The 144,179-nt window shown below is 43.3% G+C and overlaps 1 long non-coding RNA gene across 1 annotated transcript; it reads left to right on the top strand.

The window, feature by feature from the left end:
* The first annotated feature begins 45,666 nt into the window (after positions 1 to 45,666).
* Positions 45,667 to 103,738, top strand: LOC126161398 (uncharacterized). Its single transcript, XR_007534909.1, has 3 exons — positions 45,667 to 45,757; positions 62,042 to 62,133; positions 103,376 to 103,738. It is a non-coding gene; the product is annotated as an uncharacterized LOC126161398 (long non-coding RNA).
* The last annotated feature ends 40,441 nt before the right edge of the window (positions 103,739 to 144,179 follow it).

Below are 144,179 nucleotides of genomic sequence, written 5' to 3'. Positions count from 1 at the left end.
TTGTAGAATAATGCTGCGCGGTGTGGGATGGTTACCAAGTAGGATTGACAGAGTAAATCGAGAAAGTTCAAAGAAGGGAAGCACGTTTCGTATTATCCCGAAACAGGGGAGAGAGTGTCACTGGGATGATACAGGATTTGGCGTAGGCAGCATTAAAACAAAGGCGTTTTTCGTTGCGGCACAATCTTTTCACGAAATTGTAATCACCAGTTTTGTGCTACAAATGCGACAATATTTTGGTGACGCCGACCTACATAGGGAGAAACGATAGCGGTAATAAAATAAGGGAAATCAGAGAGAGTACTGAAAGATATAGGTGTTCATTTACTCGCGCGCTATACGAAATTGGAATAATAGAGAATTGTCAAGGTGGGTCGATGAAACCTATACCAGGAGATTAAATGTGATACCCAGAGTATCCGTGTAGATGTAGATGTTCCCCATGATTCTAACGTCCTGTTCTTGTGTGTTTCTCTTGATTAATGAGATAGAGAAAATGAGCTGGAACATATAATTCCAGATCCATGTTCAGATACATAATTTCTTCGTCTACGTGTGAGCAGTGTGTCTTGCAATTTGTGCCGTACATATTGTTACACCCTATATAATACACTGAAGAAACAATACACGATGACATGTAGTGTGTTTACAGGGATAAGTATCACATTTTTACGTCACATAAAAATAATTTTGCACTTGGGCGCTCTGGCACACCCCTTAGCTTTGCGCCCCAACTGTCTGCCTTTGTCGTTTGCTGCTTAAATCGGGCCTGGGAACAAGGTACCCTCCACCACGGACTATACGATGGCTTGCAGTGTATTTATGTAGATGTAGGTGCCTACGTAATGAGTTGATCGTCGATTCGGCGCTAAGCGTAGTTTTTCTTCCTTCGAGCCATCATGGATGAAATTGAACGATTTTAGATCAGAACTATTATGCAAATTTCATTTTATTTTGCAAGTGAATTGCGCTTGTAAAATTTAATAACGAAGAGCGTTAGTTGCTGAAAGGCCGGCCGCAGTGGTCGAGCGGTTCTAGGCGCTTCAGTCTGGAACCGCGCTACCGCTACGGTCGCAGATTCGAATCCTGTCTCGAGCGTGGATGTGTGTGATGTCCTTATGTTGGTTAGGTTTAAGTAGTTCTAGGGGACTGATGACCTCAGAAGTTAAGTCCCCTAGTGCTCAGAGCCATTTGAACCACTTTTTTTTTAGTTGCTGAAAGGGATGTGTACGAATCACTTGAGTTAAATATGTATACGTGTAGAACGATGACCCAATCAGCGACTATTGCACAGACTTGCACAAGGGAAATATTTTCCATCATTTGGTGTCATTGCCAAACTGAGACCGCCGATAACGCCAGCGCAGAGCAGTGTCCGGTGCACACCAGCGGAGACATGCCCGTCGTCGTCCTTGTAGAGAGAGAGAGAGAGAGAGAGAGAGAGACCCTCCTGAACTTGACCTCGGCTCGCGGTGTCGGCCAGCGCCCCCGCGTCTGCCCAGCCGCGAAAGATAAGCGCCGCCCACCACGGCACACCACGGTCACGGCCGCCCAGCGTCTGGCAGAGGTCCTCGACATTCCGCCTCCATTCAGTCGTCCTCACTAACGGAAGGCCGCTGGGCTGCAGCTGCACTTGGATCATCTTATTTCATTTTACTTCCATATCGAAGATGAAAGGCAGCTGGCAGATCCCACATTTATAGATTTCCCGAAAGCGTTTGACATAGGCCCCACTGCAGACTATGAAGAAGGGTCCGATGATGTGGAATAGGTTTTCAGATACGCGAGTGGCTCGAAGTAATGGAGCTAGGTACGTTGTCATGGACGGCGAGTCTCCACCAGTGACAAATGTATCTTCAGGAAAGTGTGATAGGATCTCAGTTTTTTTCCTTTATACACAAACGCATTAACTGATAGGCAGCGAACACTCTTCGAGTGGTTCAAAATGGTTCAAATTGATCTGAGCACTATGGGACTTAACATCTGAGGTCATCAGTTCCCTAGAACTTAGAACTACTTAAACCTAACTACCCTACGTACATCACACACATCCATGCCCGAGGCAGGATTCGAACCTGCGATCGTAGTTTTCGCGCGGTTCCTGACTGAAGTGCCTAGAACCGCTCGGTCACACTGGCTGTCAGTCTTCGAGTGTCTACCGATGATGCTGTGGTGTACCGGAAATTGTCGTTGAGAGGCTGTCGGAGGATACAGGGCGACTTAGACAGAATTCCCTTTGGGGTGGTGAATCGCAGCGTCCTGTTAATGTAGAAAAATGTAAACTAAGGCAGATGAGTAGCAGAAACAATCTTGTAATGTTCGAATACAGTATTAGCGGCGTGCGGATGCAGACAGTCACAGCAATTACATACACTGCGAGACAAAAGAAGTGAAGTACTTAGGACAGGAGGAAAAGAAACTTCGCAGCTTAAGAATGTATGTGATACTATTTCGCCGAGCACAAAATCGACGCAAATTTACAAAGAAGTTCGTAGTATAAGCTGTCTTATCCGTGTAACCTTATACCCCTCCGACCTCGATACACTCACTGATTCCTTGTTCAATATCTTGAGCAATATTGACCGTCAACAGTTGTAACTCGATACACTGGATGCTGGCACTGGTTCCTAGATAACAGGACGCAGCATGTCATTCTCAATGGAGAGAAGTCTTCCGAAGTAAGGGTGATTTCAGGTATGCCGCAGGGGAGTGTCATAGGACCGTTGCTATTCACAATATACATAAATGACCTGGTGGATGACATCGGAAGTTCACTGAGGCTTTTTGCAGATGATGCTGTGGTGTATCGAAAGGTTGTAACAATGGAAAATTGTACTGAAATGCAGGAGGATCTGCAGCGAACTGACGCATGGTGCAGGGAATGGCAATTGAATCTCAATGTAGACAAGTGTAATGTGCTGCGAATACACAGAAAGATAGATCCTTTATCATTTAGCTACAAAATAGCAGGTCAGCAACTGGAAGCAATTAATACCATAAATTATCTGGGAGTACGCATTAAGAGTGATTTGAAGTGGAATGATCATATAATGTTGATCGTCGGTAAAGCAGATGCCAGACTGAGATTCATTGGAAGAATCCTAAGGAAATGCAATCCGAAAACAAAGGAAGTAGGTACGCTTGTTCGCCCACTGCTTGAATACTGCTCAGCAGTGTGGGATCAGTACCAGATAGGGTTGATAGAGGGTTTTAGAGAAGATCCAACGATAGAGGGTTTTAGAGAAGATCCAACGGAGAGCAGCGCGCTTCGTTACAGGATCATTTAGTAATCGCGAAAGCGTTACGGAGATGATAGATAAACTCCAGTGGAAGACTCTGCAGGAGAGACGCTCAGTAGCTCGGTACGGGCTTTTGTCAAAGTTTCGATAACATAAGAGTCAAGCAGTATATTGCTCCCTCCTACGTATATCTCGCGAAGAGACCATGAGGATAAAATCAGAGAGATTAGAGCCCACACAGAGGCATACCGACAATCCTTCTTTCCACGAACAATACGAGACTGGAATAGATGGGAGAACCGATAGAGGTACTCAAGGTACCCTCCGCCACACACCGTCAGGTGGCTTGCGGAGTATGGATGTAGATGTAGATGTAGATACGGAATTGACGTCCCAAGTGGTCAGACACGTGCTCTACCTCCAACAGATTTCCTGTCTTACTGGTCACGGGAATAGCTCGACAACACTCAAGACATTTGAGATGTGTGCATGACCACTGTCTTGTTGAAAAATAGCACCATGATACAATTGCAAGTGAGACGACACAAGAGGACGTACGAGATTTGTGACATAGCTTTGTGCCATCAGAGTTGCCTCACTCACTATCATCCGTCGACGTGAGGTCATACCCTAAGTCTCCCCACTTCATGACGCCAGGAGTAGCTCTTCTGTGCCTCTACAAAGCACTCGGAGAATGAGACTTCCTCTCGGGTCACCGTCAGACTCGTCGACGATTGCCATCCCGGATAGCCGGCGCTGCGGTCCATCGCTGAAAACAGTGTCACACCATTCATTAGCAGTCCGCGTTTCCTTGTGTCGGCGTCGCTCCAAACACAGTCCTTAGTGCTGTGGTGTTGACGGCAACGCACGCACGGAACAGCAAGTCAACAATCCAACTGCTGCTCTTCTACGATCAGTGTTGCAGGATGACACATGAAGTCGCAAAGTATTCTAGAATGGTCGGCGGATTGCGACGTGCTTTGTGCATAACACGGTGATGCTCCCTTGTGGAGGTCTGATGTGGTCGGCCGTAACCTTGACAAAGAGCATGCGTGCCCTCACATTCACGTGCAGTCCACCATTGGACATTCGAATGCCCCACAAATCTGGATAACCCACAATTCGACCACACAGCCAAATGGAGATTCACAATGAGGTTGCTTTGAAACTCGGGTCAGTGCTGATAACACTGTCCCAAATGGATACGCGGCATCTGCTTGTCCTTCACAGCGATCGCTTAACATTTGACATTCTTGACGCCCCTTATATACGCTACCAGGTCTGTTAACAACACAAAAAACGAACAACACTAAAACAATGCTGCAGCTGTTCCATGTGTCACAAATACAACGCTTATCATTTACATAAACTCACGGGTCGTGTGAACTTGTACACTCTACACTGACATCCGACAATCTATTTTTGGAGCTTCATATTTTTGTAAGGCAGTGTGTCTAGTGTCTTGTTGTAATGTTGGAAAGTCACAAGAAATGTAACCAGCACAGAAGGTGAATGGTGGAATTCTGTTCACTTTAGAGTATTCTGGGAAACTGTGGCTCACCTATAAATGAGACCACACTTACGCGATCCATTCAAGAACACAGCTCGAGTGTTTGTGATCACCACGAAGTCGGATTAAGGGAAGACACCGAAGCAATTCAGAGGCCTTCTGATAAACTTTTTACTGGTAGGTTTCATCAACACACGAGAACCGCGATAATGCTCCTAAAATCCAAATGGGATTTCCTGCAGCCGAGACGACGTTCGTTCCGTGAAATGTTATGGCGAATTTTAGACTGACTGCAGAGCGGTTCTCCTGCCAACAATTTACGTCTCGCGTATGAAGCAAGAAGAGAAAAGAAATTAAAAGGCGTGCAGAGGCATATAGGCAGTCGTTTGCTCCATGCTCCATTTATGACTTGAGCATTTCTTGCTGCACCATACATCTTATGGTGACTGGAGGAGTATGGATGTAAATATGGATGAAGATCTAACACTCTCTCGCTTTTCCCACCGTACAGATATCTTTTCTACATCGTTTTGCAATTTGCTTTGATCCATATTAAGGGATGGATTTTGATTTGGGGGAGTAACAGGGTTGCAGGGAGAGAGCTAGAGGTTAAAAGTGTGAGGGAAGGTTGGTCACAGGATAGTGATCATCCTTCCCTTCTTGACAGGCCTGTAAAGCGGAAAACGAGCATGGGAGTCTCTAGCACTACACTACAAGCACAAACTACAAGGTGTTTCATGAAGTTACAACGAACTACCTGCTGCTCACCTTATCACTCACTGGCGACACAGTGCATAGGCACGTCCTGGGAGGGGTTATAATTTTTCAGTAAGTGCGTTAACTTTGCACTTATGAGATACCAATAATAAATACGCAAGAATCGCCTAACAAAAGATTCTACATACATCTCTGCACACTGTTGTACACTACACCGCTACAGTGGTAATTAACTGTCAGTAACGCAGTACAACAGTTGTGGCGTATTTACAGGAAAGGTAACTTGCCCCCCACCACATGTGCTGCGCGCTTTTCAGCAAAACGGAGATGCATTGTGTTGTAACGATAAAGGTGTGTGTGGTAGTGGATCCCTGCAGCATTTTACCAACTACTCACTCCGTCTTCAGGCCGCAAGCGGTCCATCGGGACCATCCAACCACCGTATCATCCTCAGGTGAGGATGCGGATGGGAGGGGCGTGTGGTCAGCACACCGCACTCCCGGTCGTTTGATGGTTTTCTTTGACCGGAGTCGCTACTATTCGGTCGAGTAGCTCCTCAATTGGCATCACGGCCAACTACTCAGAGAGGACAAAATTACGTTTTGGTAGTTTCGGACGTTTTATCGAAGTAGATGAAGCGGTACGTGCGAAGATGTAATAACACAGGGACACCAGTTTCAGATAAAATTAAGAGAGACTACGTAATGAAAATCAGCAAACCACAGAAGGTTATTAGCGTCCATGGTACACAACTTACATCAGAACAATGGAAAAACTTGTTGCAGGAAATGTACACTCTTTGACATAAAACTCGACCGGCGGCCGGCCGCTTCAGAGGCTAAGTCCGCGCCGATCGCGACATGGGACAAAAAAACTGGCCAACTCGCTAATTCTCTAAGTCCGGTTATCTGCACAATCTGGCAACACTGTAGACTGCGGCACTTCCTGGAGGAAAACTTGTCCCAAGATAGAGAGTCTCTAGGCTGATTACGCCTGTGGTCTAGCGGTAGCGTGCGTTGTTTCTGTTTATAATGTCAGTGGATCAAGAGCAGCTGGCATAAAATATTTTTATAACCTCTTCTGTCTGAATGCTGAAGACGTGAATGTAATGGTAGCGCAGATTCAATCTATTTCGCTTTGTGACACACCGATATCAAAATTTTATCTAGTAACGATTTTGCGGCAGATTTCCTGCAGACTGTCCTCCTCTGGACGCCGTATGCGGCAAAGCTCCGGGATCCATTTGCTGGCTACTGGCAGCGGCTGTGGCGACAGCAGCGGCGCTGCACTCCCCCGTTCTTTATCGAAAGCGCCTGCTACCGCTCATCGCTTTTGATGATTTAAAACGCTTTATTATTAAATGTTGCTCCACAGAAAATTTCTACAATTTCCATTCACGCTCAAAAGCAACGGAGACAGACGCCCTGATTAGTAGGCGGGTAATCGGCAAGAGCTAAGTATGGCCCGAAATTAATTTTATAGACTGGGACGAAATTAAACCACCTCACTACATTCGATGAATTTATAAATGCTTCATACCTCGTTTCTTTTCCTTTCAAACTTAATTATTTGTGCAACTTTTGGTCAATGTTTGGATGTTTTCGTCAAGCCAGAGTGAGCGTCTGTGGTGTAAAGTGTATTACAGTTCTTGTTTCATTCCTTATGGTAAGTCTATGCGATAAACTGTGTGAATACCTTGCAATGCATGCTCTGTAGCAGTGCAGGCATACTGCACATTTGGAGTTCCATGTATGGGTTCATGAAGTATTTATTGTTGATCGGAAGTGATAGTTAAGGTCATCAGATTTAACCCAGAAAAATTTGTCGTTTTGAAGGTTTCAGAGAACGGAAAGGAATTGCTAACGCCGGTGTTAGAAAACGTCTACAGTTAAATGCTATTGCAAAAATTTAGAAGATGGGAACTATATTAATGAACATGTGCACTTCATAAACAACCTTCCGACATGTTAGACCTATATGACGAACAAAGCTCAAATTTATATCGTTGACAGTCGGTTTGAATCTTTTCAGGACCTATTTTACAGTGAAGCACCTTGGAATTTGCAAAGCAGAAAACCATGATATTAACTTAATTTACTAAGTCGAAATCGGACGAAGATTGATGTTTAAAGGCATTCTTCAGATTTCGCATAAGAAATTTTTACTAGCAGTTTGCAACTCCATTAATTAAAATGGAAAATAAAAGGTTGTAGTCAGCGGCTTCTACCGTGATTCGAACTTATAGTACAAGCACTGCAACGCACAAGGGAACCTCTGAGCTAACGACACACTGGCGGCCAGAGGCAGACTATAGTCACTGCGATGTTGCCTGAGCCTCAAAACGCAACCTTAAACACACAAACAGAGGAGGTGGAGATTACTGTTTTAACGTCCCGTCGACAACGATGTCATTAGAGACGGAGCACAAGCTCGGATTAGGGAAGGATGGGGAAGGAAACCGGCCGTGCCCTTCCTAAGGAACCATCCCGGCATTTGCCTGAAGCGATTTAGGGAAATCATTGAAAACCTAAATCAGGATGGCCGGGCGCGGGGTTGCACCGTCGTCCTCCCGAATGCACACACAAACAGGTGTTACTTATGTGAAGAACGCCGTTCTTGGAGTCCAGAAATTAAATATACTTTCTAATTGTGTCATCTTGCAGTGGATTATATCGTACGAGTCTTCGATGTGGAAAACGAATGTCAAGTGAATTTAGCGAGGTAACGCCGACCTACACCCGGAAGTAAATGCACTATCAGAGTGTTGACAAATACTTGCTACGACGCTGCCATTTCTCGGCTCTCTGACGAGGCAGCTCTTCAGCGAAATGCTTGCCGTGATTCTCCGATACGGTTCTTCAGAGTAGAGACGCGCGCGCACGTTTGGTTTTTATGCGGCGTTCTCCCCTGATGGTTTCTGACGTCGCCTTGTGGGCTATGTATACATATGAGACATTCAATTATCATTAATCCAGAATGATACAAGTTGCAGCTTTCGGCGTGGAAGAAGGCTGTTGACGCCGACATTATATCATTTCAACGTAGGGAAAGCAAAACGGATCATTCAATGTTTCTCATTCAACATAAAGCATGTGAGATAAATTTCCGTAACGTTCATAATCATCTAAAATACAAACGAAGTAAAAATACACCGGAAGCTTATTCGAATTGAATATAATGTAAGATACCAAACGCTTTGCACCTCGATGTCGAATTTGTCCACTTGCAATCGTTTGCAGCATGCACATAGAATGTCATGATTACCACGAGAATGAAGAAATATGTTAGTAAGGATGGAAGCAAGAAGAGACGCAGTCAACAAATATTCTATTCCTCATGGCATTCATTTCATTTGACACGTAAGAAGAGGTAAAGCGGGAATTTACTTTCGTTAACACGAAAGATATGCCGCACATATTGATAACGAGGAAGTCTGCGTCTTCATACGTTTCCTCCTTGAAATCTGTATGCTGTATTATATACTAAGTAGCCCGATCATTGTTTCAGTAATGTTACCCTCTTGTTTGACCCCGTAACGATGAACAGATTCCAAATGCATGTCTCTGCGTGAAAGTAGCTGTTCGAACCCTTCCTGGGTTGTTTTTTGTGTTTTATTGCTTGGAATTCCTGAAGCAGACCACTGTGCCTTCCCCCCTCGTGGGTTAGGTCTCAAAACTAAACCGCTTTGTATCCAATGGCATAATTTATTCATACAGCATCAGCATAAGACTCTTGCGAGAGAGAGAATGACAATAACAATCGTAACAAGAACAAGCAAATAATGAATGATGTTTATTCCAACGCAGAACGAGAATGGCTTTAAATATAAAAATCTATATCTATATCCATATCTATTGATCTTTGAGTTGGCACAATGCAAATATATTCTTAGCATTTAGTTACTGAATTTAGTTCTGGATGTTTGCAGAGAAAAGGAAAAGTCGGTACTTCTCGCTAGTGTAATATAATGTGAACCAGCAACTACCCTTTCCTTAGAACACGACTCAAGCAGGTCCTCAAGTAGGCACTGCTGCATTCTGTTCCCTGACATTGCTCTGATGACGGTTAATGCAGATAGTTCCGATTATGAAATACAAAACGTATTGCAGGTTAGTTCCTAGGATAGTAACATTAAATTTGCGTTGTAGACGGCACATGAACGTGACGACTATCCATATTACTCATCAATATAAAAAGACAATATTTTGGGAATTTAGCAGGATTACTCAAAATGAATTCTGAAATTGGGTGACTGACCGCACAGGTGCTAAACGTCGTCAAGAGTATACGATGTCCTAATCGCATTAGGAATATGAAGATCGTCTTCGACAGCTCGCAACTTTCACATTGCTATCTCCACCCTACTCCACACAGCTCTCGGTGGAGTTGCACTACGTTGCCGATGTTATGGAAGGCCTTCAAACCGACAACAGACCACATATTGAAAAATACAAGCGAATTCTCTTGCAGCGTAAGCTTATTGTAACTAATCTAAAAATTATTGGAGAGGAACATTGTCCTATTCAAAAAAAGTAAAATGTTACACACTGTTGACGTCAAACGGACATTATCTATGTCCTGTCTTGTGTCCTACTCATCTATAATATCAAGTGTACTATGAAAATGATTATATATAATGGATTATAAGGTAATGCATTGATACCAGATGGTGGGGGCCGGCCGATGTGGCCGTGCGGTTCTAGGCGCTTCAGTCTGGAACCGCGTGACCGCTACGGTCACAGGTTCGAATCCTGCCTCGGGCATGGATGTGTGTGATGTCCTTAGGTTAGTTAGGTTTAAGTAGTTCTAAGTTCTAGGGGACTGATGACCTTAGAAGTTAAGTCCCATAGTGCTCAGAGCCATTTGAACCATTTGAACTATTTAACACAAAATGACATTAAAAATTTAAGTTATTCACGAGCAGCTAGTTGAGAATACGTTTGAACATTAAATGACACGACGAACCGTCTTGTTCTGCATATGGATTCAAACCCAGCTCATGCAGACTAAGCAAAGATTTCGTGACTGACGGAAACTAACAGTCATTCCTGATTAGGCATACAGAGAGTGATATACCTCGATTTTAGACAGTATCAGTTAGCAAATATCAACTTTAAATTGCATAACGCAAACATTTTTAACAGACGCGAATTCCTACCCAGCATCTATTGTCCCTGTTAACGAACTACGAGAGATGTTAAATATTGCTTCTTCACAAGTAACTTACTTGAAATGCCGTGAGGTAAAGCTGTGTGTTGGACACGGATTCGAACCCGGAACCTAATCGGATTGCTATCGAAGCACAGTCAAATGTGACATATCGGAATTTCGCGGCAGTAACTAGATGTTTTAACTGAAATGACGAGACGAAACATTAATTTTTTCCTTCCCAGGACTCCAACCCGGCACCTATCGCTGTTATATTCTAGAGAAAACTAACGTTAAATATGGGTTTGTTGCACCAGCAGTGACATGTGAGCATGTTTGAACTGAAATAATATGACGAAGAGTTCAGCGCTCACTGGGAATAGAGCCCCACACATATCGTTGTGGACTACACACAAAGAGACGTCAGCTACCGAATTTTTCTCCACCAGCTGCTCAGAATAGCATCTTGAACTTACAGTCATCTCGCAAATAGTTCTGTGTCTCACTGGGAGTTAAAAACGTCGGATATCGTTAGTGTTGACAGCGAATGAAAATACATTAAAAATCAAAATTAGTATCCACCAGCAGATAGGTGTTCTCATGCTAGAGCTTGATAATACATAATTAAATCTTTAGTGCCGGGCCAGGATTCGATCCCATCCACGCATAATATGTGAAGGTGTTGAGGAATCTGCAGTTTTGAACAAACAACAAATTGTAGCCGAGCTGTATTGCCACGAAGGGATCAAATTCCGCGTTAAGGGCGGTCTGAGTTGCATTCCCAGTTCAGAACCAATTTTATCGACATACAGAAGCTCAAATAAAAGATGGAATAAGTGTCCTGTGACCATACATAGCGTTTGTGTCGTCACTTGAAATAAATAACTAGTATAAGAAAGGTTACTGGTGATAGAGTTTCTACATGTCGCCACTCCAGACTTTATTGTGGTTCAACCTACCGTCTACTTGGTAAAGAAGGAATATCATCTTTAATGTGAATTTTCAGACCACGCAGCCATTATATCTCCTTCACTTGGTGTAGCCAGGAGAGAATGGAATCTGTCTCTCCCTATCTAAAATCATTGACAGAAGTGGGAATCGAACCCAGACCATAGGTATAACAACCTACCATCCGTCCAACAGACCACGAAATCCTCTTCTCTGCGAGTCATTTTTCTACCGTAACGCAGTTGCGCCACACTGGATGAGAATTCTGACACACAGGCTCCCTGTAGTAATTTGCAGCATGTTCAGTAAATTCATTTACTTGGTTGACCGAATCACCATGAACTAGCTGCCTCGGCTACCCAGTGCATACATTCGACTATTTTGTAATCACAGAAATAAAATCACGTTACTGCCACCTACACACAACTGCCAACATTGTAGGATGCAGAAGTTTAAATAGGAAGTGTTCCTTTCCACTTGAGCTATTCTATTGCGCTATCTGTTACTAGAAAACGTCGTTCAGTCCAAAAGAAAATCCGTAACTGTTTGTCTCTCAGAAGTCAAGACCTGGCCATATGCATAATCTCACAGTGCTGTGGAATCCAAAAGTTCTGGAGGAATAGTTGCCGAGCTCTGGAGCTGTTGTAGCTACGTGTCAGCTTGTAGCATAGATAAGATGTCGCGAGTTCGAATACATTCAGTGCTACATTTTTTAAAACGCAATTCTGCTCTCTGCTGAAGTTATCAATCTAATGGAACTTTGAACATAATTCCCTTCACTTCTCAACCCAAAGTAGTCGCATGTGGAAAAAGGACTAACTACTGTGACATTTTGTTCTATTCAGGTTTAATAGACAGCAGGCAGCAGATGCATCTCGAAGATGTGCAGGGAGAGCGCATCGTGCCATAATATGTCAGAAAAGTATTTTCTACATTAGCGTCGTGTGGTAGTGATATTTTATTCTTCTTCAAACTTTGATTGACAGCTTTAACTCAGAACAAATTTTCTACATGCATGTAATCAATAAACTGCATGTGCATTGTCAGACTGTCATAGTTAACATCAGAGAATTCGCATATATCGTTGATGATTAATTTCTCTCTCATGTTTACTATTGTTTTAACAACACTAAAGGAAACCTTACGAAAATTGTGCACTGTATTATAAGAAATGAAATAAAACTAACCATGATAACCTTACGACGAAAGTATCTGTACACAAGCATGCCTCTATCGACACGAATTAGTAAAATACTACTCACTTAGATTTTGATTGGGTCTGTGTTTAATTGGTATGCTGTGTCATACTCAAGAGGTATGCAAATGTGGCATTTCATAAATATAGTTACGTATTCCTAGAAACCCAAAATTCGCTTGTCAGCAGCGGAAAGAGGCGTTACCTGTTGTGCAGCATTGTAAGTTTTTCAACATTGCACTATGAGCTGAAAGCATTTTCTTGCGATTTCCTTATTGATGTTTGATCTGACTGCTTGTAGCTCTTTCACAGAAGGGATAAAAACGTTTCAGTCAGTGAGACTGGAACTGCGAACCGTAACAGACGCTGTTTCACAGGTCAGCACGTTACCACAGAGCTGGCGAGGAGGTATAGGTCTCAGCTTCCTATTACGACGGCAATAGTAACTAGAACTCGTAAACCGCTATTTAAAGGTCGAGATTAGTTGCGATTTCCACCTGCAACGACTTTCCTGGGCTGAAAACCGTAAATTTTCAATCTTTTGTTACCCTTCAAGCTATAATAACTCAGATTATTCAATGGAAATGACAGGTAAAATCAAGTGAACTTTGAGGCTTAATTCCGTGCACACCAGGAAGTAACTCGTCGATCACAGAGTTGCCAAACATACGTTGCCTTGTTGCCAAATCTCAGTTACAGTACCAGCAGGAAGAAGACGAACCGATGTGATCCTACAGCGGTCTGGGAAGTGACCATAGCTGGTGTCTCCAAGTCGCGGCTGCTACGGCCTGGAATACGTAATGCGTCTGATTCGCTTTCTGTAACTAGGTTTAGGGACTGGAGCGTAGTTACTAATAATACTCAGAACTGACTGCAAACTGAGCATCATAAATCAGTAACTCTCATTGTTGTTTTTATATTTCTTTCGTAAGTGCACTCAAAACTAAGAAAGTCATTCACAGGCGTTTTCGTGCCTCGCCGATAGTCGAGCACAACATACAAATAAAAATAAAAAAGAAAGTATGTGTGTGTGTGTGTGTGTGTGTGTGTGTGTGTGTGTGTGTGTGTGTGAGAGAGAGAGAGAGAGAGAGAGAGAGAAAAATAAAAAGCAATGAGAGAGAGTGTGAAAAATTGTTGTAAAGAAATTGAATCATGGTATTTAAAGAAATCTTTCATTAAAATGACACATTCCACATCATTATGAAATGTCGTATTCATGATCTATGGAACAAGAGTTAATCTAATGTAATCTAATCTAATCTAATTACATCATATTGATGATTAGCCATGAAGAGTCATCAATTACCGAAAGTTTTGCCAATACCAGTAACCAAATCTAAACTTGAAAATAAAAGACGACAATTTTTGTAATAAACCGTGACTCCTATCAAGACCCTTTCATCCCTGTTATCTAACCACGAAAGATGTCTGATATACCTACATTCTGAAGTAACAAAGTGTGCATGCATTTAAAGATGAAGTGAATGATGTGAAGTTCTGTGACGGAGATACGAACCCAACACGTAATCCGATTGTTAACTAAGAAAAATCAAATGTTACGTATCGGTTTTTCTTACGAGCCGCTAGGTGTCTGAATCTAAAATAAGGATACAAACTTTTGTGCCTAAGCGACAATCGAACTGCACATCTACCGTGCATCCACGAATATCGCTTAAGTATCAGTTGCTTACTCATGAACAGTAAGATGTGTGCGTGTTTGACCAGAAATAACGACACCTGTTGCGATTGTTGGCAACACATGAACAGACATTGAAATTGCGCGTTAATTTTCACTAGCAGGTGGGTGTGCACTTGATAAAGCTAGAAATGAAATTATGAATATTTTTGTACTGGATCAGGTTTCAGACCCATATACTTACCTTTGGAGGAGACCTAGAGAAGATTGTAGTCTTGGGAAAAGGAACGAAATGACTGAACTATACTGTTCCGAGAGATTCAGATCCTCGAGGAGATACGAATTCGAATCACAGTCCAGCACCAAATTTTTAAACGTCTCTAGTTCAATCAAGTACAAGTAAAATAAGAGCCCTGTCCCTTTAAATGGCTATCGGTTCATCAAATAAACTAAAATTTTCTAATGTAAGTAAGCTTACTGGCGACTGTATTTCTTTTTACCATGACTTCCGCTGTGTCATTTCCCAACGTAAACCGGCTCTGCCCAGTTGGTAATGAAGGAACGTGATGTTTAATGCGGATTCTGGATTATAACGTCTTTCTCTTGAGGTTACCAGAGGTAAAATTAATCTGTTTGTGCCTCTTAAAAGTAAATGCCTGAACCCACGCATTGCACCTGTGATAGCTCGTTCCACCAGACCATTGTGGCCACATTACCCAGCCCCAGGAGTGTGCTGTAACGGATGATGTGCTTAGCTTACAAAATTAGTCACGGTGGAAAAAATGCGAGTCTATTAAATGGTCACGTAGAAGCAAGCTTCTGACGCAGAGATTATGCTATTCTCATGTCAGCAGGATGTAAAGACTCTTCTAGGCATCATAGGCTGGATGTGAAGCCATTATGATTTTTCACAAATTCAGCAAATTTCTTAGTTCGAGAAAATCCACTGTGAAGTGTGAAGTTGCCGGATAATTCGATTATTACTGTTATTATTAATATCATTTTATTCATACTGCTGCTGTAACACAAGTGCTTGAACATCATTTAGTGCCTTTTGGTCCCTATAGAAGTAGTTTCCCAAGAACAGGTTCTTTCCCTGTCTACGGAATCCTTTTCATGTTAATATCAAACACCAGCAATTACTCGTAGATTACATTAAAACTAAAGTAATTGACGAAGACGTTACTTGGTAACAAAAACGCACTGCCTTTCTTCATTTACTTTCGCCTGGAAATGGCTATCGAGTACTGACAAACCAAAAGGCAAGAGATTTTACTGCCTTCCGATATACGTTGCTGTTAGTTCTTCCACATGATTTGGTCGACATGACCTGTTTCAAGTAGTGTATGACAGACAGTGTTTTAGAAAATCTATTGTTTCCCTTTGCAATAAACAGAAGTATTTTCATTCTAAGCTGTCCAAGTACAAAATTTTCGCAATATTAGTGCAAATTTAATATTCGCTTCTATAATGTATAAAAGTATTTCACAGTCGCAAAACTCGCATCCGAAACGTTGACCTTACACTTAGTCGCTGACCATAAATTCTAGCTCAGAGTGACACTAGTTTAAATAACCTAATGTAGCGAAGACTGTTTGCCAGTGCTCTTTCTCACCGGAAAATACGCAATTGACTCATTTGGCTCCATAAGTACACTGTAACAGTAATTTCTGTGTGAGATTTGTCAGTAAGCTTTCGCCTTCCAACCGGCAAAATACGGAAGAGTACGGCAGGTAAACAATTCACAAACAACGATTTAGTGCCGATAAGACGATTTCTTTAAACATTGTCGAAGCTGAGGGAATTTAGTTTCTGCTTAAATCGTCTTAAGCAGCAACGTTCACAGATATCTCAAATAGGAAAAAGCTGAATATCCAGGTACGAAGGTTGTAAAACAAACTTCCCACAGTTTGTGTCAGGTTGATCTTTTCGTCTGATAACAATGCTTAAGTATTTTGTCTAAGAGGTATCACAAGTAGTATCCCTGTAGCTGTGGGAATCATTGGTTGAAAACGAGTTTAACACCAATGGGTACAGAGCTGCTATATTTTCAAAATTATTATCAACCTAAGTCTGAGTTCATCCACAAACTGAGGCGTATTTATAATATTGAAGCTAGACTGTGTATCCTTGTCTTTCTTGAGTGGTCATTGGAGGGCGTTTACACACACGTATACAATACTATGAATACTTCGAACGCTATGGTTAACGTTGCTCTCATAAACTACTTTTTTTTTTAATTCTTCTGGGTATTAAGCGTGCAATATGTGTTGTAGATACAGTCTCAGACCAAAAAATTGACCGCCGAGTCGTTCACGTAAGGTGGACAATACAGTCATGCTCCTCTCAGAATTCTATGTCTGGCAATATGCTCGATCTAGCAACATGTAGACTGCGGCACTTCCCAGAGGAAGTCTTGACTCCAGTCTTAGTACATTACTCTTGACTACGACCGTAGTCTTGAGGTTAAACGCGAGACCAGCTAATATGATATTGTAGATTCGCTTGAATTACACTCATAGCTTCAGCACCGAGAGGAAAGGGGCGATAAAAATGTTGTCGATATGTGCTTTCGGTCGCCAGACGTCATATTAGCTGGTCTCGCGTTTTACCTCAAGACTACGGTCGTCTTCCATCAGCGGTATGAATAAAATGATATTAATAATAACAGTAATAATCGAATTATCCGGCAACTTCACACTTCACAGTGGATTTTCTCGAACTAAGAAATTTGCTGAATTTGTGAAAAATCAAAATGGCTTCACATCCAGCCTATGATGCCTAGAAGAGTCTTTACATCCTGCTGACATGAGAATAGCATAATCTCTGCGTCAGAAGCTTGCTTCTACGTGACCATTTAATAGACTCGCATTTTTTCCACCGTGACTAATTTTGTAAGCTAAGCACATCATCCGTTACAGCACACTCCTGGGGCTGGGTAATGTGGCCACAATGGTCTGGTGGAACGAGCTATCACAGGTGCAATGCGTGGGTTCAGGCATTTACTTTTAAGAGGCACAAACAGATTAATTTTACCTCTGGTAACCTCAAGAGAAAGACGTTATAATCCAGAATCCGCATTAAACATCACGTTCCTTCATTACCAACTGGGCAGAGCCGGTTTACGTTGGGAAATGACACAGCGGAAGTCATGGTAAAAAGAAATACAGTCGCCAGTAAGCTTACTTACATTAGAAAATTTTAGTTTATTTGATGAACCGATAGCCATTTAAAGGGACAGGGCTCTTATTTTACTTGTACTTGATTGAACTAGAGACGTTTAAAAATTTGGTGCTGGACTGTGATTCGAATTCGTATCTCCTCGAGGATCTGAATCTCTCGGAACAGTATAGTTCAGTCATTTCGTTCCTTTTCCCAAGACTGCAATCTTCTCTAGGTCTCCTCCAAAGGTAAGTATGTGGGTCTGAAACCTGATCCAGTACAAAAATATTCATAATTTCATTTCTAGCTTTATCAAGTGCACACCCACCTGCTAGTGAAAATTAACGCGCAATTTCAATGTCTGTTCATGTGTTGCCAACAATCGCAACAGGTGTCGTTATTTCTGGTCAAACACGCACACATCTTACTGTTCATGAGTAAGCAACTGATACTTAAGCTATATTCGTGGATGCACGGAAGGTGTGCAGTTCGATTGTCGCTTAGGCACATAAGTTTGTATCCTTATTTTAGATCCAGACACCTAGCGGCTCGTAAGAAAAACCGATACGTAACATTTGATTTTTCTTAGTTAACAATCGGATTACGTGTGGGGTTCGTATCTCCGTCACAGAACTTCACATCATTCACTTCATCTTTAAATGCATGCACACTTTGTTACTTCAGAATGTAGGTATATCAGACATCTTTCGTGGTTAGATAACAGGGATGAAAGGGTCTTGATAGGAGTCACGGTTTATTACAAAAATTGTCGTCTTTTATTTTCAAGTTTAGATTTGGTTACTGGTATTGGCAAAACTTTCGGTAATTGATGACTCTTCATGGCTAATCATCAATATGATGTAATTAGATTAGATTAGATTACATTAGATTAACTCTTGTTCCATAGATCATGAAGACGACATTTCATAATGATGTGGAATGTGTCATTTTAATGAAAGATTTCTTTAAATACCATGATTCAATTTCTTTACAACAATTTTTTACACTCTCTCTCATTGCTTTTTATTTCTCTCTCTCTCTCTCTCTCTCTCTCTCTCACACACACACACACACACACACACACACACACACACATACTTTCTTTTTTATTTTTATTTGTATGTTGTGCTCGACTATCGGCGAGGCACGAAAACGCCTGTGAATGACTTTCTTAGTTTTGAGTGCACTTACGAAAGAAATATAAAAACAACAATGAGAGTTACTGATTTATGATGCTCAGTTTGCAGTCAGTTCTGAGTATTATTAGTAACTACGCTCCAGTCCCTAAACCTAGTTACAGAAAGCGAATCAGACGCATTACGTATTCCAGGCCGTAGCAGCCGCGACTTGGAGACACCAGCTATGGTCACTTCCCAGACCGCTGTAGGATCACATCGGTTCGTCTTCTTCCTGCTGGTACTGTAACTGAGATTTGGCAACAAGGCAACGTATGTTTGGCAACTCTGTGATCGACGAGTTACTTCCTGGTGTGCACGGAATTAAGCCTCAAAGTTCACTTGATTTTACCTGTCATTTCCATTGAATAATCTGAGTTATTATAGCTTGAAGGGTAACAAAAGATTGAAAATTTACGGTTTTCAGCCCAGGAAAGTCGTTGCAGGTGGAAATCGCAACTAATCTCGACCTTTAAATAGCGGTTTACGAGTTCTAGTTACTATTGCCGTCGTAATAGGAAGCTGAGACCTATACCTCCTCGCCAGCTCTGTGGTAACGTGCTGACCTGTGAAACAGCGTCTGTTACGGTTCGCAGTTCCAGTCTCACTGACTGAAACGTTTTTATCCCTTCTGTGAAAGAGCTACAAGCAGTCAGATCAAACATCAATAAGGAAATCGCAAGAAAATGCTTTCAGCTCATAGTGCAATGTTGAAAAACTTACAATGCTGCACAACAGGTAACGCCTCTTTCCGCTGCTGACAAGCGAATTTTGGGTTTCTAGGAATACGTAACTATATTTATGAAATGCCACATTTGCATACCTCTTGAGTATGACACAGCATACCAATTAAACACAGACCCAATCAAAATCTAAGTGAGTAGTATTTTACTAATTCGTGTCGATAGAGGCATGCTTGTGTACAGATACTTTCGTCGTAAGGTTATCATGGTTAGTTTTATTTCATTTCTTATAATACAGTGCACAATTTTCGTAAGGTTTCCTTTAGTGTTGTTAAAACAATAGTAAACATGAGAGAGAAATTAATCATCAACGATATATGCGAATTCTCTGATGTTAACTATGACAGTCTGACAATGCACATGCAGTTTATTGATTACATGCATGTAGAAAATTTGTTCTGAGTTAAAGCTGTCAATCAAAGTTTGAAGAAGAATAAAATATCACTACCACACGACGCTAATGTAGAAAATACTTTTCTGACATATTATGGCACGATGCGCTCTCCCTGCACATCTTCGAGATGCATCTGCTGCCTGCTGTCTATTAAACCTGAATAGAACAAAATGTCACAGTAGTTAGTCCTTTTTCCACATGCGACTACTTTGGGTTGAGAAGTGAAGGGAATTATGTTCAAAGTTCCATTAGATTGATAACTTCAGCAGAGAGCAGAATTGCGTTTTAAAAAATGTAGCACTGAATGTATTCGAACTCGCGACATCTTATCTATGCTACAAGCTGACACGTAGCTACAACAGCTCCAGAGCTCGGCAACTATTCCTCCAGAACTTTTGGATTCCACAGCACTGTGAGATTATGCATATGGCCAGGTCTTGACTTCTGAGAGACAAACAGTTACGGATTTTCTTTTGGACTGAACGACGTTTTCTAGTAACAGATAGCGCAATAGAATAGCTCAAGTGGAAAGGAACACTTCCTATTTAAACTTCTGCATCCTACAATGTTGGCAGTTGTGTGTAGGTGGCAGTAACGTGATTTTATTTCTGTGATTACAAAATAGTCGAATGTATGCACTGGGTAGCCGAGGCAGCTAGTTCATGGTGATTCGGTCAACCAAGTAAATGAATTTACTGAACATGCTGCAAATTACTACAGGGAGCCTGTGTGTCAGAATTCTCATCCAGTGTGGCGCAACTGCGTTACGGTAGAAAAATGACTCGCAGAGAAGAGGATTTCGTGGTCTGTTGGACGGATGGTAGGTTGTTATACCTATGGTCTGGGTTCGATTCCCACTTCTGTCAATGATTTTAGATAGGGAGAGACAGATTCCATTCTCTCCTGGCTACACCAAGTGAAGGAGATATAATGGCTGCGTGGTCTGAAAATTCACATTAAAGATGATATTCCTTCTTTACCAAGTAGACGGTAGGTTGAACCACAATAAAGTCTGGAGTGGCGACATGTAGAAACTCTATCACCAGTAACCTTTCTTATACTAGTTATTTATTTCAAGTGACGACACAAACGCTATGTATGGTCACAGGACACTTATTCCATCTTTTATTTGAGCTTCTGTATGTCGATAAAATTGGTTCTGAACTGGGAATGCAACTCAGACCGCCCTTAACGCGGAATTTGATCCCTTCGTGGCAATACAGCTCGGCTACAATTTGTTGTTTGTTCAAAACTGCAGATTCCTCAACACCTTCACATATTATGCGTGGATGGGATCGAATCCTGGCCCGGCACTAAAGATTTAATTATGTATTATCAAGCTCTAGCATGAGAACACCTATCTGCTGGTGGATACTAATTTTGATTTTTAATGTATTTTCATTCGCTGTCAACACTAACGATATCCGACGTTTTTAACTCCCAGTGAGACACAGAACTATTTGCGAGATGACTGTAAGTTCAAGATGCTATTCTGAGCAGCTGGTGGAGAAAAATTCGGTAGCTGACGTCTCTTTGTGTGTAGTCCACAACGATATGTGTGGGGCTCTATTCCCAGTGAGCGCTGAACTCTTCGTCATATTATTTCAGTTCAAACATGCTCACATGTCACTGCTGGTGCAACAAACCCATATTTAACGTTAGTTTTCTCTAGAATATAACAGCGATAGGTGCCGGGTTGGAGTCCTGGGAAGGAAAAAATTAATGTTTCGTCTCGTCATTTCAGTTAAAACATCTAGTTACTGCCGCGAAATTCCGATATGTCACATTTGACTGTGCTTCGATAGCAATCCGATTAGGTTCCGGGTTCGAATCCGTGTCCAACACACAGCTTTACCTCACGGCATTTCAAGTAAGTTACTTGTGAAGAAGCAATATTTAACATCTCTCGTAGTTCGTTAACAGGGACAATAGATGCTGGGTAGGAATTCGCGTCTGTTAAAAATGTTTGCGTTATGCAATTTAAAGTTGATATTTGCTAACTGATACTGTCTAAAATCGAGGTATATCACTCTCTGTATGCCTAATCAGGAATGACTGTTAGTTTCCGTCAGTCACGAAATCTTTGCTTAGTCTGCATGAGCTGGGTTTGAATCCATATGCAGAACAAGACGGTTCGTCGTGTCATTTAATGTTCAAACGTATTCTCAACTAGCTGCTCGTGAATAACTTAAATTTTTAATGTCATTTTGTGTTAAATAGTTCAAATGGTTCAAATGGCTCTGAGCACTATGGGACTTAACTTCTAAGGTCATCAGTCCCCTAGAACTTAGAACTACTTAAACCTAACTAACCTAAGGACATCACACACATCCATGCCCGAGGCAGGATTCGAACCTGTGACCGTAGCGGTCACGCGGTTCCAGACTGAAGCGCCTAGAACCGCACGGCCACATCGGCCGGCCCCCACCATCTGGTATCAATGCATTACCTTATAATCCATTATATATAATCATTTTCATAGTACACTTGATATTATAGATGAGTAGGACACAAGACAGGACATAGATAATGTCCGTTTGACGTCAACAGTGTGTAACATTTTACTTTTTTTGAATAGGACAATGTTCCTCTCCAATAATTTTTAGATTAGTTACAATAAGCTTACGCTGCAAGAGAATTCGCTTGTATTTTTCAATATGTGGTCTGTTGTCGGTTTGAAGGCCTTCCATAACATCGGCAACGTAGTGCAACTCCACCGAGAGCTGTGTGGAGTAGGGTGGAGATAGCAATGTGAAAGTTGCGAGCTGTCGAAGACGATCTTCATATTCCTAATGCGATTAGGACATCGTATACTCTTGACGACGTTTAGCACCTGTGCGGTCAGTCACCCAATTTCAGAATTCATTTTGAGTAATCCTGCTAAATTCCCAAAATATTGTCTTTTTATATTGATGAGTAATATGGATAGTCGTCACGTTCATGTGCCGTCTACAACGCAAATTTAATGTTACTATCCTAGGAACTAACCTGCAATACGTTTTGTATTTCATAATCGGAACTATCTGCATTAACCGTCATCAGAGCAATGTCAGGGAACAGAATGCAGCAGTGCCTACTTGAGGACCTGCTTGAGTCGTGTTCTAAGGAAAGGGTAGTTGCTGGTTCACATTATATTACACTAGCGAGAAGTACCGACTTTTCCTTTTCTCTGCAAACATCCAGAACTAAATTCAGTAACTAAATGCTAAGAATATATTTGCATTGTGCCAACTCAAAGATCAATAGATATGGATATAGATATAGATTTTTATATTTAAAGCCATTCTCGTTCTGCGTTGGAATAAACATCATTCATTATTTGCTTGTTCTTGTTACGATTGTTATTGTCATTCTCTCTCTCGCAAGAGTCTTATGCTGATGCTGTATGAATAAATTATGCCATTGGATACAAAGCGGTTTAGTTTTGAGACCTAACCCACGAGGGGGGAAGGCACAGTGGTCTGCTTCAGGAATTCCAAGCAATAAAACACAAAAAACAACCCAGGAAGGGTTCGAACAGCTACTTTCACGCAGAGACATGCATTTGGAATCTGTTCATCGTTACGGGGTCAAACAAGAGGGTAACATTACTGAAACAATGATCGGGCTACTTAGTATATAATACAGCATACAGATTTCAAGGAGGAAACGTATGAAGACGCAGACTTCCTCGTTATCAATATGTGCGGCATATCTTTCGTGTTAACGAAAGTAAATTCCCGCTTTACCTCTTCTTACGTGTCAAATGAAATGAATGCCATGAGGAATAGAATATTTGTTGACTGCGTCTCTTCTTGCTTCCATCCTTACTAACATATTTCTTCATTCTCGTGGTAATCATGACATTCTATGTGCATGCTGCAAACGATTGCAAGTGGACAAATTCGACATCGAGGTGCAAAGCGTTTGGTATCTTACATTATATTCAATTCGAATAAGCTTCCGGTGTATTTTTACTTCGTTTGTATTTTAGATGATTATGAACGTTACGGAAATTTATCTCACATGCTTTATGTTGAATGAGAAACATTGAATGATCCGTTTTGCTTTCCCTACGTTGAAATGATATAATGTCGGCGTCAACAGCCTTCTTCCACGCCGAAAGCTGCAACTTGTATCATTCTGGATTAATGATAATTGAATGTCTCATATGTATACATAGCCCACAAGGCGACGTCAGAAACCATCAGGGGAGAACGCCGCATAAAAACCAAACGTGCGCGCGCGTCTCTACTCTGAAGAACCGTATCGGAGAATCACGGCAAGCATTTAGCTGAAGAGCTGCCTCGTCAGAGAGCCGAGAAATGGCAGCGTCGTAGCAAGTATTTGTCAACACTCTGATAGTGCATTTACTTCCGGGTGTAGGTCGGCGTTACCTCGCTAAATTCACTTGACATTCGTTTTCCACATCGAAGACTCGTACGATATAATCCACTGCAAGATGACACAATTAGAAAGTATATTTAATTTCTGGACTCCAAGAACGGCGTTCTTCACATAAGTAACACCTGTTTGTGTGTGCATTCGGGAGGACGACGGTGCAACCCTGCGCCCGGCCATCCTGATTTAGGTTTTCAATGATATCCCTAAATCGCTTCAGGCAAATGCCGGGATGGTTCCTTAGGAAGGGCACGGCCGGTTTCCTTCCCCATCCTTCCCTAATCCGAGCTTGTGCTCCGTCTCTAATGACATCGTTGTCGACGGGACGTTAAAACAGTAATCTCCACCTCCTCTGTTTGTGTGTTTAAGGTTGCGTTTTGAGGCTCAGGCAACATCGCAGTGACTATAGTCTGCCTCTGGCCGCCAGTGTGTCGTTAGCTCAGAGGTTCCCTTGTGCGTTGCAGTGCTTGTACTATAAGTTCGAATCACGGTAGAAGCCGCTGACTACAACCTTTTATTTTCCATTTTAATTAATGGAGTTGCAAACTGCTAGTAAAAATTTCTTATGCGAAATCTGAAGAATGCCTTTAAACATCAATCTTCGTCCGATTTCGACTTAGTAAATTAAGTTAATATCATGGTTTTCTGCTTTGCAAATTCCAAGGTGCTTCACTGTAAAATAGGTCCTGAAAAGATTCAAACCGACTGTCAACGATATAAATTTGAGCTTTGTTCGTCATATAGGTCTAACATGTCGGAAGGTTGTTTATGAAGTGCACATGTTCATTAATATAGTTCCCATCTTCTAAATTTTTGCAATAGCATTTAACTGTAGACGTTTTCTAACACCGGCGTTAGCAATTCCTTTCCGTTCTCTGAAACCTTCAAAACGACAAATTTTTCTGGGTTAAATCTGATGACCTTAACTATCACTTCCGATCAACAATAAATACTTCATGAACCCATACATGGAACTCCAAATGTGCAGTATGCCTGCACTGCTACAGAGCATGCATTGCAAGGTATTCACACAGTTTATCGCATAGACTTACCATAAGGAATGAAACAAGAACTGTAATACACTTTACACCACTGACGCTCACACTGGCTTGACGAAAACATCCAAACATTGACCAAAAGTTGCACAAATAATTAAGTTTGAAAGGAAAAGAAACGAGGTATGAAGCATTTATAAATTCATCGAATGTAGTGAGGTGGTTCAATTTCGTCCCAGTCTATAAAATTAATTTCGGGCCATACTCAGCTCTTGCCGATTACCCGCCTACTAATCAGGGCGTCTGTCTCCGTTGCTTTTGAGCGTGAATGGAAATTGTAGAAATTTTCTGTGGAGCAACATTTAATAATAAAGCGTTTTAAATCATCAAAAGCGATGAGCGGTAGCAGGCGCTTTCGATAAAGAACGGGGGAGTGCAGCGCCGCTGCTGTCGCCACAGCCGCTGCCAGTAGCCAGCAAATGGATCCCGGAGCTTTGCCGCATACGGCGTCCAGAGGAGGACAGTCTGCAGGAAATCTGCCGCAAAATCGTTACTAGATAAAATTTTGATATCGGTGTGTCACAAAGCGAAATAGATTGAATCTGCGCTACCATTACATTCACGTCTTCAGCATTCAGACAGAAGAGGTTATAAAAATATTTTATGCCAGCTGCTCTCGATCCACCGACATTATGAACAGAAACAACGCACGCTACCGCTAGACCACAGGCGTAATCAGCCTGGAGACTCTCTATCTTGGGACAAGTTTTCCTCCAGGAAGTGCCGCAGTCTACAGTGTTGCCAGATTGTGCAGATAACCGGACTTAGAGAATTAGCGAGTTGGCCAGTTTTTTGTCCCATGCCGCGATCGGCGCGAACTTAGCCTCTGAAGCTGCCGGCCGCCGGTCGAGTTTTATGTCAAAGAGTGTACATACAACCAATCGGCATAGCCTAACCCGTCTGAATAAATCATAAGAGAGCTCAATACGTTGTTCAAAATTTATTACTCGAAGAGACATTATATATGCGGAGAATAAGTGGAATTATGAATGAACTGCCTTACTCTGTAGGCGAAATATCGCTAGTTGAATTGCTGATTGGAGAAACAGCACATAGGTGAATGAAGGAACTGATAAATTTTCCAAGTACAAAAGAGAATTGGCATTGAAAACAATAAATGAGAAAGTTGCAAAAAGAAAGGATCAACAAATCAAGAAAACCTATTACCAGGTCAAGAGCTAGTTGTTATGTAATTAAGATCAAAGCTCCATTCAGACATAAATAAAAATTATACATTGTATAATGAGCCTTACAAGATAACTATGGTTGTCCATCCCTTGTCTTAAATTTCATCAATGTTTGTTTCGATTTCTCTGTACGCTGAATCAGTTGTTCCGCGGACGGTTTTCTTTTCTATTTCTCCACCTTTTTCCAGCAGCCATTTCGGGTTGACTTTCTTGCCCTTCCTGTTTTTTTTCAGTCCTCAGTGGCTCATATTGTTGTATTACAATTTCACCCTGAACTCACAGAAGCACGATTCCCCTTTTCATTGGTGAAGAGTTATCTATCTCAGATGCGTGTTGGCGTGCATCACAAAATTCTCCACAGAATTAGTTCGTGTGCTAAAGTATGTAAAGTAAACTGTAATAACACAAATAGACTTAAAAGATGAAAATATGCTAGTGTATATAAGTTATTTGCCAGTGTTTTATGGAAGAGACTGGACTTCTACGAACTCCGCGTTCTGCGCGCTTGAGAATTAACGTGTTTGCGACAGCGAAAGTTAAGTGTGATAATAAATTCTGTGTGCACGGAGCTACTCTTTGCTGATACAGCATCCTTGAAACTGGACTAATAATACTCTTTGAAAGGTTTGAAAAATGGCTCTGAGCACTATGCGACTTAACTTCTGAGGTCATCAGTCGCCTAGAACGTAGAACTAATTAAACCTAACTAACCTAAGGACATCACAAACATCCATGCCCGAGGCAGGATTCGAACCTGCGACTGGAGCGGTCGCTCGGCTCCAGACTGTAGCGCCTAGAACCGCACGGCCACTCCGGCCGACCAAAGGTTTGAGAGCCTGGAATAAAAAGATGTATGGTCGGAGCAGACCTAATCATATTATTGCACTGCAGCCATTACGGAGTTCGTTAGAATTAAATTTATTTAAACGCTGAGGCGTAGTATCTAGTGAAGAGAAATACGAAAGTGGTTGTTCTGTTAAACAGAAACGTAGATAAATAAATATTTATTCAAAGGTGAGCAATTTCATCTTTTTAACAACATTGGAAATTTGTGCTTCAAGTTTACGTATACGCACGATTTGACATTTTTCCCTGCAGCTTAATGACTAACAGTTGAGCCTGCACGCGGTCCGTTTCCTTCGCAATAGGCCATCTTTGCGTTGGGACTGTAATTTACTAACATTTTCTCCCCCTAAAAACTGAGACGACTACGAGTGTGCTAAGTACAAGTGTAGATGGCCACGCATGTCTAACGTGAGAAATAAATTAGCTTCTCAAAAGAGCGGCGTACAACAGCAATGGTGCGCATTGCCGAGGCTACAGCTTCGTACCGCTTCTGCCATTTGATCATTAAGGCTAATTTACGAACATGCATCATACAAGTAAACTTATTAAACACAGGCATAGCTAGACAGTCCTGAAATCTTTTATCCATTTAAAGGCACTCTTAATTAAAGGGAAAAATTTCTTTGTGAAATACATAAACATTCAACATGTAACTCAATATTCGTGTAACATTTATTCCAACTTTAACATTTCAAGTTTAATATTTATTGAAGTGAATCGCCATTTAAATTTCTCTCCCTTCATTTTTTGTCGCCATAAAAACTAAGAGGCAAAATGTTGATAATTTTATATTCATTTCGTATGTGAAGTGACAGTGTCTTATAACCACTCCTTTTTCTGCTAATATTGAGAAGGTTAGTCCACTTCTTTTATTGTTAATGCACATTGATGACATTTGCTGCTGATACGAAATGACCGACACCGATGTCGAAAGACAATCACTGTCATAGGCGGTACTTTGAACTGGAAACTGACAATAGAGTGCCGTCTATTTGCTGCGTCCGCAGCTCGTGGTTTTGCGGTAACGTTCTCGCTTCCTGCGCACGGGATCCCGGGTTCGATTCCCCTGTGGGTTCAGGGATTTCCCCTGCTTTGAGATGACTGGGTGTTGTTGTGTTGCCTTCATCCTCATCATTCATCCACATTACGGTCGGAGGAAGGCAATGGCAAATCACCTCCGCAACGTCCTTGCCTAGTCGGCGGTGCGGGCTTCCCGCATTGTTACCTACGTTCCTCGGAGTATGGGAATTCATCGGCATCTGTTTGCTACCTCGTGACAACAGAGCTATCACAGCGCAATATAGTCAACAGCCTACTAATACGTGCGGACGTCAGCTTTATAATTGTGCTTAACTCTCTTTTTTGTACTTCAGAATTCAGCGTCAAAGTTTCCACTTGTTAGCTAATTTCTTTTACGGTTGTGTTAAGATGTTCGTTCTGTTCTGTTATTGGTGTAACTATCGCACCCGGAACTACAATGTTGATTTTAGCTAATAATTCGTCCTTTTCATTGCGCTGACTTCTCTGCAAGTTTTCGTGCTCTGTTTCAAGATCACGTCTTCTTGTAGCAAAACTGTTAATTATTGGTTGACGATCAGGTTTAATTTCTTCCTTAATATCAACCGATGAATTCGGTACTTTTAATTTCCTCTTTCCTGTGATTTTATGTTCTCTTCATGTTATTTTATTTTTATTTTTCCCCTAAGTGATTACAATTTTCTACCTGCAATTTCCTATCCTCTCCCTGTGACTTCCTGTTTTCATCTTGTGTTTCTTCAACCATCTGACGAAGTCATTCTAGAAAATTTGTTGGATTCAAAAATGGATCAAATGGCTCTGAGCACCATGGGACTTAACATCGGAGGTCATTAGTCCCCCAGAACTCAGAACAGCTTAAATCTAACGAACCTAAGGTCATTACACATATCCATGCCCAAGACAGGATTGGAACCTGCGGCCGTAGCAGTCGCGCGGTTCCGGACTGAAGCGCCTAGAACCGCTCGTCCACCGCGGCCGGCTTAGTCGGATTCGCGAAATGTCTTTCTGTATAATTGTTCACTGAAGATGATTTGTTCGTTCGAAAGATACTGACGCAAAATCTGATTCTGATGTGTCTATTACCTGTTGTTGTAAAGTTTTGCTCGACTGTGGTGACTTTTGTAAGCTTTCGGTAGACGGACGTGAATTATCACCGAGCGACTCAACTTCAGAATTTGCGTGTTCATTACCCATCGTTTGTTCTGTTTCATTATTGTTCTCTAAACTGGTTAATAATTGTCGATCTGCGCTATTTATAGCAGTCTCGTGTAAAATATTTGCTAATTGTTCAAGGTGGTTCATCTCATCCTGTACCATCTAGTTATCTTGCAACGTCCGCTGCTGTCTTCTACTACGCGCCGGCCGGGGTGGGCGAGCGTTTCTAGGCGCTACAGTCTGGACCCGCGCGACCGCAACGGTCGCAGTTTCGAATCCGGCCTCGGGCATGGATGTGTGTGATGTCCTTAGGTTAGTTAGGTTTAAGTAGTTCTAAGTTCTAGGCCTGATGACCTCAGACGTTAAGTCCCATAGTGTTCAGAGTCATTTGAACCATTTTTTGTTCACTATTGCCCTTTAGCAATTCTGCGGATTAGAAACAGCAGCTAACTAGTTGTAAAATACAGGTTTATTAAGCCTTGTCCATAGTTTCGACGATTTTAAATCCGTCTTCTTCAGGAGATATTGTACATAAAATCACATTACCTATAGTCAATGAGCGAGTCGTTGAGTATGTCTGGTACATTTATCCACTTATCCGCGCCCGTTACATGAGTGGTCAGCGCGCCGGAATGCCACGCGAAGAGACCGAGTTCGATTCCCGGTTGGGGCCGGAGATTTTCTCCGCTCAGGGACTGGGTATTGTGTTGTCCTCATCATCATTTCATCCCCATCTCCGACACGCAAGTCGCCCAATGTGGCGTCGAATGCAGTAACTACTTGCCCTCGGCGGCCGAACGTCCCCGGATGGAGGACTCACTGCCCACAATGCCTTACGTTCATTTCCATCCACTTAATCACAATTTGTTTTAAATGGTGGATGACATGTACTAGACAGTCAACGATTCCCATATTAACTATAGATAATGTGATTTTACGTACAATAACTTCTAAAAAAGGCGATTTAATAGGCCTGCATTTTATAACGGGTTGGCTGTCATTTCTAACCAATTGATAGTTGAAAATGTCTGTACTATCAGAGATGTCAAGGGAAATATTTCAGCGCTGCTCCTGTCATCGGCGGACAGTACGTATAACCGAAAAAAGAAACTGCACACGATACTATAAGTTTTTATTTAGGAAAACCCACTCAAATTCATACTTTCTAGCCTGGTAATACAAGCTAGTACCTGATTTAATAAACAGATAGTAGAGACTTACCTGCATTCCTCGTTTTTTTAAAGAGCATGATATTTTTACCTATTTGATAACATACTATAGGCTGATTTTAATAATAAAGAATTGCGGAAATGAAATTCAATTGTCGTATGAAGTTCATTAATTTTTTGTTTTCTTCTAACCCTCATCGCCAAGAGGTCAGCTGTTGAAGAGTTTGCAGTATTCATATTTGGAGAGGTAACATCTTCGCATGTTTTTTCTTTGCTTGTAGAAGGCGACGTAAAAAAAAATTATAGCTTTTACAAATTTTTCGTTTATCTTCGTTTCTTGTGCTTTTCTTTTTCGATAATACGTGTCACATAGTTTCATTTTTCCATGTATTTTCTCCATTTGGTTCTTTGGTATGAACACAGTAATAAATGCAGAGTAATTTTACGAAAATACTGGGCTATCAGACACAGCGCAACGTGTTACCACGGAACGGCAGCACTTTATGGCACCAACTGCACACTGCGATCTGGAATCCAATGTTGCATCTTCATTGTCTGCATGTTATTGTTGGCCACGCGGTGAGGGGCAGAGGGAGGGAGGCGGAGCTGCCTACGGCGCGTGAATCTGTGTCTGCGGAGAGTCTATGCCTCGTGACTGAGCACTTCCAAATCGCTCTGTATTTTCAGGTGAAGGGCAGTTACAGTTTATTAATCATAATGCGCTGAGATCAGTAAATCATTTCACTTTTGCCACCAATATAATACAACGAAGATACAATACATGATGAGACGTAGGATGTTTACAAAGATAAGTGTCACTGTTTTATGTCACGCAAGAATAATTTTACAGAATGAGATTTTCACTCTGCAGCGGAGTGTGCGCTGATATGAAACTTCCTGGCAGATTAAAACTTTGTGCCGGATCGAGACTCGAACTCGGGACCTTTGCCCTTCGCGGGCAAGTGCTCTACCAATCATTTTTTTTTTTTGAACGCGTTAACGCTCTTTTTTTCATTCATTTAATTTTAATGTGCCAAAAGAAAAGTCATATATAAAAAAGAAGGGAAAAAATAGGACTGAAGTGACATCCTCGTCACTTCACTGGGAGTACATCCTATCCCTCGAAACAATGTAAACCTGGGACACCCCACCGCTTCGGGGGGTTATGAAACATGCTGCCTAGAAAGTTCGCAAAATGCGTTTTATATTTAGAATGGCGTCGGATGATTTCGTGTTGTTCTAGTAGATAATGCAAATAGTCCATGCCCGATATCATGGTCCGCGAGAGCACGTAGTGCGATGCGTGTCCTCCAATCTATCGGATTGCCGAAGTTTTTTGTGAGGGGAAAAATACAGCGTCAGGGAAAAATAAAGCGTCCGTCGTGATCGTTGATTCGTTGGTGCGTCGGAGGAGGGCCATGATGCGTTGCGTCAGCCGGCAAACATCTTTTGCCTCACCGCACTGCAGAGAATGTTCGTCGGTGTCCTGCATGCCACATATAAGGCAGAGCGGGGAATCTACCATGCGAATGTCGTACAATCGTTGGCGGTTGACTGTCTTGCGGTTGATTAGTGTATACCATGACGATCGCGCTGCTGTGGTGAGGAGAGGTGTATGGACAGCTCGCCAAATCTGTCGCCAGTTTCGTGTTGGGTATTTAAGTTCGACAACATTGCTGCCATGATGACGCCGCAAGTATCGATATATCTCACGGGTAGTGGGGATTCTTGTAGAAGGTAGCTGTAACTGAACATAACTAAAATCAACAAAAAGCGAGATTGTGCCTACCGCCACCGGTGGTTCAGAGGACGTGGGAAGAAGCACATCCAGGATGGCCGACGTGATGGCGTGTTGCCGTTGGTTCCAAGTGCGTAGCGTCGCTCGCAGGTATAGAGCTAGGGCCTTGTTCCGTACATCCGTGAGGTTAAGTCCTCCAGAATGGTGTGGGAGTTAAAGTCTTGTATTTGATCTTAAACAACATTCCTTGGCTGACATAGTGTCCAGAGGCCGCCATTAATCTGTCAGCAATACCATGTGGCATTGCCAGGTGCGGCAGTCGCGAGGCCAGGTGAACATTAGTGTAGTCCACCCTTTAGAGCAGGTCGTGCGTTCGGAGTGAATTGTTGCGTATGTGCAGTCGGACGTGCTGGAGGAGACGTCGATAGCTCGCCGCCGCTGATTGCCATAGCGATCGGGTGAACAATACACCTAAGCTTCGCAAGATGTTGTAACCTCCCCACAAAAATTTTTAAAAGAAAATGACAATATTTAATACAAATGGGAGCCAAGTGTAACCTCCCGTAATGAAATTTACTGACAATGACAATTAAACAAAAATTCGCAATCTGACTCTGGCGTAAGCTCCCACAAAAATAATGAAAAACAATTCAGTACTAATGAAACTTCAGTGATAATGATAATTCAATTAAACCGAAATATCGGTCTTTGGCCCTGTGCATAAATCAGAATTAAATTCTTACCTCATTGTAACTGCTAATCAAATTTCTGCTCTTATTGTTGCGCACAGCTTGGAGGAAATGCATCGCAAATATAATTGTTATATATATATTTTTTTTTTACTTTAAGGGAAATTTTTTCTTTAAGGAAATGCAACGGAAATATTATTAAAAAAAAGAATTGTTTATAAAAAAATGCTTAGCTTGAAATCAAATTATTATTGGGGCACTTGTTGGAAATTAATTACAATAAATGAACTTTACATTATCTGATGATTACCTTAATTAACAATATACCTCATTCAGCATCTTGACCAGTGTTGCCCACAGACTGCTCTGCATGACGACTACTAGCGTACTCCACGACGACTACCACTGAACTGCTCTCAACGACTACTGACTGAGTACTGCCCTCAACTAGACAGAGCTACAGACTCGCAACGACTGACCGACAGACTGAGAACCGCTCGCAACACTCGCGCGGTCAAGCACATACTCTCTGGTCACAGATCCTACAATGCCTCGCCATCGCTGCTATGTTACATACGTGTTTCATAACCCTCCACTGGGGGGGCAAAAATTTGGCAGCGATGGTGAGTCATTTGGACTTGCCAAGCGCGGCAAAATTTTTCTTTAACTAACAAACTTCTACAACTTACAGAATATTTAGATGTAGTACATGAATTAAATGTTGTGCACACGCACAAAGTACAAAATATATCAGACAAAGACAAAATGTGAGTACAAAATATAGTAGTAAATCAGAAAACTGTATATACAAATTATTTGACAGATAACAAAGTGCACAGGCACTGAAAAAATTCTTTAGCATATTCAGAACAAATAAACAGACTGGCAAAAAATATTATGTTGACAAGTGACATGAGTGCACATGCACTGCAGTTGAGAACATATCAGTAAATGATGAAATGTATATACAATTCGTAACAAATGACATAAGTGCATACGCATTGAAGTATTGAATATACAGAATAGTACAAATCATATTGAAAAATGAGAAAAGTGCACAGGCACTGAAGTTCAGTAGAAAACATATTAACACACAACATAAGTGCACATGCACTGTAATTCAGAACATATCATTAAAATAAAATACTAAAAAAAATGTATATACAATATAAAAGACAAGAGTGCACATACTGTACTTGAGAATAAATCGAAAAAATGTCTTAGGTATTTTTGCAATAAATAAACATAATGGCAAAAATCATATCGACAAGTGACATAACTGTACTCGCACTGGAGTTCAGCAAATCAAAAATATGTATAGTCATGAACATAAATAGTGTTAGCAAAAAATTATTTTCACTATGTGACAAGAATTAGGATAGGAAAGGGAAGGATTGCATCATGGTTGTAGCACTTTAGATTGCACACAGCTGTTCTGAAAGTCCATATCTTTCCACAGAAGTACAACACCAAGTGACACGATTTGCAGTTCTTTTCCCATCAGAATTCATCAGTGTAGCCAAGACACTGAACTCTCGTAGTGATATTTCATGTTCTCATTTTGGCAGTACATTAGGTACACCAAACAGTGGGACCATAATAACGTCTTCATCGCTCATGGTGGTGGACAGCATGTCGTGTCAACACCACACTTTACAAGGCACACCAACGTAGAAGTAGTGCAAACCCAAAGGTAGTGCTCCATGATCACTAGGATGGATAGGACAAATGGACATTGCAGTAATTCAGGGTAGTTAGCTCATGAGGTGAAGGACATTCAGTCACATAATATTGATAATTACAGTTTGCATTTGGGGCATTCATGGCCCCGTGTTGAACATTTCTGTACCATGAACGTAGTATTACAGAAACTGTTCACAAAATTAAATTATTGGCATCATGGGTAATCGTATTACAATATTTAGTATGACAGAATTGAATATTACAGAACATTACACTCATTCTTGGCACTCAGTGGCCAGCAAGTACTGAATAGTAAAAATATTACACTAATTGTTGGCACTTGGCATAATATATTGAGTTATACAAATTATTGGCACTCATTGGCCAGTGACCAAAACATGAAAAGTCATAATTGAAAACAGAAGCTAATTAATGGCATAATTAATAACCTAATTCATTGATTGACATAAATTATTGGCACTCAGTGGCCATCAAGTATCGAATAGTATAAAACATTGTTAATCATTCAGTATTATTCAGATCATTAAGAAGTAATAACAATTCATTGAATGACATTCAGATCATTACGAAGTCATTATTAAAAATCAGCTAATTATAGTCATAGCATTAATAACCCTGGGCATTATAAGTAGTCTCATTACAATAAACAGTGGCAGTTATTAGCCAGTTACAAGGTATTATTTTATATATATATTTTTTGTATCATTACTGAAGTGACATACTATTCAGAGTTGATCAGTATTATTCAGAACTTTCTCAAACTGGTATCACTATTTTGGACTGGTAATACATTTTTTTTTGGTTGGCAATGCATTGCGTTTGGTAATTATAAGAGAAAGCAAGAAGAGAAAAAAAAGAAAAGAAAATTGGTAGTGGGTTGTTCCTGTAAATCAAAAATGTGTAACGTCATTCGTCATGAGTCAGCTGTAGCAAGGTTATGTAACAAGGCAGTATATGTGATCACATTTATAAATGATAAACACAAATGGGTTAAAAAAAAATGCAAGTACTAGAACAGGTATAATAAGTAACAGGTTTAGTAAGTATCATGAAAAACTTCTCCTGGAAAAATACAAAATGGATTATTGACCTGAAAGAAGAAACGCACACTATGCTGAAAAGTAGTGAACTTCGAATTAACAAGTAGTGAAATGTGTATAAAATGTGTTCCATAGCTGTCCTTTCCAAAACTTTCCGTCATCCTACTATGCAATATAACACCTGCTGTCAAAACAAACTGCAACAAATACTTAAATAACTACGTAGCATAAATACATAACTTCAACATTATCCTCATCTGCAAAGAAAAAAACTTCATTATTCATCACTTCATTATTCATAACTCCATCATTATCATCACCTGTAAAGAAAAACTTCATTATCCATAGTAGCACACTCTTCATCATTATTCATCATCACTCATTATCATCTGCAAAAAAAAACACTTCATTACTCATTACACAACTATTCCTTATCTCTAACATATTTCATCACTAAAACTAAGATGTGTAGTTCTGTCTGACAGCCTGCATCAATCACCTTGTATTCTGAAAGAAAAAATTAGTTAAGACTGCTATTCTACGATGAGTATAGTATATTCTTGTTAATGCTTGTTAATCCTGATCCATTTACTCTTCTTCATAAAGTTATTGCATCTTCTTTCGTCTATTCCGTAGTTGAAATTCCCATTTCTGTTGAATTTATTTCTTACACACATCATTTCTTTCTGAAAATGATGAACAGAAATTAACGTCTTGCATTTAAATCATATACCCACTAAGTAATTACTGATTAACGGTAATATAATTAAGCATACAGCATAACATGACAGAAAACGTAATATGTCAAAAGCATAGACAGTGTTCAAAGGCAAAAAAAAAAATGTACACGGAATATCACAATGCAGCAGCAAAAAAAAAAAAAAAAAAAGAAAAACGTAAAATAGTCACGATGTTGAGACATCATAGGGCAAAAATGTCAAAGTCAACTGGTGTTTGCAATATCTTAACTAATTCACAGTGCATACAAACAAAACAGGAAAACAATCATACACACAAAAAATGGAAAATGTGCACGGTCTGACGTGTAACGACAAGAAAAGCGACCTGCTAACCTTACCTTGCCGGGCACTTGCCAAGAAAAAATACGACACTCATCAGTAGGTAATCATATAATTGCATAAGTGGTTATAAAATGTGTAAGTTCGTCTGGAAAAAATATGCACGGTTTGATGTGTAACGACAAGAAAAGCGACCTGCTAACCTTATCTTGCCGAGCACTTGCCAAGAAAAATACGACAGTCATCCGTAGGTAATCAGGTGAAATAATTGCATTAGTAAATGGCATCATAGCATGTTACATTATAAAGTGATTTCATTCAATAAACGGTTTAATGTTTGAGATATGGTGATTGCCTTTCGATTTTCTGGTTCTCAAAGTTTCGACGTGTACAACATTGTGGTGAGGGATGCTGCGAATCCGATATGGACCTGCGTATAGAAGTTCAAATTTACTGCACTTACCTTTTAATTTACTGGATAAGTAGTGTGTACGTACTAATATTTTCTGTCCAACGTGAAAGTCGCGGCGTGTACAAACCTGTTTTTGCTGTCTTCTCCGGCGCTCTGCGGCACGTTTGATGTTGCTCAGCGCAATGTCAATTATTTCGTGGTGTCGTAAGCGACGAGATGTGGGAAAATTTACAAATTCTTTAATTTTGTTTGGTGGTTCAACATTTTTCAGTATAACAGACGGAGATAGCATAGTGTATTCATTTGGAATGGAATTAATTACATCTTGGAATGAGAGTATGTGTGTATCCCAATCAATATGTCTTTTGTGGCAGTATATTCGGCACAGCTTACCAATTTCTTTCATTAATCTTTCACAGGGGTTCGAAGAAGCGTGGTACTTGGATATATAGATCGGAGAAATGTTTCTGGCTCGTAACATGCGTGTCCATACGCTACTACGAAATTGAGATCCATTGTCAGAAATTACTTTCATCACATGCCCTACATGAAATAGAAAATGTTTTACAAATGCTTTCGAAACAGTTTTAGCAGTAGCTTTGCGTAACGGAGTGAAGGTAACAAATTTCGAAGTGAGCTCAACAGCTACAAAGATGTAGCAAAAACCTCTGTTAGTTCTCGGAATCGGACCAAAAATATCTACTGCGGCCATGTGTCTTAATTTAACAGGTACAATGGGATATAAAGGAGGAATATGTGAAGTGGTGTCTGATTTAGCTTTCTGGCAAATTTTACAAGACGCTAAAACTCGTCGTATACGTTTCTCCATGTTGTTAAAATAACAGTTCTGTCTCAGTATAAGAAAACATTTTCGTGCTCCGTAATGTGCGTAACTTAAATGAGTGTACCAGATTAATTTGTTAACCAGTTCGTCAGGAATACATAATAACCAATTGTTGGTGTCAGGATGAGAGCGGCGAAACAGAATGTCATTGCGTACAGTGTAATGGTTTCTAATCGTAACATTATTCTTATCTTGCCAAAGCTGTTTAATTTCTTTCCACACGTTGTCTTTACTTTGCTCTTTTGCTATGTCCTGTAATGACGACGAAATAAAATTTTCAAATGCAACTTGTTGGATGTACATTACGCTGAAATTTGCTTTACAGAAGTTGGTCGCGATGTCTTGCTGATTGTTGCAAAGAGAACGGGATAATGCGTCTGCTATAACATTTTGCGTACCGGGAATGTGAACTATTGTAAAATTAAATTCCTGTAAATATAGTTTCCATCTGCTTAATCTGTCGTGCGTGAATTTGGCCGAAAGTAAAAATTGTATCGCTCTGTGGTCTGTATAGACGGTGGTATGTCTTCCGTAAAGAAAATGTCTAAATCTCGTAAAAGCCCATACAACACATAATGTTTCCAGTTCTGTAACGGAGTAATTTCGTTCAGCAGATGACAAAATGCGGCTTGCAAATGCGATGTTTTTAATTACTATCGAACCATCTTCTTCAATTTCCTGGAAAATGTGTACGCCTAAAGCGGTGTTAGAACTGTCGGTGGCAATGGAAAAATTTCTGGTAAGATCTGGGTGCGATAAAAGTGGAGCATTCAACAAAGCGTGTTTCAAATAACATTTTCGTGAACAAGATTCTGTGTGTCAAAAGTATTACTTACATTATTGGAATATGCAACCTGTACTGTATTTAATCAAATTCTATCTGACGTGTTATTGATTGTACGCTGAAAATTGTGCTAATTAATTTTACGTATGTCGTGATAGTCATTTCCATACGGCGCATTGCGATAGAGATTGAAATACTGTTTTTTTTTTTTTTTTTTTTTTTGTACGTAGTTATTTCCTTACTGCCGTGCGCTACTATTTGTTGTAGCTGTGACTATACGTGCACGCGGCGAAACATTAAAGTTTGGTTGACCTTGTACACTGCATTGTTGGTTAGGAATGTTAAGCGGCTGACTTTCATGCTGTTGTGGTAAAAACGTCTATTGTTACAAAAATGTGTTTACTGATACTGATAATTTTATACGTACTGATGATTAAAGTTTTGTCAGTTATTAAAATTACGCTGGTAATTGTGATTTCGGGAGTGTCTAAAGAGAACTGTCACTTTCGGTATATACTTGTCTTATTGGGTTTGCGTTACATATTCTTAATTCTAAATAGAGCAATAGTTAAAGAGCGGTTTTGATAGATATAAAGGATAGTAGAAGAGAAGGCAGCAGTGCAGAAAACTAAAGATGAAACAGCACTACTACAGCTCGGGGCCCTATGCTCGCTACGGCACATATTCATTAAAGCATAATGAATCCCCTGAGGTTTATTACGCTCTAGAAATAAATTTTAGCTTTTGCGCTAGACGCAATGGCGGTAAAAATTCAGAAATAAATTGCTGTATCCATACTAATTCAAGTTTTTGCATTACACGAAATGTTGGTAAAAATTCAAGAGCAAATTGTCGTATTAGGTTCAAAGCTAGCTTCTGCATTACAGGTGATAGCGGTGAAAGTACAAAAATAAATTGTCGCATACAGTTCAAAGCGTGTACCTGTACGCTGTCATTATTAAATTCTTTACATTTTCTGGCGGATAAAAATTGCTCGTAATCTACGTTCTCGTCATTGAATTTGAAAACACGTTCGGGTTTGTGTGTGAATCTGTTCGTCTGTGTCAGTTCGGATTTCAAGTTGCGTAGCTTTTCAGATTTTAAATCGCGTACTCTTTGTAGATTACCCAAATTAAACGCGTTGCGCGAGTCTGGCAAATGTTCGAAAAGTGGCGCCTGCTGTGATGTGTTATTAACTGAAATGTTTTTAATCTCTGTTACTTCTTGTTGTAAATTTGACAACTTCCTACGCAACGTGTTATTAGATGAATCGATCTCATTAATTGTCTGCTGTAAATTTTGAAATTCAGGTGTTTGATTAAATGAAACCGGTGCAGTATCGTCTGATTTATTATCATTAGCACTTTCGATAGCATCAATACGACTGGCCAATTCATCATATTTTTCAGTCAGTATTTTTGCCTGATCATCGGTTTTAGAATCGGACGCATTAATCTGTTTTTGCAACTTACGCGTAGTTTCGCTCAGTTTTTTAACATCAGCTTTGATGACATCGCAATCCTGTGTTAGTTCTAATTGTTCGAATCTGTCTGTCACTGTTTGAATATTTACTGTGTGTGTATCTGTTTTTGATTTAAGATCAGAAATTTCATCCCGTAATTCCGCGTTCAACTGTTCTATGGTATTAATTTTGTCGGACACTGTAGTAATATTATTATCTACATACGTCTTCGCTTTCGCGAACATTTTACGTTTGTCTTCCTGTCTCTGTGCAATGATTGTTTCCATGACTTGACGTTTGACTTTATTTTGATCTTGAATAAATTTACGGAAACGCGTATCACTGTTCTGTATGTGCTGATTAAAGCGCTCGTTAATCTGAGTGTTCTGCTGTTCGAATTTCGCGTCTATCTTTGCGTCCACTGTGCCTGAAAGTTCTATCGTCATAGCTTTAAACTCGTCCCGTAATTGTGTAGCTTTTTCAGAACATTGTTTAGCGACTGTACTAATTTCCGCTCTAAGTGTTTCTGTTGCGGCTGTTTGCATTTCCCTTAATTCTTGCGCAACAGACTTAATTTCTTCGCTATTTTTACGTGAACAAGCCTCAATTTCCACGCGCAACTGTTCCTTAGTGTCATGACACTGCGCGGCAACAGCTCTAATTTGTTCACTAAGCTGTCTGGAATTGTCGTCTAATTTTTCATTTAGCTGTTTGTTCTGTTGATTGACCTGTTCACTAAGTTTGTCTTGTTTTTCGTTCTGGTGTTTGACCTGTTCACTAAGTTCTTTGAAATTTTCTTTAAATTGTTTATTATCTTCACTCTGTTGTTTGGAATTGTTATCAAGTTTTTCATTAAACTGCTTAGTCATTTGTAGCAACAATGCCATAATTGGATTCGACCCAAAGTCAGCATTTCTATTCTCAGCACTGTTTAATGGTGTACCTGCAATTGTCGCGCATTGTGTGACCATTTGGTCATTCTGTAATTTACAAAAACGTCTATCAGTCGAATGTACACTGTCGGTCATTATTTCGGAATTACATAACTCCGGCGTACTTTGTGTAGCTTGTTCATTTTCATTAGACAAATTTGTCTGCTCGTCACGTGAATTTAGTAAACCGGTTGTATTAAGCTGGGCAGCGTTCATTACAATAGGGCGCTCCGCGTCATCGATTGTCGTCAAATCAACAGAAGACACAATCGAGTTCGTTCGTTCATCATTAAGAAAAAAGTCATCATTAATGGTTGGAATGCACTGATTGTTAGTGAACGCAGGATTGTCATCATTACACTGCGTGTCACAAGTCCTATCGGTAAAGTCGTTTGTGCCGGTAATTTCGTTCGTAATACCTCGCGATACACTATTCACAGTCTTTCGCGGCATTTTTACAATATTCACAAATATTCACAAAACAATAAGCACAAATGCAAAAACAACACACAAATGCAACAGAGCAACGAATTGCCGTTGACCTGTAGAAAGAAAGTCACAAGATTAGTAAAAGCGTAGCGCCAAATCCTAATTATACTTAAGCAAATAAGAGCAGATATCTGACTGTTTTTCAAAAGACTCTCAACGAAATACGATCCTGGACTGGGTGTCGCCAAGTGTAACCTCCCCACAAAAATTTTTAAAAGAAAATGACAATATTTAATACAAATGGGAGCCAAGTGTAACCTCCCGTAATGAAATTTACTGACAATGACAATTAAACAAAAATTCGCAATCTGACTCTGGCGTAAGCTCCCACAAAAATAATGAAAAACAATTCAGTACTAATGAAACTTCAGTGATAATGATAATTCAATTAAACCGAAATATCGGTCTTTGGCCCTGTGCATAAATCAGAATTAAATTCTTACCTCATTGTAACTGCTAATCAAATTTCTGCTCTTATTGTTGCGCACAGCTTGGAGGAAATGCATCGCAAATATAATTGTTATATATATATTTTTTTTTTACTTTAAGGGAAATTTTTTCTTTAAGGAAATGCAACGGAAATATTATTAAAAAAAAGAATTGTTTATAAAAAAATGCTTAGCTTGAAATCAAATTATTATTGGGGCACTTGTTGGAAATTAATTACAATAAATGAACTTTACATTATCTGATGATTACCTTAATTAACAATATACCTCATTCAGCATCTTGACCAGTGTTGCCCACAGACTGCTCTGCATGACGACTACTAGCGTACTCCACGACGACTACCACTGAACTGCTCTCAACGACTACTGACTGAGTACTGCCCTCAACTAGACAGAGCTACAGACTCGCAACGACTGACCGACAGACTGAGAACCGCTCGCAACACTCGCGCGGTCAAGCACATACTCTCTGGTCACAGATCCTACAATGCCTCGCCATCGCTGCTATGTTACATACGTGTTTCAATGTCCACCGTCGTAAACGGACTGTGCAGAGCGTCCAGCCCTCGACCGATATGCATGATCTTAGTTTTATTCATTTTGACCCTGCTTCCCGCAGCTACTCCGTACGTAGTAAGAAGGGTAACCACCTTACTTACTTCGTTCTCCGACCGGACGAGTATCATCAAGTCGTCGGCATATGCACGACACGTGAACGAGCGCACGGGTCGGACGTCTGTTAGAGTCCGTCTAAGAGTCTGCATCAATGGTTCGAGCGCGATTGTAAACAGTATCATCGACAAGGGACATCCTTGCCTAACTGAACTGCAAACAGGAATCGTTCCTACCTCCCTGCCATTGACGTATTGGTATGCATCATGTATTTCGACGTGGGTGCCGGGACATTGGTGTCCCTGACTCCTTCGTCGGCAGCGCTGGGTCAGTCGGTGTCAATGAAGAGGGACCATCTGAAAGGCAGGACATCCGGTCACCATCTGACGGAATCCTGTCAGCGTCCTCTAAAGGCACGTGTTCTGTGTCAGACAGTTCTTCGGCTACGATACCTTCCGTGTCCCCTAGGCTAGGGGGGGACGTGTCACTCGAACTATGTCGACGCTTTTTGCGACGCTTCGGCGATCGCTGTTTGCGTGCCCTGCCCTCTGCTGCCTCACTGTGTTCGTCGATCGTTCGTTGGTCCGTTGCCGGCGCCGCTGTCTCGACCTCTACTTCCACGCCGCGTGCTTCATGTGAGTTTTCGGAAGGTTCCTCCCTCAACTGACGTGACGTGGGTGTAGGGACATTCTCCGAGTCACCTCCATGCTCCCGTAACTCGGTCTGCTCTTGCATTAACACGTCCTTGTCACGCTCCGAACCGGGCAACACCTCCCGGCGAGCCACCGACACGTACGTCATCGGCAGTTGCGTGGGAACTTCTCGCTGTGACGCTTCTCCGTGTGGCAGTTGCACGACGCGGCGTTGTATGCACTCCGAGTGGATATGTCCTTCTCCACCACAGCCAGAACAGGTGCGTGGCTGGCCATCGTAGATCACAATAGCTCGACATCCGCCAATGTATAAATAAGACGGGATATGTTTAGTAAGGACGATCCGCACCTGTCGCACGCCGTTTAGCACAGGATAGGTACTAAAACTTGCCCAGCGTTCAGGAGTATGACTAAGTACCGTTCCATATGGTCGCAGCGATTCAGTAACCATCGATTCTGGCACCTCAAAGGGCAATTCAAAGATCCGAATGACCGTCACACCCAATCCTGAAGGAGCTACTGTTACATCGCTGATATGGCCATCAGAGTGTCGAAATTTAAATCCTCTTCGAGCAGCGGAGAGAGTTCTTTCACACGCAACTTCATCGGTCATCTTTACCTACATTGTACTGCTTACAATGGACAGGTGTATTCCAATAATGTCTGTAGCAGGTAAACGAACTTCTTCCCTCAAAAAACGCTCTATTTCGAAAGCTTTGGGTCTGGAAAATTTGTTGTCGAACGAAAATTGGAGCGTAGTCTTTCGAAAATTGTGTGCCATGGCGATCGAGTCAGACAACAACACGCGCGAGTACCGGCGGTGTAAACACTTCCTCGTCCACGCGCGCCCGCGGCCGGGACAGCAGGTCCGTGCCGCGCCACCGCCTAAAGCAGACTTTAAGTGGCTCTGAGCACTATGGGACTTAATATCTATGGTCATCAGTCCCCTAGAACTTAGACCTACTTGAACCTAACTAACCTAAGGACATCACACAACACCCAGTCATCACGAGGCAGAGAAAATCCCTGACCCCGCCGGGGATGAGACGTAGGATGTTTACAAATATAAGTGTCACTGTTTTATGTCACGCAAGAATAATTTTACAGAATGAGATTTTCACTCTGCAGCGGAGTGTGCGCTGATATGAAACTTCCTGGCAGATTAAAACTGTGTGCCGGACCGAGACTCGAACTCGGGTCCTTTGCCCTTCGCGGGCAAGTGGTCTGCCAACTGAGCTACGTAAGCACGATTCACGCCCCGTCCTCACAGCCTTACTTCTGGCAGTACCTCGTCTCCTAGCTTCCAAACTTTACAGAAGCTCTCCTGCGAACCTGCTAGTGATAGTGCTACTTCGAGTCTCGGTCCAGCACACATTTTTAATGTCAGGAAGTTTCAATAATTTTACAGTCTCAGCTCGGCGCCCCACGTTGCTGCGCGTGTCACTAGTACCTTAAACCGGCCCTGGGTACGAGGTACCCTCCGCCACTGACTATACGATGGCTTGTGTAGTATTTCTGTAGATGTAGATGCATGTGTAGTCATTTAATCATCGACGCCGCTTTAACCGTAATGTTTCTTCTTCCGAATCATCGTGGACGACATTGTACGATGTTAGACCAGCGCTCTTGTGCAAATTTCATTTACTTTTGCAAGAGGACTCGGCTTGTAAAATTTAATCACAAAGGGCATCCGCTGGCGCGACTACCAAATTGGGGCCGCCGATAAGGACAGCGCAGCTGTGTGCCCGGTGCACTCCAGCGGAGGCCTGTCGGCATCGTCGTTAGAGACGGAGGGAGAGAGAGAGAGAGAGAGAGAGAGAGAGAGAGAGAGAGAGAGAGAGAGAATGATAGAGTGAGGGGGGGACGGGGGGAAGCTGAACTTGACCGCTGCTCGCGGCGTTTTCGGAGGCGGTCAGCGACCCCCGTCTGCCTAGCCGAGAACGATAATCTCCGCCCACCACACCACACCACACCACTGTCACGGCCGTCTCGCAGACGTCCTCGGCAGTCCGTCTCCATGCAGTCTTCCGAAGGGAAGGCCGGTGGGGCTGCAAGTGGACTGGAATTCTTTTATTTCATTTTGCTTCCCTATCAATGATAAAGGCAGCTGGCAGATAGAGCATTCATACATTTCCGGAAAACGTTTGACATAGTGTACCACTGCAGACTTTTAACGAGGTTCCTAGCATACGGAATGGGTTCGCAGATACTCGAGTAGCTCGAAGTAATAGAAGTGAGTATGTTGTTATTTCAGACAGTATACAGTAGGGGGGCATTTGTGATAAGCCTTTTGCACTTCTTTTATGTTTTCGTCTTCTTTAAAGGCAAAGAGAAAAGATGGTAGCCCATCATAGAGCCATGCCTACCTTCAAATATTTTTGATTTTCAGTTGTTAAAAAAAGAAAAGAGGAGTTTTTCTTGTACTAGGAGGAAGGAAGGATTCGCGCTCAGCTAGCACGCCGTTTTTTAGCGAGTAATTGTAGACCGCCATTTTGGGGTCGCTATGAATAAGGGAGGTGTGTGTATTTCATATGTGCTCCGTTTAGAAAAATACAGTGTTGTTTTATTAACAAAGAAAACCACTTATCACGGTATAAGTGTATATGTGTGTGTGGCCAATTTATCACGGGATAATTACATACTTTTATTTTTATGATTTTATTTTATGATATTGGTTGGGGTGGCTTTAAATATTGTGGGCTAGCATGAGACTTTTAATTAACTTATACCGCGATAACACTGGAACAGACATCGGCTGCCCCGACGTACGTACGATACAATATTTTTCAAACACAACGCGCTACTCACAACCTTCTAATAATTAGTTTGCATGAGCGCTGCTATTTCTAAAGGAAAATATTCGTATTCTTGCGCAAAGTGTAATTATTAATAAGGGTCTCAGGGGCTACTGGTTATTTATATACCAAAATACACAAAGCTTAACTGAGATATTGCGGAATGTAATGATTTTCAATATTTTTTGTTCATTATTTGCAAGGCGGCCAAATTGAAACAAACTGAACTCATTCAGTGCTGTGGTTTTTAGTAACTGAAATTTATTACTACGCTTTTAAACTTTGAAAGTAATGTTAAATCAAAATTGACAAGTCTCTCGCATCTACATTTAATAACATGAATTGTCAGCGTAATGCCCAACTAAATCCTGCTAGGGGAGATGAGCTCACTGCACTACGAAGTTCTGTAAAACTTTTGTTAATCATCATTAACGGTTGCGATCATGAGAGGTGACAACTAAGTCAATAATGGAAATGTAAATGAAGTCCCACGCTTCTTTACAGAGCGTAGGGGAACGATGCGGGAGACCCGCACCGCCTTACTAGGCAAGGTCCTAATGGAGGTGGCTTGCCGTTGCCTTCCTCCGAGCGTAATGGGGATAAATGATGATGATGAAGATGACACAACAACACCCAGTCATCTCGAGGCAGGAAAAATCCGTTACCCCACCGGGAATCGAACCCGGGACCCCGCGCTCGGGAAGCGAGTACGCTACCGCGAGACCACGAGGGCGGACAAGTCAATAATACACACTTTCTAATAATAATTATAAGTATATTTTACTAAATTACAACCAAACATACATTAAATATTATCCAGCGCTACAATGGCAGCCTACCGCTAGACGAAACAAAACAGGAGAGCTTGTTCAATCAAAGCATTGTCTCTGATCTTCATGGCCTATGTTACAAAGAGATTATACAAAAAACTGTGTTTTTTTAATTACATCGATATTTGTGTTTTGATAATAATAACTCAAGTTCTTTACTGTTTGTTATACATCACGCACACGTATGCAGTCTTGAAATAATTTATAATTCTCACGTGACACAAGCAAAAACCTTTTTTATTTTACTAAAATGTCAATTTATGTGACGTACCGTTACACACTGCAGACTTTTAACGAGGTTCCTAGCACAAGGAATGGGTTCGGAGATACTCGAGTAGCTCGAAGTAATAGAAGTGAGTATTTTGTCTCTGACGGCGAGTGTCCATCAGCGAGAAGTATGTCTTGAGGGAAGTGTGACAGGACCACAGTTATTTCCATTATACACAAACGGACTGCTAGAATTCACGTAAAATTTTCATCGTAGCTTTACTTTATTTAATAGGAGTATTTTCTGTCTATATTTAGTAGAATACCGTAGGACCACTTCCCGCTTATATGAAATATGTCTTGAATAAACATTATTCAACATCTTGCCGGATTATCACGGGTCGCTTAAGACCTACTCTTGTGGACAAACTCCATTGCCTCGCTGGCACAGCTCCTCCTGTAATCAGACGTGAGATAGCTGCGAGATAGGAGAAAAGTAAGGGCAAAACGAAGGAAGGCCGTCCACTATATGGTCGCCAGTCCGCACATCCTGGGCTGAAGTCAAGAAATAGCTTCTTGACAACTACTGAGTCTGTCATCGAGAATCCACATGTGGCAAGGATCGCGCGATAGCGGGAGAAATGTCGGTATTTAGGAGAATGGATGGCTCCAAATGAAGAACTTCCCCCTGGACATTCGGAGAAGTAGTCAATAGGGATGGCTCTCAATAGATTACGATGAAACACAACGAGATGCAAGACCAATCTGCGGACTTGGGGTTTCTGTGTGGACTTAGTTGTTTGCCAGTGTGTCGTTGAGCAGACTAACAGCCATTTCCTTCAGTGTTCCTCATCACCAACCACCTGCACCATGCAACACCTTACGAGAACTGCACCATTTTTTTTTATATTTCTGTACTTTTGTCACGATAAATAAATAATAATAATTATTCTACAATCACATCAACGACAGGCGTCAGGAATCCTTGTCATTATATTATTCATATAACTTTATTCTGTATTTCTGTGTGTTTTATCAAATCGCAATTCTAGCGAATGCGTAGACTATTTAACTGCAGGATCACAGGTGCAGGTTATTATTCGCAGCGAATCAGCTGCGGGGCGTGATAGCAGAGTGTGCGGCTCGATCCCATGACTACATCGAGATATTTTTTAAACGGAATTGTCCATAGCCCAAGTACCTAAGTACGAGTAACCACAGGCAAAGACACAACTGGTTTGATCGTTTCTGTTCCTGTTTAGAAGAGCAACTACACTAGCAGTTACCCTTACGTAGCGTTGGAGGTTTACTTTCACTGCTATAGAAGTCCCAGGGAAATGAGCAAATGGTATATTGGGATTGCTTAATAATAAGCATGGCAGTGTTAAGTTTCACTGAGGCCGATATCAAAATAAAAGACGATGATGAAGGAAATAACACAAGGTAGCCACAACAGTAGAGTACAGGTATTGAGGGAGCAAATCTAGTGCAATCCTAATAGAGACTATATTTCTGAAGGAAATATTTACACAACTTTGGGGGCGGCACAAAATGAAGAAGCTGGAACAGAAGTAAAAGTCAAAGAAGAAAATCTGCTAAAATTGAACGATTAAGTGGAGACGAAGCTCTTGCACTGCTTGAGTTTCAAGAAGTGTTTTCTAGGAAACGTGGGCATACGAATATTGATTCAAAAAAAAAAAAAATTAAATGGCTCTAAGCACTATCGCACTTAACATCTGAGGTGATCGGTCCCTTAGACTTAAACCTAACTAACCTAAGGACATCACACACATCCATGCCCGAGGAAGGATTCGAACCTGCGACTGTAGCAGCCACGTGCTTCCGAACTGAAGCGCCTAGAACCGCTCGGCCACACCGGCCGGCTATTGATTCCAAGTTAAGTCACATGACTCATTTAAAGTCAAACTGTATCCCATTCCCTTAGAGTGACGCAGTGGATAAGAATATATAAAAGACCCTAAAATGGTGAACAACTGAGAGTTCACGAAGTAATTACTATACTCCCACTCTCACCGTACTAAAAAAGGACGACTGATATGCTTAACACTAGATCAAAGAAATATTAGCCGTATAATAGCACTGCAGATGGACAGGACAGAAATGTTAAATGAGGATGGCCGAAAATTCAACGATATCTAAAATCTTGCAATTACAGATTTAATGGCCACATTTTGGCAAGTGTCTTTACGTAGAAACTGTAGGATATTAACGGCATTTACATTGCTAGAAAATTCAACACCCCTAAAGGCAGGTATTTTATTGGCAAAGTGAGGTGACAAGTAGTTCATCATTGTAGGAGTGTCTGATAATAAATTCAGACCAAACTGAGCAAACAGTAAAGGGTGCCGAAAAAGTCGCAACATCTCACTGTATCTCCATCTGGCAGCAACGGGGGCGTACATTTACGCAGACAACCGATAGTAAAGCTGACGACTGCATTCTGCAATAGACTGTCACAAGCACCTTGCGCCTTTTGTTACACTTCGGCAGTTATTCTTACAGACTCTGGGGAACGAGTAGGTTCCTGCTTCATACTGTCCCATTTATGTACAATAGCTGAGATATCTCGTGATATTGCTGGACTGGGCAGTTCTCGTACACTACGAAGAGCTCATTGCGCTGCAGCAGCTGCATGTGGACATAAAATGTACTGCTGAAAAAATTAATCACTCTTCTGCCGTAGAAATGGCAGCAGTGTGTGGGTAACAGCCTATGCAATGTAGTGGACATAGGTTACATCAACTTGCAGAAACACCAAATGTGATCGCGAGCTTTAACTGATGGCCCCTTAGGCAGCTGACCATGTCAACGCCGTACATGTGTGTGTCCATCACTCGCATGCTGACAGAAATCACCGCAATCACTGAAGACAAAGCAGCACTCTTCCACATTCAATTCAGCTCGTTCACATCAGACTAACCATAATTGACGGCGTCGTGGTGTCAGTGGTAGCCCGGGCAGAGGCACACTTGATCTTTGACCTCGTGCAGGCAAATGGTTCCCAATGGTTTCTGATCAATAATTTAAAATATGTGACTGTAGGCTTTCCCGGCGTAAACTATTCATGCCTCTTCAAGACTCCTTGGCACTTTTAACCCAGCATTTTGAACCACAAACAGTCAGCCTCTTCGACCACGCACTAACAACCACGTACTTTCAGTGCAACGGGGAATTCTTCGAGCAGATCGACGGTGTGGCGATGGGCTCCTGCGATTGCAAACCTCTATATGGAACATTTCGAGGAGGTGGCCCTTCAAACTGCCAGACAGAAACCGAAGCACTTCTTCCGCTATGTCGACGACACTTTTGTCGTGTGGGGACATGGCAAACAGGCGCTAGATGAGTTTGTTGAACACCTCAACAGCATCTATCTGAACATCAAATTTACAACGGAAATGGAAGAAAATGGATGACTCATCTTCCTTGATATTTTAATTAAGAGGAAGGCAGATGGATCACTAGGCCATGCAGTACATAGGAAGAAGACCCACACAGATCTATACCTTCATGCAACAAGCTGCCACAATCCAGCACAAAGACAAACAGTACTGACCACCCTGGTACATAGGGCGCGCGCCGTCTGCGACAAAGACAGCCTACCATCCGAGCTGCAACACCTGAGGGAAGTCTTCCTCAAAATGGCTACAGTAGAACGCAGATTAACAGGGCGCTTAAAAGAAAGAAAGAAGCAGTGAGAACCCCAGAAGAAAATAATGAAGTAGACGAAGAAGATAAACGACTCGCTTTCCTTCCGTACGTGGGTCCGCTCTCGGCCAAAATTTGCACGACTTCTGGGAAAATACAAGATCAAAACCGTTCTCCGACCACCACCGAAGACGAGGGAGCTCCTAGGTTGTGCCAAAGACGCGCTGAACCTTAACACACCAGGAGTATTCAGTATACCATGCGAATGCGGAAAGTAATACATTGGGCAAACACAGCGCTGTATATCTAAACGCTGCAAAGAACATATCAGATGTGTGCGACTAGGCCACACAGAAAAATCAGCCATAGCAGAACACAGCATGAATGAAGAACACACCTTCAACTTCGAAAACACGAAGGTACTGTGCCGAGCATCTGGCTTTTGGGAAAGCGTTATCAAAGAATCCATAGAAATAAGGATTCACGAGAATCTGGTCAACGGAGACAAGGGATACCAACTCAGCGCAGCATGGAACCCTGCGATAGCGGCAATCCGTCGGGAGCGCGCCCGTCAACGTCCTCCGCTGCGGACGCAGACAGAATGCTCACACCGAGAACCGAACGCGGCCGCCGGGGGCGCCCGCCATCCCCACCACCGCGCGCACGCCGCTGGTCCACCGCAGCCACCCGAGGTCTAGTGGAGGGGGGTGACCGAGCACATAAATAGCCCGCTCTCCGCGAATCTCGACACTTCGCCAGAAGATCGGTAGTATGACACTTCCCGAAACGTCGCGAGATATCAACGCTACCACCCTGCTGGAGACCCGAGAAACCTTCATCAATAATTTAAAACTTGATAAACCATACATTTTTGGAAACGAAAGAAATTTGGCTTTCAGACAGAAACGAAAATTCTTTTTCGAATTTTCAGTCATGTTCACGTCAACGTCCCCTTAACAGAACGCAACAGAAATGTCGAGGAGGTATAGTGTGCCGTCAACTATAAGGCGCATAGCGTTCGTGGTTGGGGATGTTCCCTTTCCTGGACGCTGCCGTACAGGATTGGAAAAAACTTCACCTCTTGGGGTGCATGACAATGTGCAGAGAATTACATAACTTCTGCCCATACTCGTTCATTATCTTCCTGCTATTAACAATTCATACCCATATTCTGTGTAGTGTTGAAGCGTGTCTGTGCACTGTGTGGCCAGTGATTCATAAGGCGAGATGCGGAAGGTTCGGTATAGCTTTGTGAAACGCCTGTAGTTGCTTCTGGTGATGTACTGGGGTAGAGAGAGAGTGGGACCTCCCCTGTTTGCTCTTTAGTTTGCAGATCTGTGAAGGAGGGAAGTGCATGACGACGATCCTGTGACAAACCTCCCCTCACACATTAATTTTATATCATTAAATTACTATTTACAATAATCCATGATTTCTTACATCCCCTGCAACATATGAGCCATTAGTCACATAGAAAAAATTTTTGTTGGAAATTTAATTTAGTTTCATTTTTTAGTGGGAATACTTTTTGCTAAAAGCCGCAGTTTTCGAGTTACTCCAGAAATACATAGAAAAATAAGCTTTAAACGGATCCCCACCCGCACGCTCTCTCACTACCCGTCGAGAGTTTTAGTACGTTGTTTATGACACTCCTTCCTATCACTGTACAAGAATCTGCGACTACACGAATGTTTGCCCCAAAGTTTCCTTTGTTTGATTGGTCTACAGTATATTAACGTGATGCTGAGTTAGGAATGCAAGAATGTGGCTTCACAACTGAATATCTTCCAGGAGAAAATAATACAGTAGTGGAAACACGATCGAGACTGTCGATGGGCATGGATAACGTTGAATTCAACGAAACAGGCCACAAAGCAAAATACATAGTATATTCAACGCAGGTGAAATACGAAGAAAAGAGTGAAAGACATGCTGAAGAATCTCCCATAACTTGTGCCAGGAAACCAACACTTTGAACACGGACAGCAAAACCGAAATAAACTGCGTTGTAACGACAAAGGTATTAGAGTTTGTGGCAGTGTATCTCCACAACTCTTTACCCACTAAATTTTGGTAGTTTTGAACGTTTTATCCAAGAAGACGCTGTACGTGCTAAGAAGTAATACAGGGAAAGTACCTTAAGATAAAATTAATAGGCTGAACAACGAAAATCAGCAAACCAGAGAAGATTATTAGCTACGACCGTACACAATTTACATCAGCACTCTAGAAAAATGTGTTACACGAAATCTACAGTGCCAATCCTGTCTGAATAAATGACAACAGAGTTCATTACGTAGTGCAAAACTTATTTATCAGAGACAGAGAATAAGAAGACTTTCAGAGATTTATGAATGAACTGCCTCACTCCTCTGACGAGGTGTCGATAGGTGAATTGCTAACAGCAGCAAGAGAACCTAACTTAATAAAGTAACTGCTAAGTTGTCCTAGCATAGAGCAAATGTCCTTGTAAGAGAAAAGAGAACTGGCATTAAAAAGAATGAAAGAGAAAGCTGAGAAAGCTGCAAAACGAAGGATCAATAAATCAAATGAATCAATAATCAGGTCAATGACCTAGTTGTAATATACTTAAGCTCAAATATCCATTGAGAAATAAATATAGTTAATGCATTGCTTAAACAGCCTTATAGGATAAATAAGATAGCACATCCCTCGCTCTTAAATTTCACAAAAGTTTACTTTTCTATATGCTGAACCAGTGCTTTCTAGGACGATTTCCTTTTCTGTTTCTTCACATTTTTACAGCAGCAAATTATCCTTGGCTTTCCTACTCTTCATATTTATTTCAGTCCTCCGGGGCTCATTGTTGTATTGCAACTCACTTTGAATGTTCTTGTACTTCGTTCTTTCGTCAATTAATTGAAGTCTCAGTTCTGTTAGCCAAGGTTGCGTTGTACCTTCTTGTACTTAAATTTGATTGTCCAGCTCCTGTGATTGCTTCTTTTAGAGATGCCCAACCCTCTTCAACTTAACTGCGTAGTGTGGTATTCATTATTACACATAACTTCAAACGCATCTCAACATTCCTCAGCACTTGAGTATCCCACTTGTTTCCACTTTAATCCTTCCACGCAGTTATTTTAAACTTCAATCTACTCTTCATTATTACTAAATTGTAACGCGAATGTATATCTGCTCATTGACACGCTTTTCAATCCGGGACATCATTTCGGAATCACTGTAAGATCATGCTGTTCAAAAATGGTTCAAATGGTTCAGAGCACTATGGGACTTAACATCTGCGGTCATAAGTCCCCTAGAACTTAGAACTACTTGAACCTAACTAAACTAAGGACATCTCACACATCCATGCCCCAGGCAGGTTTTAAACCTGCGACCGTAGCAGTCGCGCGATTCCGGAATGAAGCGCCTAGAACCATTCGGCCACTGAGGCCAGCAGAAAATGATGTAATGCAGTTGTTGCCTCCCAGTGTCTCTAGCGCTTTTCCAACTATGCAGGCTGCACTTGTGAATTTTCAACAGTATGTTCGCTGTTACTAGGTAAAATACACTCCTTGAAATTGAAATAAGAACACCGTGAATTCATTGTCCCAGGAAGGGGAAACTTTATTGACACATTCCTGGGGTCAGATACATCACATGATCACACTGACAGAACCACAGGCACATAGACACAGGCAACAGAGCATGCACAATGTCGGCACTAGTACAGTGTATATCCACCTTTCGCAGCAATGCAGGCTGCTATTCTCCCACAGAGACGATCGTAGAGATGCTGGATGTAGTCCTGTGGAACGGCTTGCCATGCCATTTCCACCTGGCGCCTCAGTTGGACCAGCGTTCGTGCTGGACGTGCAGACCGCGTGAGACGACGCTTCATCCAGTCCCAAACATGCTCAATGGGGGACAGATCCGGAGATCTTGCTGGCCTGGGTAGTTGACTTACACCTTCTGGAGCACGTTGGGTGGCACGGGATACATGCGGACGTGCATTGTCCTGTTGGAACAGCAAGTTCCCTTGCCGGTCTAGGAATGGTAGAACGATGGGTTCGATGACGGTTTGGATGTACCGTGCACTATTCAGTGTCCCCTCGACGATCACCAGTGGTGTACGGCCAGTGTAGGAGATCGCTCCCCACACCATGATGCCGGGTGTTGGCCCTGTGTGCCTCGGTCGTATGCAGTCCTGATTGTGGCGCTCACCTGCACGGCGCCAAACACGCATACGACCATCATTGGCACCGAGGCAGAAGCGACCCTCATCGCTGAAGACGACACGTCTCCATTCGTCCCTCCATTCACGCCTGTCGCGACACCACTGGAGGCGGGCTGCACGATGTTGGGGCGTGAGCGGAAGACGGCCTAACGGTGTGCGGGACCGAAGCCCAGCTTCATGGAGACGGTTGCGAATGGTCCTCGCCGATATCCCAGGAGCAACAGTGTCCCTAATTTGCTGGGTAGTGGCGGTGCGGTCCCCTACGGCACTGCGTAGGATCCTATGGTCTTGGCGTGCATCCGTGCGTCGCTGCGGTCCGGTCCCAGGTCGACGGGCACGTGCACCTTCCGCCGACCACTGGCGACAACATCGATGTACTGTGGAGACCTCACGCCCCACGTGTTGAGCAATTCGGCGGTACGTCCACCCGGCCTCCCGCATGCTCACTATACGCCCTCGCTTAAAGTCCGTCAACTGCACATACGGTTCACGTCCACGCTGTCGCGGCATGCTACCAGTGTTAAAGACTGCGATGGAGTTCCGTATGCCACGGCAAACTAGCTGACACTGACGGCGGCGGTGCACAAATGCTGCGCAGCTAGCGCCATTCGACGGCCAACACCGTGGTTCCTGGTGTGTCCGCTGTGCCGTGCGTGTGATCATTGCTTGTACAGCCCTCTCGCAGTGTCCGGAGCAAGTATGGTGGGTCTGACACACCGGTGTCAATGTGTTCTTTTTTCCATTTCCAGGAGTGTATATTGCGGAACTCGTCTTTCTCTCTATCGTTCCTTCTACCGAACCCATATTTTCCCGCACCCCCGTGTTGTATTCCTTTCTTTACTACGTCATTCCTAACCCCTCGATTATTATCATTTCTCTTTACCAATGCAATATCATTACATACTTTCTATGTCTTTTCATTCTTTGCTTGTGACGTAGGCATGTATATCTGAAATATTATTGTCGTCGCCGGTTTGCTGCAGATTCCGATGAGAAGGATCATATCAGTGAACTGTTCAAAGAATCTCATTCTGTCATACCTTCCTCTTCATAACGTATGCTCGCCCTGGAATATCATTAAAGTCTCTCGAGGCTGAAGTTTACTGGATGTAATCCTTTTTGGTGCTAGTCGGACAAGACTACATAGGGTTTGATTCCATGTAGAAACAGATGTGTCCAGCGACTGTGTTTAATTCAATTATTAAAGGTTATAGCAATCAGTCAAAAATAATGTTTACTGAAAATCCAGATTCCGGTCACTGTGTGGCCATCTCCAGTGCAGGAAATGTAAATCACTGAAACGTAAGTAGTTTTAAGGTTTTAGCTTACATGTACTGCACTGGCGGTAGCTACACAGTGATCGAAATCTGCATTTTCAATAAGCGTTATTTGTGACTTTTTGCTGTTCTTTTTACAACTTGAAACTACATCGGTGTACTTCGAGGAAAAAGAATTGTCCAAACCCTAACCAGAAACATACCATGGAACAAACTGCCTATACGGAGAAGTGGGGCGCTAACAGGAGTGCGTGAGCTTGTTGCATCACAGACCTACTGGTTGGTACTGCGTCGGCACGTCCTCTGCCTGTTAAACGTACCTGCCCTTACTGGCAATGCAGTTGCTTACACGCTGTACTCCAACATATGAACTCTCATAAATAGTTATTCTAACACGACTACAATTTGGGAGAGGTTGGTACACCCATAAATGAACAGCAAACGAATCAGTATATCGTCTCTCTCTCTGTTTTTTTTTCATTTTTTTATGAAAGATAACAGTTTGTTAGGTTTGGAATAGTGGATAAAAATGTTCATAAGTTGTGAGGTCACGCATATTTCGCTCGTTCTGAGTAAAGGTACTAGGTTGGGTTGTAACAATTTACTTATGTCATCAACACATACGGCTACCTAAAGATACGCGTGGTTCGTTCAAAACTGTAGTAGGTAATGTCCGATAAAAATACTTTTACAGAGAGACAGACATGATATAATCATCTATGTAGCTGCACTATTAATCTTAATGTTACGAAAAGTCTTTGTTAAACACTGACGTCTTATACTATGATTTGAATAATTTTTACGGCAGTGAAAAGAAGATTTTTACCAGTCCGCGATTTACTTATGAGCAAGTCTAAGCCTCGTCTTATTATTATTATCTTCGGGTTTGTAGCGTATATTCAATGAAAACCACTCTGCAAAAAACATTTTCTTTTCCTAATATCAAAATATTTAAAGTACTTTTTTTGTTAACTTGTGGATGAAACCCTCTAATCATGTGGTTATATTTCACGTCATGGTTGTCAATACACCATTACGACAAAAGAAAGACAGACTGCCAATGATAAAAACTGAATTCTAGCGAAAGTTAATTATTTCCACTTAATTATATTCACAAGGAGGGAGAGGTATGAAATAACATTAACAGACAAAAACTTTCTATAGATATATAGTGAAGAAACTTACGTACATTTAACAAAATCGCGCGTTCAGAAGCAGCCTCGTATAAAAGCGCCCAAGAGGTTCGAATGCCAAAACCAGAACGATCATTTTATTCAGCCGAGTCTTTATCCCACAATTACAGAAGTTCCATGACATGATATACTCACAGTCTTCGTTACTCATAGTAGTATTTTTTACACTGAAATATATTTATTATTAATATTTTTGTGTTCGAAACACATGAAGTTGTAGAGTTTTATCATTCCAAAATAATATTTCATCATTGCTAGCACATTTACACACATAAACACTCATATTTTTATTCTATAATCGATATTGACGCAGTTCACTTGTAGTTATCGTAACATTTTATTATGGATTCCAGAAGCCTTTTCAAATATGGTTCAAATGGCTCTGAGCACTATGGGACTTAACATCTGAGGTCATCAGTCCCCTAGAACTTAGAGATACTTAAACCTAACTAACCTAAGGACATCACACACATCCATGCCCGAGTCAGGATTCGAACCTGCGACCGCTGTGGTCCCGCGGTTCCAGACTGAAGCGCCTAGAACTTCTCGGCCAACACGACCAGCAAGCCTTTTCAGGAGAAGGTACATCTGGTAAAATCGCCGTGTACTGTTGAGATTCGGTGTCTGCAATTTGGTTGGAGTACATTCGTTTCATCAACTGTCCAATGTTAAAAACTAGTTCTTCAGAATTCATGGAGCTCAACATGGCCTTACCGTTATGAACGGAGCAGTTATGTATGAATTTGCAATTTTAAACTGCAACAATACTGCTCTACTGCGCAGCGTATGATCCATGCCGGGACAGTTTTAGATTTACTCTCAATTAATAACATGATATTCCTCTAGACACAGTCTTACCTAAACCTGCTTTTGTGACCAAGAGGTCATTTGCGATTATATAATCACGACACTGGGGCAGTAAATAACGACATACACAATATTCCGTGACTTACCAATATGACCAGTATAGTGGCGTATAGCACAGTGTAAGCTTTGCTCATTATCTGTCATTGTCTGTGTAGCTTTTCACAAGTGAAAATATGCTTAACCAAAACCAATCAAATGCACTGCCTACGCGACTGTACATGATTATGCGTCGTTAACTCGACATGGGCGAAAGCAAAACTTATTGTACCATACAGGTGGAGCTGTCGTTCATCGCACGTCCAACATCTTCCCACACGCGGCACGTTCTCTCTGAACAATGGTTTGCTATCCCCACTGCTGTTGTTTTTGGGCTGCAGTGACGTCAGATAATTCACATTACTTCTCGGAATATAATGGCCGAACGCAAATACTCCAATGGTGACACGCACAGACCCTGACAATATGTACATTTTTCCTTCAGTTGCGAACTGTCTTGGACTATTCCATCTGATGGTAGCTGGAAGGGGGAAGGGGGGGCGGGAGGTCGGTAGTACTACACTCCTTGCGAACTACACCATGTAATTACACTCCTGGAAATTGAAATAAGAACACCGTGAATTCATTGTCCCAGGAAGGGGAAACTTTATTGACACATTCCTGGGGTCAGATACACCACATGATCACACTGACAGAACCACAGGCACATAGACACAGGCAACAGAGCATGCACAATGTCGGCACTAGTACAGTGTATATCCACCTTTCGCAGCAATGCAGGCTGCTATTCTCCCATGGAGACGATCGTAGAGATGCTGGATGTAGTCCTGTGGAACGGCTTGCCATGCCATTTCCACCTGGCGCCTCAGTAGGACCAGCGTTCGTGCTGGACGTTCAGACCGCGTGAGACGACGCTTCATCCAGTCCCAAACATGCTCAATGGGGTACAGATCCGGAGATCTTGCTGGCCAGGGTAGTTGACTTACACCTTCTAGAGCACGTTGGGTGGCACGGGTACTTGTGGACGTGCATTGTCCTGTTGGAACAGCAAGTTCCCTTGCCGGTCTAGGAATGGTAGAACGATGGGTTCGATGACGGTTTGGATGTACCGTGCACTATTCAGTGTCCCCTCGACGATCACCAGTGGTGTACGGCCAGTGTAGGAGATCGCTCCCCACACCATGATGCCGGGTGTTGGCCCTGTGCGCCTCGGTCGTATGCAGTCCTAATTGTGGCGCTCACCTGCACGGCGCCAAACACGCATACGACCATCATTGGCACCAAGGCAGAAGCGACTCTCATCGCTGAAGACGACACGTCTCCATTCGTCCCTCCATTCACGCCTGTCGCGACACCACTGGAGGCGGGCTGCACGATGTTGGGGCGTGAGCGGAAGACGGCCTAACGGTGTGCGGGACCGTAGCCCAGCTTCATGGAGACGGTTGCGAATGGTCCTCGCCGATACCCCAGGGGCAACAGTGTCCCTAATTTGCTGGGAAGTGGCGGTGCGGTCCCCTACTGCACTGCGTAGGATCCTACGGTCTTGGCGTGCATCCGTGCGTCGCTACGGTCCGGTCCCAGGTCGACGGGCACGTGCATCTTCCGCCGACCACGGGCGACAACATCGATGTACTGTGGAGATCTCACGCCCCACGTGTTGAGCAATTCGGCGGTACGTCCACCCGGCCTCCCGCATGCCCACTATACGCCCTCGCTCAAAGTCCGTCAACTGCACATACGGTTCACGTCCACGCTGTCGCGGCATTCTACCAGTGTTAAAGACTGCGATGGAGCTCTGTATGCCACGGCACACTGGCTGACACTGACGGCGGCGGTGCACAAATGCTGCGCAGCTAGCGCCATTCGACGGCCAACACCGCGGTTCCTGGTGTGTCCGCTGTGCCGTGCGTGTGATCATTGCTTGTACAGCCCTCTCGCAGTGTCCGGAGCAAGTATGGTGGGTCTGACACACCGGTGTCAATGTGTTCTTTTTCCATTTCCAGGAGTGTATTTTTGGCTCCGCTAGTATTCTTAAGCTAGAGTTCCAGAAGATGCACTCGGAGCTTCCGCAGTACGACTCTGGCTATTTGTGTGCGCCTTCCCCCTCTTGCGCAAACATGCCTTCATGTGGCCGCTGCCCTCTACCATCATTTCTGATTATGATGCTGAGTCTAAATTCAAATATTCTGTGGCCACAACGTAATTTTCGCCAATATGAGTTTAAGAAATCATTCAAATCCGCCTACACAGTTAGCTGCTTGTCTCCTTCTCATTATCAATATTTTAATCTGGAAACTTATTAACTCTCAAATGAGTGTGCACAGTGAGATGACATTCCACTGCCACGTCTCATCCCTGCCATATAAATACGAGTATTACCCTCTCTGTATATCACCAGATATCATCTTCTTGCTATTTCATTTCAGTGACCCCTATTATATATTCTGCATTTCCCATTTCAGAATTTCTATCTTCCTTAAAGTGTTCAGACTTCTGGCTCTCCGCGTCATAAAACGCTACTCTTTCGCTGGTTATTCAGTCTTTTCTCAAAATTACATCCACGCTGGCAGTCCCATCCCAGAAATCTGAATAGGAGACTAATCTCGAATCTTTGGCCAGTGGAGATATAATCTAGACACTTCTCAGTTACAGACACCGTATCCTGTGGATACGCTTTATGTGTCTTCAGTTCGGTAGTTTCCACTTCCATCTGCATCCTCATGTCATTGATCATTGCTGATTTTTCCCCCTTTCAGGGTCAATTTCTCGCCCACGGAAAAAAATTTGCTGTGAAGATCTCTCCGCTCCTTCCCTCTCCGTCTTCGTTCTTCCACCGTTGGCAGATAGAGGGTGACTGCTTGTAACGGAAGTTTTCAGACACCATTGCAGAAAATTTTTGTTCAATATTTAATTAATGTCTCGGATCGAACCCGGGAGACAGCACATTTAGATTAACCAAACACGCTACGACTAGGCCATTATTATCGGCTTACACACAGGGTGCATCGATTACTTACAATAGGGATAAGAGTGGTTCCAAGAATTATTCTTGTGACACACCATCTTCCACTAGTTTAAAATCCGTGTCAACACTTTTGTCAGTACTGCAAATCTTATAATTTTGCTTTATGCATTGTCCTCTTTTCTCCAAGTATGATTTTTTAAATCAGAATCTTTACCCCTTACATCTTGTTTACTGAGTTTCTGTTAGGGATTTATACGGCCTCGCCGTCCAATACCTTCTGCAGCATAACGAATAAATTACAAATTTTCTTATGTTTATGTAATGCTTCTTCTACACAACCTAAACTATTTACTACTACTGTTTCTCAGATCTGTGCTTCCTAAAACCGTTCTGTGCTTAATTTAATGTGTTTTCTTTTCAATGTAAAATGTACTACTATGTTTTCAAGGCAGATCTCAATATTCTGTATTTGTTAGATGTAATAGTAACAGACCGATAATCGCAGGATCTTTCGTATTTCAGGCTTTATATACAGTCACTACCTTGGTTATACGTTCTTCTGGGAATGAATGCAGAAGAAACATCGGTAGTATCATCAGTAAATGGCAACAGTGGTGAATATCCTAGCTGATATACTTTATATCCCCCACTGTTTTCGGTTTAACAATTATACATTTCTTTTGCTATCTCTGTTTCATTTGCTAGAAATATGAAAAGACACTGTCACATTAGGGACACAAACTGTGCGTTGTTTTTGAGTTTGTCTAGTACCTCACTGGAAGTCTGATTAAGTGTATAACATACCTAATAGTGATCTCTGTATTCCTTTCCATCCCTATAATGTTATATTAGCACCCAGCACTGTCAGCCCTACTTGTATTTTTTATGTTATGGTTTTAACTATGAAGTTTTGGCCTTGTGTATTCTCCACCATCTTGTTTACCATGTTATAATGTTCTTATGCATATGTGTTCTCTCGCCTAACTTTTTAGTCTCTGACTATCCATCAAACAGATTTTATGGTTCGAGCTAATAATCTGGGCCTCATTTGTTCTTCTCCATGTTGTTTACTATGTATCATTATTTTGGCCCTGCTTGTATTCTTAAGCCAGACTGCCAGAAGGCACACTCAAAACTCCCACTGAGATAACTCGCACTAGTGATTATACCCGCCTGATGATGTGGCTGTAAGCCACGAAGCCGGTGTGTCTTAATTAAATTGATTCAAAATAGAGATGTTTGCGGGGTTATTGATACAAAATGAGCTATAAAATTTTCTGTTAAGATTTATGTCGTCAAAATGGGTTGTATAAGCGAACTTTCAGTTCTTATTCTTTGATGCAACTTAATTATCCCCTATATTCCACAGATGGTGTTTTTGTGTCTTATACATACCTGGGAAGAGAATACACAGGTTGCGATAACACATACATCAAAAAAAGTTTTGCATCACCTCGGTTCCGAGAGTTCCGGAACCTGTACAGAAAATTGGAATAGAGATCGACATAAACATCATTTCCACCCTTTCTATTGCTCATGAAAACCACACAATGCATGTTGTACCACCATAAGAGGAGGAGGCTCAGATTGCTGTACACACTGGTACCTCTAATACCCAGTAACACATCCTCTTGCATTGATGCATACTATCCACCAAGTCATCAAGGCACTGTTGGTCCGCATTGTCCCTCTCCTCAACGGAGATTTGGCGTGGGTGGTTGGTGGGTCACGTCGTCAATCAGCAGCCCTTTCCCACCTATCCGAGGCATTTTCGATAGGAGTCATGTCTGGAGAATATGCTGGCCACTCGAGTCGAGCGATGTCATTATCATGAAGGAAGTCATTCACAAGATGGGCACGATGGGGGCGCGAATCGTCGTCCATGAAGACGAATACCTCACCAATATGCTGCCGGTATGGTTGCTCTGTCGGTCGGAGGATGGCATTCATGTATCTTACAGCCGTTACGGTGCCTTCCTTGACCACCAGCGGCGTACGTTGGCCCCACGTAACGCCACCCCAAAACAGCAGGGAACCTCCACCTTGATGCACTTGCTGGACAGTGTGTCTAAGGTGTTCAGCCTGACCGGGTTGCCTCCAAACACAACTCCGACGATTGTCTGGTTGAAGCCATTTGCGACACTCATCGGTGAAGAGAACGTGAAGCCAATCCTGAGCGGTCCATTCGGCAAGTTATTGTGCCCATCGGCACCGCGCTGCATGGTGTCGTTGTTGCAAAGATGGACCTCGCCACGGACGTCAGCAGTGAAGCTGCACATGATGCAGCCAGTGGCGCATAGTTTGAGTCGTATCACGACGTCCTGCGGCTGCACAAAAAGCATTGTCCAGGGTTCCCACAACCCGTAGGTATCGGTCATCCACTACAATAGTAGCCCTTGTGCGGCCTGAGCGAGGCATGTCATCGACAGTTCCTGTCTCTCTGTATCTCCTCCATGTTCGAACATTATCACTTTGGTTCACTCCGAGACGCCTGGACACTTCCTTGCTGAGAGCCCTTCCTGGCACAAAGTAACAATGCAGACGCGATCGAACGTCGGTATTGACCGTCTTGGCATGGTTAAACTACAGACAACACGAGCCGTGTACCTCCTTCCTGGTGGAGTGACTGGAACTGATCGGCCCTCGGATCCCCTCCGTCTAATAGGCGCTGTTCATGAATGGTTGTTTACATCTTCAGGCGGGTTTAGTGACATCTCTGATCAGTCAAAGGGACTGTATCTGTGATACAATATCCATAGTCAACGGCTGTCTTCAGGAGTTCTGGAACCGAGGTGATGCCAAACTTTTTTTGCTGTGTGTATTTATGTGGCGTGTCAACCGGCAGCTTCTCCATGTCCTCTCCGTTTCGCCGGATAATCTCTCCAAAATACGAATTTGTGGATGTGTGTGTGTATGTGTGTGTGTGTGTGTGTGTGTGTGTGTGTGTGTGTGTGTTTGTGTAAGTGTGCTGGTGAGGGAAGTACAGACCTTCTTGTGTGCTCGAGCTGTTCAGTACCGATATCGACAGTTTTCCCCAGAGAGTTCTAGCAAAGCTGTTTCGCCTATACACACTAAAGGGAACAAATACCAAGATGTGTTACAAAGAACACCAGGGCAGCGGCAGGATACAGTCATGGAGGTTGCCTCCGACTTCCTTTTTTATAAGTGGTGGAAAAGGAATATCTTCTAGACTCATTTCGTCTATTTCACTGATTGTTCTGGAGTTCTTTTTGTTTTGTTTCGCTGAGTTTCTCAGTTAAATTTAATGACTAATGGTAGAATGGAAAAATATCTTTGTTCATACCGAAAGTGATCAGTGCCGTCAGATTTGTCTCTCTTTGAATACCTGCCGTGTTTAGCTTCAGAATAAAGTGTCTCTTAAATTTTCAAGAATAACTACACAGTTTGAAATCAGTTCCTGTACCTTAAACAGATGAGTTCCTGTGTGACGAACCACATGTGGCGACTAGCATTTAGCTTGGACCTGTTTCATTTATTCTTCAACCGTCACGCGTATTGTTGTTCTGTAACTATACAAATCAGAACACGGAAGTCGAGATTTATTTTTCTACTTCTGAGCTACGATTCATTGTGTGGCTTCACTGCCACTTGTAAACGAAGTCTTGATATTGTAAGTGAGGGCTATCTCATTGTGTAGAAAAAACTACGCAGATCGATACCTTGGGTGAATAATATTTGTCGAATAGAATGACCGTTAAGTAATTTATCACTTTCCATGGATAGGCTTCGATTTTGACTTTGGGACCCGTCTGTCTTGTCTTTGTCGTTTCGCTGGTGGTGAAGTGAACTGTTCCTTTTGCGTGTTAACTTACATATGGTTTTATTTAAATGTTCATACAGAAGTATCCTCGTTTTATGTAGTTTCCAGTTTTTCTCGTGTCCATCGTTGTAGCCATTCTCCTTTGTTTCAATAATCGTATAGGCATGGGACTCTATTTTAACTCTCAATTCAATGTTATTAATTGATGTGAGGTGTTAACCACTACAATAAATTATACTTGCTTTACAAATATTCCATATCTTACTAAACATTCCCTTTACATGTAATTATTACTCTCAAAAAATCTTACTAGATTCATTACGGTAATTGACGGAGTTTCTTGTGTATGTGATGCACACCCTGTCTCTGTATAGTCAGACTACCTCACAGGGAGCATAAGGTTGCCTTACTGAAAATCAGTGTTTTTTACAAATCGTCAGATTGGCCATCACCGCACACATGGTGTAAGAGGGTGAGACGTAAAGTAAACTACATGTTTCCTTCCCGTACTGAGATAAGACAAGTACCAAAGACCATAGTAAACGTCAGCTTGCTTGCTTGCTCGACATAGAATCTGTTTATCGATTTCGAAGTTTATTCATTCGATTACAAAGAAACGGTCGTTAATTTGCACTTGACAATATGAAATATGATTTTAATTGACCGGGAGATTAACAAACTTGCAGTGAGTCACACTGTCTTCGAGATATTATTCGAAATACTGAATTCTTTTTGTAAAAACTCGCTTCGGTTTCTCAACATGCTTCCTTCTCTGCTTTGTGAACATACTGACTGGAATATCATTTACTTGTTTGACAATTTCCATACGCCTTTTCTGTTATTTCCTTGCCTTGATGACCGCTCTTTTAATCTGGCATGACTTTTTAATTCTCCCTTTACCTTAATATCATATTTTGTAATCCATTTATTACTATAATTCCTTGGTAAATTTTTACAACGATCTTAAATGCTATCTTTCTGTAGTAACAGAATTGAGCTGAATTAATGCAGTATTCATAGTGCATTTTAGCCGTCTAAAATATTGCCATAATCTTCATATCGAAATGACATTTCTATTCCGTTTAAATCAGCATTGTTTGTTTCGCTCATTTCTAGAAACATTTTACACACCACATTTCCTCCGTAATATCTCAAGCTTTTGATCACAGTGGTTTGCAGTGCGGGAGGTTGAGAAAAGTATTTGTATGCAAATAAGACACACATAAAGACATATGGGAATCCGATGAAAGGTCGTCCTCCCTTTAATTCTTAACTTGAGTGACAATACAGTTATGTACATCCCAAGTTTAATGCTGCATTTGGTTTATTTCTGCTTTCTAAAATAACCTCCAGCGATATTGGAACCTATGAAATACCTCTGAAGGAAAAAACCGTCACACTCTATGGCTAAATCTGAATGGTGTTTTTGTGATGTACGACATCATACTGCGGATGAACTTTTTTTTTCCACTCAGGGTATGAGTAAGCGTCTGCCACATCGCAGCAGTTTGTTCTCCGTAATTAAAAAACTTCTGCTTTACGAAGAAAATTTGCTATTAGACGCGCTATCACGCCACCGAAAAAAAGAAAACAATCAATGTTAAAGGGAAAGTACTCGTCGACAATTTTACACTCTTTTCTCATTTTGCGACAGAAACTAGTTAGTAAACAAGTGGTACAAGTATCTGAGTAAATGTAAATGTGAAAAATGAAATAGTCTTGCGCTGAAGTGTAGATGCTTTGTAGCAAACTCAGGATATTGTTACGTCAAATTATTCTAATTTCCCTACTCTTTTCGGATGCTTTCGGTGTTACGTTTCGTTAGATGATACAAGGTGACTCCGTTCACCTTGTTCTCTTTACAAAATGTATCGTGGCTTCTGAGCATAAACGCTTTGTTCGCAATGCTCTGTATGCCTAGGTAGACCAAGTTTTATTCTGCCGACAACATCGTGTTTTCTAGACATGTATACACTGCTCACTGCGCTTTCGTTTATGCATTATTTTACTTTGTGTTCTACAACACCGTCTCCTGCTATATTTCTTCATATAACATGCTTTCTCAGTACATCCACCTTCTTTAGGATGGTGCTTCATAAGTGACGATCTACCCCATAATCCCCACCCCACCCGCCTTTCCTTCCTTCTATTTCCCCATAAGTCTTTTAACATTCGCAAATTCTCCGTCATAGAGCGTTCTTTTACAGTATCCTTCATTTCAGGGATCAGCTTAATACGTCAAGTATTGTACCTCTTATACATCAATAATATTTTCTTGTAGTGTTTTTGCTTTGACGCTAATGCTTGTTACAGTTGCGTAATTAAGCGTTCTTGCGGTTATTGAAGAGTTTGCTGTGTTTACTAGCCTGCGGGCTCTTTATAAATCATGTGATTTTAATGGCAAACTGTACCCCTCCCCATACACACTCTCCCTTTGAACTTTTTGGTTAATACGTTAGTTATAGTAATGAATATGTACATGTGAAATGACATTCGCAGCTCACTGCAGCAGCTGATGCAGGACGCGCAGCAGCGCCACCTACCAGAGGCCACCTGAGGCTAGCGCCTCTACTCTTGAGCCAGTCGGCGCATGTCAGCAGCACTGTACGTGGCACACTTATGCTCTGAGGATGCGATGCCACGTTTTATATTTAATGTCCATGTTGGATCCATTTTTAAATGTGTGATACTTTAAAAAGTTTTAAGACAAATCTCTGTAGTAGACAGATACTACTTTTAAATCATGTATTTTAAATGGTGATTATGTGAGAGGGGCGCACATTTACTAGAGTCAACGACTCCCACATTGGATATAGATAATGAAATCCTGTTTCGCAGGACAGAGCGGATCAGGTTGTGGAAACGGGCCAAGGTCAATTTCTGTTAGTTATACAAGAACACACAATATTATTCCTCGAACCAATGCACAGTTTTCTCTTTAAACAACAAAGATCAATTCACGGCTGACGGCCCAAGTAACTTCTCCAAAATAAGTTTAACTGAGATCTTCTAAAACACCAGGATTTAGAGTAACGGCTGAAGGCCTTACTTAGGTAAAATGGCAATATTTTCTCTGCTAAAGGTCGAAATAATATTTCAGATCAGCCAAGGAAATTTTTTAAATGCCAAGTATTTACAAATCTCGGCTGGAGGTCATGTTAAGGAAAATCCAAATAAATTCTTCGGCTGGAAGCCCAAAAATTTTTTTTTTTTACATAGTAAAAGAGAGGCCTCAAAGATAAGCTTTTACCTAGCACAACAGAAAAAACTTCTTAAGAAAACTTGAAGTATCTTCTCGACTGAAGGCCCAAACAATTACTCAAGAATAATTAAAGACAACCTTAAGATAGACGTTTACAGAACACGGCTGAAGGCCGTTTCAAGAATTCAGTATAATTAAAGAGAGCCCTTACAGACAATTATTTACATATTCAGGCCCGAGATTCTGAAACAAACGCAACTGAATGCCTAAATACAGAGCAACAAAAATTTTCAATGAAACACGGCTGAAGGCTTAACGTTAAAATAGTTGACATTAAGTTCGATTGAAGGCCGTACACTAAACATAAAACTGAAGGCCTGGCACAGTACCTGCGGTCGAATAAAATGACAATTACAAACAACAAACGTGCTCAGGAGTGTTTCAAGGGTCGGACTGTGGAGGTAACTCTAAGCAAAGCTTAGGTGAGACAGGTAGCCAAGCTGTGGGGCGGCGGGTGGAATTATTATATGTTGTTATATTTAAAATGTAGAATGTAATGTAGAAAAGATGCATTTCCCAGCTGATTAACCATATGTGGGGCGGCGGGTGGAATTAATTGTTGTTTAAATATAAATAGAATGTTATGTAGAAAAGATGCATTTCCCTGCCGATGCACCAATTGTGGGCGGTTGGTGGAATTATTTGTTATATAAATGTTCCGATTATTTATGATTTCTTTTGCCGTTGTCAACACTGGCTCTCTAACTACAATACTGACAACCAGAAAGTGATTAGCAAAATGTGAAGCCTGTAATTAGACTTCCTAGTGCCCACTTCATCTGAGAAATACACTTATAGCTACAGCTTATAGCTCTGAGGAATTAGGAGATTGTCTGGGATTCATAATCAAAAACGATCCTGTAAAAACGTTCGCTATATTCTGAAAGTCACAGATCAAAGAAAAAGAATTCACACAATCCAACTACCAGAGCACTTCAGAGTCTAATGCGCTGATGCAACTATAACTGTCCAAATTAAATATTTAAGTGAATCCTCGCCATAATTTGATGATAATGTTCATCAAACGGCACGCTAAATAATGGTAGAATGTCTGTCCCGCAGCAGCATGTGAAAATACGGCATACACAAACTGAAGATAGATCATTAAAGTCATCCCAGAATTAACACTTCACTCGAAAATGATTTCACGGTTACGCATATCCCGAGTAACTTAATATGGCATCCGAGGCTGTTTATAGCAATGATACAGACGCGACGCGACTCCCGACACAGATGGTGTGCTATTCCAAGTCTGGAGAGAACAGGGGCCTTTTTCCTCGCGCAGCGTTCTTATATATAAAGCCGCGGTGCGGACGGCTAAGGGAACGCCTAATCAAATCGGCTCTCCCAACTAGCCGCTGGGCTAGTAATGCACCACTTTAAGTTATTGAATAAATCATCGCTTCCTTTGCTGATGGCCGATGAAGCTCTCAATCTAAATGTGCATTCAGCACACAGGTAAGTTATTGAACTGACATTCAACACATGTTGATTTAGTATTACTCCTGACATGCTAGAACCGATTCAGGTTATTTACTTGAATTTTAAAGTATTGCGCAACATTTATTGTGGTGTCACCGCCAGACACCACACTTGCTAGGTGGTAGCCTTTAAATCGGCCGCGGTCCGCTAGTATACGTCGGACCCGCGTGTCGCCACTGTCAGTGATTGCAGACCGAGCGCCGCCACACGGCAGGTCTAGAGACACTTCCTAGCATTCGCCCAGTTGTACAGCCGACTTTGCTAGCGATGGTTCACTGACAAATTACGCTCTCATTTGCCGAGACGATACTTAGCATAGCCTTCAGCTACGTCATTTGCTACGACCTAGCAAGGCGCCATTATCATTTGCTATTTATGTTGTGATGCATGTACCGTCAGACTGATGTTCACCAATTAAGGATTAAAGTTAAGTTACTTAGCATAGCCTTCAGCTACGTCATTTGCTACGACCTAGCAAGGCGCCATTATCATTTGCTATTTATGTTGTGATGCATGTACCGTCAGACCGATGTTCACCAATTACGGATTAAAGTTAAGTAGTCCAGAAGCTACGTACCTTGTTTACTAGACTCAACTCCTAAAAATGTTCCAGACCTCACGCCAGCCTGCATGAGCTTAAGGCGTGCCTTTCGGCTACCAATCATAGTGGCTTGGCTGTCTTGCCAAGTCACAACATTTATGACGTTAGAGCTAGTTACAGCGGACTAGGCTGGCACACAATGGAAAGACTGATGAGAATTTTATACGGCGTGAGTAGGCTGCTTCCCTACAAAGCGTAACACTAAACAATCGGGTGGCAACACGACCTAGGGACGGCTGAGGAACCAACCAAGAGCCTGATCAGTTCCCTTCCACCCGACACACTCGCTGCTCTATTTCAACCGACCGACTGGCTACTCCAGTACGCAGACAGCATTCATCTGCTCAGTGGAAATCACAGAAGTTACGCACGGTTCCACGAAAACACACTTGTTCAAGAACTCGAACAGCCATAAAAGCAACCACTGTGGAACGACAAGGACGAATCAATTCGACACACAGAGAGTTTACACAATCCGTGGGCGACCAAGTCCACGTCGTCCGGTGAGACGACCGACCGAACTACCAACCCAGGTCGTTCTCACTGAAATTATGTGTGTGGGCAACGGTCGGGCGAGTCTTGGCTACCCGAAGCTGACTGCAGCTCCTGCCCGACTCAACTCGATGTCCGTTCGGAATTCGGGGACACGGTTACCCGGGAACACTGGCTCGGACCCAACCATGCAGAGGTAACTCTTGCCCATTGGGTGCGACATCTTTGGACAAAGAAGGAACCGACCCACGTCCGGCAACTGACGAGGCCTAGAAACGGTCAAAGGACCAAATACACGTCGCCTGATGAGACGACCTACCGAACGACCAACCAACGGTCGTCCCGCTCCAATCTCCTTCCGTCGGACAGTTCATGTGTGTCGCCGGCGGTTGTCGAGCACTGTCTGTCCGCACCTCAGTGGCGCCCCGTCCCCGACTTCACTGGTGCTGCGTCCAGACTGAGCTCCCAAGTCCACTCCAGACACACGACGACCCGGAAATACTCGCGGTCACTCTAGGGATAGTACGACGGTGTACTTATCGATAAGCGCCGCTGCTGCCACTCACGGGCAAGCAAACGAGCTACTTAGTGATGCCAGTAAATCGAACTGAAAGAAAAACGAGGTGACAGTACCATAAAAACAAGATGACGAGCCACGCAGGCCTCAGATAACACGTTATTTTACGTGAGTATACTTCACTAAAATTATTTATAAATGTTTCCTGTGATTCTGATTTATTTTAATCATGGCGAATCTGTTCTTCACACAATGTCATAATACTTGTTAATACTGACAGGTGATTGCAGAGCACACAACTGCGCGAGTAGGAGGACGAGATTCATTTAAGGACACAATATAACAACATCCTTTTAACTTCCTTGATTTACCTCAACGTAATTGCATAACAGCATAGCACACTGGAACCAGCATAGATATTCAAGACTACAGTAAACAGTTCTTAGCCGGTAAACTTTATTTGAATAAAATGTAAGATAAAATTAAGAAACTAAATGGGAAAATATATTGAATTTACAGATTGGAGCCACCAGAGATTACCCCGAGACATAAAACACACACAATAATTAAAAGCGTAAATTGTTATGAAAAACGAAACGTTGATCTACGAATGACTTAACGTAAAACAAAATCACTCCTAGGCACGGGTAGTGAACTTATTTCTCAACTGAACTTAAACTTCAGATTCAAATATAACAATTCAATAAAAAATTAATGATCACAAGTTTACAACCAATCCCACGTCAAGGCGCCTTTAAGCAAGACACAATTTTACAGCATTTAAACAAACTTGTTTTAGAGAAAAATGGAAGAAAACAACAAAATCATTCTGACAGCAATTTTAGTTTGTTGTGAAGCCTGATGGGTGCAGTAGAATCAGTACCCTCTAATTCGTCTTGCTTAAAATAGCACGGTTTACAACTAAAAAAATTTTTAAATGAAGCACATTCTCATCAGCATTGTGTTGTTGTACAACGCTCCCTGGAAAGAGCGTAGGCCCCACTGACTGCGCCCGACGGCGGCAGCACCTAGGGCAGCTTCGGACACGACACAGGCAAACAAGTTGCTCTCTACAACATATGGGAAAACCAATAAATTGATAGCCAAGCGTTGTGACTTTTGGGAAGCCGTGAGCCATTTTTGCAGAACTAATTGAAGATAGGAAACACTGAACATAACCGATCAAAGGAATCGGTTTTTTCGGTAAACGCCGACACAGCTCATGGTTTAGCTCATATACGCCAACTTTCAGACAAGGAGGTGAAAATTAAGACCAGTCGGATTCTATCTTTCCCCATTGGATATAACTAGTACAAACTGACAGCATATTAGTATTTAGTTAGACAACATAAGTTGTAGAAGCGCTAGGCGATTACGAGACTTAACTAACCTACGTAACACCGAATACCAGTAACGTTCAGCATAAAGATCTGAAATTTACAGTTTTTATAATGAAACCTCTCAGGTTGAATGTAGTTTAAGAATCACTAACAGAACTACAGACATTTAACGTTCTTCACTGCCTTCACATAAAAACATTTTAAATGGTACCTCACAGGCATAACCACAGAATGTAATTTTAAGGCACAGCCGCTAATGCAGGCCACATGAATATTTACAACACACTCATTTAAATATGCATAACAGTATAGAAGGGGCAAAACTCTGGCACTGCTGAGTCGAACAGTAAAGTAGTGCAATCTCACCATGGTAGGATTTCCAAGGTAAAAATAAGCGCCAACAACCTGGTAATTCGGAGCACAGAACTTAATACTTTGCCGACCGCACGTCTCGTACAAATGCATTCGCTCGGCGCCGGCAGCGCTACTTCAGGTTACTTGACTTGTCGCCGGCCGTTCTTGACATTACCGGGAGACTATAAATTGTTAAGTTTTACTAATCTCGTCGTTAGTTCTCATAAGTTCACAACCCTGTTCCCTACTTTCATAAAATTTCGAAGATACACATACAAATAAATAAAAAATTTGCTTGTTTCATATACTTGTTTATTTGCATCGCCTTCGGTACTTAGTACGAGGTGCATTCAAGTTCTAAGGCCTCCGATTTTTTTCTAATTAACTACTCACCCGATATCGATGAAACTGGCGTTACTTCTCGACGTAATCGCCCTGCAGACGTACACATTTTTCACAACGCTGACGCCATGATTCCATGGCAGCGGCGAAGGCTTCTTTAGGAGTCTGTTTTGACCACTGGAAAATCGCTGAGGCAATAGCAGCACGGCTGGTGAATGTGCGGCCACGGAGAGTGTCTTTCATTGTTGAAAAAAGCCAAAAGTCGCTAGGAGCCAGGTCAGGTGAGTAGGGAGCATGAGGAATCACTTCAAAGTTGTTATCACGAAGAAACTGTTGCGTAACGTTAGCTCGATGTGCGGGTGCATTGTCTTCGTGAAACAGCACACGCGCAGCCCTACCCGGACGTTTTTGTTGCAGTGCTGGAAGGAATTTGTTCTTCAAAACATTTTCTTTGGATGCACCTGTTACCGTAGTGCCCTTTGGAACGCAATGGTTAAGGATTACGCCCTCGCTGTCCCAGAACATGGACACCATCATTTTTTCAGTACTGGCAGTTACCCGAAATTTTTTTGGTGGCAGTGAATCTGTGTGCTTCCATTGAGCCTATTGGCACATTGTTTCTGGATTGAAAAATGGCATCCACGTCTCATCCATTGTCACAACCGACGAAAAGAAAGTCCCATTCATGCTGTCGTTGCGCCTCAACATTGCTTGGCAACATGCCACACGGGCAGCCATGTGGTCATCCGTCAGCATTCGTGGCACCCACCTGGATAACACTTTTCGCATTTTCAGGTCGTCATGCAGGTTTGTGTGCACAGAACCCACAGAAACGCCAACTCTGGAGGCGATCTGTTCAACAGTCATTCGGCGATCCCCCAAAACAATTCTCTCCACTTTCTCGACCATGTCGTCAGACCGGCTTGTGTGAGCCCGAGGTTGTTTCGGTTTGTTGTCACACGATGTTCTGCCTTCATTAAACTGTTGCACCCACGAACGCACTTTCGACACATCCATAACTCCATCACCACATGTCTCCTTCAACTGTCGATGAATTTCAATTGGTTTCACACCACGCAAATTCAGAAAACGAATGATTGCACGCTGTTCAAGTAAGGGAAACGTCGTCATTTTAAGTATTTAAATCAGTTCTCATTCTCGACGCTGGCGGTGGAATTCCATCTGCCGTACGGTGCTGCAATCTCTGGGACGTATTGAAAATGAACGCGGCCTCATTTTAAAAGAATGCGCATGTTTCTATCTCGTTCCAGTCCGGAGAAAAAAAATCGGAGGCCTTAAAACTTGAATGCACCTCATACTTGTCTTTCGTATGATATGCAGAAAAACATATGCAGATGTAAAGCAACTCCATGAGACTTGCACATTAAGTTTTTTGTTCTCCTTTTCTTGTTTTTGGAACATACATGGCAGTTCCTTCGTCTTAGTTTATTCGTTTCGGAAATAAGTATTAGCTGGTGTTGCTTTATGTGGCCGGAAAGTTTGTCAACCGGATCATGATGAGACGTACGTGACATAGTGGTAACCCCCAAGTTTTCCTCAGAAGCAGTTACATGGTCTTTTATGCGCAAATCACACACTTTCAATGAAAAATTGTGAAATCGGAGACTCTTGTGGTCTGTATTGAAATATTGTCATGTACGGAACGCATTAAATAATGCTCAATTAAAGAGGTACATGCAAACCTTTATTAACCATTTTACTGTTTTTCTGTATATACGGTAATAACTCAAATATTGGTCTCACCGATCCACTCCTTTCATGTATTTGTTGTTGTCTAATACACTTTCAGGTTTTTTTATTGTGCGATTGGTTTTTCTACGTTGTCTTTGAGTGTCAGTCAAAGTGGCATTATTGTATTGTATTGTAGAGATCATTCGTATCGTTTTAGTTTTCGAAGCTCTCCATACCTGCGCGAGTACTTCACCTGTCCGTTGATGACAAGCTTCAAACATATTGACTTGTGCGCGCTTTAAATTTTCCGGAAATCCTATATTTTGCCGTGTTGTTCCACAAACTTGAATTTTCTTTTCAAGTAACTTATCTGCAAGTTCTACACTGTTATAAATATTATCCATGTAGAGGTGATGCCACTTTCCATCACTGTTTTTGCTAAATGCTGTCCATCGCCACTATATATCTTAAATGAGGACATGTATCCCGTACTCGAATCACACAGCATCGCAATGACTATGCCATATTTCATAGTTTTCGACGGATTGTAAGCTTTAAAATTTAACCATCTACGCCACGGTATCATTCCTTTATCATTTGAGATGTTTTGACTTGGATTAAAGGTTTCTTTAAACATTATGGAAAGATAATCAGTTACGAATTGTACTTCGATACGCTGATCGGCATTTTCCGGTTTATTGTTGGTTAGTTATGATAGTTATGATAGTATTTTTCTGAATCGGTTGCGGGACATCGTTTTGCGAAATATGGGTGTGTTTATCAATGGATTGGTTGACATATAATCATCGATCCTTGTTTTTTTTTTTTTTTACAGTTCTATTAGGATAGCAAGCCCAAATCATTTTTTATGTTTGGGTTTCGTAAAATCGACAAATTTGGAATTTTTTTATGTTGTTTCCTTGTATTCCAATTTTGACTGTGGTACTAATTGGTTTTGTTGCTAATATATTCAAATAGATCGTTCCCAATATACAATTCCACGATATCATCCCCGCTCTCTTTACCTTTGAGACATTTATTTGGACAGGGAGACCCTTCTAAATTAATATTGGTCCTCGGTAAATCACTGTGCACTGTCGTCTTTTTCTGATCCATCCGAATCAGTTGACAACCGTAGCGTTCGCCGAATTCTTCTTGGACGTATTTCACTATCTTCTGGCGATTCTGCTTCACTTTCATTTTTTCGATATTCAATGTCTTCTTCCCACTCGGTCAAGTCGTCCGAAACGTCAGACAAGACGTCTGCGCATTCATCGTAAATAATCGTATCGACTCTTTCGTATGCCATGATGAAAGGGCACTTACTTGTTGATGTGTCTAACTTATTGTTACCTAAACAAAACACCAACAGAACGTAAAATATTCTAAAGTGCTGTCGCCGGCCACTGCACAATGCTATGCTCACGACACCACTGTGTTGCCGCCGGGCACTGAACGATACTATGCTCACGACACCACTGTGGTGTCGCCGAACGGCGCACCCATAGAAAGGACGTCAGCAACAGCAGCATCAGGGTTGAAGGTACTGCGTGATGTCACAGGACATGCCTAAACCACCCACGGACAGCAGCGGCTTCCACTGAGGGCGCTGCTAACCCCAGTCTCACTACGCCAACGTTGCCTCACGACATAACTGTGTTGCCGCCGGGCACTGAACGATACTATGCTCACGACACCACTGTGGTGTCGCCGAACGGCGCACCCATAGAAAGGACGTCAGCAACAGCAGCATCAGGGTTGAAGGTACTGCGTGATGTCACAGGACATGCCTAAACCACCCACAGACAGCAGCGGCTTCCACTGAGGGCGCTGCTAACCCCAGTCTCACTACGCCAACGTTGCCTCACGACACCACTGTGTTGCCGCCGGGCACTGAACGATACTATGCTCACGACACCACTGTGGTGTCGCCGAACGGCGCACCCATAGAAAGGACGTCAGCAACAGCAGCATCAGGGTTGAAGGTACTGCGTGATGTCACAGGACATGCCTAAACCACCCACGGACAGCAGCGGCTTCCACTGAGGGCGCTGCTAACCCCAGTCTCACTACGCCAACGTTGCCTCACGACACCACTGTGTTGCCGCCGGGCACTGAACGATACTATGCTCACGACACCACTGTGGTGTCGCCGAACGGCGCACCCATAGAAAGGACGTCAGCAACAGCAGCATCAGGGTTGAAGGTACTGCGTGATGTCACAGGACATGCCTAAACCACCCACGGACAGCAGCAGCTTCCCATGAGGGCGCTGCTAACCCCAGTCTCACTACGCCAACGTTGCCTCACGACACCACTGTGTTGCCGCCGGGCACTGAACGATACTATGCTCACGACACCACTGTGGTGTCGCCGAACGGCGCACCCATAGAAAGGACGTCAGCAACAGCAGCATCAGGGTTGATGGTACTGCGTGATGTCTCAGGGCATGCCTAAACCACCCACGGACAGCAGCGGCTTCCACTGTGGGCGCTGCTAACCCCAGTCTCACTACGCCAACGTTGCCTCACGACACCACTGTGTTGCCGCCGGGCACTGAACGATACTATGCTCACGACACCACTGTGGTGTCGCCGAACGGCGCACCCATAGAAAGGACGTCAGCAACAGCAGCATCAGGGTTGAAGGTACTGCGTGATGTCACGGGACATGCCTAAACCACCCACGGACAGCAGCGGCTTCCACTGAGGGCGCTGCGAACCCCAGTCTCACTACGCCAACGTTGCCTCACGACACCACTGTGTTGCCGCCGGGCACTGAACGATACTATGCTCACGACACCACTGTGGTGTCGCCGAACGGCGCACCCATAGAAAGGACGTCAGCAACAGCAGCATCAGGGTTGAAGGTACTGCGTGATGTCACAGGACATGCCTAAACCACCCACGGACAGCTGCGGCTTCCACTGAGGGCGCTGCTAACCCCAGTCTCACTACGCCAACGTTGCCTCACGACACCACTGTGTTGCCGCCGGGCACTGAACGATACTATGCTCACGACACCACTGTGGTGTCGCCGAACGGCGCACCCATAGAAAGGACGTCAGCAACAGCAGCATCAGGGTTGAAGGTACTGCGTGATGTCACAGGACATGCCTAAACCACCCACGGACAGTAGCGGCTTCCACTGAGGGCGCTGCTAACCCCAGTCTCACTACGCCAACGTTGCCTCACGACATAACTGTGTTGCCGCCGGGCACTGAACGATACTATGCTCACGACACCACTGTGGTGTCGCCGAACGGCGCACCCATAGAAAGGACGTCAGCAACAGCAGCATCAGGGTTGAAGGTACTGCGTGATGTCACAGGACATGCCTAAACCACCCACGGACAGCAGCGGCTTCCACTGAGGGCGCTGCTAACCCCAGTCTCACTACGCCAACGTTGCCTCACGACACCACTGTGTTGCCGCCGGGCACTGAACGATACTATGCTCACGACACCACTGTGGTGTCGCCGAACGGCGCACCCATAGAAAGGACGTCAGCAACAGCAGCATCAGGGTTGAAGGTACTGCGTGATGTCACAGGACATGCCTAAACCACCCACGGACAGCAGCGGCTTCCACTGAGGGCGCTGCTAACCCCAGTCTCACTACGCCAACGTTGCCTCACGACACCACTGTGTTGCCGCCGGGCACTGAACGATACTATGCTCACGACACCACTGTGGTGTCGCCGAACGGCGCACCCATAGAAAGGACGTCAGCAACAGCAGCATCAGGGTTGAAGGTACTGCGTGATGTCACAGGACATGCCTAAACCACCCACGGACAGCAGCAGCTTCCCATGAGGGCGCTGCTAACCCCAGTCTCACTACGCCAACGTTGCCTCACGACACCACTGTGTTGCCGCCGGGCACTGAACGATACTATGCTCACGACACCACTGTGGTGTCGCCGAACGGCGCACCCATAGGAAGGACGTCAGCAACAGCAGCATCAGGGTTGAAGGTACTGCGTGATGTCTCAGGGCATGCCTAAACCACCCACGGACAGCAGCGGCTTCCACTGTGGGCGCTGCTAACCCCAGTCTCACTACGCCAACGTTGCCTCACGACACCACTGTGTTGCCGCCGGGCACTGAACGATACTATGCTCACGACACCACTGTGGTGTCGCCGAACGGCGCACCCATAGAAAGGACGTCAGCAACAGCAGCATCAGGGTTGAAGGTACTGCGTGATGTCACGGGACATGCCTAAACCACCCACGGACAGCAGCGGCTTCCACTGAGGGCGCTGCTAACCCCAGTCTCACTACGCCAACGTTGCCTCACGACACCACTGTGTTGCCGCCGGGCACTGAACGATACTATGCTCACGACACCACTGTGGTGTCGCCGAACGGCGCACCCATAGAAAGGACGTCAGCAACAGCAGCATCAGGGTTGAAGGTACTGCGTGATGTCACAGGACATGCCTAAACCACCCACGGACAGCTGCGGCTTCCACTGAGGGCGCTGCTAACCCCAGTCTCACTACGCCAACGTTGCCTCACGACACCACTGTGTTGCCGCCGGGCACTGAACGATACTATGCTCACGACACCACTGTGGTGTCGCCGAACGGCGCACCCATAGAAAGGACGTCAGCAACAGCAGCATCAGGGTTGAAGGTACTGCGTGATGTCACAGGACATGCCTAAACCACCCACGGACAGCAGCGGCTTCCACTGAGGGCGCTGCTAACCCCAGTCTCACTACGCCAACGTTGCCTCACGACACCACTGTGTTGCCGCCGGGCACTGAACGATACTATGCTCACGACACCACTGTGGTGTCGCCGAACGGCGCACCCATAGAAAGAACGTCAGCAACAGCAGCATCAGGGTTGAAGGTACTGCGTGATGTCACAGGACATGCCTAAACCACCCACGGACAGCTGCGGCTTCCACTGACGGCGCTGCTAACCCCAGTCTCACTACGCCAACGTTGCCTCACGACACCACTGTGTTGCCGCCGGGCACTGAACGATACTATGCTCACGACACCACTGTGGTGTCGCCGAACGGCGCACCCATAGAAAGGACGTCAGCAACAGCAGCATCAGGGTTGAAGGTACTGCGTGATGTCACAGGACATGCCTAAACCACCCACGGACAGCAGCGGCTTCCACTGAGGGCGCTGCTAACCCCAGTCTCACTACGCCAACGTTGCCTCACGACACCACTGTGTTGCCGCCGGGCACTGAACGATACTATGCTCACGACACCACTGTGGTGTCGCCGAACGGCGCACCCATAGAAAGGACGTCAGCAACAGCAGCATCAGGGTTGAAGGTACTGCGTGATGTCACAGGACATGCCTAAACCACCCACGGACAGCTGCGGCTTCCACTGAGGGCGCTGCTAACCCCAGTCTCACTACGCCAACGTTGCCTCACGACACCACTGTGTTGCCGCCGGGCACTGAACGATACTATGCTCACGACACCACTGTGGTGTCGCCGAACGGCGCACCCATAGAAAGGACGTCAGCAACAGCAGCATCAGGGTTGAAGGTACTGCGTGATGTCACAGGACATGCCTAAACCACCCATGGACAGCTGCGGCTTCCACTGAGGGCGCTGCTAACCCCAGTCTCACTACGCCAACGTTGCCTCACGACGCCACTGTGTTGCCGCCGGGCACTGAACGATACTATGCTCACGACACCACTGTGGTGTCGCCGAACGGCGCACCCATAGAAAGGACGTCAGCAACAGCAGCATCAGGGTTGAAGGTACTGCGTGATGTCACAGGACATGCCTAAACCACACACGGACAGCTGCGGCTTCCACTGAGGGCGCTGCTAACCCCAGTCTCACTACGCCAACGTTGCCTCACGACACCACTGTGCTGCCGCCGGGCACTGAACGATACTATGCTCACGACACCACTGTGGTGTCGCCGAACGGTGCACCCATAGAAAGGACGTCAGCAACAGCAGCATCAGGGTTGAAGGTACTGCGTGATGTCACAGGACATGCCTAAACCACCCACGGACAGCAGCGGCTTCCACTGAGGGCGCTGCTAACCCCAGTCTCACTACGCCAACGTTGCCTCACGACACCACTGTGTTGCCGCCGGGCACTGAACGATACTATGCTCACGACACCACTGTGGTGTCGCCGAACGGCGCACCCATAGAAAGGACGTCAGCAACAGCAGCATCAGGGTTGAAGGTACTGCGTGATGTCACAGGACATGCCTAAACCACCCACGGACAGCAGCAGCTTCCCATGAGGGCGCTGCTAACCCCAGTCTCACTACGCCAACGTTGCCTCACGACACCACTGTGTTGCCGCCGGGCACTGAACGATACTATGCTCACGACACCACTGTGGTGTCGCCGAACGGCGCACCCATAGAAAGGACGTCAGCAACAGCAGCATCAGGGTTGAAGGTACTGCGTGATGTCACAGGACATGCCTAAACCACCCACGGACAGCTGCGGCTTCCACTGAGGGCGCTGCTAACCCCAGTCTCACTACGCCAACGTTGCCTCACGACACCACTGTGTTGCCGCCGGGCACTGAACGATACTATGCTCACGACACCACTGTGGTGTCGCCGAACGGCGCACCCATAGAAAGGACGTCAGCAACAGCAGCATCAGGGTTGAAGGTACTGCGTGATGTCACAGGACATGCCTAAACCACCCATGGACAGCTGCGGCTTCCACTGAGGGCGCTGCTAACCCCAGTCTCACTACGCCAACGTTGCCTCACGACGCCACTGTGTTGCCGCCGGGCACTGAACGATACTATGCTCACGACACCACTGTGGTGTCGCCGAACGGCGCACCCATAGAAAGGACGTCAGCAACAGCAGCATCAGGGTTGAAGGTACTGCGTGATGTCACAGGACATGCCTAAACCACCCACGGACAGCTGCGGCTTCCACTGAGGGCGCTGCTAACCCCAGTCTCACTACGCCAACGTTGCCTCACGACACCACTGTGCTGCCGCCGGGCACTGAACGATACTATGCTCACGACACCACTGTGGTGTCGCCGAACGGTGCACCCATAGAAAGGACGTCAGCAACAGCAGCATCAGGGTTGAAGGTACTGCGTGATGTCACAGGACATGCCTAAACCACCCACGGACAGCAGCGGCTTCCACTGAGGGCGCTGCTAACCCCAGTCTCACTACGCCAACGTTGCCTCACGACACCACTGTGTTGCCGCCGGGCACTGAACGATACTATGCTCACGACACCACTGTGGTGTCGCCGAACGGCGCACCCATAGAAAGGACGTCAGCAACAGCAGCATCAGGGTTGAAGGTACTGCGTGATGTCACAGGACATGCCTAAACCACCCACGGACAGCAGCAGCTTCCCATGAGGGCGCTGCTAATCCCAGTCTCACTACGCCAACGTTGCCTCACGACACCACTGTGTTGCCGCCGGGCACTGAACGATACTATGCTCACGACACCACTGTGGTGTCGCCGAACGGCGCACCCATAGAAAGGACGTCAGCAACAGCAGCATCAGGGTTGAAGGTACTGCGTGATGTCTCAGGGCATGCCTAAACCACCCACGGACAGCAGCGGCTTCCACTGTGGGCGCTGCTAACCCCAGTCTCACTACGCCAACGTTGCCTCACGACACCACTGTGTTGCCGCCGGGCACTGAACGATACTATGCTCACGACACCACTGTGGTGTCGCCGAACGGCGCACCCATAGAAAGGACGTCAGCAACAGCAGCATCAGGGTTGAAGGTACTGCGTGATGTCACGGGACATGCCTAAACCACCCACGGACAGCAGCGGCTTCCACTGAGGGCGCTGCTAACCCCAGTCTCACTACGCCAACGTTGCCTCACGACACCACTGTGTTGCCGCCGGGCACTGAACGATACTATGCTCACGACACCACTGTGGTGTCGCCGAACGGCGCACCCATAGAAAGGACGTCAGCAACAGCAGCATCAGGGTTGAAGGTACTGCGTGATGTCACAGGACATGCCTAAACCACCCACGGACAGCTGCGGCTTCCACTGAGGGCGCTGCTAACCCCAGTCTCACTACGCCAACGTTGCCTCACGACACCACTGTGTTGCCGCCGGGCACTGAACGATACTATGCTCACGACACCACTGTGGTGTCGCCGAACGGCGCACCCATAGAAAGGACGTCAGCAACAGCAGCATCAGGGTTGAAGGTACTGCGTGATGTCACAGGACATGCCTAAACCACCCACGGACAGTAGCGGCTTCCACTGAGGGCGCTGCTAACCCCAGTCTCACTACGCCAACGTTGCCTCACGACATAACTGTGTTGCCGCCGGGCACTGAACGATACTATGCTCACGACACCACTGTGGTGTCGCCGAACGGCGCACCCATAGAAAGGACGTCAGCAACAGCAGCATCAGGGTTGAAGGTACTGCGTGATGTCACAGGACATGCCTAAACCACCCACGGACAGCAGCGGCTTCCACTGAGGGCGCTGCTAACCCCAGTCTCACTACGCCAACGTTGCCTCACGACACCACTGTGTTGCCGCCGGGCACTGAACGATACTATGCTCACGACACCACTGTGGTGTCGCCGAACGGCGCACCCATAGAAAGGACGTCAGCAACAGCAGCATCAGGGTTGAAGGTACTGCGTGATGTCACAGGACATGCCTAAACCACCCACGGACAGCAGCGGCTTCCACTGAGGGCGCTGCTAACCCCAGTCTCACTACGCCAACGTTGCCTCACGACACCACTGTGTTGCCGCTGGGCACTGAACGATACTATGCTCACGACACCACTGTGGTGTCGCCGAACGGCGCACCCATAGAAAGGACGTCAGCAACAGCAGCATCAGGGTTGAAGGTACTGCGTGATGTCACAGGACATGCCTAAACCACCCACGGACAGCAGCAGCTTCCCATGAGGGCGCTGCTAACCCCAGTCTCACTACGCCAACGTTGCCTCACGACACCACTGTGTTGCCGCCGGGCACTGAACGATACTATGCTCACGACACCACTGTGGTGTCGCCGAACGGCGCACCCATAGAAAGGACGTCAGCAACAGCAGCATCAGGGTTGAAGGTACTGCGTGATGTCTCAGGGCATGCCTAAACCACGCACGGACAGCAGCGGCTTCCACTGTGGGCGCTGCTAACCCCAGTCTCACTACGCCAACGTTGCCTCACGACACCACTGTGTTGCCGCCGGGCACTGAACGATACTATGCTCACGACACCACTGTGGTGTCGCCGAACGGCGCACCCATAGAAAGGACGTCAGCAACAGCAGCATCAGGGTTGAAGGTACTGCGTGATGTCACGGGACATGCCTAAACCACCCACGGACAGCAGCGGCTTCCACTGAGGGCGCTGCTAACCCCAGTCTCACTACGCCAACGTTGCCTCACGACACCACTGTGTTGCCGCCGGGCACTGAACGATACTATGCTCACGACACCACTGTGGTGTCGCCGAACGGCGCACCCATAGAAAGGACGTCAGCAACAGCAGCATCAGGGTTGAAGGTACTGCGTGATGTCACAGGACATGCCTAAACCACCCACGGACAGCTGCGGCTTCCACTGAGGGCGCTGCTAACCCCAGTCTCACTACGCCAACGTTGCCTCACGACACCACTGTGTTGCCGCCGGGCACTGAACGATACTATGCTCACGACACCACTGTGGTGTCGCCGAACGGCGCACCCATAGAAAGGACGTCAGCAACAGCAGCATCAGGGTTGAAGGTACTGCGTGATGTCACAGGACATGCCTAAACCACCCACGGACAGCAGCGGCTTCCACTGAGGGCGCTGCTAACCCCAGTCTCACTACGCCAACGTTGCCTCACGACACCACTGTGTTGCCGCCGGGCACTGAACGATACTATGCTCACGACACCACTGTGGTGTCGCCGAACGGCGCACCCATAGAAAGAACGTCAGCAACAGCAGCATCAGGGTTGAAGGTACTGCGTGATGTCACAGGACATGCCTAAACCCCCCACGGACAGCTGCGGCTTCCACTGAGGGCGCTGCTAACCCCAGTCTCACTACGCCAACGTTGCCTCACGACACCACTGTGTTGCCGCCGGGCACTGAACGATACTATGCTCACGACACCACTGTGGTGTCGCCGAACGGCGCACCCATAGAAAGGACGTCAGCAACAGCAGCATCAGGGTTGAAGGTACTGCGTGATGTCACAGGACATGCCTAAACCACCCACGGACAGCAGCGGCTTCCACTGAGGGCGCTGCTAACCCCAGTCTCACTACGCCAACGTTGCCTCACGACACCACTGTGTTGCCGCCGGGCACTGAACGATACTATGCTCACGACACCACTGTGGTGTCGCCGAACGGCGCACCCATAGAAAGGACGTCAGCAACAGCAGCATCAGGGTTGAAGGTACTGCGTGATGTCACAGGACATGCCTAAACCACCCACGGACAGCTGCGGCTTCCCCTGAGGGCGCTGCTAACCCCAGTCTCACTACGCCAACGTTGCCTCACGACACCACTGTGTTGCCGCCGGGCACTGAACGATACTATGCTCACGACACCACTGTGGTGTCGCCGAACGGCGCACCCATAGAAAGGACGTCAGCAACAGCAGCATCAGGGTTGAAGGTACTGCGTGATGTCACAGGACATGCCTAAACCACCCATGGACAGCTGCGGCTTCCGCTGAGGGCGCTGCTAACCCCAGTCTCACTACGCCAACGTTGCCTCACGACGCCACTGTGTTGCCGCCGGGCACTGAACGATACTATGCTCACGACACCACTGTGGTGTCGCCGAACGGCGCACCCATAGAAAGGACGTCAGCAACAGCAGCATCAGGGTTGAAGGTACTGCGTGATGTCACAGGACATGCCTAAACCACCCACGGACAGCTGCGGCTTCCACTGAGGGCGCTGCTAACCCCAGTCTCACTACGCCAACGTTGCCTCACGACACCACTGTGCTGCCGCCGGGCACTGAACGATACTATGCTCACGACACCACTGTGGTGTCGCCGAACGGTGCACCCATAGAAAGGACGTCAGCAACAGCAGCATCAGGGTTGAAGGTACTGCGTGATGTCACAGGACATGCCTAAACCACCCACGGACAGCAGCGGCTTCCACTGAGGGCGCTGCTAACCCCAGTCTCACTACGCCAGCGTTGCCTCACGACACCACTGTGTTGCCGCCGGGCACTGAACGATACTATGCTCACGACACCACTGTGGTGTCGCCGAACGGTGCACCCATAGAAAGGACGTCAGCAACAGCAGCATCAGGGTTGAAGGTACTGCGTGATGTCACAGGACATGCCTAAACCACCCACGGACAGCAGCGGCTTCCACTGAGGGCGCTGCTAACCCCAGTCTCACTACGCCAACGTTGCCTCACGACACCACTGTGTTGCCGCCGGGCACTGAACGATACTATGCTCACGACACCACTGTGGTGTCGCCGAACGGCGCACCCATAGAAAGGACGTCAGCAACAGCAGCATCAGGGTTGAAGGTACTGCGTGATGTCACAGGACATGCCTAAACCACCCACGGACAGCAGCGGCTTCCACTGAGGGCGCTGCTAACCCCAGTCTCACTACGCCAACGTTGCCTCACGACACCACTGTGTTGCCGCCGGGCACTGAACGATACTATGCTCACGACACCACTGTGGTGTCGCCGAACGGTGCTCCCATAGAAAGGACGTCAGCAACAGCAGCATCAGGGTTGAAGGTACTGCGTGATGTCACAGGACATGTCTAAACCACCCACGGACAGCAGCGGCTTCCACTGAGGGCGCTGCTAACCCCAGTCTCACTACGCCAACGTTGCCTCACGACACCACTGTGTTGCCGCCGGGCACTGAACGATACTATGCTCACGACACCACTGTGGTGTCGCCGAACGGTGCACCCATAGAAAGGACGTCAGCAACAGCAGCATCAGGGTTGAAGGTACTGCGTGATGTCACAGGACATGCCTAAACCACCCACGGACAGCTGCGGCTTCCACTGAGGGCGCTGCTAACCCCAGTCTCACTACGCCAACGTTGCCTCACGACACCACTGTGTTGCCGCCGGGCACTGAACGATACTATGCTCACGACACCACTGTGGTGTCGCCGAACGGTGCACCCATAGAAATGACGTCAGCAACAGCAGCATCAGGGTTGAAGGTACTGCGTGATGTCACAGGACATGCCTAAACCACCCACAGACAGCTGCAGCTTCCACTGAGGGCGCTGCTAACCCCAGTCTCACTACGCCAACGTTGCCTCACGACACCACTGTGTTGCCGCCGGGCACTGAACGATACTATGCTCACGACACCACTGTGGTGTCGCCGAACGGTGCACCCATAGAAAGGACGTCAGCAACAGCAGCATCAGGGTTGAAGGTACTGCGTGATGTCACAGGACATGCCTAAACCACCCACGGACAGCTGCGGCTTCCACTGAGGGCGCTGCTAACCCCAGTCTCACTACGCCAACGTTGCCTCACGACACCACTGTGTTGCCGCCGGGCACTGAACGATACTATGCTCACGACACCACTGTGGTGTCGCCGAACGGTGCACCCATAGAAATGACGTCAGCAACAGCAGCATCAGGGTTGAAGGTACTGCGTGATGTCACAGGACATGCCTAAACCACCCACAGACAGCTGCAGCTTCCACTGAGGGCGCTGCTAACCCCAGTCTCACTACGCCAACGTTGCCTCACGACACCACTGTGTTGCCGCCGGGCACTGAACGATACTATGCTCACGACACCACTGTGGTGTCGCCGAACGGTGCACCCATAGAAAGGACGTCAGCAACAGCAGCATCAGGGTTGAAGGTACTGCGTGATGTCACAGGACATGCCTAAACCACCCACGGACAGCTGCGGCTTCCACTGAGGGCGCTGCTAACCCCAGTCTCACTACGCCAACGTTGCCTCACGACACCACTGTGTTGCCGCCGGGCACTGAACGATACTATGCTCACGACACCACTGTGGTGTCGCCGAACGGTGCACCCATAGAAAGGACGTCAGCAACAGCAGCATCAGGGTTGAAGGTACTGCGTGATGTCACAGGACATGCCTAAACCACCCACGGACAGCTGCGGCTTCCACTGAGGGCGCTGCTAACCCCAGTCTCACTACGCCAACGTTGCCTCACGACACCACTGTGTTGCCGCCGGGCACTGAACGATACTATGCTCACGACACCACTGTGGTGTCGCCGAACGGCGCACCCATAGAAAGGACGTCAGCAACAGCAGCATCAGGGTTGAAGGTACTGCGTGATGTCACAGGACATGCCTAAACCACCCACGGACAGCAGCGGCTTCCACTGAGGGCGCTGCTAACCCCAGTCTCACTACGCCAGCGTTGCCTCGCCACGCCGACCCACTTGGCTGTGTCGCCCCTCGGCGTCACGCCAAACCGACGGCGACCCCACACTGTTTCAGGGCTGACTGCCCGCTGCCACTGTCGTAGTTGTACTACCCTCGGTACGCGAGAGTACTGCCCCGTCCCAGGCGAGCTCGTAACCCCGCTGGAAACCGACTTGTCAGCTCGTCTTGGCCCGTTCCTTTGAAACTACACGTGGCCAATCACGCCATGGTAATGCAAGCTAAATTGAAGAGCCGACACACGGAGATAAACAGATGCGCTACGGCTCAAACAGGTACAATACCTTCTGAAGAAAACAGTTTTAAAACTGACGAAACCATGGTCAAAATTTAACACACTTTTATTTTGCAACTGGTTCGTGTTATTTACAAACCACTCAAGCAACAATTAGTGTTAAGAAAAGAAATACAACTGCAACCAGGAGATTAATGTCCCATAAGAATACAAATCTGTATTAATTGCAGCCTCTTTCGTTGTTATTTGACATAGTGAGGGAGGGCTTGTAGCACGTCTCTGCACGTGTCGGGCCTGCCTTTTGTTGTAGTGTCACGTCACGGTATGCATCACGCCGTGTTGTTTTTGAAGTACCAATGCACCGTTATCGGCGTGTACCAACGTGCATCACGACTAATCAGCCCAGAGAACGTGCTCTTCGAGACTTCACGTATCCGATGATGATGTTGCTGCGTTCTCACCATTTTTTTTTTTTGGATCATCAGTCTTCTGACTGGTTTGATGAGACCCGCCATGAATTCCTCTCATGTGCCAACCACTTCATCTGAGAGTAGCACTTGCAAACAAGTTCCTCAGTTATTTGCTGGATGTATTGGGATGTCTGATTTCCTCTACAGTTTTTGCCCTCTACAGCTCCCTCTAGTATCATGGAAGTCATTCCCTCATTTCTTAATAGATTGTCTATGATTCTGTCCCTTCTCCTTGTCATTGTTTTGCACAAATTCCGTTTCTCTCCGATTCTATGTAAAACCTCCTCATTCCTTATCTTATCAGTCCACCTAATTTTCAACATTCCCCTGTAGCACCGCATCTCAAATGCTTCGATTCTCTTCTGCTCCATATCATAGTGGAATGAAACTCAGATAGCGGCTACGCGGCGCGTTCTACCCGAAAGACACACGGGCAATACATGGCGGCGTCTCTAGTGTGTCCTCTTTCACTGTCCTTCGTCACTCGTTGCAGGACTTGGAAACAATGGAATATGTACCACGTGGGTGCAGTCGATAATGCATCTGCCCTTCTTCCGAAAAAACTTAAATATGTTGGAAACTAATTCTTTTTAACGTAACACATGTTGCGATTGATCAGTCAAAATACTGAACAAAAGGTTGATCAGGGGAAAAATTTAGTGCAGTCTCAATTTCTTTTTTACATTGGTTGGAGGGAGTGCCATGAAGAGAACACGAGGGGCGTTCAGAAAGTAAAGCAACACTTTTTTCTTTGAAAGCATTTTGGTTTTATTCAGGATTTCAATACACCATATTACTCCCCACTCTTTTGGGCTACAAAATCTAATTTTTCAACATCATCTCTGGTCACTTCGAGAACCTCACACCACCTTACTGGCAGAACCTGTATTCCCGCATGGTACCACTCCATTGGTCGACGTCATAGCCAGCGTCTTACTGCATTAGTACCCCCGCCCCTCTACCACCTCCAACCATCATTCACGTACTGCTTCTTGTGGGGTGCATCCTTCACTGGGCCAATCGGATGGAAGTCGAAATGTGCTTGATATGGGCTGTAGATCAGATGAAGAAGAACATTGTAATGAAGTTTGGTGAGACGCTCTCGGATGTGCAGACTTGTGTGAGGCCTTCTATTGTCATACAGGAGAAGTTCGTTTGCATTTTTCTGGTGACAAACGCGCTGAAGTCCGACACTGCAGGAGTCACAGGTGCGTGCTGCCGGTTGGCACGAGGGAGGTCGGACACGTCTGCGCTACCTTGTGGCGATGATCACAGGCGACTCGCCCAACGACTCACTGCGCTCTTGTTCACTGCCAGGTCTCCGTAGGCATTCTGCTGGCGCCTATTAGTCTGCTATGTTCCGGTTTTCCACCAAAAGAAACTCAATGACGGTTCCCTCCTTGGAACGAACCTCTTTTACAGGCATTTTGAAGGCTGCATATAGCAACGTCGCCTATCAGAACTTCACTGCACAATAGTGGCTGAAGCAGGACAATTCGACGGTGTACCATAACAAATTCGCCATTTTTCCAACCGAAATTGGCCGAGGAAAAAAATTGCAGCATTGCCTACTGAAAGCCCCTCATACCAAAATTCCTGACTCTTGTGATATGGGCGTAGGAGTACAGGTATATTCAAAGGTCACTTATCATGTTTTTCATGAACAACTCGAAATCCGCAGCTTCTAGCGAAACTATATTACGGCACAAAATTAAACTACAGAATTACAAACGATTGGAGCGATTTCATAAATTCACTGTAACTCCATTCATTGACATATGGTCACGACACACTACAGATACGTAGAAAAACTAATAAAGTTTTGTTCGGCTGAAACCGCACTTCAGGTTTCTGCCGCCAGAGCGCTCGAGAGACAAAATGGCGACAGGAGCCGAGAAAGCGTATGTCGTGCTTGAAATGCACTCACATCAGTCTGTCATAACAGTGCAACGACACTTCAGGACGAAGTTCAACAAAGATCCACCAACTGCTAACTCCATTCGGCGATGGTATGCTCAGTTTAAAGCTTCTGCATGCCTCTGTAAGGGGAAATCAACGGGTCGGCCTGCAGTGAGCGAAGAAAGGTTGAACGCGTGCGGGCAAGTTTCACGCGTAGCCCGCGGAAAATTGGCTCATGCCACAACTGGAGACCGACAGCGCCGACTTCATCTTTCAACAGGATGGTGCTCCACAGCACTTCCATCATGATGTTCGGCATTTCTTAAACAGGAGATTGGAAGACCGATGGATCGGTCGTGGTGGAGATGCATGATCAGCAATTCATGTCATGGCCTCCACGCTCTCCCGACTTAACCCCATGCGATTTCTTTGTGTGGGGTTATGTGAAAGATTCAGTGTTTAAACCTTCTCTACCAAGAAACGTGCCAGAACTGCGAGCTCGCATCAAACGATGCTTTCGAACTCATTGATGGGGACATGCTGCGCCGAGTGTGCGAGGAACTTGATTATCGGCTTGATGTCTGCCGAATCACTAAAGGGGCACATATCGAACATTTGTCAATGCCTAAAAGAAATTTTTGAGTTTTTGTATGTGTGTGCAAAGCATTGTGAAAATATCTCAAATAATAAAGTTATTGTAGAGCTGTGAAATCGCTTCAATCATTTGTAATAACCCTGTACATTAAATTAACGACAAAAACGATCCTATCCATTGTTTCTCTAGGACCAATAGTTTTTGCGTTTCAGGGTGTGATTGGCAAGAGAGGAGGGGAAGTAGAGAGCAGAAGTGTGAGGGGCCGCACGCCACCGAATTGTGGTCGCGTCCCTCCTTCATAGGCCGACAAGCTGAAGAGCGAGAACGCTTACATCATAAGATGCAACTACAGCGTTGTAAATATAGTTATCGGGCGAGACGTTGGATTTCGTTGCTTAACTATCACAATAATGCGTCCGCGCAACTGACAGATACCTCCAGGTGCGGCTGAGGCTATGATTGCAGCCTCTTATTTACTCCAGTCTGACAGGAAACTGGCAGGCATGAACGCGTCAAATGCAGGCCTCGAATAAAGCAGATATCCCAGTCGGTAGCGAAAGAGAATTTATACGAGCTTTGGAAAACTGAAGATCAAATAAGGCAGAAGGGACAGATAACATTCCATCACAATTTTTAAAATAATTAGGGAAGTGGCAACAAAACGACTATTTATGTTGTTGTAAAGAATATATGAATCTTGAGGATATACCATCTCAGTTTCCGAAAAAAAAATCATACACACAATCCAGAAGACTGCAAGTACGAGAATTATAGCAGAATCAGCTTAACAGCTCAGCAACCAAGCTGCCGACACGAATAATATACAGAAGAATAGAAAAGAAAAGTGAGGATGTGTTAGATGGCTGTCAGTTCGGCTATAAAAAAGGTAAAGGCACCACAGAGGCAGTTCTGACTTTGCGGTTGATAATCGAAGCACGATTGAAGAAAAATCAAAACATGTTCGTATAGCTTGTCGACCAGAAAAAGCGTTCAACAATGTCAAATGGTGCAAGATGTTCGAAATTCTGAGAAAAATAGCGGTAACCCGCATGAAAAGACGGGTAAAAACAATGTGTACAAAAACCAAGAGGAAACAATAAGAATGGAAGACCGAGAACGATGTGTTGAGATTAAAAACGGTGTAAGGGAGAGATGTGGTATTTCACGCCTACAGCGAAGAAATAATGGCGGAAATAAATGATTCAAATTCAGAGTGAAAGTATATCAATGATAAGATTCACTGATAACATAGATATCCTCAATGAACGCGAAGAAGAATTGTGGAACTTAATGAAATGAAAGGATTACTCAACACTGTATATGGATTGTGAGTCAACTGAAGAAAGTCGAAAGTAACGAGAAGTAGCAGAAATTAAATTTTTAATAAACTTAACATCGAAACAGGAGTCACTACTAGCCAAGTTGAAGGAATGCACGTACGTTAGAAGTAAAATCATGTATGACGGGTGAAGCACAGAGGATGTAAGAAGCAAACTATCTCAGGCAAGGAAGACACTATTAGCCTTAAGTTGAGGAAAAAGTTTCTGACAATTTACGTCTGGAGAAATCGTATGGAAGTGAATCACGGACGTTGGGCAGACGGAGAGGAACACAGAATCGAAGAATCTGAGGTGTGATGTAACAGACGGATAGATATTGAGAGTGAGGATTGAGAAGAAATTAGGAGGTTCTTCGCGGAGTATTGGAAGAAAGAAATACAAGGAAAACACTGACGAGAAGAAGGGACAGGATGACACGACATATTTAAAGACATCAGGAAATATCTTCCGTGATACTAGGAATAGCTGTATAAGGAAAAACTATAGGTGAAGACAGAAGAAATAATTGAGGATGTTGGATGCAAGCTCTACAATTTAGGCTATAACGGTACTCGCAGTATCTCTGAGTTGATGTTTACCACGCATGTAACACACACCATACGCCTGCCCTCAAATCATTTGCTGTACTAATGCGCCCTTTTCACCACGGCCGACGGGCTCTGCACGGTCTCACGATAGTTCATATTTGAGGATATAATGTGTTGCCAAATTCGTGAACACAGTTGGTATACTGAAAGATAACACCTTCTAGTTTTTTTTATATTAAGGTTTGAAAAACCTCGAAGTCAAGAAAGCAAATAATCTTTTATTTGGATTATTAGTTTCAGCTGCTCACGAGTCATCTTGAGATCGTAACAACGTTGATGATTAGTGTGAACGCCATGACGGCTCAACACATCGTTAAAATCTTTTTCAAAATAATATCCATACAGAACATAGAGGTAAAATAACTTCAGTGTGTTCTTAACCGTTGAGGTGGAACGAAGGCCATAGAACTAAGGCGTCACGCCGTTAAAACTGACACAGTTTCATCAGTATCTCTATTACCTCATGGAAGAGATCATCATGAGTACGTTACTACAACGTAGTATACGAGAGTAGTACTATCTCATATAACACGTAGTAATAACGTACTCATGATGGTCTCTGCTATGAGCTAATAGAGACACTGATTAAACTGTGTCAGTTACTAAGTTTGAGCGGCACAACGCCTTAGTTTTATGACCTTCGTTCTACTTGATTGGTTACGAACGATGTTCTGTATCGATGTTGTAATTTTGAAAAACATTTTAAGTATGTGTTGAACTGTTATGGCAATTACACTAATCAATAATGTTTTTATGTTCTGAAGATGGCTGGTGTGTGACTGAAACTAATAACCCAAATAAAAATTTATTTGGAATTTTGACTTAGAGCATTTTCAATCCTTAATACAAAAATTGTTTCCAGCATTGACAGTGTGAACAAACATGACCTTCCAGGTTACTATATTTCTTATTATGATTGCCGGTTACAAAATGATGAACAGATATTTTCAAAGTGCGCTTGTGCTGAGGAGTACCATTCTGATGTATCTGTTTATCAGATCGAAACCAGTGATGACGGAAATAAATATCGTCATTCAGACAGTGGTTTTCTATGACCTTCGCTTGTAGCTTAAAGCGGAACATGCTAGCTTGCGAGAAAGGGAAGTGACTCTCACCCGGATCGAATCCGCTTAGTGTATCAGCTACCGGGAGTTTGGCACACCGATGAGCCTCAGTGTGATTTTTTCGTGGTTTTATACATTCTTTTCGGAAAATGCTTTGCTGCTGCAGCTTCGGTCTCAGAATGTACTATATATGAACAAATAGAATGCCGTAACACCCAGAACAATGATCAGGTTACCTGCCATTAGGGAAGTGGGTGCACTCAGCGACTGTTACGTGATTTATAAATTATAGAGCGCGGCAATCAGTCGTCCTTTTTTTTTGTAGGTTTTATTACGCAAATCCAGATTTCGCTAATTCCTAGCCATTACTACTGCAACATTTTCTAATCTCGATGCATGTTAGTTCCTGCTGTTCGGGCGTCAGTCACAATTCTTTGATTGAGTAGTATTCAAAGAACTGTGGCTGACGCCCGAACAACAGGGAACTAACATGCCTCGACATTAGAAAATGTTGCATTGATATGGCTAAGCACTAGACGAAGTCTGGATTTGCGTACACAAAACCTACAAATGGAAGGACGACTGAGTGCTGCGCTTTATAATTTATAAAACCCAGAACAATGGTTGCAAGTTGGCTACCATTTTACTGGATTAGATTTTAGATTATAAAATCAAGCAGTATCTAGTTTCATTATGTCCTGGATAAGTGAAATTGCTCCTTGTTTTAAACAAATTCTTGATCCAACAAACAATATCGTAAGATTGTTTGACTTTGAAAATTGATAAGAAATCAACTCAGAAATGCACCCATACGAAAAACTACTGTACTAATAAAAGGTAGGCTAAGCTTTTGCAGTTTAACTTCAACGAGTGCGAAAATGAACGCGTAAGATCTTACAAAAATTAGGAGAATGTGACAGTGTCCAACGTAAAATTAGACACTGTACAACAGGATCTTGAGCTCTAATTGTTGTCACAGTAGTCACATGAGAAATTACTAACTGTTGACAATACTTGTAATTATTTGAATAATATCGCTGATGTATATATATATATATATATATATATATATATATATATATATATATATATATATATATATATATATAGGAGCACAGGGTGAGTCACCTAACATTACCGCTGGATGTATTTCGTAAACCACATCAAATACTGACGACTGACGAATCGATTCACAGACCGAACGTGAGGAGAGGGGCTAGTGTAAGTGGTTAATAAAAACCGTAAAAAAATGCACGGAAGTATGTTTTTTAACACAAACCTACGTTTTTTAAAATGGAACCCCGTTAGTTTTGCTAGCAAATCCGAGCATATAAACAAATACGAAATCAGTGCCGTTTGTTTCATTGTAAAATGTTAATTACATCCGGAGATATTGTAACCTAAATTTGACGCTTGAGTACCAGTCCTCCGCTGTTCGATCGCGTGTATCGGAGAGCACCGAATTACGTAGGGATCCAAAGGGAACGGTGATGGACCTTAGGTACAGGAGAGACTGGAACAGCACATTACGTCCACACGCTAACACCTTTTTATTGGTCTTTTTCACTGGCGCACATGTACATTACCATGAGGGCTGAGGTACACGTACACACGTGGTTTCCGTTTTCAATTACGGAGTGGAATAGAGTGTGTCCCGACATGTCAGGCCAATAGATGGTGGCCATCATTTGCTGCACACAATTGCAATCTCTGGCGTAATGAATGTCGTACACGCCGCAGTACATCTGGTGTAATGTCGCCGCAGGCTGCCACAATACGTAGTTTCATATCCTCTGGCGTTGTAGGCACATCACGGTACACATTCTCCTTTAAGGTACCCCACAGAAAGAAGTCCAGAGATGTAAGATCAGGAGAACGGGCTGGCCAATTTATGCGTCCTCCACGTCCTATGAAACGCCCGTGGAACATCCTGTCAAGGGTCAGCCTAGTGTTAATTGCGGAATGTGCAGGTGCACCATCATGCTGATACCGTATACGTCGACGTGTTTCCAGTGGGACATTTCCGAGCAACGTTGGCAGATCATTCTGTAGAAACGCGATGTATGTTGCAGCTGTTTGTTACAACACGCAACTGAACGTCGGAGGTTTCAAGCGTCAACTTTAGATTGCAATATCTCCGGATGTAATTAACATTTTACAATGCAACAAACGGCACTGATTACGTATTTGTTTATATGTTCAGATGTGCTAACAAACCTAACGTGGTTCCATTTAAAAAAACGTAGGTTTGTGTTAAAAAACATACTTCCGTGCATTTTTGTATGGTTTGTATTAAACAATTACACTAGCGCCTCTCCTCACGTTCGGTCTGTGGAATCGGTTCGTCAGTATTTGATGTGGTTTACGAAATACATCCAGCGGTAACGTTAGGTGATTGAAGTGCCAAAGAATCTGATATAGACATGCATATTCAAATACAGAGATATGTAAGCAAGCGGAATACGGCCCTGTGGTCAACAACACGCAGTTGTTAGGTCGGTTATTGTTTTGCTGCTACAATGGCAGGTTATCAAGATTTAAGTGAGTTTGATAGTGGTGTTATAGTCGGCGCACGAACGACGCGACACAGTAGCTCCGAGGTAGCGAGGAAATGGGAATTTTCGCGTACGACCATCACTGTCATCGCTGGGGCCTGAAAAAGATCCTGCAAGAACGGGACCAACGACGACTGAAGAGAATAATTCAACATGACAGAAGTGCAACCCTTCTGCAAATTGCTGCAGATTTCAATGCTGGGCCACCAACAAGTGTCAGCCGAAAGCCCCCTCGGGTACCCTTGATGACTGCGCGACACCAAGCTCAACGCCTCGCCTGAACCCGTCAACACCGACACTGATTGCTGATGACTGCATACATGTTGCCTGGTCGGACGAGTCTCGTTTCAAATTGTATCGAGCGGATGGACGTTTGCGGGTATAGAGACAACCACAAGAGTTCATGGGGCCTGAATGTCAGAGGGAGACTGTTCAAGGTGGTGGAGCCTCTGTAATGTTTTGGGGAGCGTGCGGTTGGAGTGATATGGGACCCCGTCATACGTCTAGATACGACTCTGACAGGGGACATGTCCGTAAGCATCTTGTCTGATCACCTGCGTCCATTCATGCCCATCGTAAATTCCGACGGCTTTGGGAAATTCCAGCAGGATAATGCGACACACCACACTTCCGGAATTGCTACACTGTGGTTCCAGTTTCTCTCTGAGTTTATACACTTCTGCTGGCCACTAAACGCCCCACACATGAATATTATTGAGCATACCTGGGATGCCTTGCAATGTGCTGTGAAGAAGGGATCCCCAACTCCTCGTGCTCTTACGGGTTTGTGGAGAGCCCTGCAGATTCACGGTGTCAGTTCCCCCCAGTACTTATTCTGACATTAGTCGAGACCATGCCACGTCTTGTTGCGGCACTTCTGCGTGCGAGTTTGGGGGGGGGGGCGTACACTATACTAGACAGGTGTACCAGTTTCTTTGGCTGTTCGGACAGTGGATCCTATACGACGGGTAAATGCTAGAGGAGAAAGAGAGGAAGGAGGGAATGCTGTGTCATTATAACCATTGTCCACCACTATACCTGTGAACCATTTTGAAGAATAGCAGTGTACATCTGCCGCTATATCTACATACATATTCCTCAAGCGATCACTAGGTGAATGAAGGAGGGTGCTTTGTAACACTGCTACTCATTCCCTCACATATGGAGCGAAAGAAAAAAATAACTATCTATATTCTTGCGTACGAGCCCTGATTGTTTTACCGCCTGTGGCAAACGCCGATTCTCTAAAGTTTTTGAGAAAGTATGTCTTCTTGCGCCCAAAGATTCACAGTTAAATTCATGGAGCATTTCGTAGTACCCGTGGTTTGGTCGAATCTTCCGATAATAAATTTAGCACCAACGCTTCTGAATTGGTTCGATGTATTCCTTTAATTCGACTTGGTGGGGATTCTAAATACTCAAGCGGGACTCAAGAATGGGTCCCACTAGTGTTCTCTACGCGGTCCTCTTTACAGCTGAGCTACACATTCCTGAAATTCATCCAATAAACGGAAGTCAACTATTAGCTCTCCGACAACCGACATTATGTGCTCGTACCCTTCCACGTCGTTTTGTAACGTTACGCTTACATGTTGAATCGACTGACTTTGTCAGGCACCACTCCACTAATTCTACGGGTGGTTAAAATTTAAAAAAGTGGTTGAAAACGCTCTAACCTCTATGGGACTTAACATCTGAAGTCATCAGTTCCCAAGACTTAGACTCTACTTAACCCTAACTAACCTAAGGACATCAGACACATCCATGAGCGAGGCAGGATTCGAACCTGCGAACGTAGCGTCAGAGCGTTTCCGGACTGAAGCACCTAGAATCACTCGGCCACAGCGGCCGGAGTTAAAATTAAAAAGTGCAGATACTCATGGAGGTCCAGTGAGTGCTGTAATTATTCTATGACAGCCAAATTTGGAAAATATGCTCATGTGTTAGAGAGGAACAGATTTACGCTGCAAAAGAAAATAGTTCCAGTCTTGGTCACTAGGTGAAAATATGGCCATGTACACTGTTTATATGACGGTATGGAATCGCCATGTCATTTGACAAGCCACAAAGTGAATGAACAATATGGCTATCGAGGAGAGAGACCGTGTGCTGTTAGTGAAATTGTTTTACCAGAACGGCAGCGATTACAATGCAGTACTGGAGGAGTATCGCCGACTTAAAGGTCTGAGGACTGGCCTTTTGTCACTAAATGGTTTAAAGAGCACGACAGTGAAATTCGGAAATGCGGATCAACTTGGTGTGGCATCCGGCAGAGGAAGGTGTACTATCCCGCTGAAAGTTATTGACGAGGATACATTTGCTGTAACTGGCCATGCAGCACGCGCCCCGTGTAGTGCTGGTGCTCGTGCAGTGCCACAAACATTGTCCATCCCGTAGTCAACAATACGGACAGTTTTGCGGTCAATTTTGCACTCTTAGCCGTACAAGATCCTGACGGTGCAGCAAATGAAAGCTCTTGATCTGCAGCAACGTTATCTATTTGCTCTTCAGTTTCCGGTACGGGGTGAAGATGATGACATTGGCCGGGCAATATTCGATGGACTGACGAGGCACATTTTACACTTCAGGGTGCAGAGAACACACAGACCTGCCGAATTTGTGGTAATGTTAAACAGCATGTTGTGAAGGATGAGCTACTGGACTCGCCTATGTGTCTGTGTTGCGTGGATTCACAGGAACCTTTATTCTCGGTATGTTTTCTTTAAAGAGAATACACCCAGATGACCTGGCAGGTATACCGCAAATTCTACACATTATCGTGATCTCCTCGTACAGCAAGAGATTCCTGCTTTGTAAGTGAGCAACTATGTGTAACTGCTGTTCTCATTCAAGATGGGATAACACCTCATGTACCTTGCTCAGTGAAGGATCTACCTACTGCTACCTTCCACTAACGTGACATCTTATGGGGTGGCGGGTGGAAAATAAAGGAATTGATTTTGTTTGTATTGACGTTCTCAACACCGGCTCTCTAACTACAATATTGGCAACCAGAAAGTGATTAGGAAAAACGTGATGCCTGCAATGAAAGTTCACTGTGCCTACTCTGATGGAGAAAGAGTTATTGATTATAGAAGTTCATTACTCTGACGATTTAGGATGATGCCTGGGATTCATAGAAAATGCACTTTACTGTATTAATTTTCACTATATTCTGAAAACGATAAAGCATAAAATTCCAGACCAATGATTACCTATATCAGCTAAAACGTCCAAATTTCGAAAACTGTTAAAGTTACTAAACTGAAACTTAACACATTATTATGTTAGCATCGCTCCTGACATGCTATTAGCTTCTCAGATTATTTACTTTATTTTTAAGGTATTGCGCAACATTCGTGACGTCATAGCAAGTTACAGCGGACTATGCTGGCACACAATGGAAAGCATATGAATTCTATATGACGTGAGTAGGCTGCTTCCCTATAATCTCCAGAGGTTTTCCAGACGCATGGCCTGCAAGGTCACCTTATCTAAAACTATGTGACTTTTGATTGTGTGGGCATCTAAAGGAACGCGTTTACCAGGGTCACGTTCGGTCTCTACCTGATCTGAAGGTCAGCACACAGCAACACGTTAGTCAGATTCCACCGGAATTGCAGGGAACATTTGTTAATCACGTCGTTTTACTGCTGCAGCATCTCGTCGACTTCTCTGGTGCTCATATTGAGCGAACTAAGTAAGCGGCGATGTACAACGAAACCAACATTATGCTCTTCTCCACTTGTTTGACCAATCCTGCCCACGTCCCATTAAATTACGCATGGAAACATTTCTATACGTCATTCATTCATTCCCAGCACCAGATCTGCACCAGCTGCCCAAAATTGGAACTAATTTTTTTCCAGAGCGATTCGATTCCGAATAACGCATTAGAATATCTATCAAGTTTTGCTGCCGCGCGATAATTACAGCCCAAATTGGACCCCTCCGGGTAGGTGCGCTTTAATTATAGCCACCCAGTGTATTCGAACAGTACAGGAGAGTTTTTTCTATTCATCTCCAGATTTCCACGTTTACAGCTTGTTGCCATTCATCTTACCAAAGAGAAATTCTACGCCATTCTTTATTCTCCTATAGTTACTCAACATCGCCGCTTTTCCGACACTACAGCTTTATCAAGCAAACAATCGCATACTGCTGTTCATCCTACCCTGGAAGAACCACAGAAGTCCTACCGCAGTTCCATGGAGCGCTCCTAATTACATCTCTTCCTTCGACGAACACTCTCCGTCCAGATAAACACACTGGACTTTATTATTTAAAAAGTCTTCGAACCATTCACATATCTGAGGGAAGCCGACCTAGGGGAAGATCAGTTTGGATTCCGTAGAAATACTGGAACACGTGAGGCAATACTGACCTTACGACTTATCTTAGAAGAGAGATCTAGGAAAGGCAAACCTACGTTTCTAGCATTTGCTGACTTAGAGAAAGTTGACTGGAATACTCTCTTTCAAATTCTGAAGGTGGCAGCGGTAAAACACAGGGAGCGAAAGGCTATTTACAATTTGTACAGAAACCAGATGACAGTTATAAGAGTCGAGGGACATGAAAGGGAAGCAGTGGTTGGGAACGTAGTGAGACAGGGTTGTAACCTGTTCCCGATGTTATTCAGTCTGTATACTGAGCAAGCAGTAAAGGAAACAAAACAAAAATTCGGTGTGGGAATTAAAATCCATGGAGAAGAAATACAAACTTTGAGGTTCACCGATGACATTGTAATTCTGTCAGAGACAGCAAAGGACGAGGAAGAACAGTTGAACGGAATGGACAGCGTCTACAAAAGAGGATATAAGATGAACATCAACAAAAGCAAAACGAGGATAATGGAATGTAGTCGAAATAAATCGGGTGATTCTGAGGGAATTAGATTAGGAAATGAGACACTTAAAGTAGAAAAGGAGTTTTGCTATTTATGGAGCAAAATAGCTGATGATGGTCGAAGTAGAGAGGATATAAAATGTAGACTGGCAATGGCAAGGAAAACGTTTCTGAAGAAGAGAAATTTGTTAACATCGAGTATAGATTTAAGTGTCAGGAAGTCATTTCTGAAAGTATTTGTATGGTGTGTAGCCATGTATGCAAGTGAAACGTGGACGATAAATAGTTAGGACAAGAAGAGAATAGAAGCTTTTGAAATGTGGTGCTACAGAAGAATGCTGAAGATTAGATGGGTAGATCACATAACTAATGATGAGGTATTGAATAGAATTGGGGAGAAGAGGAGTTTGTGGCACAACTTGACTAGAAAAAGGGGTCGGTTGGTAGGACATGTTCTGAGGCATCAAGGGATCACCGATTTAGTATTGGAGGGCAGCGTGGAGGGTAAAAATCGTAGAGGGAGACCAAGAGATGAATACACTAAGCAGATTCAGAAGGATGTAGGTTGCAGTAGGTACTGGGAGATGAAGAAGCTTGCACAGGATAGAGTAGCATGGAGAGCTACATCAAACCAGTCTCTGGACTGAAGACCACAACAACAACAACAACTCCGTATGTGCGGACCTTCGTTACGAGTATGCAATGTGGCAAGTATGATCCAGCTCTTCTAGCCTACTTGAATACTTGTGGACTCAGAACAGAAAAAATTAATAGTAAAAGCACGATAAAACAACATGACAGAGAATCTATGGAGGGGATCTTTCGTAAATTAGCAACCGAGCTTGAAGATGGCGGAAGAAGACGATGGTGGAGGAATAGTTTCATGTGCAAATAAAATATAAAAGATGATTCATTCATATTTTTTAAGAGTCTTTAGCGTCCCTGCTGTTTTTGTTACGTAAGAACGTACGAACGATCGAGGTTACATTAGCTGTGTTTTAATACCGGGCATGCGGCTCACGTTCGCAGGCTGGCAGTCACGTTGCGACGAACAACGCGGAGTCCGTCACGTGCAACCGAACCGCCTGTGAGCGCTGCGGACTGCCACGGCCACCTGTCCGGCTGTCTGCGGGCTTAACCGGGCTCGCCACCTGCGCCCGGCGGCTGCCAGGGGCCGGGATGCTGCCTTTGAGCGCCGCGTCTGGGCGCACGCTGTTCCCCGCGGCACACCAGTGTCGGAAGGGTAGCCGACTGCGCAGGCGGCAGCAAGAGCAGCGACACAGTTTGCTTCGCGCTGCGGCTTTTTTCGGACGAGGAATTGGAAATAAACGCTGTTGATTTCGGTTTCCCAGTCGTTATTTAAACATCGTTATGTTAAAAGATAAATTTACAGAATGGTGTAAATATCAGTACAAAAATACATCTAATATCGTATTTATTACTCAATAAATGCAGCAATAATTAGCGCTACATATCCCACAATTTGTTTCTGCAGACTGTAGCTATAACGTGTCTTTAGAAATTCAGTTTATTGCTTTGTTCAGAAAGTGTATACTCTGCTTTTGAGAACAGTCTTCCAGAAGGTAACGATGTGGCTATGTAGCTCGAATATTTCAGTGCAGTTCTTTGTAACTTTTGTACTGATCATGCGACTGTGTGCTTTTTTAAGACATAAAGAAGGCGATCTTTCTTATAATAACTGAGCTATCACGGTGCGTCCATTTCTATTCCAGTTTCCAAAGTATTGTTTTCTCGAGGTATTTTATAACGTTCTCTGGTTTCTAGTAAAGACTCAACGTGTTATCCTCACAACTTGACACAACGAAAGCATTAACAGCGAAGGACATTAGTTCGTTGAAAAATGGTGGCCATTCCCACCCCCCCTCCTACCCCCCCTCCTTCCCACCCTAGCCACGTTTTATAGGTCGCAAATGTGTTCAGAATAACACTCGTTTAAATGAGGAAAACATTGTTTACAATGCTAACAAGTAGCCAGTTCCTTGGCTTTTTGTTCTTTTATCATCAAAGTCGACATTTTGTCTTAAAAATTTAAGTTGCTATGTTTCAAAGACTTCAGTACCCATAGTGAAACTTCGAAGCTTAGCTCCCACCACCGGTATTTTGTAAATGATCATACACCATCCGTAAGAGGAAACTGAGTGTCAAAGTAAACCTATTTCTACTTCGGGATCGTACATAATTTATTTTCTGAGGACACGTCAACATGATGTTATTTTCGTCCATTAACGGTGTATGAGTCCTCTGTTGTTCTCGTCTTGAGTCGAAAGACTGGCTTTATGAGACTATCCACAGCAGTCAGTCATGTGCAAGCCTACGGCAACCGACATCCAATTGAACCTGCTTAGCACAGTCCAGCCTTAGTTTCCCTCCACAGCTTTCACCATAAACCCTTCTCTCCAGTACCCAAGTGACGTTTTCTTCATGTATCATTATGGTGGCCAACTAAACGATCCCTTCTTTTAATAAAGCTGTGCAATCATTTTTTTTCTCCCCCAGTCAGTTGAGTACCTCTTCATTACGCGTTCGGTCTTCCCATCTAATGTTCAGCATTCTTCCCTAGCACCACACCAAAGAAGCTACTATTCTGATCTGGTCTGATCAATTTAGTGTCACGTTCCCCTACCATACAAGACTAAACTGTAGACAAATACTCACAAATGACCGCCTAACACTTCACACAACCGCCACAGCTTCGCATGGACAGAACTATCTTCGTACGAACTACTTTTCTTGCGTAGCGGTAGTAAGTTACATACACAAACTTGCCTCGTGAATCAGTCTGTCTGTTACTTACGGCATCAAAATCCCTACGGTAGTCCCTTAGTTTAGCCTTCACATACAGAGAGAAAAACGCGGCGGCAGACTTTAATTTGTAGTATCCGTTGACTGCGACGTTACTGCTCAGCATTTAATGAGACATAGGGACAGAAGCATGGCTTTGCAAAAAATTGCAAATAATTTACTCAAAGGTAATCTTGTGGTTGAATATTTGAGGGTAAACAAGTTAAGCGAATTGTAAATCAATGTACATAAACAAACAGGGAAACATTTGTAATAAATATAGGCAAAATTGTATATTTAACTTTTAAAGATTAGATGGTTTATTCAGTAAGGTCGCCACTCCTACTAAATTGTGGTCCTACGTGCAGTTTTATACGTAAATAAACTCAATTACTGGAATATATCACAGTCCTTGCATTATCTAGTCGGCCCAAGAACCTCCCCCCCCCCCCTTTCCCCACTCGTACTGAAGCTTCAGAAATGTCTCAGTTTAGCTGGTGAGCCCGTAGATGGTGGTATAAGGAGCGTACAGTATAAGTGGCCACGCTTTCCCACCACAGTTTTTGCGATAATTAAGACAATCCGCCCTTGAACTGGCTTCCTACCTGTTACGTGGAGACGCTCTCGTACTTTTACGTCCCCTTGCAGAGGAGTAGCAGTGCCGTCGAATTCTGGAAGTGCAATACTACTGTCTACCTTTTACGTAATGAAGCGCGAAGAAGTTTACTTTTGTGCAAATAATTTTACTCGGGATATCATTTGGTGCGTTTATTTAAGAAATACCGTAAACTAAACGTGCTCACAGTGACTGTAAGCTAACTATTAACGGAACGGGAGCATGGTCTACCGCATGAATGGATCGAAAGGCATTCTATCGACGACTGCCGACTATGTCGCACTGTCTGTAACTTGAGCGTAAAATGGCTATAGTTGGTTTAAGACCGTACATCTTCGGTTATGCTAAACTTATTCATTTATTTATTACTATCAACGTTTTCTGGCATTACAAAATTACTGAAAGTTGGTGTGTATGACTCCTAATATCTGAGTGGGCCTCCACTAGACAGCATGGGAACATACTGCCCGCTTCTTACTCCATAGCCGGCCGCGGTGGTCTAGCGGTTCTGGCGCTGCAGTCCGGAACCGCGGGACTGCTACGGTCGCAGGTTCGAATCCTGCCTCGAGTATGGGTGTGTTTGAGATGTCCTTAGGTTAGTTAGATTTAAGTCGTTCTAAGTTCTAGGGGACTTATGACCTAAGATGTTGAGTCCCATAGTGCTCAGAGCCATTTTACTCCATACATACTGCGTCACTAATACATTCACTTCACGTAAGTGAAATAGGAAAACTGGAAATACAGTAAAATGCTCTCTTATCTGCAAACAAGTGGTACTTTACATGTGGCACGAACGATGACAGAATTCCCACTCGAAAAAGGCCATGATGTGTACTCAACACAAGCTTCTTCATCTGCGTTGTTAGATGCGCGTAACGTGGATCGGAAAAACGATACGAAGTGTCTCTACGTATATTCAGTCACACCACACAACTCTGCCGTAGTTTGTGATGCCAGAAAACTAGAATCTCTCTTTCACAATTGATGTCTCGAACTGCTCTTCCGTCTTCTCCTACCCTCCTGCTCCCATCAGCATCTCTTCCACCACAACCAACAAATCAAATGGCTCTGAGCACTATGGGACTTAACATCTGTGGTCATCAGTCCCCTAGAACTTAGAACTACTTAAACCTAACTAACCTACGGACATCACACACATCCACGCCCGAGGCAGGATTCGAACCTGCGACCGTAGCCACAACCAACATCCACAACATCACGACACTGCAGCCGATTAGAGCTTGAGCAGCTCCTCACCACGTTAAACAGTTTGTATAACATTTTGACATTTGTGGTTCGTATAAGACTTTGACATTTATGCAAATGGACCACTGCTCCTGTTCTAATTATTCTGTGATGTGATGTGATTGACAGCGTATTTTGTACCGTGGCTCTCGGCGCCAAATCTTGTCATTTTAATTACATCATATCTCATCAAGAGTAACTTGTTTGTCTTTTAAGTGCACCTCCATTCATATTACGAGGGTTGTCCAGAAAGCAAGTTCCGGTCGGTCGCTAAATGGAAACCTCAGTGCAGATCATAAACATTTTTAATTCTCAAGAGTTAGCTACACTTTCCAGATACTTCTCTATATAGTCGCCGCTCCGACAGACATTTAATGGAGCGTTGTACCAAATTTGCAACACCATCGTCATAGAAGGCAGCCGCCAGTACATTCCGATAATTCTCTGCGCTGGTCTATGGCGCGTAGCCTGCGCCCAAGTGTTGTCTTCGTATCCAGCGTTTCATGTGAACAAAGATGATACTCAGGACGAGCCAATTAGAGCTGTATTGTCGGTGATCGAACACTTCCAATCGAAAACGAAGCAGGAGCGCCCTTGCAGAGTGCGGCTGAGAACTGCCATGAAGATGGAAGTGCGTGGCAGTTGTGTTGTGTGGACTGCATACATTAAGATGAAGCCTCTCAGTGGGCCCTCCGACTTGGCGGGAGACATCGTTGTTCTAGGCACCTTTACCCGCTCACAGTGCGCTCAGACCGGAAAGAGCGTCTTTTGCGATCGACGGTCATACTAGAGACATTATCCAACACATTTGTGCAAAGCTTCATTGGGTTTTCACTGTGGTGTCCAATTCACGACCGATCGGAACTTACTTTCTCTACAACTCTCGTATAACCAGCACAGTTCATAGATTAATAAATCGATTCGCTAAACTACAAACTGCTTAATTTTTTTAGTGTAATTGTGGAGAAAGGTCTGATTTGACACTCTTAGACACATAAATTTAATATTGTAGAATATTTAACAAACACAATATAATATTCGTTGTTTGTCTCGACGACGGCTACTGTGCAATGCCATTATCAGTCATATGGTTTACTGTGTATATTAAAATTATTTATCGCTCAGGAACTGTAGATATTTGTGGTGGAATGAATGTTGTAATTGTAAATATGTTTATGATTGTAGCTGGAGATTCTTATACCCTGGATTGTGTTCTGTTGATTGTCTTCATGCTCTTGCTTTTACTGTAAGAGTTTTCGTAGCTTAATTTCATGTTATCAAAGTGTGTGCTTTGTCTGTCTTTAGCCAGCTATATACTTTAGGGTCCAACTACCTGCTGCTCTGTGGCAGCCTGTAAAGGCCCTGCCGGTAAAATCCATCCGCTCGCTCGATCTAGTCATTGTCTGTAGACATTTTCCATACTTGCCAAGTGAAAACCATTTCCAAACTTTCAACATAATATCATCCATTTCCTTTGGCGCAAAACCCACTTGGCTCTCTGTTAAGTGTCATTGCAGTCTCGGGTACTACCCAGGCTTCGTTAAGTTAAAACCTTCTACTGCTAGCGCGTCCTCGACTGCCCAACAAACATTAACTACTTATTGTGTTCAAGATGTTAACAGATTTCTTCTTTCAGAAATGATTTTTATGCTATGTCTGGCTGCGTTTTATATACTCTCATGCATCCTTACTTATTTTACTTCTCAATGATCAAAAATTCATGACTGATTTCAGTGTATCACTTCCTAATCTAATTCCCTCAGAAGTGTTTAATATAATTATTTTACATTCCATTAGTATTCCTTTCCTGTTTCAATTATTTTTCACCATTCTACTGCTGTTTCAAGTAATTCCAAGTCTGACCGAATTATAACGCTATCAGGTGAACCACAGAATCTATAATTCTTCTCCCTTTATTTTAATATTCCAAATTTGTCCTTCGTTTCCTTTATTGTTTGCTCATTGTGCCGTTAGAGTAACATCGGAGATAAGCAATACACCGCTTCACTCCCATCTCAACTACTTCTTCCACATCTTGTCATTCGACTACTGCAACACCAATTTTGTTTCTATAGATGTTGAAGACAGCATTTCGCTTCCTCTTTCTGTCCTTGTTATCTTCAGAATTTCAAATGTCTATTCTAGCACTTTTTTGGTGTCATCAGTCTCCTGACTGGTTTGATGCAGCCCGTCCGCCACGAATTCTTCTCGTATGGCGACTTCTTCATCCCATTTTTAGCAACCGCAACCTACGCCCTCAATTATTTGTTCAGCGTAGTCCAATCTCTGTCTTTCTCTACAGTTTTTACCCTCTACGGCTCCCTCTAGTACCATGGAAATTATTCCCTGGTTTCTTACCAGATGTCCTATCATCACGTACCTTCTTCTTGTCATTGTTTTCCATACACTTTTTTCCTCGCCGATTCTTCTGAGAATCTCATTACTTACTTTATCAGTGCAACTAATTTTAAATATACTTCCATCGCACCACGTCTCCAGTGGTTCAATTCTCTTCGGTTCCAGGTTTCCCACAGTCCATGCTTCACTACCATAAATGTTGTGCACGAAACATATATCCTCAGAAATGTCTTCCGGGAATTGAGACCTATGATACTAGTGTACTTCTCTTCACCAGGAATGCACATTTTACCAGTGCTACTCTGCTTTTATGTCTTCCTTGCTCTGTCTGTCATGGGTTATTTTGCTTCTTAGGTAGCAGAATTCCTTGACTTCGTCTACCTTGTGGTCTCCAATTCTGATGTTAAGTTCTCGCCGTTCTCATTTCTGCTACTTAAATCTACATATACTATAAATGTAGGCTTCCATTCCCGGTAACAACCAAATGTCCTCCTGTGTATTCCCCCCTAGGTGATCCGAACGGGGGCGGGTGGGAGGAGAAGGCGATTTTTACCTCTGCAACAAGAGGCTGTCATAATTAAATCATATAGTAGAGATCGAAGTGCAAAATAGACAAAAATTTCCACCATCATAACTTACAGAAGGATGTTGCCGTCAACCTGGGATATTTCTGGTCCCAGGAAAATCGCTAAGCGGGTTGAAGGCTTCTATACAGTCATTCGTTGACCAGTCTAGTTTGCGAATAGAAGACAGCAAATGGAAGTTAATGGAAGTTTCAAAAAGTTTAAAAAACTATTCACGCAGGATTATCCTACAGAAACACCAGTGCTTCGCCGTAATATAGACTCCCATTTGGAGGATATTTCTGTCGTAGACAAGCAGTTGAAAGAGTTAAAAAAATGAGGCGACAGATCCAGATGGAATACACACTGGATTTTGCAAAGAGTTTTCTACGCACTGGTCGTTTACCTAGCTTACATTTATGGCAAGTCTCTCGTTCAGTGCAAATTCTCAGTTGCAGGGGATTCCTGTATATAAGGAGGAAAAGAACAGATCCGCAAAATTACGGAATTACTATGAGCAGCAATCTGCGACTATTTCATTATGACGCTTTGGTATGCGGAAAGTATCACCGTTCAGTGTGTATAGAAGGATGCAGAATGGCAGACACAATTTATGGTTGGTCTGATGAATGATAGCCTGCTCTAAATGTGGAAAAACTGAAGATGAGTAGGTAAAACATTGCAATAACGTTCGCATACAGTGTCGGTGGTGTGCTTCTTGACACATCACGTCCGTAAACTATCTGGGCTAACGTTGTACAGTGGTGAGAAACGGAACGAGCACGTATTGACGGTAGCAGTGAAGGCGAATGGGCGACTCCGGTTTATTGGCAGAGTTACAGGAAAGTACAGCTCATCTACAAAGGAGACCGTGAGCCTTGGGAGATTCATTCTTGAGTTCTGCTCGAGTGCTGGGGGTCCCAGTCCGGTATTTAAAGGAAGACTTCGAAGCAATACTAAGAAGCGTGCAGCTACTTATGTTTCCTGTAGCTTTCATCAGCACGCGAGTGTTACCGACATGCTTCGTGTACTTAAGTGGGAATCCCAGCAGGGGAGACGACGTTCTCTTCTCAAAACATGACACACCGTTGAGAAAATTTAGAAAACCGGGATTTGTAACTGACTGCAGAGTGATTCTACTGCCACCAAAGCACCTGTCGCGTAAGGAGCGCGAAATAAGGTAAGAGAAATTACGGCTCGCACGGAGGCATACAGACAGTCGTTTTTCCCTCGCTTTATTTACAGTGGGATACTTAGGAAAATTACTAGTAGTGTTACCTAGTACCCTCCGCCATGCACCAAGCAGTGGCTTTTGGTGTATGTATGTAGACGTGGAGCTGCGTGTTCTCGGGAAATATTATCTTCGTAGTTTATTTATCCCTTGTTTTCAGCCGTTCGCAGTACCAGCACCATGTTGTTTAATGTTACACGCTCAGATCAATCAATCATCCAGACAGTTTCCCCGGAAACTGCTAAGGCCGCTGCCCGTCTTCAACAACTAAATTTTAATCTGATTCACGAAGCGTCACGATTATGTTTTTCATCACTGCATCCGTTGTCCCCAGCTGTCTGCGTTCACTTTTGCAATTCAAAAGTAATAACAGTACGTACTGGAGCAGCCTATATTTCAGGGTGTATAGGAAACAGAAAGGAAGATCAGTTTTACCGGGCTCATAATCGTTGCACAATCAAATCATGCATAAATATGGCTAAATATTCGATGTCACGTGTCTTTTATGACACTATTTACAGAGGAGTTCGTTAAAGAAGGAGTTCCACTCAGTTACCAGCACTAAACGTACCTTCCAGCAAGGGCACGAGACTGTCTGGTGTCGAGAGGAGGACGGCTCGCAAATAAAGACACAGCACCATGTGACACCTTAGCGTACGATTACTGCCGTATATTAATTGTAACAGAAGGTGACAATGAAAGGACCGAAGACCAATGACATACTCTTTGAATGAACAGGTAACAGTTAATAATTGTTGTCTGAAGTATTATAGCCGGCCGAAGTGGCCGTGCGGTTAAAGGCGCTGCAGTCTGGAACCGCAAGACCGCTACGGTCGCAGGTTCGAATCCTGCCTCGGGCATGGATGTTTGTGAAGTCCTTAGGTTAGTTAGATTTAACTAGTTCTAAGTTCTAGGGGACTAATGACCTCGGCAGTTGAGTCCCATAGTGCTCAGAGCCATTTGAACCATTTGAAGTATTATATCTAAACAATGAAACACGTCGTCTAAAGACGTTAGAGTGCTTCTTAACACGTACAGATATTGGTAACGTTAAAATGATGTCATTTACTGCAGTTAATCGTTACATTCGTAAAATGCACAAAGGTCTTTTAGGTTACAGAGGGTGAGTATATATTCCGACTATTGGTAAAAAAGATGTTGTAAATTCGATGCGAAGTTGCTCAGCGTTGGATTAGACCCTTTTGCATTTTGTAAGTCTCAGGAATCACGGAAAAATAAACATTTTTTCCTCATGCATTACGTTTTTTTGTTCAATCAGTTTTTATTATTCGATACAGCAAGTATTAATTTTTTGTACACATAACAACTGTCTGGACCTTCGTATTTAGTGGCTGCACAGCTTGTCATTACTCTTGAATCGAAATGAACAGCCGATGGAGACTTCTTCCATTGGAGATTTCTGTTGATGTTAAGTTAATCCAGAAATTCTACATCGTGACATAATGAACCTGAGGAAAGAATAACATCTCAAATTTTGTGATACCATAAAAGTGTTATAACCCTATATTTATATTGTTGGCACTTGCTTTAAGTAGCTAAATGCCACAGTTTTGTTTGAAAATTAAACGTTTTGTCTTTATCTCGTTAGTTAATAATGTTACGGAAATCTGTTTTTGGTCATATTTTTGTGGACCCCTTAAATAATTACCGTTAAGTCTTGACGTACAATAAATTTGACATCAATGTAAGCCTTTTATCGCGTTCAACGAAGAATATATTGAATAAATAAATTAAGGAGTCCATGCGATCTGAATGATTAGGCTACAAGGCACACATTCTAATTATATCGATTCATTGTGACTTCGAACGTCTTATTGTCATCGTAGAATAATACCTGTTCCTTGATGTATACTTATAATATGTTATAACGGCAGCTAGCATATGCACTGTTGTAATATAATGGAACCCCGAGGGACTATCGAGGTAGCGGTAGAGTATAGTGAATTTAAAAGTGCTCGTCTTGTAGTACGGCCATGACAACTTACAGGAAGATCACTTTAGTTCACAAAATTTCCCTAAGAATTTTCGTTTTTACAGTAAAGATCAATACGATTAATTCGTTTTGTAATATCGGACTTGGTGAAGTTTGTGAGGTGCGCGATCTTAATTTTAAGTAAAATTGATTGGCAAAATGATAGCCGTTTTAGAACGCAGAAACAATCGTCTTCAGGTCTAAAATAGACTGAAAAATCTATTCGTAAAAAGTTCTACCTACTTTCAGTACGTAATATATAAAATGGAATGAAAATGAGATAGAAGATAGGACTAAAATTTCGTTACAGTCACATGTAGTACAAACACGTTATATGTCATTAAAAGTACAGTGTGTCCTATGATGATTGTATTTAATGTAGAGGGAAACGTACATATGCTAGAGGGTACAATTGTGTGCAGAGTGATATCGATAATATGGTTATATAAACAAAGTTAATAAATATACTCAAAAAAGTATGTTGGATGATCAACTAAGGGTAATAAAAGGGCTCCTCAGCTGATCGTTATGAAATACGAAGTAATTTAACAAATAAAATGCAAGGTACAAAATGACAGAAGGAAAGCGTTGCACCGACAACGAGTTTATAGCAACCAGCAGGGTCACTTTGTTCAGGCGCCCTCTAACTTTTTGCTGCCTTCAGTCGCTGATGTTGTGGCCGATGGCAGAGTGGCCATGTGAAGCCGTACCGCTGTCCGTTTGCTTTCATTATGAGGTAGTAAGCGTCAGAATCACTCTTGTATATAATGCACCATATTTGAACACACGATGATAAAAGATCACTGCAGCAGCTCCTACTCATTTTCGTAAAACTCTCTTTTTTTATTTAAAATGTCTTCCGGAGAGAGCTTTCTGTTCTTAACGTTTACCATCTCCTTTACAACATTGTGCACTCTTACCTTGGTTGCTGTATGTAGCACTTCCATTTTCCGTTTTATGTTTGTTGTCGATTGCTTATTTTCGCCAATGAGTTTACCAAACTCCAATTTATTTTGCAAATAGAACCATGAAACATTGATCGTAATCACTGCAGTCATATCATATATACTTGAACTTAAAAAATTATTACGATTAGGACCATTTTTATGACGAGATGTAATCCCAAGGTGTCATTTGTTTGAAAACCTGTTGTAATGTCTGATTTTTTGAAACACTGCTCAATTTTTATTTATTTTTGCCGTTATATGTCTAAGGGGTATCTAAGGGGTATCTGTTGAGAGGCCAGACAAACATGTGGTTCCTGAAGAGGGGCAGCAGCCTTTTCAGTAGTTGCAGGGGCAACAGTCTGGATGATTGACTGATCTGGCCTTGTAACATTAACCAAAACGGCCTTGCTGTGCTGGTACTGCGAACGGCTGAAAGCAAGGGGAAACTACAGCCGTAATTTTTCCCGAGGACATGCAGCTCTACTGTATGATTAAATGATGATGGCGTCCTCTTGGGTAAAATATTCCGGAGGTAAAATAGTCCCCCATTCGGATCTCCGGGCGGGGACTACTCAAGAGGACGTCGTTATCAGGAGAAAGAAAACTGGCGTTCTACGGATCGGGGCGTGGAATGTCAGATCACTTAATCGGGCAGGTAGGTTAGAAAATTTAAAAAGGGAGATGGATAGGTTAAAGTTAGATATAGTGGGAATTAGTGAAGTTCGGTGGCAGGAGGAACAAGACTTTTGGTCAGGTGATTACAGGGTTATAAATACAAAATCAAATAGGGGTAATGCAGGAGTAGGTTTAATAATGAATAAAAAAATAGGAGTGCGGGTTAGCTACTACAAACAGCATAGTGAACGCATTATTGTGGCCAAGATAGACACAAACCCCATGCCTACTACAGTAGTACAAGTTTATATGCCAACTAGCTCTGCAGATGATGAAGAAATAGATGAAATGTATGACGAGATAAAAGAAATTATTCAGGTAGTGAAGGGAGACGAAAATTTAATAGTGATGGGTGACTGTAATTCGTCAGTAGGAAAAGGGAGAGAAGGAAACATAGTAGGTGAATATGGATTGGGGGGAAGAAATGAAAGAGGAAGCCGCCTTGTAGAATTTTGCACAGAGCACAACTTAATCATAGCTAACACTTGGTTCAAGAATCATGAAAGGAGGCTGTATACATGGAAGAAGCCTGGAGATACTGACAGGTTTCAGATAGATTATATAATGGTAAGACAGAGATTTAGGAACCAGGTATTAAATTGTAAGACATTTCCTGGGGCAGATGTAGATTCTGACCACAATCTATTGGTTATGAACTGCAGATTGAAACTGAAGAAACTGCAAAAAGGTGGGAATTTAAGGAGATGGGACCTGGATAAACTGAAAGAACCAGAGGTTGTAGAGAGTTTCAGGGAGAGCATTAGGGAACAATTGACAGGAATGGGGGAAAGAAATACAGTAGCAGAAGAATGGGTAGCTCTGAGGGATGAAGTGGTGAAGGCAGCAGACGACCAAGTAGGTAAAAAGACGCGGGCTAATAGAAATCCTTGGGTAACAGAAGAAATATTGAATTTAATTGATGAAAGGAGAAAATACAAAAATGCAGTAAATGAAGCAGGCAAAAAGGAATATAAACGTCTCAAAAATGAAATCGACAGGAAGTGCAAAATGGCTAAGCAGGGATGGCTAGAGGACAAATGTAAGGATGTAGAGGCTTGTCTCACTAGGGGTAAGATAGATACTGCCTACAGGAAAATTAAAGAGACCTTTGGAGAGAAGAGAACCACTTGTATGAATATCAAGAGCTCAGATGGCAACCCAGTTCTAAGCAAAGAAGGGAAAGCAGAAAGGTGGAAGGAGTATATAGAGGGTTTATACAAGGGCGATGTACTTGAGGACTATATTATGGAAATGGAAGAGGATGTAGATGAAGATGAAATGGGAGATAAGATACTGCGTGAAGAGTTTGACAGAGCACTGAAAGACCTGAGTCAAAACAAGGCCCCGAGAGTAGACAACATTCCAATAGAACTACTGATGGCCTCAGGAGAGCCAGTCATGACAAAACTCTACCATCTGGTGAGCAAGATGTATGAGACAGGCGAAATACCCTCAGACTTTAAGAAGAATATAATAATTCCAATCCCAAAGAAAGCAGGTGTTGACAGATGTGAAAATTACCGAACAATCAGCTTAATAAGCCACAGCTGCAAAGTACTAACACGAATTCTTTACAGACGAATGGAAAAACTAGTAGAAGCCGACCTCGGGGAAGATCAGTTTGGATTCCGTAGAAATGTTGGAACAGGTGAGGCAATACTGACCTTACGACTTATCTTGGAAGAAAGATTAAGAAAAGGCAAACCTACGTTTCTAGCATTTGTAGACTTAGAGAAAGCTTTTGACAATGTTGACTGGAATACTCTCTTTCAAATTCTGAAGGTGGCAGGGGTAAAATACAGGGAGCGAAAGGCTATTTACAATTTGTACAGAAACCAGATGGCTGTTATGAGAGTCGAGGGGCATGAAAGGGAAGCAGTGGTTGGGAAAGGAGTGAGACAGGGTTGTAGCCTCTCCCCGATGTTATTCAATCTGTATATTGAGCAAGCAGTAAAGGAAACAAAAGAAAAATTCGGAGTAGGCATTAAAATTCATGGAGAAGAAGTGAAAACTTTGAGGTTTGCCGATGACATTGTAATTCTATCAGAGACAGCAAAGGACTTGGAAAAGCAGTTGAACGGAATGGACAGTGTCTTGAAAGGAGGATATAAGATGAACATCAACAAAAGCAAAACGAGGATAATGGAATGTAGTCAGATTAAGTCGGGTGATGCTGAGGGAATTAGATTAGGAAACGAGACAGTTAAAGTAGTAAAGGAGTTTTGCTATTTAAGGAGTAAAATAACCGATGATGGTCGAAGTAGAGAGGATATAAAATGTAGACTGGCAATGGCAAGGAAAGCGTTTCTCAAGAAGAGAAATTTGTTAACATCGAATATAGATTTAGGTGTCAGGAAGTCGTTTCTGAAAGTATTTGTATGGAGTGTAGCCATGTATGGAAGTGAGACATGGACGATAACTAGTTTAGACAAGAAGAGAATAGAAGCTTTCGAAATGTGGCGCTACAGAAGAATGCTGAAGATAAGGTGGGTAGATCACGTAACTAATGAGGAGGTATTGAATAGGGTTGGGGAGAAGAGAAGTTTGTGGCACAACTTGACTAGAAGAAGGGATCGGTTGGTAGGACATGTTCTGAGGCATCGAGGGATCACAAATTTAGCATTGGAGGGCAGCGTGGAGGGTAAAAATCGTAGAGGGAGACCAAGAGATGAATACACTAAGCAGATTCAGAAGGATGTAGGTTGCAGTAGGTACTGGGAGATGAAGAAGCTTGCACAGGATAGAGTAGCATGGAGAGCTGCATCAAACCAGTCTCAGGACTGAAGACCACAACAACAACAACAACATGTCTAAGCGAAATACTAAAGTTTTATTTTTTGGCCTCTGTTTGTAACAGGTTTATTTAGTTGTGAATCATTTCTTCTCTTGATTTTTTGGAGAACATTGGTAACATCTGTGGTTTTATAACCGTTAACTACAGCAATCTGTTTCAGTCTATCTTCCCGTAGTTCTAATGGCAAACGTACTAGGCAGTCTGGATGACGCGAATGAGCATTTGTTATCAGGTCGTTGTCGGCTGCGTTTCTGTAATTTTCCGGCAATATGTGAATCATACTTTCGGGTTGCATATCAATTACCACGTTCAAATTCGAGAAAGAAGTTGATTTTAGGATACATCGAATTCATAGTGTAAAGTTGGTATGTATGCCTTATTATCTTTGAAAAAGAGAATCGTAACACAAATATTTTCTTATCGTAATTTTGAATGATGGCATTCTCATTTTAGTTGCTGCGCTCCTTTTTTTACAATTACAACATATTCTCCGACAGATTAAGGTTTTTTTTTTCAAACTTGAAAACTTGTTCCAAGATACAAAATGGTCACGCAACTAGGAAGAAATGTTCGATTGGACTTTAAAAGCGTTGCAATCGAGAATCTTGTCAAAACTGTAAAACAATAGTCTACCTGTTGCATTATAACTGTACTACACACCAGTAATCCAGTAATCAGTAGGTAAAATCAAATTAAGAAGTGTTACCTAACACTATGTACACGTTAAAGACAGGTAAAATTTTAAGACATTAAAGAACCTCAATTTATGCACGTTTCATAGTAAAAGATCTTCCTCTGTTTCGCTACAAGATGGTACACGTCCGACAAAGTATTCCTTAAGTAAGTATGTAAGTAATTCTGAAACATATAGCATTTTACCCAGCATGACATTCTGTATCTGAAGAATTAACAACATATTCCAAATAGCTTTAAATATTATGCAGGATTTAAATGTGTACAACGTAAAATATTTAAAGTGCTGTGCAAAGCACAGCCTCATGTCTAACAACACCAAAAACTGTAGAAATCGGTGGAAATTACTTACGGCGGTCTCTAGTGGGCAATCCACCATGTGATTCTAAAACTAGTCATTACATTGACGTACCGGCCAAAAAACATCGTGTGTTTCTGGGTACACTATCCCCTAGGTAAAATAACTCACGCTATTTATCTTTTCCTGCGGTAAAAAATTTCTTTTTATAGCGTACATGGTTTCTTCGACTGCCACATTGCTATATGTGCTAGAGAAAATAGAAATATTTAGCAACAAAATGGGCGCTCCAGAAGAGATTTTAAATGAACAATGCAAATTTAGTCAGAATGAGTATTGTAACATTTTTCTGGTGCTACTTTAGTGATCTGACAGTTGAACGTCATGTCGTCAATTGTGGGAAGGCACGTAACTCTAAGTCAACAAAGGCCAACGAGCTACTGAGAATGGATGCGGCCGAACGTCGATCGCCAATGCATTTGCGTTCGGCTCCGCATCCACACCAAATGAAAGGGTTGGGGCCGAGGCATTCGTCCGTGTGAAATCGCAGTTGACTCTGATACCTTGCAGACGTTCCTCCCGTTCTGTTATTGTGAAGAAGTGACGTCTTAAAACACAATTTCACCGACCGATATTATGAGGGAAAAAGTGGATATTGCAATAGTCGCAGATGCAGCATTTCTTTTATTCCAAGAAACTTATCGTTAGAAAAAGAAGAAGAAGAAGAAACGACGCTGGTGGACGTCTTTTAAAAACTAGGGAGCAATGTTGTGGAAATAGTTAATATATACCTTAAAGGTAAATAGGAATATGAGCTATTTCGTACTTTTTCCGAATGAATGGTACAGATGCGAACTGTTATTGAATTGTGTAGGCCATAAAATTTTCAAATATGACACTTCTCTTAGGATAGCTGTAACTGCATCTAAGAGATTAATGGTCACTCTGAGTTACGTTCGTTTCTCTTTGTCGTTCACGGCAAAATGATGTGAACAAAGACGCCATTTTCTTTTCCACATCGTGGACAATTTTTTCTAATGGCTCGCTTATGTCCATCCAAGCGTCTTATCTTTTCTATTTAATTTTACATTGGCGTTCACGATGAAACACTGTCAGCTTTAAAGCTATTCCACTCCATACTCTCGTATTTTTAAGCACAATAAATACACACCCTTAGTCTGAGTGGGCATTGGCCTGCAGCGGAAACAGTGACTGTTTAAGTTTTTCAGGACAGCCAGGTTTCGCACTTAGTATGATCGGTTTCGCTCTTTAATTTAGCAGCTAGCTAGTTTAAACTGCAAATTACAGCGTTTCTAATGACGCTGCGACTTGCGTCTTTACTAATATACTTACATACACACTCATCCTAGAGAAAAAGCAAGTTGCTACTGAACCAAAGAACATTCGACCTGGCGTCCACACTAGGAGAGAGGTCCAAAGGCGAACCAACCGCTGGCGCTTTGATGTTACCGCCTGCAGGCCAAACTGCAACCGAAGCCAACCGCTTCGTTAGCTCCGATTTAGCGCCTATGCACACTGTGCAAATCTCGGTCAACGAAGCGAGTGTCTTTTGTTCGTTGGCCTTCTTTGGCGTAGTGTACAGGCGCCCTTTGAATCAAAGGTTAAGTGAGACAGCTTCCACATGGGCCATCTGCGCTCGTCTACACACATCAGCAATCCAAGACAGTTAGAGCGCTCCAGAACCAAACGTCGATAGTTCGCAGCAATACAGACTCATCCGCGTTGCAACGTTTAACGTCTGTCATTCGTATCTAGCCTTTTATTTGCTAAATTGTTCGTATTTTATAAATATTAGTTGAGGAATTCTTTTACTTCCTTCAGTTGAGCTTCTAAAATACTCGTACTTTTCCGTGTATTTTGTTTAATTTTTTGTACGATAAATTTAATCATACCACTCTGCACACTGTTGTGCTGTCTAGCAGATGTGAGTTGGTCTCCATTTTAAATACTACCTTCACAGAACAAAGCGAAGTTTTAATGAAACAGTTGGTGTTTGTACTACATGTGACGAGTTATTCACTGTACCGAAATTTCGATGGTATGTTCTCCTTCACTTTCTTTTATTTCTATACATATTGTAAGTAGGTAGAACTTTCTACGAACAGCATTTTATTCAATTTTAGATAGGAAAATAGTTGCTCGAGTATTCGAAACCAGTCATTATTTTGTAAATGTACAATCAAGACAAATAACTTTTAGGTAGATTAATTTATTTGTTTGGACGGGAGCCGATTTTGTGAACACTGATAGAATACCACGACATCCAGGGATGTAACAAACCATTATGTGACTAACGTTTACTGGAACATCAGTAGCTCTATTTTCTAGCCTGTCAGCTTTGTATACAGACCTATCACTGCTTCTCCAGCTACAAAACTTGTATTTCTCCTTTGGGAAGAAACCTAGAATTCTTTGATTAAATATTGGCCTTAACAAAGTGTAGACAGGTCATGAGTTACAGGTCGTCTCCTGCATTGTTCGTAACCTCCCAATTACAAACATATTAATGGTATTTTCCACTGCACTGTTTTTCGTTCAATCGTTTGTGTCTGTACCAGAGGTATCTTGTCAATCAAGGACCACATTTCGCTCAGAAAATATACTGTTCCATGCGATAATTACAGCGCAGTGCAGAGCGTTACCTGTGGGACAAAGAATAAAAAGTAGAGAGGCTCTTCCTCTAACACTGATACCTGAACTAAAAACGTGGTCGGTAAATGACACTTTTCTCAAGTACTGATGCTCCACGGATCTCGGTGTTCGGTAGAAATGTGTAGACATGTCCACTTAAATGTAGTATAATGTCATAACAACGTGATTTATCGGAACCTGTGGCTCTAGACCTAATTGTAAGACTTACTATGTACAATTGGAGTTCAAAGTGTCATTGGAAGAAACTAAAGGTATGAAACGTCCCCTTAGAGAAATTATACATGACTGTGCTAAAACTGACACACAATATTTTTAGCGCAACGCAATCTGACTTTCAAAAATCCCTACAAAAAAAAATGGCCCTGACTAACATTAACCTATACGTTTCACAAATCGCTTACCTCACAAAAATCTTGGTTTACACGAACTACTGCAATACAGCGAGCGCCACTACTGCCAGCTAAATAAAAGATTCAAACTACGGAAGGCACTAACTACTGATAGGGATAGTTAGCAAATAAAAAACTTTAATAGAGAACAAACAATGTATTTACCTCAATAGTGTTCAAAAGTCATAATGTATATAGCAGTTCATGATATACAGTATTACAAATTATAAAACTCCGCCATCTCTCTACCCACATCCACCACTGCTGGTGGCTCGCCTCCAACTGCGCAACGCTACGCGCTGTTCCCATCCAGCTGCCCAACACTACAATGGCAGACAACAATGGAAACTAGCCACAGACTGCACACAGCACAGCCAGTGATTTTCATACAAAACGCTACGTGGCGTTACCAATATAAAAACCTGAACAGTCTACTTACATAGCCCCCACGCTCCCCACAAAAAATTTTACAAATTGTTTTGGGCAGTGGCCAATAATGATTTGATAAAAATTTTTATAATTACAATAACATAGATATCAAATGCACACACTTATTGATACAATGTTGGTCAAAAGCTAAAATTCACAGTCCATAAAGACAGTCCTGATCATTCATCACAGTTAAATTGCAGTGTTTTTCTCAATGTCTGAACAATAAAAGAAAATTCACACGGAAGTAGTGGATTTCCATGCAGTCTTAAAGAAGTAGTGTTGTCCTTCCAACAGAAAGACAGTGCTGACTCTCGACATGCTGACAGGTAATGGGCCACAACAGAGTAAACCCACAGCAGAGTCATTCGAAGTTTTGAAGAATATTGGTAGGTAGGTCATCACAGAGCAGACCACTGTAGTCCTGGTAGAGATTACGTTATTGGTGGGCGACCAGAGGTGCAGACCCACTGTAGTCCTGGTAGAGCTTGTGGTACTGGTGGGCCACCAGAGGTGCAGACCCACTGCAGTCCTTGTAGAAATAATGGTACTGGTGAGTCAGCAAAGGTGTAGACCCACTGTAGTCCTTGTAGAAATAATGGTATTGTTGGGTCATCAAAGATACAGACTCACTGTAGTCCTTGTAGAGATGGCCAGCAGTCATCTGTTGTGACTGTGCAGGTGCACAATCACCATTGAAGAGTCTTGCGGAGAATATAGCAAGTCCATAAACCACCACTTGTGCACTCACAAAATTTTTGGAATTGTCCTTAGAACCAGCAATGCTGTTATCCAGTCCCTTGCTGAATTATTAACACACGTGCAAACACTAACAGTACCTACTTCTCACATATTGTCCATATACTATGACCAACAGAAACGTGTGCAGTGAAATGGAACTTACAAGTTACTTAATTTGATGAACTGCTGTCAATTACAATTTTATAACATAAGAATACAATAACAAAGGTACAAAATACATCATTAAAAACATAACAATACAGATAACATTTGTAGTACAGGCTTTACAACAAAATAGAAATAAACATATACATCAATGTTACAGGAATTATGAGATAAGTAGAGACATAAAAGATCAGAATAAATTTTGAAACATCAACTTCACACATGAGCATTAAAACAAAACAGAATAAATAATGTCTAAGCATATTTACAAGGTACATAACTTATTATTAATGCCAATTATATTTGAGGATAACAGTATTCCTCATCATAGTGAATGTAGCTTAGTAGTAGAAAAATTCTACAACATAAGTCTTATCAGATAAACATATAAATACAGGAAAAACATAAATACACAAGGGTACACAAACATATAGCGGAATAATACAAGGAAAGGACAGGGTTCGTTTTACTGCAGTATTTTGCAAACAAAACTTTCTTTACTTCTCGGAGATCTCCCTTCATTCTTCATTATTTCCAAAAGTGCTATCTATACCTGCTTTCTGTACTTTTCTCATATAGCCTCTCAGTGCATTTCTTCAAATTCATTGCAACTCATTCTCTTATAGGCTACCCCCTCTTAAGCTAACTTAAATCTACTGAGCTCAGATATCTAAACTAAGGGACGAGGCAATGCAGCAGCACAAAACAATTAACACAAACATCAACGACAAAAAATTTAAATAGGCAAAGCAATTGCAATATTACAACGAATATAAGGCACTGTGCAGCAAACAAGAAAAATAAATCAGTAGTAAAACTAGCTTAACAGAGTACTACAAAGTGAAATTTAGTAGCACTATGCCTGGCAAACAGCCGCAGAAAATGCAATAACTTATATCTAAACATGAGAAAGCTCAAGCAGAAAAAATATTGCAGTAAAAATGGCCATGTTTAATACCTATGTCACATCTTAACACTAGAGCGATGCATCACAATTTATTCTACAAAAGTAATTACCAAGTACTTGAAAAGAAAATTCTGTATGCAATTCCTGTGAAGGGAAATGTCTTTTTGTGCTCCTTCGTTTTTTTGAAGTACATCATAAAGTTATTCTTTACTGGGTCTGTAGGCATAAAATGTTTATATTAGTACACCTATAAAATTTTATTTTAACCAATGCTGCAGGGCAGCTAGAAACTAGATATTAAACAAAATGAGCAATCTCTCAACTAGAAAGACAATAGATGTAAAATGTCTCTCATCATTTCATTAGGCATTTTAGTAAATATCATAAATTAAGAGCTCCACAGTGTAATCATATATTTTCAAGTATCGTATTTAGGATGCTTTCTACAAAGAAATGTCAATAGCGAGGATAATGGCCTCCTTTTTTTCTCTACCTGTGCCTCTGAAAGGCACACACTAATGGCTTTTTTTCCAGGCGACTGTCGCGCAGCTGCCCACGTAATGCGTCGCGCCCACGACGGATTACGTGAAGGTCACTTAACTTTCTTGCCAAAATATTTACGACACCAGTTTCCGCTACAGTGACAGTCTCATATAAAAATATTTCACAGGTCAAGAATTTGCGTTACAAATCTGTAGAAACAAAATGCTATAGATATGACAGTGTCCAAAATATTTTTGTCAGCATTGTAATACATTCATGCATTTACATATTTTTCATAACTCTTAAAGTACGATTCTTGGTTTCCAACAACCATTTCCACAAACCAGAGTCCCTAAACACTACTCATTATTCCTTACCTTATTCGTCGACACTTCTTCAATGTTTCATCATAACAGATACGAGCATAATCAAATAGCTCATATAGCATCAGCTTATTGATCATAAACATACCGCAACAGCATAATACACATAGTCATCGTAATAATAACATCATAACACCTCAGTCAACTCTCAAAATCATCGTAGCTTCCTCCAATAATTAAAAAACATTCTCTGCTCATGTCAAAAGTGTTGTATGCCTCAAACATACTTTAAAAATCGCGATCCCATACCAAATATCTCATTCAAAGTTCTCATAATATCACAATGGGTCTGAAAAAATATGAACAGTTCACAAAGTACAGACAAATTACAATTTCTTAAGTGTGAAGTTATCCAATGGTGTAATTACGTAAACATCTGTCACTGCCGTAGTAAAAAAAATATATGTCTCTCAGTTAAATGATCAGATAGCTGTGTAATTTATGTAATAGAGAAATATGGTACCGATGTGTAAAGTTGTATAAGCAAATACCATATTAGCTAGGGCTCCTTGTGCTTGCCAAACACATGGTACACAAAGTAAGCGTGTACCCCCCTGAGGATTAATGTAATTATACCCTCAGGTGTTACAGATTACAGCAATGGAATGAAATGTATCACAGAAAACCTTTGTAATTCAAAAGCTTGAAAAATAAATGGTTCAAGTACAAAATTAATCACTCAAATGCGTGTCCTGTAGCGCTAAATGTGCGTCTTGTTGTAAGATAATTCTGTGGAAGTGTCGTAGTTATCGTCCTCTGTAAGCAAAGTTCTGCTGAAGCCAATGTACTTACCTCATAATAAACGAAGTGAATTGCTTTGCGTATAGATATCTTAGTTATTACGCTTATTGCCATGATGAAGGAAGTACTGTGCTGTAACGTATTGTTGTGCTATGGAAAAGGCTGTCTCATTGTAGCTATACCACAAAAGTTACTACTAAAACATGTTTTACTTTCCAGAATAATTCAGAAAAACTGTGCAGTTATAAAACAGATACACTGCAAAAGCAACTTTGTAAATTGTCACTCATTAGTAGCGTCGTGACAAAATCGTATAGTTGTCACATAAACTAACCACTGTGTCATCTGGTATCTCACAGAAAGTACTTTAAATCCAGAATGTATCTTCAAGTAAACCAAAATGTTGCATTAAAATATCATTAGCAGTACCAGTATATGTCCTAAGTATGTAAGCCTGATAGTCGTTACGTAATCGTGCAACTAATAAGCAAGAATGTACACATACAACACTGTGTCGTCTGTTCACTATAACAATGCATTCGTAATTTCTGTTTAAAAATGTTCCCTAGGTTCTAGACTGGACATTTAACTTTAAAACATAGTTGCATGTTAACAGTTTCTAAGTTTGAAAAAGAGTACTAGTAACGTGAAATGAAAAATTTTATAGCAAAGACTAAGTTAAAAAGCAGATTATCTCTCAATAAATGGTTTTACATTTGAAGTGTGGTGTAACCCTTTGCTCTTCCTAGTACGCAGAGTTTCAACTTTAACGCAATTATCATGTGGTATACGTCAGTAAAGAATACTGGAATTTTTGTCAAGGTTAGCATCTATGTTTTTTTTCCCTGAGCCAGCGGGCGCACGTGGCTGCCTGCGGTGCGAGTCATTGTCTGTTTCTTTGTTGGCGCCCGTCGTTATTGGGATTAGGAGACCTAACTTCTACTAATTCACCTAGACGAGAAGGCCCTGCCCTGTTTGAAGCTCGCCAGTTCTGATGGAATTCAGATCTGTCGTTTTGTCGGTAGTTTACATAGTTTCTTGTTTGTCGGTCATGTGGTGGAGAATTTCTCCCGGAATCGTAACTGCATGGTCGACCGTTGCGTCTGAAGTTACTCTGTCTCCCTTGATAATAATTATTTTGGTTCCCAAATTGTCTGTTTCTCTGATTGTCTCTGTGATAGTCACTACCGTGGAGAGGTGATCTTTCCCTGTAATTATTACTACTCTGCCAACGGTTGTCATACGGGTGGTGTCGGTTTTGGTCACGATTTGTGTTGTGAGAATAGTCTTGTCGTGTCCAGTTATTATTTCTTTCGTCGCGGAATTGCGACGGATGTGACCTGTAATTGTTGTGTTCCTGTTTTCGCGTTCCACGATTGTCAGTGTCAATTTCTAATTCTTTTAAGAGTCCCTGAAAAGCTTCAATGTCGTCTTTGCAACGTCCTGCCAAAATAATATGTCGTAAATGTTCAGGTAATTTGATTAAGCAAATGTGGATGAGTTCTGATGGGCTGTATGGGTTTGACAGGTACTGATTCTTGTGCAACATGTTTTCAAAATATTTCACAAGACTGGAAAATTCAGATTGTTCGAAATGTTTCATCATTATGATGCTATGTTTTACTCGGTCTTCTGTAGCTTGAGACCAATATGCTGAGAGGAAGGCATGGTAAAATTCTCCTTCACTGTGACAATCGTGAATGACCGATCACATTCTTACAGCTGGTTCATTCTCTAAATTCACACACATAAATTCTAATCTGTGCTCTAATGACCAGTTGGGAGGAAAATTATGAGAGAATTGATGGAGCCACGCTTGTGGATGAATGTCGTTGGCAGAATTCTTAAACGTTTTGAATTTACATGTAGTAATGAACAGCTTATAGTCAAAATCATCGTGTCGGCGAGTAGCATATCGGTCATTGTTACGTGGTGTCGGCGGTTCCATCTCAAAATTCGGTGCACCTTGCCAGTTTCTTTCATAATTTCCGAAATGCCCTGTGTTATTATTTTGTAGCTTTTCCGTATTTCTAAGTTCCTCTTCCCGTGTTGGAGCGCGAGTGTCCTCTGAAATATGAAACTCTTGTAGTACTTGTGCCAACTGATCTTGTACATCCCGGATTTCTCTTTTGTATTGCGTATTAATTTGATTCTGTTTTTGTTTGAATTTCTTACTTTGTTCATACTCTTCTGTGTCAGTGATGGCTACAGGTCTTGTGTCATTCAGATCATCATCTATCTTTGCAGATAAGTTAGTGAACTGATCCGAAAGTTCGGCTACTTTCTCTGATAGTGAACTTATTTCCTCAGTTTGTGTTTCTGAACCAAGTTTCAGAGTGTCCATTTGTGTTGAAATCGTATCTACTGTGTCCTTTAAGTTTTCTTGAGTTTTTGCAAGTTGCGTAACCGAATCGGTAGATGTAACTGAGTCTATTTTAGCTTTCAAGGTGTCTTGATTTTCATGAACAATAGTTTGCAGTTCTTTTATGGCTGCTTCGTGAATCTGTAATGCATTTTCATGACGCGAAAAAATTGGTTGGAAATGCTCACAAATTTGTGTTTTTACGTCATTACAGACTTTTTGACATTTCGAATCGATGTTATAGTAGTTACAGTAGTTAAATCTTCACGTCTTTGTTCAAGCATGGTGTCTAACTTTTTAAGATTTTGTTCCATTGAGTCTAACTTTTGAAGCTTTTGCTGTGTTCGTCTCTGATTTTGTTCCATTTGTTGCATTAATTGCAATAATAATGTATTAGTGTCTGGAATCTGTTTCTCTATGCGTTTTGGCAGTGCATTTTCACCGGCAACGTTCACATTTTGACAAGCAGAAAATGTGTCTTGACTCATTTGAGAAAACGGTGAGGACCCAAAACCTAAGTCTATAGTATTTGCAATATTTTGTTCTGTCATTTCGCATTCCTGAGGCGAGCTGTTGCCGACCGATCGATCGATAATGCTTCCCTGTTCACTACCTGTTTCACTGTCTACACCATTATTTGCCGCCCGCTCCATTTCTCTATGCACAATTACCAAATTACTACTTCGAATGTCTGTTAATTCACTACACAGTGGTGCTGATAAGCTACGCTCGTCGTCACTATTATTTCTCAGTTTACTTTGGAGCCTAGTGTTACGTTTTTCACACGCCATTATTGTCACCATATATCACACAACAACACAGAAAAGCACAATTTGAAGAGCAAAAATAAGAGAACACATTAACATAGCACTGATAATAATATCTAGTTAATTGCAAGCGCAGCTGCGAAATACTTGGTGCAAATCTACATGCATGCCACAACTGTTTTACTGTACAACAATGAAAGACTGCAACTACAAAGGAGATTCTCTCTACAATTACGCGCTAGCAATAAACAATAGCTACACTAATTACACAAACTACAAGAAAAAAATCAGAAGATTCCAGTGAGGTATCCTGGCAGGGGCGACATATGAAACGTCCCCTTAGAGAAATTATACATGTCTGTGCTAAAACTCACACACAATATTTTTAGCGCAACGCAATCTGACTTTCAAAAATCCCTACAAAAAAATGGCCCTGACTAACATTAACCTATACGTTTCACAAATCGCTTACCTCACAAAAATCTTGGTTACTCGAACTACTGCAATACAGCGAGCGCCACTACTGCCAGCTAAATAAAAGATTCAAACTACGGAAGGAACTAACTACTGATAGGGATAGTTAGCAAATGAAAGCCTTTAATAGAGAACAAACAATGTATTTACTTCAATAGTGTTCAAAAGTCATAATGTATATAGCAGTTCATGATATCCCGTATTACAAATTTCAAAACTCCGCCATCTCTCTCCTCACATCCACCACTGCTGGTGGCTCACCTCCAACTGCGCAACGCTACGCGCTGTTCCCATCCAGCTGCCCAGCACTACAATGGCAGACAACAATGCAAACTAGCCACAGACTGCACACAGCACAGCCAGTGATTTTCATACAAAACGCTACGTGGCGTTACCAATATAAAAACCTGAACAGCCTACTTACAAAGGATATTAATTGCTAATACTCGAACATATGTTATATTCACATGATATGGCATCCTCTGACTTCCACCAGTTCCCAGTCCTAGAGCATCTGTGGTTACGAAGCATTTAAATTCTACTAAGATGTTAAGGCAGCTGGAGATGGGTATTTCTCAGAACTTCAGTAACAGCACTGGAAGTGCATTGTCCTAAACAGAGACCACCTCGAAAGCTGGAGGACTTTAAAGCTTAGTATAGCACTGTGCACTGCTAGAAAGCATAATTTTCTCCACTGCGAATAGCAAGGTGCTATTGTACTTCAACATTATAGCTCTGTCACATCCGTGAAATGGCATTATTATTCATGACGATAGACTTATCAGTAGGTGTGCATTCCGGCATCTAGCCACAAAGCGTTTTATTCCTAAATGTGTTTTCGAAGTACACCATCAGTTAGGATAGACAGTTCAAATCCATGGCACCCCAGTGTTATCTATATTCACGGTTCATGTTATTTCCTTTATAACATGGATACGATACGAAAATTTTGAGGACGGACACGGTGTACGTTCACAGCTTGAGCGACGATAATGTAAGATCAGTGCGCTGTATTTACGAGGTATGACTACATTTGTAGAATTACAAATCATTATTTATTTATAGCACTTATCATTGAATCTGAGTGATAACAAGTTTACTGTGCACTATCAGAGATCAGGTGGAACACACTGTGAATGATTCGACTTTCAGTGAGATCTACTGTCATACGCAGCAGACACTTGTAACAGTACAGGTGCACCTACTAGATGGCCTCCACGAAGACTGTTCGTCTGTTACTATGGTCTTTTGAACTCCAGGTCGCTCTGTTCGCCCACGAAATGAAGAACGTAGTAACGAGAGCGCCCAGAATGACGCCGTATTTTGTGAATTAAGGTTTTTGATACAGCTCTAAATTGTGTAATGAGGAAGTGTGAGCATAGCCGATATGAGAGCAGCTTTGGGACTGGACTGGTGAGTTGCTTGTTAATGGAAACAGCATGTTATTCTTCAAGGAGGGGAATCTTCAGATGGAAAGTAACTTAGCATGTACCCTAAGAGAGTATTATAGAACTGCTACTGTATGTCCAGGATCTCCTCCAAAACTCCAGGATCGATTTCAACCAAATTTGGCACACTAACAGCAAAGTCCACGAGATCAGCTCTGTGGCGTTTATAGCCTCCTATCATCAATAGGAGCAGAGACAAAGTCAAAAACGATTTTCTTGGGGCCTGCCATTCATACTGCCTTGCACAACAGCTGTGTTGTGTTCGAGTAATATTGGCCTGCTTTGGTGATCTGTTTCACACTTGCGAATTGGTATAATAGGTATGGCTGAACAGAGTGACAGGTAGAGGTAGAAGAGAGGGCAAGGATGAGGTGGACAGTGAAAATGGGGAGGAGTAGATGGGCAGAGAGGAAGAGGTGGAGGAGATGGAAGGAGAGGGACAAGGAAGAGATGGACAGAGAGAGGATCTGTGCAGAGAGTGGAGGAAGGACGTGGAGGCAGATGGAAGATATAGAGCGATAGTGAAGTGGTGGAAAAGGAAGTGCATGGAGGAGGAAATGGAGAGAGGGAGAGGAGGATGGGGACAGAGAGAGGGTGGAAGAGGAGCTGTGTGCAGTATGTGTGTTGAATATGTACACAAATGTAGCTGTGCGGTAAGACAACACACACACACACACACACACACACACACACACACACACACACATAAATGAAACTTCCTGGCAGAATAAAACCGTGTGCCGAACCGAGACTCGAACTCGGGACCTTTGGCTTTCCCTAGCAAGTGCTCTGCCAAGTGAGCTACCCAAGCACGACTCTCGACCCGTCCTCAAAGCTTCAATCCCACCAGTACCTCGCCTCCTAACTTCCAAACTTCGCAGAAGCTCTCCTGCGTACCTTGCACAACTAGCACCCCTGGAAGAAAGGATATTGCGGAGACATGGTTTAGCCACAGCCTGGGGGATGTTTCCAGAATGAAATTTTCACTCTGCAGCGGAGTGTGCCCTGATATGCTCAGTTGGTAGAGCACTTGCCCGCGAAAGGCAAAGGTCCCGCGTTCGAGACTCGGTCCGGCACACAGTTTTAATCTGCCAAGAAGATTCATATCAGCACACACTCCGCTGCAGAGTGACAATTTCATTCTGGACACACAGACATCACTATATATAGTGGATATTTACAGGAGCTCCATGGGGCTGTGGTGGAGAGATTGGCAGTTGAACCCTCAAGATAAACAATGATAACGCGCAGTAACTGCTGGAAAGACTCATGACTGAAGAATTATTGGTTCAAATGGCTCTGAGCACTATGGAACTTAACATCTGAGCTCATTGGTCCCCTAGAACTTAGAACTACTTAAACCTAACTAACCTAACGACATCACACACATCCATGCCTGAGGCAGGATTCGAACCTACGACCGTAGCAGTCGCGCGGTTCCGGACTGAAGCGCCTAGAAAAATTATTGAAAAATCAGTGGAAGCAGTCACATGCATTAAATACTTTGCAATACTCATCCCAAGCGATTGAAAGTGGAAGGAAAATATAAGGAGGAATCCAAAAGTTTTGGTTTGAGAGCGTTGCTGTCTTCCCGATATGTGTGCCGTGCGGTAAATACTGAAACAAGAACTATGACTACATTATTATGAGATGTGTCCAGACAGGACCAATGCGCTATTATTATGTGCTTGGCTATCGAAGGACAAACACCAATAGACATCCATCTTATAATGAAGTAAGCGTTTGGGCAGCATATCTCTCGAAAACCACCATTGTGGAATGGTACTATAAGTTCTGTGCTGGTCGCAATGCAACAAAAAAGCCGCAGTCGATCTGGGGTTATGCAGAATATATGCCAATTCAAGTAGGAGACTTTCGAACACCCGACCTAGGGTCCTGATCTGTCTCCATGCAATTATAACGGTTTTGGTCTCTTAAAAAAGACCTTGAAGGGTCGACTGTTTGTATCGGAGGAGGATGTACAGCAGGCAGTTACAGATTTGCCTACGCAGCAGGACACTCTATTTCACTAACTAGTACCTTTAACCTGGTACTTGGTGTGATGATTGCCCCATTTCGCACGGCGATTTTTCCTTGCTAGCGTACAGATTCTGCACTGTACGGCCTTTAAAGGGGAACTTTTTGAAAGACCCTTATATAAATGTAATAGTAACAAACGCAAATACCAAAATGATATGCGCTGAAAAAATCCTCAGGAACTGTAGTTCATCTACGAAGGAGGCAAGTTTCGAAGCTCACATTAGTGTTCATCGTCAGTGAGGGGCCCTTTCCAGGAAATAAACAGAGAAGATCCTAAGAAGAGTAGTGTGTTTCGTCACGGAAGCGTCAGAAGTGCCCATCCAACTATAGCGGCATGTGATGCCAGGCAAGCGTTGCTTGTGAAATTCCAAGAGCGTACATTCCTGGAATGTACGCTCCTCTGAATATATTTAGAACAAACCATAAGCCTACAATCAGAGAGATTCGCGCTTATGTGGGGGCTTGCCAACAATCGGTCTTCACGCACAATGCTCATCACTGCAAGATAAACAGGAGAAAACGACAGTGGTATATGAAAACTCTCCGCCACACACTATAAGGTGGAAGGCGCCTTTCTGAGTATGGGTGTAGACGTACTGAACAGCATCGTGCACATTTGATTTTCTGAGGGCTTATTTGAATGATATACAGTTCGAGCAAATACACGTAGTAAAGTACAGAAATAGCATGTGTTAAAGGAATCGAGGCCATTCATAACGTTAACGGAAAGATTTCAGGCAGTATGTTTGCAAGGCATCAGGAACGCTCTCCAGGAGTCTGTGCCGCTGTTTATCCAACATCCTACGTAGTAATTAGCGGTTCTCCAAGCGAGGACTGCGATAAATTTAGATCTCCATTTGGACAGGAACGGCGTAGTTGGGGCCGCGCGTGTCATCTGCTGCGCCTCACTTACCGCAGGCGCACCTCGTGCAGCACAGTGACGTCAGCATGAGGCGGGAGGGTGGAGGCAGGGCGCCGAGAGGCCTCGGCGGCGTCCTCTCGCAGGTGGGGGTGTGTGCAGCGCCTGAGCACCCGCTGACGTCAGGCGCGTTTTATTGGCTGCGTGCCCAGCTTCCATCCCAATGCTCGCCTTCCTGCCACTTGCCAGGCTAAAGCCACGCTAAATGGCTCAGCTGTCTTCCTCGAGCGACGACAATGAACACCAGAATCGCTCGCATTTAATCACACACGGACTGTTTCCATGATGCTGGCAGCATATTTTACGGATGTTTTGGAAGCAACAAGAAATTAGGAGCGCAGTTTCATTAGATATTATCGATCTCTTCAAGCAAACGAGAATACACTCACTGATAACAATGACACGATCCAGTCACATTATTGTGATCACCGGCTATGCTCGACGTCAACGTGCAATAATCACTCACAGCAGGAGCAGCTGAGGGTGTATAAAGCGTGTCGGCGGTCGTGGAAAACAAAGCAGTCGTTGTTGTAATGCGGAAACGTAACTACGTATTTATCTGATGTCCAAAAGGGCATGGCCTTGGCTTTTGGGATAAGGGCAGAAGAATTTCCGAAACGGCCAAGTTTATAAACGGTTCCCGTGGTGCTGTGGTTTAAGTGTACCGTGCATGGCAAATTGGCCTATCCTAAACCAATGCTGCAGCATGGGCCAGAGGTGACAGGGGTGAACGATAGCTACGGAGCTGTCTGCAGGCAAATAGACGTGTAACTGTTGAGCAGCTGACCACCCAGAGGAACCAAGGTGTCACCTCAGGTGTCTCCTCAGCCCAAGGCATCCTTGCTGACTACGGGCCTCCGTAGCTGGAGCCTGGTTCATGCACCCATGCTGACTGCTTTCGTCGACGACAACGGCTGGAATTTTATCGGCAGTACCGCAACTGACGCCTACCAATTGGAGTCGGGCGAGTTATTCATATGAATCGCTTTCTACGCTCCATCCGACAGATGGTCATTGCAGTGTACGTCCTGCAACAATAGAACGAGGAAGCGTTCTCTTCTGGGTAATGTTTGGTGGCTTTTCCTAGATCATCTCGTCATTCTGGAAGGCACAATAGATCAACAGAAGTATGTATCTACTCTTGGACCCCATGTCTACCCCTATTGTATCCTCAGCACGATGGCATCTACCAGCGGACAATGCAATGTAACCCAAAGCGCGCAGTGTACGTGTTTGATTCGAAGAGCAGTAGAATGAGGTTAATGTACTCCCCTGGCAACAAACTTTCCGGATTGAAACCTGTTGTGATTAATAATTAGCACTTTTTAACAACACAACTTTTATTGATGTAAGTTCACAAACTTGATGACTAAACATACAAACGAAAGGTAATAATAACGAAAAAAAGTCTTCTAATTGAGGTATACAAAAGGTGACTTCTTATTTTCCACAAAGGTTCGTGGTAACACACTCACACACTAGTAACAGTCCAATTCCGAGACGAACACGTAATCTTCGACGGTTGCAGTACACGACGTCGGTATCCGGCGTGAACTAAACTTCGGGTCTGGTTCTAGCCCCTAAATAGCTGACTCCAGCCAATCATATTTCGGCGTAGTGATACTTCCTGCAGGCTGTGGCTCCAGCTCCCCCTGCAGGAAGTAGTGCACGGAATGTGTGTCTCCATTATCTTGTGTGTTAGTAGCCGGTGTTTACCACGGTACTTTTGGGTACGCCTTTGGGCCTAGGCAACCTCGTTCTCTGTGATGTTATATGGGTTGCCGGCCATCAGGGGCCACCTTGGCTCCGGTATAGCAAAGCCCAATCGAGAATCTGTGGGACAGACTCGATCGGGCTGTTCTCTCCATGGATCCTCAACCGAGAAACCTTGCACAACTAGAAATGGCAGTGGAGTCCGCATGGCTATGCCCTGTCGTTACCTCCCAGAAGCTAACTGACACTATTCCTCAATGTCTCGAAAGCGCGCATAATGCAAAAGGTAAGATTGTTATCTGGGCCAGAAAGGTGGTCACGTAAATGTGAGTGGACAGTGTAAATAAGTTCCCATGGCGAATGATCCGATGCAGATACAAAACGAATTATCAGCGGATAACAGACGATTCCAGCTATCAATGACGCATAAAAAGGCCACCACAGTGCATTTGTGCTGTCACCATGTAACCTTAGCAACAGGTCTGCAGGAAATATCATACACTGCAGAATATCAGAACTCTGCTCCAGAGAGCTATTTACAATTTGTATAGAAACCAGATATCAGTTATAAGAGTCGAGGGGCATGAAAGAGAAGCAGTGGTTGGGAAGGGAGTAAGACAGGGTTGTAGCCTCTCCCCGATGCTATTCAATCTGTATATTGAGCAAGCAGTAAAGGAAACAAAAGAAAAATTCGGAGTAGGTATTAAAATCCATGGAGAAGAAATAAAAACGTTGAGGTTCGCCGATGACATTGTAATTCTGTCAGAGACAGCAAAGGACTTGGAAGACCAGTTGAATGGAATGGATAGTGTCTTGAAGGGAGGATATAAGATGAACATCAACAAAAGCAAAACGAGGATAATGGAATGTAGTCAAATTAAGTCGAGTGATGTTGAGGGTATTAGATTAGGAAATGAGACACTTAAAGTAGCAAAGGAGTTTTGCTATTTGGGGAGCAAAATAACTGATGATGGTCGAAGTAGAGAGGATATAAAATGTAGACTGGCAATGGCAAGGAAAGCGTTTCTGAAGAAGAGAAATTTATTAACATCGAGTATAGATTTAAGTTTCAGGAAGTCATTTCTGAAAGTATTTGTATGGAGTGTAGCCATGTATGGAAGTGAAACATGGACGGTAAATAGTTTGGACAATAAGAGAATAGAAGCTTTCGAAATGTGGTGCTACAGAAGAATGCTGAAGATTAGATGGGTAGATCACATAACTAATGAGGAAGTATTGAATAGGATTGGGGAGAAGAGAAGTTTGTGGCACAACTTGACCAGAAGAAGGGATCGGTTGGTAGGACATGTTCTGAGGCATCAAGGGATCACCAATTTAGTATTGGAGGGCAGCGTGGAGGGTAAAAATCGTAGGGGGAGACCAAGAGATGAATACACTAAGCAGATTCAGAAAGATGTAGGTTACAGTAGGTACTGGGAGATGAAGAAGCTTGCACAGGATAGAGTAGCATGGAGAGCTGCATCAAACCAGTCTCAGGACTGAAGACCACAACAACAACTGCTCCAGAGAAACATAGAATTCTGCAAGTGTTGGCCAACGCGTGTGTGACACCGTTTGGATCATACTGAACCACGTATCCACCGTAAACATCTCCACCTGGCTGCCTTTGTCTACACTCACAACAAAATTCTCCTGGACCTCCCAGCAGGTGCAGAGGTGCTTCACACGGAATACTTCTATAGCGCAAGTACGATATTGAGCTATTAGTTCACAAATATGTTGGATGCCTGCCTTGCTCTCTTTCTCTCACGAACCGAATTATCTGTTAGCAGTTTCTGCACACTCGCGAAGAATGTTAATTTTTCTCTCTTTCTGTTTTGCACATGGTGTGCACGTGTTGTACCACAGAAGACTGCCAAACTTCTTCAATTTTAGTGTCTATCTGCAGCCAGGTTCAGTCTTATTGTTCTTTCTTGGTTCTCGTACATACTTGATTATACCCCTGTCTATAACTTACCCTTATTTTTCTCAGAATTTCGAACTTATTGTACCGTATTACATAGTCGAACCCGTTTTCCAGGTGGACGAATCGTATGAGCATGATTTTTCGCCGGCTCGAGTGGCCGTGCGGTTCTAAGCGCTGGAACCGAGCAACCGCTACGGTCGAGGGTTCGAATCCTTCCTCGGGCATGGATGTGTGTGATGTCCTTAAGTTAGTTAGGTTCAATTAGTTTTAATTTCTAGGCGACTGATGACCTCAGAATTTAAGTCGCATAGTGCTCAGAGCCATGATTTTTCTTAAGTCGCATTTCCGTTATTAACCGTAACGTCAGAACTGCCTCTCTCTGATGCCTTTCCCTTTCCTAAATCCACACTGAACTTCATCTGACAGATCTTCAGTTTTATTTTCCATTCTTCACCATATCGACTCTCAGACGTAAGTAGGCGAGCTTGTGCGATGGCGGAGGAAAACTCTTTTGGACGTTTCTATGCCACCGTCGCTCATTCGTCGCTACTTCTTGCTGCAACTATGTTTACTTTGGTTAAAGGTGGACATATATGGGTGGACTGGACATTTGTTCGCGGATACTTTCAGAATGAGTGGATATTTGATGTTACGAGAGCGAAGCAGTCGCGTGTGACATCTGTGAAATATCGACTTAACGGCAGTGACAATAGTATCTTTGAACTTGTGTATCTTTGGCTCAGTTGTAGAACAGAGAGTAGTCGAGTGATACACGTGAGTAAACTGGCAGAAATTTTATCGTAGTGCCTACTGAAGAAAAGGACTTACTGAAGAAAAGGACTTACAGACACAGCAATTATGGAACAGAGAGAATGGATTTGCATTATGGATAGCTTTTAGGTATAATAATTTTTGCTGTCAAGCACTGATAATGTTAGAGATCCTTACATCAGAATAGTCCCTTCCCATCTCAGTTTAGGTCATTTCAGTTTAATTAATTTCAATTTGCATAATCGTAAAAGTACTGCCTTGTAAGACTTTTGTAAAGTAAGTAAAGTTTTTGGTTTTCTGTGAGTTTCATGTTCTTGTGAAATAAGAGTTTGAAATAAAGGATTATCATTGCGATGAACGGATTAGTATTTCCATTTCAGGTAAGAAGTTTTTTAGTATTAGAACATCATACCAATCTTTCTCCCAGTAGTTCAGTTCTACTTTAGTATATTTTAGTTGGCGCAATTTCTTCATGATGTGCTTCCGCTGCTGATTATGCTGTTATTTTCCATGTGAGATTCATTTTATATTTTGTTGGTTCCTTCGTCACTCATCTCACGTTTCTATTGCGCTGATTCTAAGCATTTTCTTTGTAATCCAGATCTTTAATGGGCCAGTGAAGAGCGTGTGTTTTATAGTGCTGCTACGTAATTTCAGTGTTTCAACTTTTTTGGGCAGTGCACAATTTGCTTTTGGTAGTGGTCTTTGAGTAACAGTTTTGATTTAACTTCTTGCACAGTAAACGCCAGTTAGTATTTGCCTTTATGTAAATGTGTGTACTGAGACACGGTGTTCACAACAGTAATTTCAGTTCAACCTTTTTATAACAGAGGACAGCACATTCAGTTTTGACTAGAAAAAACAGGCAAACATTTTAATGCTCTTGAACGAACGAACGATCGGGTCAGAGCAAATTACTTTCAGTGGTTCCATCGCGAGGTACTAATCTCGGTACGGTGCCTCGCCCTTCGGACGTCATCATAGTTTTAAAAATAAAAGTTCAGTACCTTAAAATCGTTGCCTAGCTCGTCTGAATACAGCCGCCGCTCCACTGCGAGAAGCAGGAAAAGCAGCGTGGCCAGATGCAGGAAACCGTGAACAAGAGAGTATAATACCAGGACAATTTGCAGCACCGGCGAGAACGTGTTGAAGCTGATAACAATGAAACAGGACCTGGTAAACGGAACATTAACGGCACAAAAAAATTTGTAATATTTCATCCACTACCTAATTTACTTCGTTACTTAAAATATTTTTTTCGGAACTTTGCAATTAGGAAGCGACAGCGTTTAATGTAATCAGCTACATACAACCGTGGATAAACAACACATCAATCATTCGTCTGTGTCACGTCATCATGAGCGGCGTTAAATTGTACTTTTCAGTGAAGCGCCATCTTCTCTCGCTTATACGATGACTGCGTTTTGAGTAATTTCTCGGTTAGTAGCGCCGAGTTTTGTTATTCTTTAGCACGGGTAGGCTATGTGCTACAATGCTGTACGATTACAGGATTCTTAACCTTTTCACTGCTGAGTGTGCCATTGCGTGTGGACATCCCTGTGAGGTTGGGACGCTGCATCTTCATCACTGCAAGTTCTTTCGAATTTATTCTCACTGGTAACATCTTAAATTAAATTGTACTTTTAATGTTGGTTATTGCCGGATATCTTAAAACTGGATGAGATTACAAAGAAGGACGTTTCTCAAAGACTTCTTGTTTGATATATCTCGAGACGGGGCTCAACATACAGTCCAATATAGCATTGTTTATAGCAGTAGTGCGATCCCTGTCGTTACTTTGCATTTCATGCATATTATGCACTTTACAGTTCCTTTCTGTTTTATTGACGATGCAACGGCGCTTGGAAAGTGCCTTTCTCAAAACGGGTATGAACTTTCGTCGTCTGATAGACGGTATCCTGATCCTTTCTTTCTTGGTATTATGTCCCTGAAATCTCACAAATGAAGCTGAGATGAAATTCGGTGACTGAAGCATTGTTTCCGGTATGATCCTCAGAAATAACGTGTGAACTTAGCACGCGCGAGTCTAAGGAGACAACGAAGTGTTTCTGAAGAGCTTTTGTACCGTTTCAGTGTTTTGTAAAAACATTGTGTTGAGCTAAATGACATGTAGTATTTGTTCTCAGCACCCGTACTTTTGTTGTAATCCAACACAAATTATGGTTCAAATTTTTCAGTATTAGTTTGGCGGTCCGTTTTCGTAACTGATTTCATTGCAGCTGCATGGCTGTCATCAACATACATAAGCCTCTTTGGCCATGCAACTTCAAAGCCATCATAGTGCCTGTTGACCTAAATTCCATCTCACCTCTTTCCAATCTGGCTCCAAGTTTTGGGGTACCTTTCCTGCTCATGCGACTGACGCCTACCGCACGTGTTCTCTAATACAAGTAATTGAAGAGAGATAGATTTAATATATCAACTGGCCACATATTACGTTTGTTTCCTAGCGTGAATTTACTATTAAACGTATACATCCGACGTTAGCGCTCCTGGCAGCTCAGCTCCTGTCGTATACATACATCATTAGGACTGGAGACGCGAGTTGCGGCTGGTCCCGGCGGAGGTTCGAGTCCTCCCTCGGGCATGTGTGTGTGTTTGTCCTTAGGATAATTTAGGTTAAGTAGTGTGTAAGCTTAGGGACTGATGACCTTAGCAGTTAAGTCCCATAAGATTTCACACACGTTTTAACTTTGGAGACGCGAGTACTGCGCACGGATACGTCGCTAGAAGTTAAATGGTTAACGAAATCACCTGTTTTTACGTTTTCTACTGTGCACAGTAAATACCTGAATACATGAAATCTGGAAATGCACCAACTGGGTTGCACAAGTCCTTCAAATCTGCAGCGTTCACTTAACCATAAATAGTTGGGTTAAACTGTTTTACAAAATAAAGTTCAGTTAATAACCTACTGACTCTGTATTTGTTCTGTATAAATCTAAAACTAAATACATTCGACAAATTCTACTCTGTCTCCAGTGACCATGGAGACTTTTCTGATTTCGCTTCCTGCGCTGCCAGCTCCTTCTTCAGTGACTGTTGTACCTCTGGTGGGGTGGTCTTGGACGACGCAGATATACTTTCACAGTCTCATAAACAAATCACCGAGCAGCGGTCAGAGTACCAGTCATAATTATCCTTGGTGTCAAATTTTTCCACAGACGTGCAGAGCCTAGCTTCTTGGCTGCTTCTGTGGCAACGGATCCCTTTTCTTCACTGAGCTTTGAAACTACACTGTCAGCTGGATGGGATGCTATTACACAGAAGACAGCAGCAGAAAATCTAGACTTTGGTACTAAAAGTTTGTACAAAGTGAAACCTCAAGATACACGTTGCGATAGTAAAAGAAAAATATGGCAGAATGCGTCCACAATTGCTCCATTATATTTCCTTTGAATGATCACGTTTATTTACAGTGCATATGATAGTTCAACATAAAATACAATAACCACCAAATACACTCCTGGAAATGGAAAAAAGAACACATTGACACCGGTGTGTCAGACCCACCATACTTGCTCCGGACACTGCGAGAGGGCTGTACAAGCAATGATCACACGCACGGCACAGCGGACACACCAGGAACCGCGGTGTTGGCCGTCGAATGGCGCTAGCTGCGCAGCATTTGTGCACCGCCGCCGTCAGTGTCAGCCAGTTTGCCGTGGCATACGGAGCTCCATCGCAGTCTTTAACACTGGTAGCATGCCGCGACAGCGTGGACGTGAACCGTATGTGCAGTTGACGGACTTTGAGCGAGGGCGTATAGTGGGCATGCGGGAGGCCGGGTGGACGTACCGCCGAATTGCTCAACACGTGGGGCGTGAGGTCTCCACAGTACATCGATGTTGTCGCCAGTGGTCGGCGGAAGGTGCACGTGCCCGTCGACCTGGGACCGGACCGCAGCGACGCACGGATGCATGCCAAGACCATAGGATCCTACGCAGTGCCGTAGGGGACCGCACCACCACTTCCCAGCAAATTAGGGACACTGTTGCTCCTGGGGTATCGGCGAGGACCATTCGCAACCGTCTCCATGAAGCTGGGCTACGGTCCCGCACACCGTTAGGCCGTCTTCCGCTCACGCCCCAACATCGGGCAGCCCGCTTCCAGTGGTGTCGCGACAGGCGTGAATGGAGAGACGAATGGAGACGTGTCGTCTTCAGCGATGAGAGTCGCTTCTGCTTTGGTGCCAATGATGGTTGTATGCGTGTTTGGCGCCGTGCAGGTGAGCGCCACAATAAGGACTGCATACGACCGAGGCACACAGGGCCAACACCCGGCGTCATGGTGTGGGGAGCGATCTCCTACACTGGCCGTACACCACTGGTGATCGTCGAGGGGACACTGAATAGTGCACGGTACATCCAAACCGTCATCGAACCCATCGTTCTACCATCCCTAGACCGGCAAGGGAACTTGCTGTTCCAACAGGACAATGCACGTCCGCATGTATCCCGTGCCACCCAACGTGCTCTAGAAGGTGTAAGTCAACTACCCTGGCCAGCAAGATCTCCGGATCTGTCCCCCATTGAGCATGTTTGGGACTGGATGAAGCGTCGTCTCACGCGGTCTGTACGTCCAGCACGAACGCTGGTCCAACTGAGGCGCCAGGTGGAAATGGCATGGCAAGCCGTTCCACAGGACTACATCCAGCATCTCTACGATCGTCTCCATGGGAGAATAGCAGCCTGCATTGCTGCGAAAGCTGGATATACACTGTACTAGTGCCGACATTGTGCATGCTCTGTTGCCTGTGTCTATGTGCCTGTGGTTCTGTCAGTGTGATCATGTGATGTATCTGACCCCAGGAATGTGTCAATAAAGTTTCTCCTTCCTGGGACAATGAATTCACGGTGTTCTTATTTCAATTTCCAGGAGTGTATGTTTGGACATGAGAGGTTGTTAAATGAAAATAAGCTTTTTTTAAATTTTAACAGCAGATTGATACGACTAAATTTTCAATTCTTGCTACGCTGAGGAATAAGTGCTAGCAATAAATAAAACCTATGTTAAACAATAAGTAAGTAAAAGATGACTCTGGCACAATCTTCCTAAACAGTCGCAGTTGTTAAGTTAACAACTGGCAATTTAGAATAAAAACCCAAGTATGGGAGATCTGATAAATATTCTGACATCCATCGAATGGATATACTGACAATTTAAGCTCAAGCAAAAAATAGGGAGTATAATTAAAAATAGAAATCTATCAACAAGGCAATTAGAACGGAAGTTACATTAAAATTTTGTTCAGCACACCAAGTATAATGGTCGTTCAAAAAGAAACGAGCTGGAGGCGTAATTACAAAAACCATTACTTGTATGTTAGAAGTATTGATCCTGGCTGTTGAGACACTTGTCCCTCTGTGACACAAGGCGGTGGATGGCTGCCTCTTAAATTCCCGGGACTGCGATGTTAACCTGTTCCGCACGTACAGCTGGACGTCGTCATCCGAAGTGAATCGTTTGCCCCTCAGAGCCTTTTTAAGGGGACCAAAAATGGCGTAATCACGGGGATAGAGGTCCAGACTGTATGGAGAGTGGCCGAGAACCTCCCATTTGAATTTCTCCATGAGTGCCCCGACTGTGTTGGACGTATGAGGCTTTGCATTATCGTGGAGCAGAATGACCTCACGGGTGAGATTGCCTGATCGTATTGATTTGATCGCTTGGTGGAGGATGGTCAAGGTTTGCGAGTAACGCTGGGCATTCACTGTTGCCCCGTCCTGTAGGAAGTGAATCAGAAGGGGGCCGTCTTGGTCAAAGAAGAACGTCAGCATAATCTTTCCTGCCCTCGTGTGGACGACGACGTCCAACTGTACGAGCAGAACTGGTTCACATCGCAGCTCCGGGAATTTTATGAGACAGCCTCACTGTGTCACAGTGGGAGAAGTGTCTCAACAGCCAGGGTCAATAATTCTTACATACAGGTACTGGTTTTTGTAATTATGCCTCCGACTCGTTTCTTTTTTAACGCCCCTAATACATACGCAAAATATTTGATCAGGCAAAAGAACTACCTCAAAATTTAATTACAATATCGCTCAAATGTAGACCTTTAGGCAGAGAATGTAGAATTTAAAGCAAGTACATCAAAGCTTTAAGAAGGGAAAGGCAAAACTTAACTTGAAGAATGGAAGTTGCAGAGGTGAACGGTTCCACTAAAACAGCAGCGGACACTCGTGCAATGGTACAACAGCAACACGCACTCGCGGACGGCAGCCGTAGTAATGTCGGGCTCGCATTTCACAAGACAAAGAGGCAT

The sequence above is a fragment of the Schistocerca cancellata genome, chromosome 2 (assembly GCF_023864275.1).
Source record: "Schistocerca cancellata isolate TAMUIC-IGC-003103 chromosome 2, iqSchCanc2.1, whole genome shotgun sequence".
Lineage (NCBI taxonomy): Eukaryota > Metazoa > Arthropoda > Insecta > Orthoptera > Acrididae > Schistocerca > Schistocerca cancellata.
The sequence above is the reverse complement of the archived record's forward strand: the minus strand, read 5'-3'. Positions and strand labels throughout refer to the sequence as shown.